Source organism: Globicephala melas, chromosome 15 (genome assembly GCF_963455315.2).
Source record: "Globicephala melas chromosome 15, mGloMel1.2, whole genome shotgun sequence".
Taxonomy (NCBI): Eukaryota; Metazoa; Chordata; class Mammalia; order Artiodactyla; family Delphinidae; genus Globicephala; species Globicephala melas.
In genome coordinates, this window is record NC_083328.1 from 60,262,567 (window position 1) to 60,385,164 (window position 122,598).

General features: G+C 46.2%; 2 protein-coding genes across 6 annotated transcripts; both read left to right on the forward strand.

Annotated features, from left to right (window-relative positions):
• Nucleotides 1–475: 475 nt before the first annotated feature.
• HCK (HCK proto-oncogene, Src family tyrosine kinase) lies at nt 476–39,945 on the forward strand. 4 transcript variants are annotated; one of them, XM_030830948.3, is made up of 13 exons: nt 702–732; nt 15,066–15,183; nt 17,774–17,816; nt 18,179–18,281; nt 19,106–19,204; nt 21,222–21,325; nt 23,909–24,058; nt 24,523–24,675; nt 26,324–26,503; nt 27,349–27,425; nt 32,128–32,281; nt 34,633–34,764; nt 38,910–39,942. In XM_030830948.3, the coding sequence occupies exons 2-13, from the start codon at nt 15,067–15,069 to the stop codon at nt 39,110–39,112; spliced, it is 1,515 nt and encodes a 504-aa protein (XP_030686808.1). In that variant the 5' UTR covers nt 702–732; nt 15,066; the 3' UTR covers nt 39,113–39,942. The 4 variants fall into 4 exon arrangements, with proteins under 4 accessions (XP_060141003.1, XP_030686808.1, XP_030686809.1 ...); XM_030830949.3 differs by having other exon boundaries at nt 18,182–18,281; XM_060285020.2 differs by lacking the exon at nt 24,523–24,675 and having other exon boundaries at nt 476–732; nt 38,910–39,945.
• Nucleotides 39,946–49,949: 10,004 nt separating this feature from the next.
• Nucleotides 49,950–106,577, forward strand: TM9SF4 (transmembrane 9 superfamily member 4). 2 transcript variants are annotated; one of them, XR_009558998.1, is made up of 19 exons: nt 49,950–50,144; nt 73,515–73,628; nt 78,279–78,378; nt 83,128–83,296; nt 83,396–83,525; nt 84,766–84,889; nt 86,352–86,470; nt 86,573–86,684; nt 88,025–88,095; nt 92,464–92,596; nt 94,020–94,101; nt 94,200–94,275; nt 97,103–97,186; nt 98,712–98,887; nt 99,383–99,446; nt 100,620–100,739; nt 101,551–101,640; nt 104,636–104,853; nt 105,176–106,577. XR_009558998.1 is itself a non-coding variant. In XM_030830945.2 (18 exons), exons 1-18 carry the CDS (start codon nt 50,130–50,132, stop codon nt 104,783–104,785), a joined length of 1,929 nt encoding a protein of 642 aa, XP_030686805.1. In that variant the 5' UTR covers nt 49,951–50,129; the 3' UTR covers nt 104,786–106,577. The 2 variants fall into 2 exon arrangements, 1 of the variants encoding a protein (XP_030686805.1); XM_030830945.2 differs by having other exon boundaries at nt 49,951–50,144; nt 104,636–106,577.
• The last annotated feature ends 16,021 nt before the right edge of the window (nt 106,578–122,598 follow it).

Consider the following 122,598-nt stretch of genomic DNA (forward strand, 5'->3'; position numbering starts at 1 on the left):
TAGAAACCTCCGGTAGGCGAGGTTAAAATTCCTTCAGATGTGAGATTCAAAATCCTTTGGGGCAGAATTAAGATCTCAGGAGGAGGAGATGAGGTGTTGGGGTTCTCGGAAGGGTGGGGTTTAGAATCCTTTAGGGTAGGATTAGGGCGATGGGAGGCAACGTTAGAATACATTGGGGGAGGTGTTAGGTTATTTGGGGGTTAGGACCTTTGAAGGACCGGTTAAAATTCTTGGGGGCGGGGTTATTATCCCTCAGGGACAAGGTTAGGATTCTTGGGGGCAGGGTTAGAAACCTTGGATGGGCGGTGTTTAAAAAAATCCTTAGGCGGCGGGATTAGGATTTTAGGAGGTGGGGACAGAGATTAGAGTCCCTGGGGTGGGGTTAGAATCTTCGGGGGCGGGTTTAAGACACTTGGGGGCGGGGTTAGCATCACCCCGGGCGCGGCTAAGGAGCCCAGATGGCCTGTGGGCGACACCGCGTCCCTGGTTCCACCCCGGGCGCACCGCCGGGAACTAGAAGCAAGTGGGAGGGACGCGGACAGTCCAGCACGAGAGGGGCCCCATAAGACGCGCTGCCCCGAAGCCCCTCGGAGCGCAGCCCCAGCCTCTTCTCGAAAGTCAGTCCATTTTCCCTAGGGCACGAGCGCCCGGGACGCCGGGGGCTGCCGAGCTGGGGGGGCGCTCGAGCTGCGAGGATCCGGGCTGCCCACGGGACGAGGAGCGGGCGCCCAGGTGAGTGCAGCGCACACGGGTTCGGGGACAGCGGCCCGTGACCCTCGACCTGAGGGTCTTCGGGCTGCGGAGGGAACCCGGGGTGGTGAGCCGCGTAGGTTGGGTTGCCCGGGAAAGGGACCTTCGTGGGAGCGGCGGACAGGAGGTGGGATGCGGGGGCCGACCCGCGGGGGAGGGTGCCCAGATGAACAGCGGAATTGCCTGGCGGCGAGCCTGGGAAAGCTGTAGGGTGACTTTGTGCCTGAGCCGCCACTTCTCTGGGCACTCCAGGTTCCCCTTTTGCAAAAGGAAAAAAAAAAAAAAAAGGCTTCACGGAGCCCGGGAGGGGAAGGCCCTTACGGTTCCTGGTGGGGGTGGGTGACCGTCACGGTCACGGCGGGTTGGCAGCCATAGTGGGGAAGGGGACAGCTGGCCGTAGGCGTGACGGTGCGAGCCCAGGCAGGGCTGCAGCTGGGTCAGCTCGCTGAGCTCCCTCCTCCTCCCAGCTAGGCCCTGATCCCCAGGGGGTCTAGGTCAAACCCCAAAACCTCCTGGACAGACAACAGGATGTGTGGCCCCTGACTTTCCTCCTTGTGAGACCTTGGACAAGTCACTCTCCCTCCCTAAATTCCAATTTCCTAATCTGCCAAAGAGGGCTACTAAGTCTTTCTTCCAAGGCTGCAGTGAGCTAGAATATGTTAGAGGTCATGCAAGTGACAGTTTAGTGTAGTGGTTAGGTAAAGGGTTTCTGGGAGCAACCTGCCTGTTGGACCTTGGGCAGCGGATTTAGCCTTTCTGTGCCTCCATTTCCACAACTGTAGAATGTGGATAATTAAAATATGGCTCCTTCATAGGGTTGTTCTGAAGATTAGATTGAGTTGCTGAAGGAACGCTCTTAGAGAACTGACAGGTCTAATTGCTTAATACGGGTTAACTATTGTCATAGCTATTACAGTCTAGCCCGGTGATTCTCATATTTTAGCAGAACAACAGAATCATCTAGAAGGCTTGTTAAAACACAAATTTCTGGGTCTTGACCCCAGAGTTCATGATTCCGTAAGTCTGGCACCGGACCCCAAGAATTTGCATCCCCAGGTGATACTGATGCTGCCTGTCCCGGGGACACACTTTGAGGACCACTTTGGCCATAACAGAGAAAGCCCTCAATAGATACTGGTTCTCTTCACTGCTTTATTTTCACTATCCTTTTTTTTTGAGGGGGGTGAGGTTAAAATACAGAAAAGTGAAGAGAATAATATACTAAATATCCCAGGAACCCACCACCCAGAATTAACAAATGTTCACATTTTGTCCTGTTTGCTTCAGTTTTTAAAAAAATAATATTACTAAAAGTAACAGTTAAAATTGAAGCCTCCCCACCTTGTATCCCTCTCAGTTCTGTTTCTCTTCCTCCCCAGAGGCAACCTCTGTCATGAATTACAGTGCTTCCTGTCTGTGCCTTTAAAAAATGTATTACATATATGTGGGTACATAAACAATATATAAAATTGTTTTTCGTGTTTTAAGGATCTACATAAATGCTATCTAACTGTGCGATTCTTCTGCAGTTTCATTTTCCCTTGCCTTCTTATCATTAAGTTGTCAGGGTCTAGCCAGGATAAGAAACAGAGCTCTAGTTTATTCCTTCTAAGTGGAGGATCCCAGCAGGGGACCATCCTGCCTTACTTCTCATTCCCCTGGTGATGAACATACAGGTTATTCCATGGGTTCACGACAACACACAATACTGCTGGGGCCAGCCTGGATGTGTGGTCTTGGGTGCATGTACAGGTGTTTCTAGGGGGAAACACCAAGAGGCTGGATGGCTCTCCCGAGGGGCAGCTTTTGCGTATGAGGAGGACTGAGGCATGAAAGGGTCACCCAGGGAGTCTGGGGCAGAGAATAGAGAAGAAAGAATCTGGCTCTGCTGACCTTCCAGCTCTTTCTAGACCCAGGGCCACTGTCGCCTGTTCTCTGCTGCAGGAGGGCAAAAATCTTCATTTGTCTCGTTCACTATGACTGACACTTAGTAGATGCTGAAGCAGTGGAAGCATGAAACTTTTGCTGTTGTTTGTTTTTTTGACCGCACTTCGCAGCTTGTGGGATCTCAGTTCTCCGACCAGGGATTGAACCCCGGCCACAGCAGTGAAAGCACTGAGTCAGGGAATTCGGGGAGTCAGGGACGGTCCACTGGACCATCAGGGAATTCCTGGAACATGAATCTTTTAAAAAAATTTTGGATAACAAACATTTTAGCTTATTTTTATAGTCTTCTTTTTGTGCACATTTTATTTAACATAATTAGTAAAATGCTGCATATACAATTTTTATCCCACTTGTTTACTTAGTATTACATTGTAAGCATTTTTCCATGTCATTAAAACATCCTTGAATTCTGAATGGCTGAATAATATTCCACTGTTTGGAGGCACCATAATTTGTTTAACCATCCTAGCAAAGCACTTTTATGTAGTTTGTAATTTTTAAAACTATTTTTAGATGAACTTCGCATAACATTATAAAATTAACCATTTTAAAGTGAACAATGCAGTGGCATTTAGCACGTTCACAGTGTTGTGCAATCAGCACCTCTGTGTAGGTCCAAAACACCTTCGTCATCCCAGAAGGAAACGCCATACGTTAAGCAGTTACTCTGTTCCTCCTTCCTCTCAGCCCTTGGCAGCCACCAACCTGCTTTCTTGTATCGCTGGATTAATTTATTCTGGATATTTCATGTAAACGGAATCACACAAAGTCACACCTTTTGTGACCGGCTTCTTTCACTTAACGTAATGTTTTCAAGGTTCATCCAGTTAAATACTGACACATTTAATTCCTTTTATGGCTGAATAGTATTTCATTGTATGTATGCGTTACAATTTGTTTATCCATTCATCTGTAGATGGAAATTCAGGTTGTTTCCACGTTTTGACTATTGTGAATGGTGCTGCCATGAGCATGCATGTACATATATTTGAGCACCTGTTTTCAGTTCCCTTGGGTATATACTTAGGAGTTGAATTTCTGGGTCATATGGTAATTCCATGTTTAACTTTTGAGGAATCGCCAGACTGTATTCCACTACTTTATATTCCCAGCAGCAATGTACAAGAGTTCCAATTTTTCCACATTGTGGCCAACACTTGCTATTTTCCTTTTTAAAAAATTATTATTAGAGGGCTTCCCTGGTGGCGCAGTGGTTGAGAGTCCGCCTGCCGATGCAGGGGACACGGGTTCGTGCTCCGGTTCGGGAATATCCCGCATGCCGCGGAGCGGCTGGGCCCGTGAGCCATGGCCGCTGAGCCTGTGCATCCGGAGCCTGTTGCTCCGCAACGGGAGAGGCCACAACAGTGAGAGGCCCGCGTACCGCAAAATATATATATATATATATTATTAGAGCCATCCTAATGGGCGTGGGAAGCATGAATCTTAATCTCACCCCAATCAGGATGCTCTGTGGGGCCCCTTACCCCAGAGGGTGAGGAAAAAGTTGTCTGCATTCAGAGGACTGGTCAGGGCTTGGACTTTAAGCTATTTTAGAAGTTAAGTCCCATGAGGGCACAGACATGTCTGTCTCCTAAACTACTGTATCTCTAACACCTGGCACCTGGCACATAGTAGGGCCACTCAAAAATACGGAATTGAGGGACGTTGAACAGTCCCTCCCTCCCTTGCCTAGGAGGTATTTCAGCAAGTAGGTGTATTTCAATTGACCCCACAAAGTGATTCTTTTTAAATTAGTTGCTAACATTTAAAGTCAAGAGAGCTCACATAAATCTGGATTTCTGTCTTCTCTTGAAAAACTGGAGGAGCTGACAGCCCTGGGACTAGAACCCCAAGGTTCTAGACCAATCTCCTGTACTCCCCTGCTATTGACTCATGGTAGCGTTGGTGATGCTGAATGGGGCTGCCCTGTAGACTGCCCCTGAGCTGTCCGGTTTGCGGCACCCTTGCCCGGACCACCTTCCTCATGTGGCTGGCCCTGTGGGCCCCTATAGCCACTTGAGTTTTCAAGCCCAGCCCTCCAATCATGACAAGGGCTCCCTTTAAATAGAAAAGAAATGTCAGGCCCAGAGAGGGTAAGTAACTTTCCCAAAGTTACACACAAAGTTAGTAGTACAATCTCTCTTAGCCTCTGTCTTTCTAAGCAAACCCTCACAGCACATTTTTTTTTAAGTCTTTATTGAATTTGTTACAATCTTTGCTTCTGTTTTCATGTTTCCGTTTTTTCGCCACGAGGCATGTGGGATCTTAGCTCCCCAACCAGGGATCGAACCCGCACCCCCTGCATTGGAAGGCAAAGTCTTAACCACTGGACCGCCAGGGAAGTCCCCCCTCACAGCATTTTGATCCCCATCCCATTTCTCCGGTTCCCTCCACCCCAGGACTGGGAGTTTTAGTGTACTTTCAGAGGCACGGGTAATGATATAGAAGAAACCCTTGCTTGAATGTAAAACGTGCCCCGTTCTTGGCAGTGGCTGTGGCCACACATGCTGCACCCTCTGGATGGCACTGCACAGGGGCTTGCATTCCTAATCCTGCCCTATGACACCTGCCCGAGCTCCCACCATCACCATGAAATCCTTTGGTCCAGGAGACTTAGGTGCAACCAAGAGAACAGGTTGCTCTGCCAGAGCAGTGAAGCACAGGAGACGGAGCACAGGAGACCTGAGTCTGAGCGCTGACATTGCCTCATACAAGTCGTGATGCATCAGGCAAATTCCTTCCCTCTCTGAGCCTCCATTTCCTCATCTAAAAAATGGGAATAAGAATACTGCCTCATGATGCGTGCAGAACAGTATTCCTTTGATGTGAACACACACAAAAGATACTCCATATTTTCTATAGGCGTATATGTCTCAGATTGAGTTGGCCCAGAAGCAGACCATAGAAAAGATTTCAAATGCATTTACTATTTAGTTTATTTGGGAGCAGATCCCAGAAAACCCTGGTAGGAGAGTGGGGAAGCAAAACAAGGAGAGAAGGCAGCCAATCAAGGTGTGTTATCAAGCCAGTCCCGCTGTGGGCACCTGGAGCTCATTTCCACTGGGAGCTGATGACCGCGCTTGAGAAGCAAAGGAACTGGGGTATTTATCTGCCTGCTCCTGTCAGCCACTGGTCGAGGGCTGCTCCTGAGGGATGGTGATTCTCTAGCACTTCCACTTGCCAAGCTCAAGGGCACAGCAGGCACCAAGGGCCACAGAGAAATCTCTTAGGCAAAGAGATGCAAGTGCTAGCATTTGGACGTCCGGCGAGTGTTCGGAAATGGTGAAGCGCTGAGCTATGGGGCAGAGCGCCGACAGCATCTTCTCTGATATAGTACATGTATGCAGACGCACGTGCAGAGGCTACCTGGAGGGGGGAGGGGTGGCCGTGGAGAGCCTGTAAAGGGTACCTTACAAGCCTTACTCCAAGGGTGCCTTAGATTTCGCTGTATTGTTTTCAATTTTTCTTTTTTTAAATTTTTTGGCCACCCCAGGAAGGCATGCAGGATCTCAGTTCCCCCACCAGGGATCAAACCTGGGTCCACTGCAGTGGAAGTGTGAAGTCTTAACCACTGGACCACCAGGGAAGTCCTTGTTTTCATTTTTAACAAAGACGGTGTATTGTTTTACTAGGTGATGAAAGGTAATTTTAAAAACAAAAACACATACCCACCAAAACAGAAAAGAATAGGCTTTGTCAACTATAAAAGAATACGTGTAAAAGGGTCAGAGGATGTGTTTCTTTGGCTTTGAAGTTTCCATTTACTGAGGACAGATTTGGGGGCAGCTGACCTCGGAGCACGTTGGGAGGTTGAAGTGAAAAGTTGTCCCTGGGGCGAACTGACCACCATGTCCTTTCTGAAGGGGGCCACCTCCACTCAGCTTCAATCGAGGAAAGACTTTGTTCCTCTCCAAGCAGAGATAAACAAACGTGGAGAGTCCTTCTCAGTTTAAACACACATTTGTAACTATTGTTTAAATGGGGAAATCTAGGGCACCCTGGCAGCTAAAGGGCACTTTGTTCAATTAGTCAAGAATTTATTGAGCACCTACTGTGTCTTAGTTTTGCACACTAGTATATAGCCATGTACCAAACAATCATTACCCTCATGTATCTTACTTTCTATGGGAGGACAGATGATACATCCACAGGTAACAATAGGTGTGTTAGTTCAGGTCCTTTGAGAAGCAGACTCTCAGAGAGATTAAATGTGCAAGAAATTGATTAGAGGGAATGCCTGTGGGAGAAGCTAGGAGAGGCTAGGAGAGCCATCAGATAGCAGGCACGTCTGACTCCAAATGAAGGAAGGAGGGAGGAAGGAAGAGAACAAGCAAGGAAGGGAAGGTGGAAGTGTCTTAGGCTGCAGGGCAGTTCTAAGGAAGGTTGGCAAGGCTGTCAAAGAACCCTTAGCCAAAGTCTCCTATCAGAGGTCCCCCTGGCACGGGCCTGCCTCAGTATCCCCGCCACACTCAGTCCCTGGCTGGGAGCAGCCCATGGCAACAGTGATGGTCTTCAAAGCACAGAAGCTGGGGCCATTTGTCAATTCTGCTCTCAGTAGAATTGCCACGTTAGGTGGTGGTTAAAGCCATGAAGAATAGAGCTGGGAAGGGGCCAGAAAGTGTTGGGAGTTGGGAGCGGAGTTCCTATCTTAGCCAGGGTGATGAGGGAAGACCCCTCTGAGAAAGTGAGATCTGCAAAGAGATCTACATGAAGAGAAAGAGGCTTTCTGGGTGACGAACATTCCAGAAAGCAGCATGTGCAATGGTCCTGAGGTGGACACATGGTTGGTGAGTTGAAGAGTAGCAAGAGGCTAGTGTGGCTGAAATGGAAAAATCAAGGGTGGGCTGGAGGAGACAGGACTGTGAGGTTGAGGGGATTCCAGGTCATGGAGCCTTGCCAACCATAGAGGGGAGTTGGGCTTTTACTCCAAGTGAGATGGCAGCCCCAGGAGGTTCTGAGCAGAGGAGCGACATGACTTGACTTATATTTTTAAAAGGCTCACTTCTGTAAGAGGCAGAATGGGGATTCAAACCCAGCTCTTTCTGGCTTCAAATCCCATCCTATGTTTTCCAAACTTCCCTGCCCCCTGCCTACCTTAAAGATAGTATTATTCTAAGGAGGCTCGCAAGTGCCCTTGAGTTCTGGAGTTGACCAGGTAACATTGAGTTCTGGAGTTGACCCAGAGGTAACATTGAACATGCTAAAAACTTACTACATGTTTGGAACAAGTGGTTGGAACACATGCATCTCAGAGCCAACCCTCTGGCCAAGTGAGGCAAATGACCAAAGGCCCGAGTTCCTCTTCAGTGTGTTGCTCTGTCACTTGCTTTTTTGTAAACCAGGGCATGACACCCGCCCTCTCTGGGGCTGCTGCTTCCATCTGTAAAACAAAGGTCTCTCCAGTCCCTTCCTGTTTGCAAAGTCAAAGTTTTGAGCTCTTGATCAGAAAGAAGCTGAGGGTCAGAAAAGGGAAGAGATGGGGAGACAGGGGTGACCCCTAAATGTCCATTATGGATAACAGTCACTTGGAGGTTTGGCTGGTTCATTCAGAAGACAGTCAGGGAACTCGAGAAGAGGGAGCTGTAGGGCTCTGCACTCCTGAAAACTCTTCAGGGACTTGGTCCCTCATAGCGAAATGCTTTCTCCCCCACCCCCATGGCTGAGCTATTCAGAGAAGGGAAGTTTCCTCTAACTGGACAGTCTTGAGCCCTGGGCCTCTGGCGGTCTGCCTTCCTAAGCTTCCTGTTTGTGTTAACTCATCCCCCCTCCCCTTTCCCCACTGCAGCTTCTGAGGCTGACCCAGTGAAGTATGAGAGGCAGGAGAGCTGAGTTCTTGTTGTACTTGCCACTGATCACCTGGGGATGCTCTCTGCCATGGGCCTCCATTTCCCCATCTGACAGGTGGGTTCATAATTCTGGTCCTGCTGACTTCAGCCAAGTATGGTCAGGCCTAGAGAGGGTTGAACACAATATATTCATTCCACAAATATATATGGAAGCCCTTTCTAAGCATGGCTTCAGTGCCGTCATCTTCATGGGGTCCATACTTCACACACCCTCACCTACTCTAATGGGTCTAGTACTCTCTTTACTTTCTTCCATCAAACTTCCTATCAAGGCAGTCTTTTCCCTAAGCCATTAACACTTGAGTATGAATTGCAATCCCTTGTAAGAATTTCCTTTGCACTGGGCAGGACCCTTTGAGGTTTAAGGGAGCAGAAATTTAACTCAAACTGGCTCAAACAGAAGAAGGGGGTTATTGGAAAGTCCATGAGCACATCAACTTCAGGTAGGGCTGGAGAATCTGTATTTCTTCATTTCTTGGCTCTGTTTGCAACTACAAGCCTCTTTTCCAGCCAAACGGATGATGCTCACGGGCCAGGATTGAGTCACATGCCCATCTCTACTTCTATTACTGATTGGCCAGACTTGGTCACAGACCCACCCCTACATCCAGAGGTTGAAGTCAGCTTTACCGCAATCCATGGGTTGAGAATGGGGGAAGGGTGGTTCCCAAAGAAAACTGGGGAGCTGTTGTCAAAAGAAGGAGTAGATGCTACTCAGGAAAGAACTATAGCTGTTCCCTTCAGAGAACTTATCATCCAACATCTCACTTCATATTTGGGGAAACTGAGGCCCAGAGAGAGGCTGGGACTTGCCTGAGGTCACACAGTGAGTCTGTGGCAGAGGTGGGACCAAACTCCAGGGCTCCTCTCCCCCAGCCCTCACAAGCCTCTGCTTGAGCCTAAAAGCTCCTAGAAAACCATCTCCCGCCCAATCCACAGGATGCACAGGCAGGACCTGGGCTTGGCTCTGAGAGTTCAGGAGGCGGCTCTGAGGCCTCCACAGCCAGCACGGTGACCATGGGAGGCAGCCAGGCCAAGCAAGCTGGACTTTCTCATTTCCCTTCCATGCAGCACCTGCAGAAGCTGAGGGGACGAGGAGCCGGTTTCAGGTCCCAGGAGTTCAGCAGTGACCTGAGCAAGTGTCTTTGTCAGGGATCAGCTGTTCTAAGTTAGTCTGGGGCCAGGCAGGCCACTTCTGCTCTCAGAGCCTGGTTTCGAATCAGATTAGACAAGAAACATGTGTTTTCAGAAATTTTAAAAAGCCTTTCACATCTCTGTCCCACAAGCTTGAGAAGCAAGTGCCTTCTATCATACAGGGAAGAAAATGAGGCTCAGAGAGGGGAAGTGACTTACTCAAGGTTACACAGCCAGTCAGTGGCAGAACTGGGATCCAAACCCAAGTATTCAGACCCCAAGTTTGACCTTCATTCCACTACATTGGTTGGTCTCAAATTTTAGTGTGATAAGAATCTCCTAAAGAATTGTTAGAAATGCAGATTCCAGGCCTACATCCCCAGAAACTCTAGTTCATTCAATCCAGAGTGTGGCCCAGGAATATGCAAGAATCAGTGAGGACTCTTTGGGTACAAGTGGCAGAAATCCAACTCAAACTGGCTTAGGCAGAATTGAGAATTTACTTGCTCATGAATTACAAAAATTCTGAGGTTGGAAAGTTTTAGGCATAGCTGGATCCAGGTGTTCAAACATGTCTTCAGGAATCACATTGTCTCCATTGTTCAGCTCTGCTGTCCTTTGTGATGGCTTCACTCAAAGGCAGTCCCTCCCTTCATGATGTCAGGATGGCTCCCAAGAGCTCCAGTTTTCTACATCCCTATCTACATCTATACCCACATCTATACCTGCATCCACATCCACAGCTACATCCACATCCACATCTATAGCTACATCCACATCTATAACTACATCTACATCCACATCCACATCTACATCTACATCTATACCTACATCCACATCCACATTCATATCTACATCGACGTCCACATCTATACCTACATCTACATTCACATCCACATCAACGCTTATGGAAAGAGAGTGCCTTTTCCCTAATTTTTCCAGCAAAACCTCAGGGCAGACTCTGCCTCGGCTAGGATCACGTACATACCTATAACTGAACCAAGCACCATTGGTTGTCGTGGAACATGGAATTCTCGAATGGGCTGGGCCTGTATCAAGTTGTCAATCCCTGAAGACAAGGGTGGGGTAGCCCCCTGAAAGCCCATTGAGTGGGAGAAGCTGGGTGCCCAAGGAATATCCAGGCACTGTTATCAGAAAAGGGATGGATGCTGAGGAAGCAAGAGCAAAAAATGTTCATCTGCCCGGTTCTCAATTAGAATGATCACGGGAATCACCTGAGCCTCGTTAAAACGCACATTCCGATTTGGGAGGTGGGGCCCGAGATTGCATTTCTAACGCCTCCGGTACGAAGATGCTGCTGGTCTTCATGCTGGCCACACTCTTGAGTAGCCAGGCACTCTTACATTTCTCACTCAGTTCAAGCAACTGTGCAGCCCCCACTCTGCAGAGAAGCCCTGGGATATATAAACCTCTTCCCTCGCCCTCTCCCCACCCCCATCCCATGGTTTCCAAACCCACCCAAACATCAGCGTCATGTATTTGGGGACTACTTGTCAACATACAGCAGACTTTGCTGACAAATCACTGTTCATTGTGTTCTCCAGTGACCTTTATAGGATGATCCACATAATAAATTCTCTTTTGAATTTAGGGCTCAAAAAATATTTGTTTCTCTCAGTAAATTGCCATGCTTCCTGGGATTTTAGGTTAACAATGTACAAATTGCCATTTTTATCTTAGCTGCTAGGAAACTCAGAGATAGATCTACTACTCAATGGCAGTAGCAGTAGCACCCTAGGCTTCTGGTTCAATAATCTTTCCTTTCTAAATGGTGTAGCATAACCCTTTTTGAGTCTTGAAGTGCTCTGTATATGGTTTAATATTATAAGCTCCCTCAAATCCTTTTTGAAAGTCAGTGCTTCTTTGGAACATTCTTGAGTTTCCCCCAATCTTTATTGAAATCCTTCCCATTCTTCAAAACCCAACTCATTATCCTGCTGCTCAATTATTATAAACAGGTTGTTTTTCCTATGAACAAACTAACATACACATGTTAGTGACAGAACCCGGATATATATTCATTTTACAAAATGGCTTGATATTATATATGTTTTGCAGTTTGCTTTTCTCACTCAGTAAGTATTGTAGCAGTCTTTGCATGGCTCTGACTGTCCTTGCCAATGCCTAACAGCTTCTTGGGAATGTAGTTCTGTATGTCCAGTCTTCCCATCCCAACTGGAGCAGGAACCGGGTCCTGATGCTTTTACTTTGGCCTGACCACATGAAGCGTGGGCTCTGGGCATGTATTTACTCACTAACGGTGCACTATGCTCCTACCGTGTGCCAGGGAGGCACTGAGCTAAGTGCTGAGGGACACAGACATGAACAAGACCAGCCTCTGCTGTGCTGCAGAGATGGAAACTTTCTGTATCTGCACTGCTGAGTACAGTAGCCTGAGCCACAGACAGGTCTTGAGCACGTGAAACACGGCAAGTCCTAGCTGAGAAGTGCTGTACGTGTAAAACACACCCTGGGATGTGAAGACTCAGCATGAAAAAATATATATACATAAAGTATCTCAATGATAATTTTATATTGATTCCATGTTAATAATTTTGACATATTGGGAAAAATAAATACATCTTAAAATTAATTCCCTTGTTTCTTTTTACCTTGAAAAAATGTGGCTGTAGAAAATTTTTAATTATATACGTGGCTCACGTTACATGGCTAGGTCTAGTGGTCGTGAAAATAAGCATTTCTGAGGCCGCTCCAGACCAGGCAGTAGAATGGTTCTCTTGACTTAGCGGGAAATCACATTTTATGCAAATTTGACTCCTGCTAGGACATCACTTTAAAAAAAAAAAAACTTTATTGTGCAAAAATTGAACTAACGGGAATTCCCTATTTTAAAAAGTTAACTTCTAGAGTACTGTGGTATCTCTACACTTGTAGGCCAAAGGACTTGCAAACGGTGCTTGCTTTATGCTCCAGGGCAGTGCCACATCTGCTAGGGAATGGAAATGGTTAAGGTTAACATTTCTGTCGAACTTATTGTGTGGCAGACACCTTTACACTCCTCAACTCATCTGTGATTGCAGCCACCCCGGGAGGTAGAACCCCACCATCCATGGATCATGCATGTTCATGCCTGGGGAGACCCATCCCTCAAGACCCTGTGGCCATGCTGAATATGTAACTTGATGACGTAAGGCATACCTAATAGGTACTCAGAGAGGTGGAGGGAGCGGCTGTACTTCACATAGCTATGCTCTTCCCAGAACACCCTTAAGTTAATCAAAATATATGAAACATAATATAATTTTGTCATACAAAACCACACAATATGCTGTTTTATTTCCCACAAGTGTAAACCATATTTATCACAAGTCAGAGAGGTATTGGTTTTTGTTTTCGATGCATACAAGTACATTATAAAGCACTGATTCATTGCAATCATTTTTCAAAATAATGATCTAGCGCTCCAGGAGTCTGGATTAGTTCCTTACTTTATTCGCAAAAGGCGAATGAAGCAAAAACCGCTCAAGTCTTGATGTGGTAAACTGTTCCCAGTTCCCACCAGGACAGACAGAAAACATCCTTGTAAATAAAAAGAATCTTAAAAAAATAACTCTCGTTAACCTAGGAATTCGGGGTTATTTCTTAAGCCACAAACACATGTTTATTTTAACAAGATAAGTATAACTGAGTTCTAACTGCTTTAGAAGAAAATTGTGACTGTGTAGAGATGAGGAAGACAGTTACTTCCTTATGTGGCGGCTCACAGCCTATCTTCTCAGCAAATACATGTGCACATTTTGAGAAAAGAAAGAAAAAGTTTCTGCCACTTTAACAATTAAGTTTTGACTCTGATCAGGTAAAAGTGTTTTCTTTAAGTGTCTTTAAATTTGATTAATCCACCAGCAAAGTCTGTCAGCTCTACCTCCAAAATGTCCCCCGAATCTGTCCACTTCTTACGCCCTCCTCAGTAGCCACCACCCCGGGCCAGGCCACCATCATCTCAAGCCTGGACTCCTGCAGTGGACAGGGCTCCCTGCCCTGCTCACTAAAGTCCACACTCCACCGAGCAGCCAGTGGGATTATTTAAAGTACACACTGAACCCTGTCATCCTTCTGCTTGAAACTTTCCATGGTTTCCCATCATCCTTAGAATCAAATCCAAACTCCTCACAACATGGGGCATCCTTGTCACATGCTATCCTCTCTCTGCTGCCTGCGGTCTCCAGTCACACTGGCCTCCTTTCAGTGCCTGATTCTCTTCAATCACATTCCTTTGCACTTGCTGTTCCCTCTGCCTGGAACACTGTTCCCTCAGAGTGTTACATAACTGGCTCCTTTGTGTCAGTCAGGCCCCAGGTCCAATATCACCTCCTGAGAGAGGCCTTCCCCAACCGCCCTGTGTAAAGGGGCCCCACATAGTTGTTCCTGATCACATCCTCTTTTATCATCCTCACACTTTTCACTAACTGAATTTATCTTGTTATTTATTTGTTACCTGTTTATCGTCTGTGTCTCCCATCCACCTCCAGAGTGAGCTCCGTAAGGGCATGAACTTGCTTGTCTTAATCATGGTTTAGAAGAGTGCTCAGTAAATGTTTGCTGAGTAAATGAATGGTTGAATGACCAAATAAATCCATGAGAGAAAGAAGGGAAGGAAGAAAAAAAGAAAAAGGGGTGGGGGGGAGGGAGGGAAGAAGGAAGGAAGCTGTTAGAAGGCAACTAGAAAATGATGTGAGGAATATGATGACCTTGATTGTTTGAGCCACATTATGTGACCTGATCCTTATCAGTTTATATAAAATGTTGACGTTATATAATGAGAGTATAGTTTTACTTCACCATTTGCTCTGAGCCTGACTCTGTGTTGAGTATTTCCCCACCCACGTGCTTTCTCGTCCTCCCAACGCCCGGCGAGTAGGTCGTATTATTATCCCCACTTTGCTGATGAGGAACTGAGACTGGGGAGCAGGGGGCATGGTAAGTGAGCTGCTAGCTGGGGAGGGAGGGGTCAAGCGTCAGCTCAGGCTTTCTGACCCCAGAGCTGGCAGCTCCCACACCCCCTCCCCCCACTCTGGTCTGAGGCTCCGCCTGTTGAATTTCAATGATCATCACGATTTATTCTCTGAATAAACTCCCCATCGCAGGGGTCCTTGGTAGCATGACTACAACAGCTTGTCAGCTCTGTGTGGGTGCGGGCCAGACGTGGTGTGGGGAAGCCCAGAGATGACAAGGGCAGAGTGAGCTCCACGTGGCCAGGGTGGGGTGAGGGGGGCAGAGAGGGGGAGGGGAGACAGGGAAGGTGACAGGGTGCCAGCCTGGGAACACGGAGTCTAGAGCCCAGCATCAAAGACTCCCCCGTGTGGGGCTCAGAGCAAGCGGGGCTCATCTCCCTTCTCTCTACCACAGGATGGGGTGTGTGAAGTCCAAGTTCCTCCGGGATGGAGGCAAGGTCTCAAAAACGGAGCCCAACACCAGCCCACACAGTGCTTTGTATGTGCCGGATCCCACGTCCTTGGGCAAGCGGGTGAGTTGGGGAAGAAAGGGGAGACCGACGGCAGCCCGGGGGCTGCCCCAACCTGCCCTCACCGCTTCCTGTTTTCCCAAGGGCGAGCAGGGTGAGCCTGGGGTGAAATGGAGCTTACAGGTCGCCAGCAGCTCCCTGACTCCCCAGGATACACCTGCACCAAGCACCCAGGACGGGGATGTCACTGCCCCTTGTCCCACTGCCCAGGCCTTGGCCCATCAGCCTGGGTGACCAGGTCCCAGGGGGCATGGCCGGCCTCACACCTAGGAAGTACCATAAGCAGTACTGAGAGTCATGAGTGAGCAGGTTAGTGACAACAGCAGTTGAAGTAATGACAGGAATGATGACAGTATCAGCATCATGGCAGTAACTGTAATAACAATGGTAGCAATAACAGAAACAACAATACTAGTGGGAATACAACAGCAATAGCAGTAGGAACAAAAGCAGAAAGAGTAAATGAGAGAAGTGGTAATACTAGCAGAGGTTATTTGCTTACTTCTCTTACACTTCTACAGAGCTTACGATGAACCAAGCCCTACCTTAAGTGCATTACTGTTACTAACACCTTTAATCCTCACAATAGTGCTCTTGTAGGTCACAATTTATATTATACCCATTTTACAGATGAGACACAGAGAGATTAAATAACTTGCTGAAGACCACCTGGTTGTAAGGATTGAACTTGGGCAGTGCAGGTTCCAATGTCCCAGGGGTAGGAACAAGAGTAACAGAGCCAAATGCTAGTGACAGGAACAGTAGTCGTGGTGGCAATAGTGGGGGTCCTGGGAGCAGTAGTTGCCATAGAAGTAGCCCCACTAGTAATGGTAGTTGTGATAGTCAGAAGAGCCGTAGCAGTAGCAATAGTAGTGATTACAATAATCGTACTAGTAAAGGGACAACAGTACTAAGAGCAGCAATAACAGTTGTAATAACCATTACTGTTCTTTGAAAACCTACTATGTTCCGGGCACTGGAGTGAGGTATTTCTGTTCATTAATCCTCACCAAAAACTGAGGCTGGAGTTACTTTACTTTACAGCCAGGCTGACTGAGGCTCAAAGAGGTTAAATGGCTCCCCTGGGCTCATACCGCTGGGAAGCAGCAGAGCTGGGTCTTCCTAAACTCAAGGCTAGGTTCTCTCTCCTATAGGATCCTTTCGTCCATCCCCTTACCTGAGGCTGTCCAGGAAGGACAGCCTCTGCTCGCTGCCTGCAGAGGCAGGGGTGCACTCTTTTCTGGTGCCCCTTAGAAGGTTCTTCCTTGTATTGAAGGCAGGCATATTACCCCATAACCCTTACTCCTGGATCACACACCTGCCCCTTAGTCCTGCCCCAAACACATGGAAATGGGAGAAGACTGGAATATTCACCTCCCTCCTTCTGACACTTGACATCTACTAATACAGCCTGAGGTTACACGAGATCCTGAGCTGACATCCTAAACCCTAAGTCGCTCCCAGGTCTGCTTCTCACCTGGCCTGCATGTCCCGGGGCCCTTTCTGTGGCCAGGGCTCCAGGTTCTCAGGTTCTCTGAGGCCTTCTGCCTTGTCAGCAGTGGGAAGCAGAGGATTTTCTCCCACCAGTTTCTGGCTGTTCTCTCTGAGCATCAGGTTTAAGGGACGCTATTATCAGCCATTCACTGTTCCCCTCATTCAGAGCACTGGTTCAGCAGTAAGTTAGTAACTGAGAAAGGGTTCCCAGGTCATATCAGTTTGCAAAACACTGGGCCAAACACTCCTTCCCTGTAGGACTCAGAGCCTTTATAAATCTTTGTAATGGGCTTTGTGACTCTCCCCAAAAAGGATATACTTCTTAGTGTTTCCCAAACCTATTTCTTTAAATTAATGTTTACTTACGTGTGTAACACACAAATTCATTCTCCTTGAAAATAAAAATCACAGATTTCAGTGAAAGCTACAGTCTCTGCTGACCAATGCCCCACACCCTACCTCAGAGGTATCAGCTGTTGTCAGTTTGGCATGGAACCTTGCAAACCTTTTTCCATGAATTTACACTCACATGTGTACAGCATGTGTCCACAGAAAGTGTTTAGGATGTTTGAGTATGTGTTTTATACCAATGTATCATATTTACCATTCTGAACTAGCTTTGTTTACTCAACAATATATCTTTGAGGTCTCATTGTGTCAGGAAGGAAGCGGCCTCCCTTTTATAAGGGCTGCTTAGAGCACCACAGTGTAGGAACCAATTCCCCTTTGGACAGACACTTATGTTGTTTCACATACATAGTGGAGCCTTTATTCATGGGCCACGTTGGTAGACCCAGGGTTTCTTCAAACATAGCTTGGAAAACACTGATCTGGACCAAGCCCCTCACTGTATGTTGAGGGGAAGGCACAAGTACGTCCCCCAGTATGTCCAAGGCTGAAGGCAGAGCCTACAACCCAAGAGACCTGCATCCTTGTGCTGCCTGTGCCCCTAATGTGCTGTGTTACCTTGGGTACTTCCCAGCCCTCTCTGGGCCTCCTCCCATGACTCACGGGGCTGGGATATCCTTTTTGACACAGACCTTCCGTGGCTACACACACACTATTGGATTCATCCCCTTCTCCCATTTCTTCCCCACAGTGGCCTGACAGTAGCAACGGCAACCCACCAGGGTCCACAGAGGGTAAGTAGCTGGCAAGCACGTGTACTGGAGTCATGTTATGTAGCGGATTAGGTTAGGTTCTCAGTCAGAGCTTGAGGCAAAAATCCCAAACAGTCAAAACCACTCTTGAAAATCCCATAAATTTCCCCCAAAGTACTTAGTACAAGCTATTGTTTTTCTATAATGTTGTTTCATAACATGAACAAAACTCCGTTAGCTTTAAACTCAAGAATCACAGCTGGCATGGCAAGATGCTTACTTATATCACAAGACAGACACATCAAGGGGTCCAGGGCTGGGTGCCAGGTGTTGGGGTGGGAAACACCCAGGACTGTGGGTGTGCTCAGATAAAGCCTCACCATCCCACATGTCTCTCTTCCCAGCAGGTTCTGAGGAGATCATTGTGGTTGCCTTGTATGATTACGAGGCCATTCACCATGAAGACCTCAGTTTCCAGAAGGGGGACGAGATGGTAGTCCTGGAAGAGTGAGTCCCCATTCCACTCCCCTCTAAGACATACCTATCTCTAATACTCAGTTTTGCTCTCTTGTGCTTCAGTAAAGGACCTGATAAACTATATTACACTAGGGTGTAAATGACTGATGAGAACCTGATCGTAATAAAGGAAGAAGAGTTTGCTGTTAACCTGGCTTACAGCCACAGTAAAGGGGCTTGCATACTTGCTAATGGCTCATCCAGGCAAGGATGGACAGTAGAAAGTGCTTTCTCAGGGAAGCCTTCCTTGGACTCCTATGATTAAGCTGCAGCCTTACCTATGGACCAGACCCTGCTGAGGTGACTTTGCATTCAGAAATCCATGGATCTCTGAGCTTGCTACCTCCACTCTCCTACCATCTTCACCATCAGTGGATGTAGTGTCTAGTATGTCCTGGGGCCCAAGGATGGGAGTGGTTATGCTTGGTCAGACTCCTGAGCCCACTCCTTCTGGCTCTCAGCCCCAACGAGCCACTGTGAGTCTGCCATGGGCATAGGGCCCCACCTTACATATGGCTAATAAGGCCAAGGCCACAAGTCCAGGGAATAAGAGTGAGGCCACAAACCTAGGACTCTGAATGCAGGTACAGGGCTTGATTCTAGCCCTGGGTGGACCTTCAGAGGCACAGTGGGGATTGTTGTAAAGGTATTTACCTTAACGGGGTGAAGGCTGGGAGCGGAGACAGTAGTGGCCCTGCCCTTCACCCTACCGGCTTCCTGGTGTTGGGGGTATTCCAGGCCAACGCTGGGGGGCCCAAGAGGACGAGGAGTGGTCCTCCTGCCCTCTGACCCCTTTGCTTCCTCCTGTCCCTCAGATCTGGGGAGTGGTGGAGAGCACGATCCCTGGCTACCCGGAAAGAGGGCTACATCCCAAGCAACTACGTTGCCCGAGTCAACTCTCTGGAGACAGAAGAGTGAGTATTCTATTTCCCCGCCCTCCAGAAGGAAGCATGAACAGAGCCAGCCTTGCTCCTGCCTCAGGGCCTTTGCACTCACTGTCTCCCCTGCCTGGCACGCTCTTCCTAGGGCTCTTTGCCTGGCTGGCTCCTTCTCATCTTTCCAGTCTCAGAGAGGCCTTCCCGGTCTCAATCAGGTCCCCTCTGAGATTCTCTCTCTCTCATGGAAACCCATTTTACTTCCTTCTAGACACTTCTCACTAGCAAAAATGATCTTGTTTCCTTGGTTGTTCACGGGTTCGCTGTCTGCCTCCCGCACCTTGAGAACCACTGACCTAAATACCTATGTGAGTCTTACACTCCTGGGTTCTTGTGTCTGCATCAAGAAACTGCTCACAGAGGCTGCTTCTGGGGAGGGCAGCTGGGGCACTGGAATCAGCGTGGGATGAGATCTTATTTCCTCATCTGCCTTGAAATAGGCAATATTTTCAAATGTTTCAAAATGCAAATGGTGCAGAAGGACCTAGGATAAAGAGTGAAAAGTGTTCCTCCCACCCTATCCCCACCCAGCTACTTCCCTTCCAGAAGCAACCAGTTTCTTGTACGTCCTCCCAAATGCTTTATACTTGATTAAGAAAATACATGTATCTCCCTCCATTTTACACAAGTCGCAGATTGAACGCACACTGTTCTACTCCTTTTGTTCAGCTCTTCCGTGCAGCACCTACAGTATCCTCCTTTTCACAGCTGCAGTGTCTGTCACGTAGATGCCCCACCATCCCCTGCCAGCAGTCACTTAAGCTGCTTCCAGTCTTGTGCTGCGGTGAATCTCCTTGCGTATATGTCACTTCCTCCTGTGCAAGATCGGTGGGATAACTTCCTAGGGATGGAATTGCCAGGGAGATAGCGGGATAACTTCCTAGGGATGGAATTGCCAGGGAGATATCTCTTACTCTGTACCCTTTAACATTGCTTGAACATTTTACCATGGCATGAATTACTTTACCAAATGAGAGCAAAGAAGGCAAGTGGGGGGTGTAGAATGGTGACTAAGACCTTGGGCTCTGGAGTTAGACTGCCTGGCTTTGAATCCTGCCCCCACCACTTCCTAGCTCTATGACGCCAGGCAAGTTACTTGCTTTCTCTGTTCCTCAGTTTCCTCATCTATAAAGTGGGGATAATAAAGGCAATGATTCCACAGAGTTGTTGGGTGGGTAACAAGAACTTGAGGAATGTCAGCTGTCTGTCTCCCCAGTTGATAGCAGAGGAAACAGGAGTCCAGAGAGGGAAAACGACGTGATCAAAATCACACAGCAGATTTGTGGCAGGGTCAAGGCCAGCTGACCTCTGGTCTGAGGTTTTTCCATCACAGCCCATGAACTACTCCTCAGGGAACGGGTTTGTTTGCTGCTGCTTGAATTTTTCCACCCAAGATCCCAAACATCCAGGGAGTATGAAGAAAAGGTCCAAGGATATGGTCCCAAGTAGAAAATCATTTGAAATCTCACCTTTTATCTTAGAAACGCATGCCGACTTTATATTCACTCTGTATCCACAGAGGAGGATGAACTGTGGCAGTAACAGAGCTCAGCCCTCACTCACGTGGGCCTCCAAGACCCTGAAAAGATGGTCAAATGTTCTTGTGAAATTTGGAGAAGTAAGATTTTTGACCGCAGTTGGTTAAGACCGCTGTATTTTTCCACCCAATCTTTCTGTTCATCACCTTATCCCTCCCGTTGGGTGGTGCTGGAACGACCACGAGCATTTTGTATTTGTAACGCTGTGTTACTTTTCTTGAAGAAAGCTCCCCAAATTGCATAAGTTTCAGCCTCAGCAAACTGGATTCACCAGTTTGGTAAAATGTCTGTTTTAATGTTAAAATATTAAAAGAATGGTTGTTTTCCCCAAAAGAATCTGAGTAAAATTGATCCCGCAGGAAGCCTGGCCCTCAGAATCCTGGTGCCGGGCAAGAGCACTGAGAGCCAGCCAGGACTGTCCGCCACGGGTTCACACGCTGCACCCCCCTCCCCTCCAGGTGGTTCTTCAAGGGCATCAGCCGGAAGGATGCAGAGCGCCAACTCCTGGCCCCTGGCAATGTGCTGGGCTCCTTCATGATGCGGGACAGCGAGACCACCAAAGGTGATGCGGGCCCTCCCAGCCCTGTGTCCCTGCCCACCCACCCCTACCCCACGGGGAATGCCCCGGGGGATGGGGGCCTGAACAACTCACCAGCCCACCGCGGCTTCCAAGCTTCCTCCGGCCCTTTGCTCAAGCCTAGTTTGGGCCTTCTCAGCCCCCAGAGCTGCCGGCTTAGGCCAATGGAAGTAGGAGGCAGTGACCGCCCCTAAAAACAACATCCTGCTTGTATTCTTTTAAATATCCATCAAAATATATCTTGTCCCTAGACCTGACTCTTCCCTCTCTCCATACGAAAATGGGTGGCCTCCTCCCAAAGGAGGGCCTTCGCTAGGACCCTGCTTAAAATAGCTCCTTTGAGGTATTTGGAAGTTTTGATGTTGGAGGCCTGCTTCCTGAAATTTCTGTGCTGTGAGGGTGGCTTTGTGCCGGGTCATCGCACAGGAGGCAAGAGCAGTGCCCCAAAACAGTGCGTAACTCAAACTGACATCAACTGAGGCCAGTTTTCCCAAAGGAATGAATGTAAGTAGGAGTCTCGTGATTTCGGATTTCACACACAGAGTGGACCTTTACTACGGTGTTTAGTCTCAAGACTGCCTGGTTCAAAGAAATCAGTAAATTGCGTAAAGTGTGACCTCACAGTACCCTGGGCAGTTTTGGGGCCAACAATCGAAGGCATCTGTGTGACCTTCTACTCACTCCCTAGGTATCTGAACTGGGGAAGCCTGAATGTGGCTAGAACACCACTCAAAATCAGTGTTTTGGGTCAGTGAATATTTAGGCTTTATTTCCTCCCACCCAACAAGCCCCTTTTCAGCCCCCAGAGGAAAAGAAATGGACAAAAAGGTAAAGCCGTACACAGCCCTCGGCTTCTCTTCTCCCGCTGGGCCATCCTGCACACAAGGGCAGACCTACGGGGCAGGAAGGTGAGCTTGGGCCACTGTCACAGCCCTCAGAGGTGGGGGCATAGGCGGGTTCGCCGAGTTAATAAAACTTGCAGCACAAGTGCCCCAAATCCTATCCTGCTTCTTCTTGGATTCTGCTTCTCCCCACCCAGCATCGGCCAAACCAGCCTCACCTTGACTGGGCAGAGCGGCTAAGAGTGGGGGTCCCAGAGCCTGCTGCCTGGGTTTGACTCCCAGCTCTGCTACTTACAAGCTGTGTGACTGTGGGTGAGTTACTTCACCTCCCTGGACCTCAGTCTCCTCATCTATAAAATTGTGGTGATGAAGAACCTCTACCTTGTGGGGTTATTCATTCACTATAGTGAATAATATCATTTATCATAATACATATAACTATAATTCATTATAATGAATATTATTCCTATTCATTCATTTTTTCTTTCATTCATTTTTTATTCAGACAAGGTTCTTAGTGGCTAGCATGTATGATCAACTGTTATTCATGCAACAGTTTAAACCTCCCCCAAATCCTAAGACATGGTGCTACTGTGGTAGAGAAAACTGAGAGACAGAGAGGCTGATAACTTGCCCAAGGACACTCAGCTCACAAATGGCAGAACCATGGCCGTGGACTGAAAGACGTGTGTGTTTCTGGTCTATGGGATGCCATGTGTATTAGGTTCCTATTGCTGTTGTAACAAATTACCACAAGCTTAGTGGCTTAAAGCGAGATAAATTTATGATGTTACAGTTCTGGGGCTCAGAATTCTGAAATCAGTCTCACTGGGCTCAAGTTAAAGTGTCCGCAGGACTGGTCCCTTCTGGAGGCTTCACAAAAGAATCTGTTTCTTTGCCTTTTTCAGCTTCTAGAGGTCACCAGCATTCCTTGCCTCATAGCCCCTTTCTCACATCTCTCCAACCTCAACTTTCCATCTTCATATATCCTACTTTGACCTTCTTACTTCCTCTTATAAAGACCCTTGTGATTACACTGGGCCTACCTGGATAATCCAGGATGATTTCCCTATCTCCAGATCCTTAACTGAATCACATCTGTAAAACCCCTTTTACCATGTAAGGTAATCACAGGTGTCAGGGATTAGAACGCGGACATCTTGGGAGCTGTTACTCAGCCTGCCACAGCATTTAATGTTTACACTTACATTTCAATGTTTATACTGTAATAATTGAACTGGATATTTTTGTGTTTGTTTTATCTTTTTGCTTGTTTGTTTCTAAATAGCATTTCTACCAAACTGGTGTGGTATCTTGGCTTTTGTGATTGATAGATAGATAGATGATAGGAAGAAAAAGAGATAATAATGAAGATGATGACAGCCAACATTTAATGAGTGTTTACATCCTGAGTACAAGCATTACTTCTTTTAACCATCAGGCAATGGGATGGGGGTGAGGAGGTATGACCAATCCCATTTTACAGATGAGAAAACTGAGGCCCAGAGAAGTGACGCAGTCACTTGTCCAAGGTCTCACAGCTGGACGTGGAGCAGCCTGAGAAGCACCCAGGAAGCCTGACTCCACAGCCCACTCCTACCCTGTACTCCACTGAGCAGGTGCCAGGACGGTGCCAGTAGTGGCCTTACAGAGTGTCAGGTTGCTGACACAAGGTGGCAGGCCTCCGAGAGTCCACTCCTGAGGGGTTTCTCTCTGGCCCACGCAGGGAGCTACTCTTTGTCCGTGCGAGACTACGACCCCCAGCACGGGGACACAGTGAAACATTATAAGATCCGGACGCTGGACAATGGGGGCTTCTACATCTCCCCCCGGAGCACCTTCGGCAGCCTGCAGGAGCTGGTGGCCCACTACAAGAGTGAGTCCTGGGGGTTCCCTGGCGATCCAGTGGTTAAGACTCCGCCCTTTTAATACACGGGGTGCAGGTTCAATCCCTGATCAGGAAACTAAGATCCCACATGCTGTGGGACACAGCCAAACAAACAAAAAAGAGTAAGTCCTACTGTGGCTGCCTTCCAACCGGGGGCCCAAGTGGGTGGGCCTGTCTCCCAGGAATCCTGGTCAAGTGTGCACTGCAGCCTCTGAGGCCTGATGATGCTTCCTCCCCAGACAAATAGTTGCTTCGGAGTCTCCTGAAGGCCTTTTGAGCAGGAGGACAGAGGTGACATCTCGTCATGCTCTGTTCTCTTGGGGATGTCCCTGATAGGGCGACCCTTTGGAACACGGGCCAGATACAGTGGACCAGGTGGGGCAGCCCCCAAGGGGAAGCCTGTGGCTGGCCTGGAGCTGGCTGCCCTCAGCTGATCAGGGACTCTATTCCAGAGGGGAGCGACGGACTCTGCCAGAAGCTGACAGTGCCCTGCATGTCCTCCAAACCCCAGAAGCCTTGGGAGAAAGATGCCTGGGAGATCCCCCGGGAGTCCCTCAGGCTGGAGAAGAAACTTGGAGCTGGGCAGTTTGGGGAAGTCTGGATGGGTAAGGACCCAGGGCCAGAGTGAGGAGGGGAAGGAGGGGAGAGGGAGGTCCTTGCTTTCAGGAACAGCCTGAGGCAAAGTGGGAATGCCACCCAGGGCAGAGGGGAGATTTGAATAATAACCATAAAGGAGCAATTCTTCAGTTCCTCTCTGATAGCAAACCAAATTGTCCTGCCATGCAAACACTGATTTGCCTTTGAGGCCAGGCCTGTTGGGGTCAAACACTTTCTTCTGGGAAGTAGGAGTCCTAGATGAGGAATCTGCTCCCTCATATGGAGCTGGGACAGTCTATTAGTAGGGTGTTGACATAACCTGAACATCTCTTAGGATGATGAAAATTAAGAATGGGAAAGAATATAGGACTTCCCTGGTGGTCCAGTGGTTAAGACTCTGTGCTTCCAATGCAGGGGGTACGGGTTTCGATCCCCGGTTAGGGAACTAAGATCCCACATGCCATGCAGCATGGCAAAAAAAAAAAAAAAGAAAGAAAGGGTAAGTATTACTGGAGATTTCCAGGTGAGTTCAGTGTTGGCAGCTGACGAACAAGCTGTTCTGAGCACCTGCCGTGTGCCCAGCGCCATGCTAGGGCATTGTGGAGCACCAAAAAGTCATATTCCACCCCTGCTGTCCTGCCTCTAATAACCTAAGAATAGCAAAGCCTGCTTTGCAGGACTGTGGGTTAGACACGATGCCTGGCCCAGTGCCTGGCGCCCCCCATTGTGTTTATACTCCACCACATTCCAAATGGGAGTGAAGACAACTTACAGATATGCAAACAATTCAGCCAGAAAAAAATAAGATTAAAATCCACCTATGTTAACTATATTTATTGAGAGTCTACTATGTGCCAGGCACTGAATAAGAGAATGTGGCAGAGAGAATATGGAGAGGAAGGTAAGACAGATTGGGCTGATGAGGTTGGAAAACAAAAAATATTATATGAGGCCTTAGACTCTTACTACAGGAAGACCTCAACTCTGGATTAGAGCTTCCTGGCAACCAAGGCACACGTGGAAACACAAGCAACAACGAGATTTACAAGATCAACAAGATGAAGCAGGGAAGGAGTAGGGTGAGGTGAGGGAACAGCATGTGCAAAGTCCCTGTGGTGGGAAGGGGAGTTGGCTGCTTGGGGGACTGAAGGATACGCAGGCTGATTGGTGCACAAAAGGTAAGGGGGTGTTGGTGGATGATGAGGCGAGGTGGGCAAGGCCAGATCATGCAGGGCCTTATGGACCATGATGAAACTGGTATTTATTTTGAGAGCAGTGTTAAGATTAAATAAACCATTTTAAGCAAAGATAGTATGTATATGAATGTCTGACAAAACAAAGGTAGGTGTGTGAGTGAGTGACATAATCTGAGTGATGTTTTAAGTTTATTCTTTAATCCCTGAAAGAGCCTTTGCAGATGAGGAAACCACAGTTCAAAGAGGTTGAGTGACTTGCCCAAGGGCACACAGCTAGGAAGTGGTAAACCGGTCCTTCAACCCACATCTGTCTAAGGCCAAAGCCCATGTCTCCCCTTCTCTCTCTAAGGGCTGAGATGGGCAGGGAAGGCGTCCTGGAGGAGGCAGGTCTGCACCCGGGTCTTCCAGAACTGTGGGCAGTGGGTCCTGACCACGTTTCCTGCTCCTTGTTCCACTCCAGCCACCTACAACAAGCACACCAAGGTGGCCGTGAAGACGATGAAGCCCGGGAGCATGTCTGTGGACGCGTTCCTGGCAGAAGCCAACCTGATGAAAACTCTGCAGCACGACAAGCTGGTGAAGCTGCATGCCGTGGTCACAGAGGAGCCCATCTACATCATCACAGAGTTCATGGCCAAAGGTGCCACATGCTGGGAGCTGGGGATGCAGGCTGTGGCTCCTCCGGGTCAATTGCAGAGTCAACGGTGACTCTGTCACGGTTCTTGCCTTCAAGATTTCCCCAGTCCGACCAGGAGCTCTTCTGACACGAGCTCACTGATCATCCTCATATCCACCTACCCCACCCTCCTGTTTGAGGGGGTGAAATCATGTTAGGGGGATGCCAGGAGAAGGGGAGCACATGGGCCCCTGGGAGAGCGGGTGGGGCCAGAATCCCTCTGGGTGATAGGAGAAGAGGCTTCTAGGGGTTCACTGTGAGCCCTAGAGCCTGGGGTGACTCCCTAAACCACCCCCCCACCCCCACCATCAGCCACCTTCCCTAGCTGGACCAATGCTCCAGAAAAGAGAGTCAAAGCATTAAGACCTTTGTCAACCTTAAGAGTTGACAAAGCATCCGTTCCAGGCTGCCCCCACCCTGCCTACACACAATTCAGGACAGTCTCAGGGATCTTTTTTTAGACCACCATTTACCAATCATTTTCAATCCCTGCCCATTTCTCTATATACAGAAACATCTCACATGACCTCCATTTAGAGTGATTCAACATCTCAAAGCTTTTATCATTTTCTAAACACACAATTATGCCTGCCTTATAAAACCACGCCCCCAGTCATCCAGGCTCAGAAAGCCGTCTCAGTCAAGGGACCAGTCTGGCAATCACAAAGTCGTTTTCCAAACGCCCCAATTCTGTTTCTCAAACACTAGGAGCGGTAAATACTTTTATTTCGATCCATTACTAGGAAAGATCTTAAGCACACGCTGAAGTCCTGAGAGTAGTAAATGTTGCTTCACCCTCCCCGACACAGGCAGCCTGCTGGACTTCCTGAAGAGTGAAGAAGGCAGTAAGCAGCCGTTGCCAAGACTCATCGACTTCTCAGCCCAGGTGCGAGTCTAATGGGGAAGTCTGGGGAGGGCGACAGGAAGGCAATTATCTCTTCAACAAATGTTTATTGATCACATACTATAGTAGTAACAGTAATGATAGCTAACATTTATTGAGTGCTCAGGATTAAAGTATGCTTTTTCTATGTGCCTTCTATGTACTAACTCACGTAGTCCTCACATCAACCTTCTAGGGTGAGATTTTTGTTATCTATTCCTTTGTGATCAACCACTCCAAAGCTTAGTAGCCTGAAACAGCAACGTACTATTTCCCATGATTCTGTGGAGTTGACTGGGGTCGGCTGGGTGGTTTTTCTGCTCCACGTGGTGAAACCGAGGTTCCTCTTGTGGATGCATTCTTCTGAGAGCTTGCCTGGGGCTAGAATGTCCGAGACGGTGGCTCATCCTCCAAGTCTCTCTCCAGTGGCCCCACGTCACTCAATAGGCCAAGCAGAGCTCCTTTACATCCTGGCAGCGAGGTTCCAAGAGGGAATCTTCTAAGGGACCAAGCCGTAAATGAGCAAGCTCTGCTTGCATCACGCTTACTAACGTCCCCGTGGCCAAAGCAAGTCACATGCCCAGCCCTCAGTCAGTGTGGGAGGGACTACACCATGAGTCCCAGGAGGCATGGTTCACTGGAAGCCGCTGATGTAATAGTCCGGCCACAGATAGGTAATTGTCACTCCATTTTACAGCACAGGAAATTGAGGCACAGAGATGAAGTGAAGTACCGGTGAGGAAACTAAGGCCCAGTGAGGTGGAGTAGCTTGTCTAAATTACTATGTTACTTTTAGGGGATACAGCAGTGAACAAAATGGAAAGTATTGCTGTCCTCCCAGGGTTTACACTTACGAAACAACTGAATCTCTTAGAGAGCCAGGACCCAAGTGGTCCTGGCTCAGTGCCAAAAGAATGCAGTATCCAGCAAAATTTAAAATGTCTGTAAATCACACAAACGCTTCTTAAACCCCATTTTCTTTCTCATCTTCCCTTCACTTTCTACAGCTCTTCTCACCCCCAGCCTGAGTGCTTTTTACTTCTAGCCTCTCATTCTGTCCTATCTGTGGGAAAACAGGGGAGGAAAAGTCTGCTATGGGAGTACACGGCCGGAGCACTTAGCCCAGTCCAGGAGCAATCTGAGAAGGCTTCTCAGAGGAAGCGGTCTCTAGGCTGAGCCCTGAAGGATGAGTAGAAGTTAGGCAGATGAAGAGGAGAGGGAAGGGTATTCTAGGCAGAAGAAGCAGCCTGTGCCAAAGCCCAAAGGGCAAAACAGGAGCTCAGCCTGGTCAGTTGGAGGCTGGGCCTGGCAAAAATGAAGGGGGTGTGGCTCGCAGCCTGGAAGGTGTTAAGGGAGACGGGGGGCGCCTGGGCCTAGGGCTGGGCCTTCTGGAGATGCCTGAGGCAGAGTTCACTTGAGTAGGCAAATCCTGGGGGGGTGGGCAGAGGTATAATAAAAGAGTTTACCTTTCAGAGCCTGGAATGCCAGAGGCCTATGGAAATCAAGACCTGGCATTTTCCCTTCAGTGGGCGCTGCCCCGGGGAAACAATAGTCTGGCCTGTTACTAAATTATAACCATCAAACTGGCAGAAACCTTGCCGGGTGGAGGTTCACGGACTGGGGCAAGAACCACTCTCCTCATGGCACAGACAGGAAAATAGAAACCACAGGAGGGAAAGAGGTTCCAGGCCCTTGTGCATCAAGGAGCAGAGGTACCCCCAGAGCCCAGGGACGGGAAGGAGTCAACCTGGTGGCCTGATCTTCACTTCCAGTCTAGAGAGGCAGGTGGGCGCAGTCAGTGGAGGCTGCCCAGCCCTGTCACCAACTGGCTGTGGAGCCTGAGATCCACTCTGGGTCTTGGTCTCTCTATTTGTCAAGTGAGGGAATTGGACCATCTCTGTGGTTTTCAAGTTTGAAAGCTTTTTCTTTTTTTTTTTTTTAAGCCATAACTCGGTTAGTCAAATGAATCTTATAGAGCAGCTGAATACTTTAAAATAGATCAAAACAGAGCTGCTCTGATTGAAGCAGGTGGCCTTTATTTTCTCCCTCCAACCCCAAGATGACCTTGAGGTATCAATTGGGTTCAGTTTGAAGAGCCCTGAGCTGGGATATCCCTACAGGCCCTTCCAGCTGGTTCTGTGATTCCCTGATACTCTGAGAAGCAAACCCAGTAATAACGCCTGACATCATGGCAGCCCACTTGGTGGGCATGAAATCTCACCACCTCATTAACCCCCAATTCGTAGACCAACCCTGAACCCAGTCAACCTATCCACTATTTGTTCAGTTGACAAACCCTTGAGAAGAACCACTATATACACATGGGCTTAGAAATCACGTAGAGTTTTGCTATTGACCCCAGCTCTGCCTGTGTAGCTTTGAGCAAATTGCTTAACCTTTCTGAGGGCCACTTTCCTCAACAGGGACCATTATAGCCACTGTTGAAGTGAATAATTATATGCCAGACTCTGTTCTAAGCCCTGATGTAGACTTAGAGTATTAATCCTCACACGACCCCTTGGAAGAAGGTTCTATTGTCCCCATTTTACAGAGAAGAAAAGTGAGGCACAGAGGGTTAAAATAGTTTGCTTGGAGGTCACAGAGATATGGGGCTCAAATTGAGCTGGTCCAACCCCAGAGTCACCTAAGCATTCTCATCTGCTGTCTCCTGAGTGGGGTTAGTCCCACCTGCCCCACTGAGCTCATGTGCTCATGTGCAAATCCATAACATGAGAGTCTGTCCCTGGGTACTGAAAAATGGTAACGACCAGCATTAGTGCCTGCTCTGTGCCAAACATTCAGGTAGAGTAATGGACACAGACCCTGTGTCCATTACTGGACACAAGGCTGCCACAGCAGGGCTGTCAGATTTCCAGTCCTGGTCTCCACTTGGGCCAGTTAAGTATTTCTCTAGGATTCAGTTTTCTCACCTGTAAAATAGTGCTGATATCAATAGTACCTCCCCCAAAGCAGAGAGTAAATGCTATTTAAGTTTGTTAAGTATTATCTTATGATTAATGAATAAGCTACAACATCCGCCGTTAATGTTACAGCTGTTGTTAACTGTTTGGTCGAGGAACTCCTTATAAATTTTCCACACCCCCTGGTCAAGACTCCGCCTTACCACAAACAAAATCAGAAAGTCTCACGTCTTTGTTGGAAAGACTGGAGCCTCAGACCTCAGTTCCAATGGCCACAGGTGCTCCCTGCTGGCCATTTTCCACAAGTGCACCATCCACTTGCCTCAGACTTTGAACAGGCTTGTGTCTCGGTTTGGTCTGGTCAGAAGTCCCACCTCCCCAAATAATCTCACCAGATTGCACCCAGCTGCAGTTCTCCAGAGCACTGGGGTTCTGAGTAACTAGAGGCAGCTTGGGGTATGGGGAGTGGAAATCCACAGACAGGTTTGAATCAGAATCTCCCTGGTGGTGTGATCTAGAAAATGTGTCCCTCCCCTGTACAACAGAAATGGTGATAATGCCTGCCTCAAGGACATTGAAGGCCAGTTTATGAACTATAAATGCTATTTTCTGAGTTTCTGAGGGTTAGTCATAAGCCTGTTTCTGAGGGTTAATGCACAAACCCTTGTAAGTGGAAAACGTCTCTAAGGAAAAATCCCACATCTTTCTGTCAGGCTTCCAAGGTCCCATTGTGAATAAGAATCCTCCACACAAGGTTGGGATTGACATATATACATTAATATGTATAAAATGGATAACTAATAAGAACCTTCTGTATAAAAAATAAATAAAATAAAATTCAAAACAAAAAAAAGAATCCTCCACACAGTCCATTATGCACTCAGCAGCCATGATGACATTAAAATATATATCAGACCATGTCACTCTCCTGCTCTAAGACTTCTTTCTTCCCTTTATGCTTAGACTACAACCCAACTGCCTCTCCTAACCTACAAGGTTCTTCCCAATCAGCAGCCTCCCTAACAACCTCAACTCCCCCAACTTCCCCTCTGGCAACTTCTGCTCAGCCACCTGTTCTATGAATACCCAAGCTCACTCCTACTTCCGGACCTTTGCTCATGGTGATGCTCTTATTTGACACATTTTTATCATCACTCAGATCTTTCCTAAAGTTTCACCTCATCAAAGCAGCCTTCCCTGACCATCTAATCCAAAACAGCCCTCTACACTTCGTGTCCTATTACCTGCTTCATCCTTTCTTTATGGTACTTATTACCACCTGCAGGGACCTTGCCTGGCTCCCCACCTGTTCAAGCAATATGTCTGGCACCCATGAGACACTCAGTAGATATTTGTTGAATGAATAAAGGAATTTTCCCTACCCAGGCTTCGGGGTGAAGGAGGCATAAGAGATACAGCAGAATGTTATGTGAGCCTAGGTTGTTCCCAGAAGTGGGGTTGAGGATGAAAGCCCGTCGAAGTATATTGGTTTGTGTGTGTGTAGGTCCCTGGAGAAATAACACTTTTTCCTCAAAGCGTTCTTGGGAGGTCTTGGAGCTCTAGAGAAGCCCCAAACTGGCCCAGGCCCTGAGGATCCCCCCAGTCTGGCTGGGTAGACAGAGAAATGCCAACCTGAGCCCAGGACCCTCCCACAAAAAAAGAGGGAGCTGGCGCACGTATTTTCCAGCCTTCTCACACTTGGACATTTCTCTTCTGCTTTTGGATGAGACCCATCTTGGGCTGGGCCAGATCCGAGGGTAAGCGTGTCTCTCTTTTGGGTGGAGATTGCAGAAGGCATGGCCTTCATCGAGCAGAGGAACTACATCCACCGAGACCTCCGAGCCGCCAACATCTTGGTGTCTGCGTCCCTGGTGTGCAAGATTGCTGACTTCGGCCTGGCGCGGATCATAGAGGACAACGAGTACACAGCTCGGGAAGGTAGGGGATGCTGCCGAGGGCCCCGTGAAGCCCACTCGGGTGGGTCGTGACTGTTGAGAGTTAAGACCCGTGAAAGTGATTGGTGAAAATGCAAAGGTCTGTCCCAGTATCAGCTGTGAGTTATTAAGCTGGACGGACTCCTGGACATAGTGTCTTGGTCTGCAGAGTTTCCCCCAGTGACTGTGATCAGTTGTAGATTGGGTTAGTCAAGTCATGTTGAAATTAAGGGTAAGAGCAACGTTATGTGTAGTCGACAAAAATTGGGAAGCATCTGGGCTTCCCTGGTGGCGCAGTGGTTGAGAATCCGCCTGCCGATGCAGGGGACGCAGGTTCGTGCCCCAGTCCGGGAAGATCCCACATGCCGCGGAGCAGCTGGGCCCGTGAGCCATGGCCGCTGAGCCTGCGCGTCCGGAGCCTGTGCTCCACAACGGGAGAGGCCACAACAGTGAGAGGCCCGCGTACCGCAAAAAAAAAAAACAAAAAAAAACTGGGAAGCATCTAAATGTCCACAAATAGTAGAATGATCTTTAAATTGGGGTCTATTCACAGAATATGATATTATGGAACGATGAGAACTTACGAACCAGTGACACATGCAAAGAAGTAGATGACTCCGACGGCATAATATCGAAATAAAAGAAATCAGACAAAAAAGTAGATGCTGGATAGTTGCATCTATATAAAATTCAGAAACAGGCAAACACATATGTGAAGGTTGACAGCAGCAATATTCTTAAGAGCCCAAAAGTGGAAGCAACCCAAATGTCCATCAACTGATACACAAAATGGGATATAGACATACAATGGAATATCATTTGGCCATAAAAAAAGGCACGAAGTACTAATATACCCTAAACATGGATAAACTTTGAAAACATCATGTTAAGTGAAAGAAGCCAGACACGAAGACCTATATTATATGATTCCATTTATATGAAATGCCCAGAACAAGCAAATCTACAGACAGAAAGTAGATTAACTCCAGCCTAGGGCTGGTGTGGGGACCTGGCAAGAAATGAGTAGTGACTGCTGTGGTTTTGGGGGGTATGATGAAAATATTTTAAAACACAACTTTGTGAATATACTAAGAACCATTGTACTGTATACTTTAGGTGGGTGAATTATATGGTCTGTGAATGTATCTCAAACAAAAAAAACAGGCAAAACTCATTTATGATGTTAGAGATCAGAGTAATAGCTACCTGGATTGGGGGGGGGGTATTGACAGAGAGGGGGCCGGAGGGAACACTTCTGAGAAAGTGTTCTATATCTTGATCTGAGTGGTGATTACAAAGGGATATACATATATAAAATGCATCAAGTTGTGTATGAAAGATTTGTACATTCTATTTCATGTTTATTATGACACAATTAAAAGAATCTAAACTTAGGGCAACCACTAAAAGAATAGAGTGTAGGGCTTCCCTGGTGGCACAGTGGTTGAGAGTCCACCTGCTGATGCAGGGGACACGGGTTCGTGCCCTGGTCCGGGACAATCGCATGTGCCGTGGAGCAGCTGGGCCTGTGAGCCATGGCCGCTGAGCCTGTGTGTCCGGAGCCTGTGCTCTGCAACGGGAGAGGCCACAACAGTGAGAGGCCCACATACCACAAAAAAAAAAAAGAATAGAGTGTATAATTTCTAAACCAAGAGAGGATAAGCAGGAATAAAAAAAACTCTCTCAATCCCAAGGAAGGAAGGGATTGGGGAAAAACAGAAAAAACATAGAGCATTTTCAGAACTTGACTATGTACTAAATCATAAAGCAGGTCTCAACAAACTCCAAAGAACATGTATCCTTTACACCACATTCCCCAACCACAGTGGAATTATGATAGAAATCACTCACCAAAGGTTAACTAAACCCATCCCAGACCAGAGGCAAGGAGGGGAGGACTAGAAGGGGAGACACCCAGTGACGGGGGAAACCTCAGAGGCCAAGAGCCAAAATCTTCCCTTTCCCCATTGCAGGGGGTTAGGGGGCGGAGGCATCAGATGTGACCTGGTCTCAAAGTCCCTTGAAGTTCTGCTGTCCCCAAAGATCCTGTGACCTCTAGGACTCCACTCTTCAGGAGTTGCAGTTCACCAGGACATCAGCTGAATCAATGAGGTGGCCCCAGAGAGTGAGTTCCCAGACACATCCCAGGCACCTCGGCCCACTCCTCCCCACTTTAGCCATCTGTCCTCAGGATGGATGTTCCTTGCTTCCACGGAGGCCAGATTGAGGGAAGTCACAGTTCTGCAGGGGGCAGACGTTGGCAGCTGTACCGCTGTCCTGTTCCCTTGCATTAGCAGAGACCCAGCCCTGACTGCTCCCCAGACTCAGCCTGACTCTGCTCTGTCCAAACCACAGGGGCCAAGTTCCCCATCAAGTGGACAGCTCCTGAAGCCATCAACTTTGGCTCCTTCACCATCAAGTCAGACGTCTGGTCCTTTGGTATCCTGCTGATGGAGATCGTCACCTACGGCCGGATCCCTTACCCAGGTAGGAGAGAGAACATCAGCTTGGGGCTGCTTCCAGGGCCCAGCCTGGCTCTCTTCTCTTATCAATGCGGCCATTCGGACCGAGTTTTTGTTTGTTTGTTTGTTATTTTGTTTATTTATTGTTATCAATTTTTTTTTTTTTTTTTTGGCTGCATCGGGTCTTCTTTGAGGCACGTGGGATCATTCATTGCAGTGTGCGGGCTCTTCGTTGTGGTGCGCGGGCTTCTCTCTAATTGTGGCTTGCGGGTTTTCCCTCTCTAGTTGTGACACGCGGGCTCCAGAGCGCGTGGGCTCTGTAGTTTGCGGCACGGGGGCTCTCTAGTTGAGGCACATGAGCTCAGTAGTTGTGGCACACAGGCTTAGTTGCCCCACTGCATGTGAGATCTTAGTTCCCTGACCAGGTATCAAACCCACATCCCCTCCCTTGGAAGGTAGATTCTTTACCACTGGACCACCAGGGAAGTCCCGATTTTTATCAATATTTTTATTGAAGTATAGTTGATTTGCAATGTGTTAATTTCTGCTGTACAGCAAAGTGATTCAGTTATATACATTCTTTTTTTTAATATTCTTTTCCATTATGTTTTATCATAGGATATTGAATATAGTTCTCTGTGCTGTACAGTAGAACCTTGTTGTTTATCCATTCTATATATAAAAGCGTCCATCTGCTAACCCCAACCTCCCACTCCATCCCTCCCCCAACCCCTTCCCCCCTGGCAACCACCAGTCTGTTCTCTATGTCGGACTGAGTTCCTGGCCCTCACCCCCAACTTCCCCTCGCCTGCCCCATCTCAGTTAAAGCCTCCATTATCCATCCAGTTTCTTAAGCCTGAAATCTGGGAGCCTGCTTGGCCCTTCCTCTTCTCTCATCCGTTTCCACATCCAAGAAGTCACAGGGTTCTGGCCATTTGACTCCAAAACACCCCAAGTCGGCCCACTTCTAACTCCACAGCCTCCACCAACACCAGGCCAACATCCTCCCTCACCTCGCTGGTGCAGTGGCCTCCTAATCAGTCTCCCATCTCTCTAACAGGCCTTTCTCCACCTGAGACCAGAGGGATTTTTCTAAAACTGTGAACCAGATCTTTTCCCTTCTCCACCTCTAACTTTTTAATGGCCTCCCAGCATAATTAGGACAGAATCCCAACTCCTAATTGTGGCCTGCAGGTCCTTCATGATCCAGCCCCTGCCTACTTCTCCCGCTTCATTTCATGCTGTACCCCACAGCCCAGTCATCTAAAGCAGCAACCTTTTTGGCACCAGGGACTGGTTTCACGGAAGACAGTTCTCCCACGGTTGAAGGTGGGAGGGTGTTTCAGGCGGTAACGCGAGGGATGGGGAGCGATGGGGGACAGCAGATGAAGCTTCGCCTGCTCACCCGCCGCTCACCTCCTGCTGTGCGGCCCAGTTCCTGTACTGGTCCACGCCCCGGTGGTTGGCGACCTCTGATCTAAAGTACCATACATGTCCCTGTGATTCTCATTCACAATACCCTATACTGTTTCATTCACAGCATTCATCACCACTGATAACTATATATTCATTTGATATTTTCTCCATCAGACTCTGAGCTCTGTGAGGCCAGAAATCATTTCTGTATTCCTCACTGGTGCATCTGCACTGCCTACATTTGTGCTTGGCTCATAATGGGTGTCTAGTAACTATTCGTCAAATGGATGAATTTATCCCCATGCCTATGGGCAGCACCCTACACTGAGTAGACCATAGGGTATACAAAGATATACCCGACATGTAGATTGCCAGGGACTCAGTAAATAAAGTTGTTCGCTGTTCCTTTTCAGTTGGGATGTATCCTAGGGTATCTGTAGCCAGAACACTGGGGAGAAGAGGCAAGGTGGATATAAAGAGTCCCTGACTTTTTTTTTTTTTTTCGCGGTACGCGGGCCTCTCACTGCTGTGGCCTCTCCCGTTGCGGAGCACAGGCTCCGGACGCGCAGGCTCAGCGACCATGGCTCACGGGCCCAGCTGCTCTGCGGCACGTGGGATCTTCCCGGACCGGGGCATGAACCCGTGTCCCCTGCATCGGCAGGCGGACTCTCAACCACTGCGCCACCAGGGAAGCCCGTGTAATAGTAAATAGTTCTGAGTTTTAATCCTGTCCCCATCAACTATTACACTTTGGGAAATCCACTTGACTTCTACCCTAGTTCTTCATCTGTAAAAGTTATAGGTAATGATGTCAACTACCTTGCAGAAGTGGTTTTGAAGATTAGAAATAAAAGGTGTAGACACTTGGTTCACTCATCAGTATTTATCAAATTCCTACTGTGTGTTAGGCATGAAGAAGGATATAGCGCATGAAGGATACAGTAAGAGACAAGGTCCCTGCTCAGCAGGAGCTCACGTTCTAGCCTGGAGGAACACACACTAAACAGACACACACTCTCAGTGGAGATCACTGCAGAGAAGAAAATGAAGCAGGGGCTCGGGAGAGGGGGTGACATGGGCCTCCTGCGGACAGGGAGCACTGTCAGAGCAGGTCATATTTGAGCGGAAAGCCAGCCGAGTGAAGATCTGGGGGAAGGATTCCAGGTAGAAGGTACTGCCAGCTCTTAGGGCCTGCGGTGTGCCTGAAGAATAGCAAGGAAGCCAGGTAGCTGGAGACAAGGAATGAGAGCAGACGGTACATGAGGGGGTTGGCAGGGGCCCAGTCAGGCAGGATCCGTAGTCATGGTGAAGCTTATAGGTGTTAGTCTAAGTGTACAGAAGCTATTGGAGGATTCTAGGCAGGGAAGTGGCATCATCTGATTTCCACATTTAAGCGATGCTTTGGTTTAGTGTGGAGAGTGCATCGGGGCTGGGGAGATGGTGGGAGCTGCAGCAACGGCACAGGCAGTGGTGACAGTCGTAACAGATATAAGTTGATGAGTTGGTGCTGTGTTTTATAAGAAGAAAGGGTGTGACTTACTGATGTGGAAGGTGAGGGAGAGAGAAGAATCAAGGATGAGTCTCCTTGTTTTGATTGAGCAACTGGGTGCATGATGGTCTGGGAATAGAAATTCAAGAATTCCATTTCAGCCCTGTTAAATTTGAGGTGACTTGTAGACATCTAAGTAAAGATGTTCAAGGAAGCACTTGGATCTATGAATATGTTTGGTGTTCAAGACTGGTAATATAAAATTGGGGATCATAGATGTTTAAAGTGTTGTTCTTGAGGATAACTAACATAAACTTTAATTGAACAAAGAAATGTTCCCAGGGCTTCGCTGGTGGCACAGTGGTTGAGAATCTGCCTGCTAATGCAGGGGACACGGGTTCGAGCCCTTGTCTGGGAGGATCCCACATGCCGTGGAGCAACTGGGCCCGTGAGCCACAACTACTGAGCCTGCGCGTCTGGAGCCTGTGCTGCGCAACAAGAGAGGCCACGATAGTGAGAGGCCCGTGCACTGCGATGAAGAGTGGCCCCCACTTGCCACAACTAGAGAAAGCCCTCGCACAGAAACGAAGACCCAACACAGCAAAAATAAATTAATTAATTAATAAACTCCTACCCCCAACATCTTCTAAAAAAAAAAAAGAAATGTTCCCACTCATAGGGTGACACTGAGTCTAGCTACCTGTTTTATCTTGAGGGTACACCAATAAAAACCAGGCAATGGGTTATGGAATGCTGTATCCATTAGGATGCATTAGGCTGCAAGTAACAAATTATCAGGCTAAGAGTGGTGGAAACAATAGGTAAGTTATTTTTCCCCAGAGCAAGGAATCTGGCACTGGTGACTGGTCAGTTCAGTTGCTCAAATGCTCTCAGGACTCTGGGTTGGTTCCTCTGTGACTGTCTTCCCCATGTGGTCAGATGGCTGCTGCAGCTCCAAAGATCACATTGTGTCAGTATCCAAAGGAAGCAGGAAGGGTGTGTCCTCCAAAGCCTCTTTTCTCATAAGGGAGAAAAACCTTGCCTGAAAGTTTCCTGGGAGTCTCCCCATCAGCTCCATTGGCCCAAACTGTGCACCAGGCCCCTGCCCTCGCTGCAGGGGTGGCTGGAGAAGGGATACCTGGCTTTCACAGTGGGAGGAGCTCAGTTCCCATGGGGAGGTGGGGAGTGATGGTTATTGGGGAGGCAACGGTGTCTGCCACCCCAACCCCAATCCCTCCCTTTTCAATTCCATGGCTCCTTCTCAGGGATGTCAAACCCCGAGGTGATCCGGGCACTGGAGCGGGGGTACCGGATGCCTCGACCAGAGCACTGCCCCGAGGAGCTCTACAACATCATGACTCGCTGCTGGAAGAACCACCCCGAGGAACGGCCCACCTTCGAATACATCCAGAGTGTGCTGGATGACTTCTACACGGCCACCGAGGTCCAGTACCAACAGCAGCCATGACGGGGGGCGGCCAGGCAGGGCCAGGCACTGAGGCCATGCCTGCGCAGGGGCTCCAGCACCATCTGCCCAGCACCCGCTCACCTTTCCCACTCCCAGACACCCACCCTCTCTCCAGCCACAATTCCTCATCTGTCAAGTGGGTGGGTTGGACCGGACAATCTCTTTTTGACTCTAGCAACCCACAATCTGCCAATCTCAGGACACCCCCGGTTGATATTTCTATTGCCTGGGACGGCTGGATTCCAGTTACAGCTGTGGTTTGGATGGAGAACTTTAAAAATAATGAAATAAATATTTAAATAAAAGATCTGAATGCTAAAGGTTTTACTAACAGGTTGACTTGTCTTGTCCTGCCAATTTCTGAACATTTGCCTTTTGCTGGATGTCAAGTCAAAGGGGGAAGGACTGGCAAAGAGAAGTGGGGTTCAGTGCTCACAGTTTTCTAACTGCCCCCAAATACTTGCTAGCTGTGTTAGTTTCCTATGGCTTCTGTAACAAATTAGCACAAACTTGATGGCTTAAAACAAAACAAATTTATTGTCTTGCAGTTCCATAGGTCAGAGTCTGAGATGGGTTGGCAGGGTTCTGGGGGACAATTGTGTACTTGCCTTTTCCAGCTTCTAGAAGCTGTCCACATTCCTGGTTCCCTTCTGTTCATCACTCCAAATTCTGCTTCTGTTATCATATCTCCTTCTCTGACTCTGAGGCTCCTGCCTCCCTCTGTTACTTGTAAGAACCCCTGTAATTACATTGGACCCACCTGGATAATCCAGACTAATTTTTCCATCTTCAGTTCCTTAATCATATTTGTAGTCCCATTTGCCACATAAGGTAACATCTTCACAAGTTCCAGGAATTAGGACGTGGACATCTTTTTTTTTTTTTTTTTTTTTGAGGGGGAGCATTATTCACCTATCACAGTGGATGGTTTTTTGTCTCCCAGAAGCTGGGTCGGCCAGGATGACAGGAATGATTTTTCACGATCTGGGACACTGACTCTCCTGTCAAGCCACTTTGCTATGCATGTTGGTGGGTCTGGATCTCCCACAGGATAGGGGGCTGCCTGTAGCCCCTGCATTTCTCATGGCCAAGCAGCCACCATGGTTGTTAAGATGGTATCCACCATTGCAGGAGCCCTGGCAGCTGGGCTATCACTGCTGAGAGGTATCTGGTACCCTGCGTTGGAAGCTCTCAGTGGAGGGTAGGGGGGTGGGGGCAGATGTGGGAAGGAGGCAGAGAAGATGAGGCAGTGGGGCCTTCCTGCATGTTGTCTCAGTTGAAAGTCACTGTTGGTTAGCTTTGTGGTAGGGGGAGCGATGAGAAGAGGTGGACAGTGGGGTGGGGAGCAAATAACACCTTTCTGTATTCTTGTATCTCCTGAAGGATCTATCTCCTTCTGTGAAGCACCTGCCAGAGTCCCATGGAACGCTATACTGACTTGATTCTGTAGCCTTGAGTAGCACAGGGTCTAACCTTAGGCACTGGGTATAAGAACAGTGGAAAATAAAGCTAGCAGTGTTTCAACTGACTTAGTTTATAACTGAATTTCTCTCTTGCTTTCTTGTTTGGGAATGTGTCTTTGGATATCTGAAAGCAGAGCCCAGGGTCCTGTGATAGGAATCTGCATATATGATTTGTGGCATATTAGATTGCTGTTCAGTTATCCATAGGAGGAGTGTACTTCCTGCCCCACTGATGTTGAGCTCGGCCACGGACTTGCTTTCACCAATGGAATGTTAGCAGATATGATGTAACCAAAGACTAGAAATGTGCTTGTGTGGCTGGGCTTGCCCTCCAGTCTTTTGACCTGAAAAGAACAAGGTCCAAGGAAGATAAGTGACATGTGAAACAGATCTGGACCCAACCTGCAGCTTGGATTTAAACCCAGCTGAGCACGGCCTTGATCAACTGAAATCCAGCCAACCCATGGACATGTGAGAGAGAAGTAAATGCTTATTATGATAAGCCCTTGAGTTCTGGGGGTGTTTTGTTGTGTAGCATTATTATAGAAATAGATGACTGAGAAATAATCTCAAAAGGTGGAGCCTATATGGACAAGATCAAAGGGTCAATTCCTGCCCTCCTGCTCTCTCAGTTTACACTGCCCTCTGAACCCCATCAGCCTACACCCTGATTTATCCCTTTGGTCACAGGAAAGACTGATGAATACTGGGGACAGGTACAACATCAGAAGTATGATCTGTGAAAGAAAAAATTGATAAATTGGACTTTTTTAAAATTAAAACTCTGCTCTAAGACATTTAAGAAAATGAAAATACAAGCTCCAATCTGGGAGAAAATACTTGCAAAACATGTATCTGACAAAGGACTGATATCCCAAATACACAAAGTCTTAAAACTCAACAATAAGAAAGCAATTCACTTTAAAAAATGGGCAAAACTGGGCTGCCCTGGTGGCGCAGTGGTTGAGAGTCCGCCTGCCGATGCAGGGGACACGGCTTCGTGCCCCGGTCTGGGAAGGTCCCACGTGCCGCGAGCGGCTGGGCCCATGAGCCATGGCCGCTGAGCCTGCGCGTCCGGAGCCTGTGCTCCGCAACAGGAGAAGCCACAACCGTGAGAGGCCCGCGTACCGCAAAAAAAAAAAAAAAAAAGGGCAAAACACATGGACACCTCAAAAAGAAGATATGCAGATGGAAAATAAGTATATGGAAAGATGCTCAACATCATGTGTCATTAGAAAAATGCAAATTAAAATAACAGTGCAATACCACTGCACTCCTATCAGAATGGTTAAAATTCAGAACACTGATACAACCAAAAGCTGACAAGGATGTGGATCAACAGGGACTCTCACTCGTTGCTGGTGGGAATGCAAAATAGTGCAGGCACTTTAGATGCCATTTGGCTCTTTCTTACAAAACAAGCATACTCTTATCATACAGTCCAGCAGTTGCACTCCCTGAATGAGCTGAAAACTTATGTCCACATGAAAATCTGCACAGATGTTTGTAGCAGCTTTATTTATAATTGTCAAAACTTGGAAGAAACCAAGATATCCTTCAATAGGTGAATGATAAACAAACTGTGATACATCCATATAATGGAATATTGTTCAGTGCTAAAAAGAAATGAGCTATCAAGACATGAAAGAACCTTAAATGCACTAAATGAAAGAAGCCAATCTAAAAAGGCTACATACTGTATGATTCCAACTATACGACACTGTAGAAAAGGTAAAACTATAGAGACAGTGAAAAGCTCAGTGGTTGCCAGGGGTTTGTTGGGGAGGGAGGGAGGGATGAAGAGGTGGAGCACAGGCGATTTTCAGGGCAGTGAACCTATTCCATGTGATTCTCTTAATGGTGGATACATATCACTATAAATATGCCGAAACTCATAGAATGTACAACACAAAGAGTGAACCCTAATGTAAAATATGGACTTTGGTTAATAATAGTGTATCATTATTGTCTCATCAATGCTAACATATGTACCACACTGAGGCAAGATATTAATCATAGGGGAAACTGGGGGCTGGATGAGGGAGTATACGGGAACTCTGTACTTCACACTCATTTTTCTGTAAACATGAAACTGCTTTAAAAAATAAAGTCTATTAAATAAATATGGGGATAGATTTGTGCCACCCATTTTATGGGAAAACGGCACGCACTCCTCCCCAGAAGATGGCAAAGAAGGCAAAGAAGGCAAAGAAGGTGCCCATTCTAAGATGTTAATGACTTGTTTCAATCTTTTCTCTAGTTATAGCTTTGAGTTTAAATATAGGGAAAGCACTTGTTTCACTCTCTTCCCTGTGACTTGTAAAACTTTCTCCTCATTACCCCCCTGGGCCCTCAATTTTGTCACGTGTCTGTCCTTGTCACAATATGTTCTGACATAAGGCTATAACAGTTTGCATTCTGTTTGCATCCCTTCCCTTTGGGGGGTTGGCAGTGACTGCTGGTTGTCCCCATATCTATGTTCCCCCTTCTTCTAGAAGTAGAATTCTGAGAAACAGAATTTTTATTAGGGACACATAACTCCCTGGAATGAAGACTACATTTCCCACTCTTGCAGCAAAGTGTGGCCACGTGATTAAGTCCTGATCAATGGGTTGTAAGTGGAAGTGTGGTGTAGCATCTTCCAAATTCCTTTCTTAAAAGACAACTGATGTGGTCTCTTTGCCTCTTATTTTTCATCTCTTCCTCTATCTTTCTGCCTAGAATGTACATGTGAAGGCTAGAGCTTTAGCTGGAAGCTTGGACCCTGAGGAAAATAAATTAATTCTAGGGATGACAAAGCTGGATGAAGCTTGATTCTCTGAAGATATTTGAGGCACAGCTGCCATATCAGCTAAGACAGTCCTCCCCAGACTTTTAACTTTACAGGGTGTGACAGGCACTGTTGGTATCCCTTAAAGTGGACTGGATTTTTAGCTGTCATCTGCATCACTGTGCCTGAGAGCTCTTTTTCTAAAACTGCAAAAAGCTTCAGCTACCAGTGTTCCCAGAAGGCCAAAAGTTCTAAGGAATTAACACCCTGTGGGATCAGTCCTCAACTAATGACTTTTGGGAGGTGGTGTATAAATCCCCCAGCTCCCTTGCCCCTTGGGTAGGATAACTGAGGTGAGTGTTTTGCATTGTTTCCCAGAGTTTCCCCACAGAATTAAGCTTCAGTTAACCACGATGGTAACTTGCTTGACAACATATGCTTTCCAAGTATAGTTCCAACACGAATGTGGGTTGATAGTTTCATGTATATTCACGAATCAGGTGAAAATGAAATAATGAAGGCGTACATCAGAACTTCACTTGTTATTCAATGATATGAGCAACTTCTTTGCTGAATAAAGTAAGAGTTTCAAATGCTATCACATTTTTGTGCTAATCACAATGTAACAGCTACAGACATGATATTCTGAAAGTTTAGTCTGCATAACTGACACTTTCTCCATCACTTTAAGTCTAAGCTGGGGTTTGGCAAACTACATTTTATTGGAACACAGCATGCTCATTATTTACTCTTTGTAGCAGCTTTTGTACTACAAGGCGGGGTTGAGTAGTTGTGACACAATCACATGGTCTGCAAAGCCTAAAATATCTACCATCTGTCCCTTTACAGAAAATTTTTGCTAACAAAGCAAAAACTCAAGTCCTGATTTGTAGCATTTGCTGATTTTTGTGGTGTAAATATCCCCACCATGGCCAATTTTAAGCTACCATCCAGAACTGTATTGTGGCTTTCATGGGGCTTAGGCAGTTTTGCCTTTGTAGGACACTTCCTTCATAAAATATACATTTTATAAATATCAATATAAATATTTTTATTTATAAACATAAATTGTATTGAATATAAATTGCAGTCAACCGCTGCATTGATATAAAAATGAATACACTGGGAATTCCCTGGCAGTCCAGTGATTAGGACTTGGCGCTTTCACAGCTGGGGCCTGGGTTCAATCCCTGGTCAGGGAACTAAGATCCCATAAACTGCGCAGCGTGGCCAATAAATAAATACATACATAAATAAGTAAATAAGCTCTTTTTAAAAAATATGCTAATATTACATATGAAAACTTTTACTTCAACACCAAAGTTCATTTTTGCCTTCTGATTTTATTTTGTGCGGTATGCGGGCCTCTCACTGTTGTGGCCTCTCCCGTTGCGGAGCACAGGCTCCAGACACGCCGGCTCAGCGGCCATGGCTCACGGGCCCAGCCGCTCCGTGGCATGTGGGATCTTCCCAGACCGGGGCACGAACCCGTGTCTCCTGCATCGGCAGGCGGACTCTCAACCACTGCGCCACCAGGGAAGCCCTTGCCTTCTGATTTTAAAAGGAATTAATTTCTTTTAAACATTTTGTGGACCCTAAAAGTATGTTGGGCCTTGGGCACTGTACCTACTGTGTTAATGGATAAACTGTCTCTGCTACCAACCCAAAGTCACTGAATACAGAGCTGGGAAGAGATGTGTAGCAGCACATGAAATAACAGTATTTCTGTCATACACATAAAATAGATGTAAATAAAATCAAGAGCTTAGCAAATAATAAAATCTAGTAAAATTATTAGGAAATGAGTTTTGAATATTTCATACTTTTGTTTTTAATACCACTTATTTAATTTTAAATGTATATAATTTAATTTTCAATAATGCCCGTATTCAACAACTGGCTCACAAAATTTCTGAGAATTTAACTATCAGCTCTTGCAAACAGTAGAAGCTGGCTTCTGCACACCATTGCCTTCTGGCATCCCTTTACCTCCCAGATAAAGTACTTTTGCTTGAATCCTTGTCTCAGAGTCAGCTTCTGGAGAAAAGCAAACTAAGACAGAGAAAAGTAAGTGTTCATCTTGTTAAGCCACTGTTATTTTCCAGGGGGGCGGTGTGTGTCTTCCTTGCAGCCGGATCTATTCCCAACTGACAGAGTGAGGCCTAAGATTAATTCATAATGCAAGCATTCAACAAATATTTTTTTGAGCACATACTTAATAGGGACACAGTTGGGAACACCATAGACCCAGTGTAGGCTTTCATGGAAGAAGGACAATAAGAAATAACCAAAGTATCTGTGTGTGTGTGTACGTGTGTGTGTTCCCAACTGTGTTGGGGGGGCAGGGAACAGCTCTCTGAGGTGACAGTTGAGCTGAGACCTAATCATGAGAAGGAGCTAATTACACAAAATGTTGAGAGAAGAATATTCCAGAGAGAAGGAATTGCAAGTACAAAGGCCCTGAGATAGAGATGAGCTCGGCAAGTTCCAAGTAGGTCTGTGTGGCTGGAGCCTGGTGAGTAAAGGGGACAGTGTAGGAGTCAAGGCCAGATCATGAAGGCCCTTGCAGGCCATGGTGAGGACTTGGGATTTTCTGTTACCACAGTGGGAATCATTCGAGAGTTTTAAACAGGGAAGAAGCAGTTGATTCTTGTTTTTTAAAAGATGACTTTGATGGTTAAATAGATATTAGAGGTGACAAGAGTGAGTGTAGAAAAAAATCACCCCAGATGCCCAGGGGAGAGAGGGGAGGGTGGCCTAGGCAAGGATTGCGCCATGGTTTGTGACAAAATGACCCCCAATGAATCATGCCTCCTTGAACTCGTGCCTGTGTGTGATCCCCTCCCACTTTGACTCTGGACTGATCTTGTAACTTGTTTTGACCAACAGATTGTGACAGAGCTGATGCTATGGGATTTCTGAAGCTTAGGCATTAGGAAGAGGCTAGCAGCTTTTGCTCTCACCCTCAGGGACCCCTGAGGCCACAATGTGAAGAAGCCTAGGCTGCGCTTGTTGAGGATGAAAGACCATGTGGAGAGAGAGGCCCTTCTGATAGTCAGCACCAACCTCCCAAATATATGAGGCCACCTTGGACCCTCCAGCCCCAGTTAAGCTGTCAGATGAGAGCGTATGAAAGATCCCAGTTGAAACCATCAGAATTTCCCAGATGGCCAACTTACACAATCAAGGGAAATAATAAATCATTGTTGTTTTGAGCCACTAAGTTTTAGGGTAGTGCGTTATGTAGCAATAGATAACTGACACCACTGTGAGAAGGACATAGATTAATACATCCTATCCTTTTCCTTGGAGATATCTAAGGATCGGATTTGCTTCCTCTAAGCCCAGCCCCACCCTCCAGTTTTCCTTGGAGAAGCATTTTTGCAGGTGTCTGGAACTACATGCCTCGATGCTCCTATAAGATCCCTCTAGTTTGGGTTTGGTTTTGTCTGTCTATCTGGATGTACAACGGAGGCATGGACTTGACTCAATGGATTTGAGTCAAGCCTTATCCCCCTTCTGATTTGCTGGGTTACGTTGTCCAAGTTTCTCAACTTATCTTTATCTTAATGTTTCCACCATTCCAGAGATAAAAAGGCAGGCCTACTGACCTCAAAGTAATAACAGCAAACATGTATATAGCACTTACCATGTGACAGGCACTATTCTAATCTTTTGACATATATTAACTTATTCAGCCCACATAACCATCCTACGAGGTAAGGTCTTTTATGATCCATGCTCTACAGATGAGGAAGTTGAGGTTTAGAGAGGTTAAAAAACTTGCCCATCTTCACACCCATTAGCATGGTTATTATTAAATATAACAACAACAACAGAAAATAACAAGTGTTGGTGAGGATGTGGAGAAATTAGAACCCTTGTGCATAACTGATGGGAATGTAAAATGATACAGCTACTGTGAGAAATAGTATACCAATTCCTCAAAAAGTTAAACATAGAATTACCATATGATTCAGCAATTCCACTTCTGTGTGTACACCTAAAAGAAGTGAAAGCAGGGATTTGAACAGATATTTCATAGCAGCATTATTTACAATAGCCAAAAGGTAGAAACCACCCAAATGTCTTAAGGAATAAAATTCTGATACATGCTACAACATGAATGAAACTTGAAGACATTATGCTAAATGAAATAAGCCAGACACAAAAGGACAAATATTGCATAACTCCATTTATATGAGGTATCTAGAATAGGCAAATTCATAGAGACAGAAAGTAGAATAGTGGTTACCAGGGGCTGAGGGGAAGGTATAATGCAGAGTTAGAGTTTAATGGGTACAGAGTTTCAGTTTGGGATGATGAAAAGTTTCCCGAGATGGAGGGTAGTAATGACTGCCCAAGATTGTGAATGTACTTGATACCACTGAATTGTACACTTAAAAGTGATTAAAATGGTAAATTTTATGTGATGTATATTTTACAATAAAAAAAATTAAGGGAAAAGTGAAATTTGCCCATACCATGGAGCTGGGGGGTGACAGAGATGGGATCTAAACCCAAGCAGTCTTACTCCAAGATTCTGATGTATGTATGTTACTAAAGGAGACTGGGTCATGAAAGCCCTATGGGAAAAACAGAAAGTATGAGGGGAAAAATGGAAATACTGAGGAATATGCCATTCATGGAACTTTGGTCCTTATCAGTCATCCTTCTTCAGGCATCCAGAAATGGTGGGAAACACCCAGGATTCAAGCTCCAGGAGAACTGATTGCAAGTTTGGAACCTATGGCTTACTAGCTATGAAACTCCGGCAAATTTCGCCCCCCCCCAGTCTCTCAAACTTCTTCCCCCTTGGGGATTTATCTGTTGTGCTCTTCTTCAGGATAGTTGTGTGGGTCACAAGAGTTAATAAGTGTATGTTTCAATTATCTATTGCTGCATGAGAAACCACTCCAAAATCTAAAACAACCGAGCTCAGCTGGGCAGTTTTTTTCTTCCATGTAGTGTCAGATAAGGTTATGCATGTGGCTGTATTCTGTTGGCAGTTCAGCTAGGGTTAGAATGTCCATGATGACTCCATTTGTATGCCTAGTGCTCAACTAGAATTTCCAGAGTAACTTGAGGAGATGCCTGGGCCTCTCTCCCTCTCCATGTGGCTCTCCAGCTGGGTAGCCACACATCTTTAGACCCAAGATGATGGAAACAGAAGCTGCCAAGTCTCTTAAGGCTTAGACCCAGAACTGGCAGCGTCATCTGTACCACATTCTATTGGCTAAAGCAAATGATGTGGCCAGCCAGATTCAAAAGGAAGAGAACAAGCGTCTACCTCTTGGCGGGAGAAACAGTATGCTCACAAAAAGATGGGAAGACTTGTTGGCAGCCTTCTTTGTCTGGCATTCCACCATAGTGGTGCTTGTAGGTGGGCAACAGAGTTCAACTGCCCCCTGCCAAGAGGTAGGATTAGATAAGAGAGTCTTATGAATAGTTTTAGCATAATGCTAAATGCTGCAGCACACAACAAATGTTCAGTAAGTGATTATTATTATTAACCATTATTATTCTTTTGTCTTTTTAAAATTAATTAATTAATTAATTTTTGGCTGTGTTGGGTCTTTGCTGCTGAGCATGGGCTTTCTCTAGTTGCAGCGAGCAGGGGCTGCTCTTCGTTGCCGTGCGCAGGCTTCTCATGTTGCAGAGCACGGGCTCTAGGCGCGCGGGCTTCAGTAGTTGCCACACGCGGGCTCAGTAGTTGTGACACACGGGTTAAGCTGCTCCGCGGCATGTGGGATCTTCCCGGCCCAGTGCTCGAACCCGTGTTCCCTGCATTGGCAGGTGGATTCTTAACCACTGCGCCACCAGGGAAGTCCCACCATTATTATTTTTTTACAACTTTTCCTAACGGTTGCAGATAGCACTGGTACTGTATCCACCTTACAGTGATACATGGACCAAGAGAACTTTCAGGTCTCTCCCAATTTTAACTCCACAACTCTTTGGGTGTCCTTTTCCAGCTACTGGAAACTGAGGCTTAGGAACGATGAGTGACTTGCCTCGAGTCCCACACTTAGGTAAGTAGCACATGGTTAAGTCCACATTCAAAGATGTTTCCCTCCATTAAAGATGCTGCTTTTCCTTCATTTAATTAGTGTATTGTGTTGGGCACCTAACATATGCCAGAAGGAGTATACATAAGAGTCTAATGACAATTATTTATTGAATAATAGTATGTAACATTATGTCATTGGATCCTCATCATAAACGTATGATGAAGGTATTATAATCATCCCCTCTGCATTTCACAGATAAGAATGAGGCAGAGCGAGGTTAAATAAAAGGCAGGATCCTACCCACATAGGAATTATATTTTATTGGAGAGGATATAGGATATTCAAGCAAGTAATTAAATATATAATTACAAATTATTCTGCTAATAGAACCCTGGTACCCATCCCACTCACCCATATCAGGGGCCTCAGGTAACCCTGGCAACGGGTCTTCCTGCCAATAGTAAAAATGGAGTCCACAAAACAAGTGCGTTTACTCACACCTCTATTACCCACAATGCAGTGTCAAGAGTGGGAGGAGCAGGCTCTGCCAGGAGTTAACATGGCTCCCGTAGTTACACCATTCTCTCTTTTCACCTAATCAGCGACCTGACTCCCCAGACCAAGCTACCGATCAGCAGCTAAGTCTTCTTTGCCCCTCCACTCACCGCCACGAAAGGAGCAACTGAAGGCAGGCAGCACCTTGCGGAGTTTAACTCCGTAACCAGGGAAACACTACTTCCGCTGACGTCACTACGACGACACGTGGATCCAAGATGGCGGCTGCGATGGTGAGTGAAGGAGGCTCCGGGAGCCGGAGATGGAGCGGGGCCCTCCGGGAGATCCCAGGACTTTCCGGCGTCCCATGCCTGGCCCGAGCCACCTCAGGGACTCCTAGTGCAGGCCTGAGGGACATCCCTGACAGGACTTGACTCCCCCAAACTCCCCCTCTCCGGCCTTTGCCCCGCACTCAGTCTTGTCAAGGCCCGAAGTTTTGGGGGAGGCACTGGGTCGGAGGAAAGGTCTCAAACACCGCCTCCGTCGGTTCCTATTCTGGCTTTGGTCTCCGCATCCTGTGACTCCCATTTCCCAGTTTTCACTTTCCAGCCCTGATCTCTCTGAAGAGCCCCCAGTTATTCCCACCTTCGCTCCTCCCTCTCACGTCCAGACCCTGCTCTCTCCGCCTCCCCACTGTCTTGACCAGTCCGCGGATGCGTCCTCACCTCTGACCAACCTTCCAGCCCAAATACTGTGTCAGATCTTTTCCAGAGCCCTGTCTTCACCTGTACCCTCAGCTGTTCCCACCGCGCACTTGTCTTGACTGCCGATACCCGGAAGCATGCCTTTGGCCCCCCCCATCCTCCATCCCCAGATTCTTCCCTAATCATTTCTCCTGTCTTCTCTCAACTCCCTGCCTCTCTCATAGGGAGCTTTTATCCCACTGGTTTTCAAACTTAACTGTGCATAAGACTCGGGGTGTGTGCTTGGAGGTTGTTAAAAATGCAGTTTCCAAAGATTCTAATTCCTTAGGGCTAGATGATGCCCAGGAATCTGCACTTTTATTAGCACTGTAGCGATTATGATCGAGATGGTCTGTAACTACGTTTCGAAAAACACTGTACCAGCCCCGCCTGCCCCCCTCCCCTTCCCGTGCCCCTACAGGATGAAGCCTGTGTGTGAATAAGGGTATGTGGATAAGCTGTGCCTGGAAAGTGGGTCAGAACTTGCTGGCTTCTGGTACAGAACGCTGGAAGTAGATCTATGAAGGACTGGCCCTTTCTTCTTCCAGAAGCTCGGCTCACATTCTGCTTGTCAAGAGACCAGAACCAAAACTAAGTCACTTAGTCCAGAGTGATTGTCTGGGTGTTCCTGTATGTTGCTTCCTCAGCAGATAATTGCATCCTGGGAGTGCACACAAAGGGCATTTGACTTTAGTAAAGAAGATTGTTGTTTAAATTCTTTGGTGTTGATTTTCTCCAAACAAGGGTAGGATATTGGCTGATAACAAATTTCCCTCCTTCTGTTAACCAACTGATAAATTATCCTTTTTGTTTAATAAAGAGATTCCTTGTTTAGAACCTCAGAGGTCAGGTAAAAGTCTTCACAGTCTTGCCTGATAAAAATCCCCAAAGTGGTATGTTGAAACGCATTTTTTTTCTGGGCCACATTCAGAACAAGAATGGCATAAGAACTTAACAGGAAAAGTCACACCCGCTTTTACAAAAGTTCAATAAAATGGCATTTATTGCATTGCACTGGGAAATTCCTGCCCTGTTCTGAGGTTTTTAAGAGGTAATAAGTTAACATATTTCTGGTACACATTTATTTAATCAACAAATATTTGAGGGCCTGCTCTGTGCCAAGACCTAGAGATGTTCTGGTGAATTAGAGGGTCAAGGTCCCTACCTTCGTGGAGCCTTTCTAGTGTGAGGAGACAGGCAGTGAGTAAGTAAACAAATACATGAACAAGGTAGTGTCAGGTAGTAGTAAGTGCTGTGAAGATGGCAAGGTGAAATGGTAGTGATTGGGGGTGACAGGGTGATGCACCTGCTTTGCATTAAGTGGTCAGAGAAGTCTTCTCAGAGAAAGTGACATGAGTTGAGACCTGATTGACAAGAAGGAACTAGCAATGCAAAGAGTGTTCCAGGTAAAGGAAATGGCAAGCGTAAAGGGCCAAGGTGGGAAAGAGTATGTTTGAGGAACATAGAAGGCTGGAGGGACTGAAACATGGTGAGGAGTCAGGGTGTGGTGCAGAGAATGATACAAGAGGAAATGGCAGAGAGGCAGGAAGAGCTGTGTTTGTAGAAGCATGCCTATAATTGTGGTGGGTTGTAGTCTACAGTTTACAGTCTGTGGACTGCATTTTGAAAGACTGTTCTGTTAGGTGCTTCGCCTTCCCATCCTCTCCAGAACGTTACATTAAGGGAGCCGGCTTGTTCTCAGCCTGCAGAGAAACAATGGAAAGGAGTTTGGATTTTATTCTAAGGACAGTGGAGAGCACAGTGATTTCGTGTTTGTTGTGTCACCTGGGAGTGTCGTCCTGTGCTTTCATGAATACTGTAACTGATTTCAAGAAACTGAGGATGTAATGTATACAGTGACCCACAGAGGCCATTTTAAAGAGTGCACGTGAGAAACTTCACGTTTGATGCAATGGTGAAAAGGCATGGAAGCAAGTTTATTACAGGGGGATATGTGTGACAGGCAGAGTGGGCAGATGGACTTGAGCTTGGTCTGTATTAAGCACTTTATTACACGCAAGTCAGAACAGTCCCCACACCCTCGTACACATAGGTTGTTGCACAGCTGTTGGGAATGGAAGTGTGTGGATCTGCTTTGGGGTATCTGGGTTTTGAGGCAAGTCATACAAGGAAAGAGGAAGTGAGCTAATAGATTCAGTGACCGTGGGAACATGCTGGGTTTTGGTTTATTCTTTTGTTTTGCAAGTTAGGGTTGTGGACGCAAGTTTCAAGTGGTATTTATGTGTTTCTCCCCCTTCCCCTCCTTAGTGATTGGTTCTTCTTCCCCAGGGGTTGGCTGCCACCTCCCAGGTCTGTGTTAGCACAATGGGGTTTCCTGAACTTCCTGCAGCATAGGAGTAGGTGGCTGGTGTAAACCGAAGCTCTCTAGTTTTCCTGCCTTCCTCCTGCCCTGGATTTAGACGACTCTATAAAGTTACAGGATACTGAGTTGATCTAGCTGGGTCTGAGGTGAGAAGCAGGCTCATGTCTCACTCCTTATGGAACTCTTGATCATATGGAATATGCTTTGGGGAATATTATTTTCATGGAACTTGGGAAATGTCCATTGAATGCATTTGTAGGCATCTCAGGAGTCTAGAAACCTCCATTTGGAGAATAAAACTCTGTGTATTTCTCTCACATAATCATTGTTTATACTGTTTTGGGTTTTATCTTTTTCCCTTTTTATTGGAATATAATTCATATACCATAAAATTCACCCTTTTAAAGTTTACAGTTCAGTGGTTTTTAGTATATTCACAAAGTTGTGTAACCTTCACTGCTATCTACTTCCAGAACATTTTCATCACCCTATAAAGAAACCCATTAGCAGCCACTTCCCACTCCCCCTTTCCCACCAGTCCCTGGCAACCACTAATATACTTTCTGTCTGTATAGATTTTTCTTTTCTGGACATTTCATATAAATGGAATCAAACAATATGTGGTGTTTTGTATCTGACTTTTTTTTTTTACATGGCATAATGTTTTCAAACGTCATCCATGTTGTAGCATGTATCAATATTTCATTCCTTTTTATGGTCAAATAATATTCCATTGTATGGATAGACCTCGTTTTGTTTATCCTTTCATCCGTTGATGGACTTTGGGATCGTTTCCACTTTTTGGCTGTTACGAATAACACTGGTATGAACATTTTGTGTACAAGTTTTTGCGTGAACATAGGTTCTCAGTTTTCTTGGGTATATACCTAGGAGTGGAACTGCTGGGTCAGTTCTCACTGTTTTGAGGTTACTTGGGTTTGATCCAGTCCAGAGGCAGGGGAATGGCCAGAATGACCTCAAGGTTCCTTTGAGCAGATGGAAGCAGTGCTAGCCAGTTCCCCCCCGCCCCCCGTCCCATCCCGCACTGGCCCCCCCAACCCAGTCAGAAGCACAGGAGCCGTTTTTAGTGGTGGAATCTGGATGATAGAGGCCTGGAACAAGAGGCAGGAGGCCTGGACTCTGCTACCAGTCCTGTGTGTGACAAGTTGCTGTCTCCCCTGGGCCTCACATGTGGATGGGCATCAGCCCATTGAGGAAAGAGCACTGGAGCAGGAGTCAGCAGCCGGAGCTTAGTCCCAGCACTGCCACTGATCCACCGTGTAGCCTGGGGCAGATTATTTTGGCTTTTTTGGTTTGTTTCAACACATGTCATATGTGAAATTAAGATTTAGACTTGAGGATTTCTAAAGTCTTGGTTGAAAATTTTGTGGTTTACAGTACTTGTATTTAAGGTGATTTTTGCTAATATGCCTATAAAATCAGATTGATTTTTATTTTTCATGACCATAATCCCTGTGGTCTTCCCAAGCGGCTGTCTGTTGGTTGTGTTGTCTGCTCTCTCGAGTTGCTCCACCTGGCACATGTTCTGCAGGAGTCACTGCGTCTTTGGAGCTGAGGCGCCGACACCAGGCCTTGGTACAAATGTGTTTCTCTGAGGAATCCCTTTAAAGGAGTGCCCTTAATCCCCTCAGGAAGTCCAGAGAAGGCAGAGATGGCATTAAGTTGCCTCTTGGTTTCTCTTTTACAACTTGGACAAAAGTTCCCCTTTGATCTCAGCATTAAAGAAGCAGGTCACAGAATGTTGGAGAAGGTTGAGTTTTGATCTCTGGGCACTGGCAGGAAGGTGGGAAGGACCCAGGATGAACAGGGCCATCTGGCCGTAGACGAATGGTAGGAGCCACCTACCACCCCAAACCTGCTTTGATCCCTGAACCATTTGCTGACACTGGTAGTTCCCAAGTGGGGCACGGCTGGGGACACCACGACTTCTTGGTTCCGTCTCATTCCTCTTCATTGCTTCCTTCTCTGCCCCCTACCATGATTTCTCACCTATGCCCGAACATTAAACTGACAGACCTCCCAGGGTTGAAGTCTGAAGGTTTTGTATTCAGAGGCTATGCTAAATGCTACTAGCAGTTCTTAAAAAACAAAATCAAATCACAAATTGGAGCTGAATTCGTAAGCCAGTTTGGAAGGGAGTCTGGGTGTCCTGGCAAGTCACTTAACGTCTTTGGGCCTCAGTTTCTAATGAAGTAGATCAGATGCTATAAATAGACAGTTTATGGACCGCATCTTCATATGGATTTGATTGGGGTGGTGGGGGTGGAGGATGGAGATTGGCAGGCACAGGACTTTAAATGTTTTCTAATTAGTTGCCAATATTTAATAATTGGGAGATTTCACATTACAAAAACTCTAAAGTTTCATTTTTTCTTGAAAATTTGGGCCCAAGTCCCTCGTCAGGAGCATTCCCCATGCAGGACCCAGTTTGTCATTTTCTCTTCCACTCCCTCGTGTCCTGTTCCTTCCTTCACCATTTAGGTAACTTGCCTGGCCCCTCTAGGTGGTTGAACTTGCAACCCCTGAATGAGGTGGTCTCTATAACATTTTTCCTATTTTGACATTCTGATTCAAAAGCAATATGAAAAGGTGTGGTAATCCCCTATGTTACCTAACTTTGAAGGGGAGATTTCTGCTCACAAGATACATTTCAGTTGATAAACCATAGGCTCATCCATTATTCCGTCTAATCCTTACAAAAGCCCATTTTACAAATGAAGAAACTAAGGCTTGGTCTAAGGACCTGGGCTAGAATCTGACACTCTGATTGGTTTTATGACTTTGGTAAAACTATTTGCTTCTTTAAACCTGTTACTTTAAAAACATTTTTTTATTGTGGTAAAATAGACATAACATAAAATTTATCATTTTAGCTATTTTAAGTGTACAGTGGCATTAAGTACATTCACATTATTGTGCAACTGTCACCACCATACATCTTTAAAGCTTTTTCATCCGGGCTTCCCTGGTGGCACAGTGGTTGAGAGTCCGCCTGCCGATGCAGGGGACACGGGTTCATGCCCCGGTCCAGGAAGATCCCACATGCTGCGGAGCGGCTAGGCCCGTGAGCCATGGCCGCTGAGCCTGCGCATCTGGGGCCTGTGCTCCGCAACGGGAGAGGCCACAACAGTGAGAGGCCCGTGTACCGCAAAAAAAAAAAACTTTTTCATCCGAATCGGTTTCCTTATTTTTACCTTTTTTTTTGGCTACGTTGGGTCTTCGTTACTGCGCGCGGGCTTTCTCTAGTTGCGGCGAGCGGGGGCTGCTCTTCGTTGCAGTGCGCAGGCTTCTCATTGCAGTGACTTCTCTTGTTGTGGAGCACGGCCTCTAGGTGCGTGGGCTTCAGTAGTTGTGGCACGTGGGCTCAGAAGTTGTGGCTCACAGGCTCTAGGGCACAGGCTCAGTAGTTGGGGCACACGGGCTTAGTTGCTTTGCGGCATGTGGGATCCTCCCGGACCAGGGCTCGAACCCACCTCCCCTGCATTGGCAGGCGGATTCTTAACCACTGAGCCACCAGGGAAGCCCGGTTTCCTTATTCTTAAAATGAGGATGATACTCTCCTCAAAGGATTGTTGTGATGATTAAATGAAATATGAGATGAACATGCCTAGCGCAAAGAGAGCTCTCTGTAACTTTCCTACTCCATGGTTTGAAGTCTTTAGGAGACGAACCACCTAGCCTATTGCTTGGGCTAACTGAGAGTCCTTTTACAAATACCCAGGGGGAGAGGGAAGGTCAGTGCATTTTTTATGTTTTATTTCTGCACTTGCTAGCCTCAAGGTTTGGGTCTGGTTGTCTTTTGCTTGGTGAGGGTAGTTACTAGTTTCACCTGGACTTCCACAGCCTGCTGTGGGTTGTTCCCTACCCCCAAAGAACAGTTTTGAGTCTTTTTGTGTGTCTCTGCTCAACAGCTATTCTGTGTCTTTGGGCTCTGAAATAAAGGCTACATTTTCAGTCTCCTGTGGCTAATTTGGTTCTGGTTTGGTTTTTTTGCTTGTGTGATTGTTTTGGTTCATTTGTTTGTTTGTTTTTCTTCCTGAGGTCTTTAGCTGTCCTTCATGTGTGGTTGAATTCTTAGGGAGCTTTAACTGATTAGGTAACTGATTTCAGTTAACTGTTTGCAAACTGTGCCCCAAAGCCTTTTTCTTTGTTCTTCGCAGCCCTGGGGAGCAGTTACTGAGCAATCTTAAAATGGTGACTGTATCTTTGAAAAGGAAAAAGAAGAATCTAGCTTACTCTTAAGGGAAGGTGCTGCTTTTGCAGCGGGAAAGGCATGGAATAGAAACCAGGAAGGCTGTTCAGATTGGCCAGACTCTATCTCTAGGTGATGCTGTTTATGGGAAAGACGACTGTAAGGCAGAGGGCTCCAGAAAACAAAAGGTTAACTTCTGCCCACAGAGAAATATGAGTGAATGAAATAATTTTCAGTTCTCAGGGGAAACTTCCTATTTTCTTTGGAAGAAGTTAATTGTTCATACCTTTCAAACTGGGTGGTGCAAATTTGGGCGGGGGGTGAGGGGTGATTTTTGGTCCTAGTAGTCCTTCATTGGGCTGTTGTTTCGGAGAAAATTTTCTGCGTGCCCAGCCCCCAAGAATAAAGTAGATAGGGAGGGCAAGACCTTGATTCTTAGGCCTCTCGAGCTTTATAACTTTTCAGGTCACCCATATCTTTGCCAGTGATAGGGTGTTAGATTACAGCACAAGGGCTTCTAGATTGCCATCACCTTGTTCCTTGACATGCTGCCTTTGCAGTCTTGTGACTTGGAAACCAAGTCAAGCAAAATAACGTTGAATGGACTGGTTCACCTCTCCTAGGACTCTGCTCCTTTCATGGCTCTGAACTTGCAGCAGATGTTTCCTAAATACTTAATTGGCTTTTCAAACTGAACCTCATGTGAGAGTTCCTGTGGTGATCAATTAAAAATTAAAGGAAGATATAAAGGAATTTCCCAAGAAGCAGGTACTTTGCTTCTCCCTAATTTCCTTACAGAAATGAAATATGGGTCAAACATCCTCTATGAGGCTATCAGGGCTACAGAGGTAATTAAGTCAGATAATCACAAAAGTTGGAATGGGATCCAGTACAGGGGTCTTTATCAAGGGCCCGTGAACTTCTAGGTCCTTTGATCCTCTTGGAATTATACATCAGATTCTGCATTTCGGAGTGTTTTTTTCTGGGAGCAGCGTCTGTAGCTTTTTAAGATTCTTAGGGGGATTTGCAACACTTTCCCAAGATTAAGAATTACTGATCTGGTCTGGTTACCCACACACCTGGCTTCAGAATCTCCTCTGCATCATTCTTACCTTGTAGCTCCCATTTTCTGCACATCTTTGGGGGAACTTGCCCATGTATTTTCAGAGGCAGCCTTCCCCTTCTTAAAGTGTCAATGTATTTATTTTGAATATAGGTGATCCATATACTTGGGAAAAAGTATGAAAGCTATAAATGAAAAGAAAGTCACTCAGCTACCCCACCATCCATTCATCAGGTGTAGTCTTTGATTTTTAAAAAAATGTTTCTCCAGAACATCTTTATGCACATAAAACGTCTATTTTTAAAAACCTTTTGTTATAAAAATTTTCCAACATACACAAAAGTAGAAGAAATAGTATAAAGAACCTCTGTAACCCATTACCCAACTTCAGCAATTGCTATTATATTGCCAAACTTGTTTTGTCTATACCTCCCCCTAGTTGATTTTTTTTTCTTCAGGTTTTTGAAGGTATCATTTAACACCATAAAATTACCCATTTTAAGTGTACAGTTCAATAATTTTTCATATAGACTTATACAACCATCTTCATAATGACACAAAGTTTTAGACATTTCTGTCACCCCAACAAATTCCCTTACAGTCAAGGGATTGACACTTGCAGCCAATAACACTGTTCCCACAGCCAGCCAACCACTGATCTGCTTTCTGTCTCTATAGATTTGCCTTTTCTGGGCATTTCATGTAAGTGAAATCATGTAGTACATAGACTTTCACATCTGACTTCTACCTAGCATAATATTTTTGAGGTTCATCCATGTTGTAACATGAATTGGTAGTTTTTATTGCTGAATAGTATTCCATTGTACAGCTATACTACATTTTGTTTATCCATTCACCAATTGATGGGTGTTTGGGTTGTTTCCAATTTTGGACTGTTGTGATCAAAGCTGTTAGGAACGTTCATGTGCAAGTCATTGTATGGACATGTATTTCCTTTTCTTTTGGGTAAATGCCTAGGATTGGAATTACTGGATAGTATGGTAAGTTTATGTTTAACTCTTTAAAGATACTGCCAAACTTTATATATTCTGGATGCAAGTCCCCTATCAGATATGTGATTTACAAAGGTTTTTCTCCTAGTCTGTGGCCTGTTTTTCATTTTCATTTCTTTTTGTTTGTTTGTTTTGCGGTACGCGGGCCTCTCACTGTTGTGGCCTCTCCTGTTGCGGAGCACAGGCTCCGGACACGCAGGCTCAGCGGCCATGGCTCACGGGCCCAGCCGCTCTGCGGCATGTGGGATCTTCCCGGACCAGGGCACGAACCTGTGTCCCCTGCATCGGCAGGTGGACTCTCAACCACTGCACCACCAGGGAAGCCTTTTTTTTTTTAAATAAATTTATTTTTTATTTATTTATTTTTGGCTGCATTGGGTCTTTGTTGCTGCACGCAGGCTTTCTCTAGTTGTGGCGAGCAGGGGCTACTCTTCGTTGTGGTGCGCGGGTTTCTCATTGCGGTGGCTTCTCTTGTTGCAGAGCACAGGCTCTAGGCGCACAGGCTTCAGTAGTTGTGGCACGTGGGCTCAGTAGTTGTGGCTTGTGGGCTCTAGAGCGCAGGCTCAGTAGCTGTGACCCATGGGCTTAGTTGCTCCACGGCATGTGGGATCTTCCTGGACCAGGGCTCGAACCCGTGTCCCCTGCATTGGCAGGTGGTTTCTTAACCACTGCACCACCAGGGAAGTCCTCATTTTCTTAATGATATCTTTGAAGTATAAAAGTTTTAAATTTTGATGAAATTCAATTTATCAGTTTTTTAAAATATAGGTTGTGCTTTTGTATCTAAGACATCTTTGCCTAACCCAGGGGCACAGACTTTCTCCTAGAAGTTTTATCATTTTAGCTTTTATGTTTAGGTCTATGATCTATTTTTTAGTTAATTTTTGTATGTGATGTGAGGTTCCTTTTGCACGTGGTTACCCAATTGTCCAAGTACCATTTGTTGAAAAGGCTATCCTTTCCCTATTGAATTGCTTTGGCAACTTTGTTGAGAGTCAATTTACTGTAAATGCAAAAATTTATCTCTAGACTTTTAATTTTGTTCCATTGGGGTTTTTTTGTTTTGTTTTTTAAAATTATTTATTTAGGGCTTCCCTGGTAGTGCAGTGGTTGAGAGTCCGCCTGCCGATGCAGGGGACACGGGTTCGTGCCCTGGTTCGGGAAGATCCCACATGCCGCGGAGCGGCTGCACCTGTGAGCCATGGCCGCTGAGCCTGCGCGTCCGGAGCCTGTGCTCCGCAACGGGAGAGGCCACAACAGTGAGAGGCCCGCGTACCGCAAAACAAAACCAAAACCAAAACAAAACAAAAAAAATTACTTAATTAATTTATTTTATTTTTGGCTGTGTTGGGTATTCGTCGCTGCGCACAGGCTTTCTCTAGTTGCGGGGAGCAGGGGCTACTCTGTTGCGGTGCACGGGCTTCTCATTGCGGTAGCTTCTCGTTGTGGAGCACAGGCTCCAGGCGCGTGGGCTTCAGTAGTTGTGGCACTCAGGCTTAGTAGTTGTGGCTCGCGGGCTCTAGAGCACAGGCTCAGTAGTTGTGGCACACGGGCTTAGTGTATTACACGCCATGTGGGATCTTCCCAGACCAGGGCTCAAACTCATGTCCCCTGCATTGGCAGGCGGATTCTTAACCACTGCACCACCAAGGAAGTCCACGTTCCAGTGGGTTTTATGCTTATCCTTACCACACTGTCTTGATTACTGTAGCTTTATAATTGCTTAGAAATTGGTAGTGTAAATCCTCTAGTTTTGTTCTTTTTTGAAGTTGTTTTGGATATTCTAGGTCCTTTGTGCTTCCAGGTAAATTTCAGGGTCAACTTGTCAGTTTCAACAAAAAAGCCTACTGGGATTTTGATAGGGATTGCACTGAATCTATAGATTAGTCCGGGGAAAATTGCCATCCTAACAATATTGTCTTCCAATCCAGTGTGGAATGTTTCTCCAATTGTTTAGATCTTCTTTTGTTTTTCTTAGCAATGTTTTGTAATTTTCAGTGTACAAGTCCTTTTTGAAAACTTATTTCTAAATATTTTATTCTTTTTGAAGTACTGTGGATGGAGCTATTTTCTTTTCTTTTTTTTTCTTTTTTTGGTCACACCGTGCAGCAAGTGGGATCTTAGACTCCTAACCAGGGATCAAACCTGGTCCAGTAGTTAAGACTGCCAGGGAAGTCCCTGCAATATTTTCTTAATTTTATTTTTGGATTGTTTGTTGTTAGTGTGTAAAAATACAATTAATTTTTATATATTGATCTTGTAGTCTGTGACCTGGCTCAACTTGTTTATTAGTTCTAGTTGTTGTTTTGTGGATTTCTTAGGATTTTCTAGATACAAGATATGTGATCTGCAGATAAAAGCACTTTTACTTTTTCCTTTTAATCTGGATGACTTTAATTATTAGCTTTAGTGCACATTATTTGCATTTATAGAACCGTGTTGAATAGGAATGGGAAAAGTGGACATCCTTGCCTTGTTCCTCTTCTTAGGGGGAAGCATTCAGTCTTTCATCAAGTATGATGTTGGCCATGGGTTTTTCAAAGCTACCATTTATCTGATTGAGGAAGTTCTTTTTTATTCCTAGTTTGTTGAGAGTTTTTATCATGAATGTGTGTTGGATTTTGTCAAGTGCATTTTCTGCATCAGTTGTGATGATTGTATAGTTTTTGTCCTTTATTCTATTTATATGGTGTATTACATTATTTGATTTTCAGATATTAAGCCAACCTTGCATTCCTGGGCTAAACCCCACTTGGCCATGATGTGTAAACCTTTTTATATGTTGCTGGATTCAATTTGCTAATATTTTGTGAAGGATTTTTCTGTCTGTGTTCCTGAGGAATATTTGTAGTTTCCTTTTCTTGTGATGTCTTTGGCTTTGGTACATTCTTTTAACAAATTTATTTAGACAAATGATATTATGCTATACATACACTGCTGTGCATCTTTTTTTTTCAACTTAATATCTTATGTTGGCAGTATTTCATAATAATTCTACCTTCCATTTAAGTATATATTGTGCTAAATTGCCCTCCCCAAATTTACCTATATCTAGTGTATTCAGATTTTCTTTAAACTTTGACTCTGAAAGGTGAAAAAGATGTCATTATTTTCATTTACAGTTTTTAGATTATGAATGATGTTGAGCATCTTTTTGTGTCTGACCATTTGAACTTTTAAACTGCCCATTCTTTTTTTTTTTTTTTAATACTTCTTATTTATTTATTTATTTTTGGCTGTGTTGGGTCTTCATTGCTGCGTGTGGGCTTTCTCTAGTTGTGACGAACGGGGGCTACTCTTCTCTGTGGTGTGTGGGCCTCTCACCGTGGTGGCCTCTCTTGTTTCGGAGCATGGGCTCTAGGCGCGCGGGCTTCAGTAGTTGTGGCTCACGAGCTCTAGAGCACAGGCTCAGTAGTTGTGGTGCACAGGCCTAGTTGCTCCGCGGCATGTGGGATCTTCCCAGACCAGGGCTCGAGCCCATGTCCGCTGCACTGGCAGGCGGATTCCTAACCACTGCGCCACCAGGGAAGCCCTTAACTGCCCATTCTTATCCTTATGGGTTATTTGTCCTTTATTGGTTTGTAAGAGCTCTTGGTGTATTGAAGAAATTAGCCCTTTGTCAGGTGTGTGGGAAATATTTTTATTCAAATTGTCTTTTTCTTTTTCTATGGTGATTTTTTTTCATTTTCTTTCTTCTTCCTTTATATTCTTTTTCTTAATAGCTTCTGGATTTTGTTTTCTTCTTAGAAAACTTTCCATGTCAAGATTGTTTAAAAGTATAGCTATATTTTCTTCTGATACTGCTCTTATTTCAGTTTCTACATTGAAGTCTTTTCTGTCTTCTCCAATACCAGTTTGGATAGCTCTGTATTTTAATATTTAGTAGAACTAGTATGCCTTCATTATTTTTCTTTTCAAAATAATCCTGAAGTAAAGGATAAGTGTGAAACTGACTAGAGTGATTTGTTTGTTGGTAGTAAAGCATTGAATTGGGGGAGGGGCAAGGAAGACAAAGTATTGGAGAGGAAAAGAATTAGAGAGGGAGGGTAAAGGGAGACAAAAAGCAATTAATCTGTGCCATCAGGTTCTTCTTTGGATACCTCTAATCATGAGGTATCCAAATTATCTCCCAGCTTGGCTCCCACAGTGGGGACAAACTTCTGATCACTCAGCTCTGCCAGGTTTGGTACAGCTGGACTTCCTTTACTCTGCAGATAATTTGCTGTGTGAACACGTCACTTCCCCTCTCTGACCTCCTGGATTACTTGACTCTGAGGTTCTTCAAAAAGTGTCTTTTTTTTAAATTTATTTATTTATTTTTGGCTGCGTTGGGTATTCATTGCTGTACGGGCTTTCTCTAGTTGTGGTGAGCGGGGGCTACTCTTCGTGGTGGTGCATGGACTTCTCATTGCGGTGGTTTCTCTTGTTGCGGAGCACGGGCTCTAGGCGCGCAGGCTTCAGTGATTGTGGCACGTGGGCTCAGTCGTTGTGGCTCGCGGGCTCTAGAGCGCAGGCTCAGTAGTTGTGGCGCACGGGCTTAGTTGCTCTGCGGCATGTGGGGTCCTCCCGGACCAGGGCTTGAACCCATGTCTCCTCCATTGGCAGGCAGATTCTTAACCACTGCGCCACCAGGGAAGTTCCAAAAGATGTCTTTATGGAACCCAACTCTGGGTGGAACTTTGCCTTGTTTTGTTCAACCTTTAGGTTGCTTGGGTTGATGGAATGTCCCATATTTTCAAGGGAATCATGAATTTCTTGAGTTTTATGGGAGGTAATGAGGCTTCTGGTTCACTCTCCTCACTAGGGTAGGGATATCCCCTTTCACCTCCTTCCTTGGTCACCTCCTTCTCTCTGATTTGCTCATGGTTATGGCCTTTTCCTTAGCTAGATAACTCTCTTGTTGGAAGTTTCCTTAGATTGAGCATATATCTCCCTCCTTGCAGTGCACTCATTGGTCCTGCCTTCCGATGCAACCCAGAGCAAAGCCACTCTGCCTTATCAAGCACACACTCTGTGTACTTTACTTAATCCTTACCAGCATCATCACTCAACCGCCCTGCCATGAGTTTAGTATTACTATTTTCTTATTACAAATAAGAAACCAGAGACTCAAAGAGTTTAAAAAACGTGCCCAAAGCCACACAGCTAGGAAGTGGTGGGTCAGGGCTTTGAATTCATATCTGTATGGCCCCCAAAGCCTGTGCTTTTTCCACTACACCAGTGGTTCTCAGAGTGTTATCCCAAGACAAGACCAGCAGTACCAGCATCTCCTGCGGACTTGTTTGAAGTGCAGATTCCCAGGCCCTGCTCCAGAGCTACTGAAAGAGACATTCTGGGGGTTAGACCCAGGAATCTGTTTTAATAATCCCTCCTGGTGATTTCCTTGCCTGTTCAAGTTTCAGAACCACTGCCTCCCATTCTGCTTCCCCACCTGGCTGCTGCTTCTGTTCACATCTGACCAAGAATTTATAGATAATTTCTCTAGGGCTGGACATTACTATGTCTCTGGAGCAGAAACGTGCTGCACACACACACCTTTCCCCCGAACACATACGCACGCGGACTTGGTAACCAGAGTCATTTTTAAAACTGCAGATATGATGTATCTCTTTCCTACTTAAAGTTCTTCAGTGTCTCCCCAATGCACTAAGGAGAAAGCCCAAACTCCTCAGTGTGGCTTTTGTGTGATGTATCCCTTACCCGTTTTCCAGTCTCCTGTCTACACAGACCTAGTCATGCTTGCTACTCACGTGAACTAGAAATGTTGTCATCACCTGGGAGCTTGTTAGAAATACAGAATCTCAGGCCCCACCCCAGACCTGCGGAATCAGACTCTGCATTTTAATAAGCCCTCCAGGTGATCTATATGCACAGTAAAGTTTGAGAAGCACCAGCCTACACCTCACCTGCCATAAACCCCTTATGGTTGCCCCAGGCCTTCGTGCCTGTGTTTTGCTCTTTCTGGAACACTTCTCTCTTCCCTCTCCTTTCCCTTCAGGCCCTGGGTAGGCTTGAGTTCTTAGATCTGCACCCCATCCCTCTAAGACTGGGCTTGTTGCTGGTCCTGTGTACTTCTTAGCCTCTTAACTGATAGGACAAGAGACTAGGCCCTCCATAGCATCTGCATCTGGGACCTAGTATTGCCATTGGCTGATGACTTGTCTCTGTCCGCCAGCTGGCTGAAAGCTCCTCGTGGGTGTGCATTCTGTGAGGCTGGCACAGTGCCTGACATATAGTAGGTGTTCAATGTAGTGAGCTGATTTCTGTACTGGTTAGAGCATGGGCCTTGGAGTCAGACTGCTTGGGTATAAATCCTGACCCAACTAGTGTTATACCGCCTCTCTGAGCCTCAATTTCCTCATCTCTGAAATGAGAATAGTAAGAGTCTCTATCTCATAGGATTGTTGTCAAGATTAATTGATTAACTGGGTTATTGCATGAAAAGAACCTAGAAGTGTGCCTGGCACATAATCGGTATCCAGTAAATGTTAGCTGCCATTGTTATCATCTTTTAATGCAACTCACCTGCCTGAAAAGAGCATACCTGTTCCTGTACATTCTGATCTTGGGCAAGTTATATAATCTCAGGGTCTCAGGTTAATTGGCAATCATCTGGGAAATGGTGATAGAAATCCCCAGGTAGTTAGTTATAGTTGCCAGAATCGTGCAAGTCAGTGTTTGTAAAGTGCTTAGCACAAAGCAGGGACTTGGTAAATGGAAGGAAGGGACTGTTTGTGCCACAGTGCCTTGTACCTACTTTTAGGTGCTCAGTGACTCTGTGGCTTCTTGTTACTTTTTAATGTTGTTTTCCGCTAGGGTGAGTATTTTCTTTGTTGTTATGTCTTTTTGTTTGTTTGTTTTTTGTGTCTACTTGCTCCATTGGTTTGAGACTTTGGAACAAAAGGGTATTGAAGTCTTTCAGGATTTGCTTTTCATTCCTCTGCAACCTGAGCTCTCATGGAGCCCTTGAGTTCCCCAGGGCAGTGTCTCTCTGCTAAGATTGGAGGATTCTGTTTCAAAAGAACTGGAGTAACTTCTTAGATTTAATTGGCTTGATAACCATAAGAGATTGTAATCCTCTGCCCTGGCTTCACATCACATATCAGATAAGGCAAAAAGTCTGGACTCTGGCTTCCTAGGAAGGGAAATTTAGAACACATATATATTTAAAAAAATTTTATTGACGTATAGTTGATTTACAATGTTGTGTTAATTTCTGCTGTACAGCAAAGTGATTCAGTTATACATATATATATATTCTTTTTCATATTCTTTTCCATTATGGTTTAACACAGGATATTGAATATAGTTTTCTGTGCTATACAATAGGACCTTGTTGTTTATTCATCATATGTATAATACTTTGCACCTGCTAATCCCAACCTCCCAATCCTTCCCTCCCCCACCCTGCCTCCCCCTTGGCAACCACAAGTCTGTTCTCTATATCTGTGAGGAGTCTGTTTCTGTTTTGTAGATATGTTCATTTGTGTTGTATTTTAGATTCCACATATAAGTGATATCATACAGTATATGTCTTTCTCTTTTTGACTTACTTCGCTTAGTATGATAATCTCTAGATCCATCCATGTTGCTGCAAATGGCATTATTTCATTCTTTTTTATGGCTGGGTAATATTCCATTTTGTGTACATGTGTGTGTGTGTGTGTGTGTGTGTGTGTACACAGATACACACACACACACACGTATGTATTTGCCACATCTTCTTTATCCATTCATCAGTCGATGGACATTTAGGTTGTTTCCATGTCTTGGCTGTTGTAAATAGTGCTGCTATGAACATAGGGGTGCATGGATCTTTTCAAATTATAGTTTTGTCTGGATATATGCGCAGGAGTGGGATTGATGGGTCATAGGGCAACTCTATTTTTAGTTTCTTGAGGAACCTCCATACTGTTCTCCATAGTGGCTGCACCAGTTTTCATTCCCACCAGCAGCATAGGAGGTAGAGCACATATATTTTTGATTAGCAAGAAATAATGATGTTAACTGTGGGCTTTTCATTCGTGGCCTTTATTGCATTGAGGTAAGTTCCTTTTATACTTTTTTTTTGAGAATTTAAATCATGAATGGATTTTTTTTTTTTTTTTTTTTTTGCCTGCATTGGGTCTTCGTTGTGCGCAGCCTTTCTCTAGTTGTGGCGAGCAGGGGATACTCTTCACTGCAGTGTGCGGGCTTCTCATAGCAGCTGCTTCTCTTGTTGTGGAGCACGGGCTTTAGGAGTGCAGGCTTCAGTAGTCGTGGAGCGTGGGCTCAGTAGTTGTGGCTCGTGGGCTATAGAACACAGGCTCAGGAGTTGTGGCACACGGGCTTAGTTGCTCCGTGGCATGTGGGATCTTCCTGGACCAGGGCTCAAACCCGTGTTCCCTGCATTGGCAGGTGGATTCTTAATCGCTGCTCCACCAGGGAAGTCCATGAATGGATGTTGAACTTTGTTAAATGTTCTTTCTGTGTCTATTGAAAAGATTATGTGATTTTTTCTTTCATTTTGTTAATGTAGTTTATCACATTGATTGATTTGCATTTGTTGAACCATCCTTGTATCCCAGGGATAAATCCCACTTGATCTTGGTGTATGCTCCTTTTAGCAAGATGTTAAATTCAATTTGCTGGTATTTTATTGGGGATTTTTGCATCTGTGTTCATCAGGGATATTAGCCTATAGTTTTCTTTTCTTGTGGTATCTTTGTCTGATTTTGGTATCAGGTGATGCTGGCCTCATAAAATGAGTTTGGAAGTGTCCCCTCTTGTATTTCTGGAAGAGTTTAAGGATTGGTATTAACTCTTCTTTGAATGTTTGTTAGAATTTACCTTTAAAGCCATCTAGTCCTAGACTTTTCTTTGTTGGGAGGTTTTTGATTACTGATTCAGTCTTCTTTTTATTCAATTTGTTGACCTATAATTGTTCACAATAGACCCTTATGATCCTTTTTGTTTCTTAGGCATCTGTTGTAATGTCTCCTCTTTTATTTCTCATTTTATTTATTTGAGTCTTTTTCTCCTTAGTGTTGCTAAGGGCTTGTCAGTATTTTCAAAAAACCAACACAGTTCTGGGTTTTTTTTTCCTATTTTTTCACATTCTCTTTTCAATTTATTTCTGCTCTAATCTTATTATTTCCTTACTTCTCCTAACTTGGGCTTAGTTTGTTCTTTTTCTGGTCCCTTGAGATGTAAAGTTGGGTTGTTTGTTTGAGGGTTTGTTTTTTTTTTAATGTAGGCATTTATCACTCTAAACTTCCTTCTTAGTACTGCTTTTGTTGCGTTTCGTAAATTTTGGCATTTTTTTTTCTTTTGTTTAAGGTACCTTTAAAATTCTTGTTCAACTTCCTCTTTGATCTAAGAGGGTGTTGTTTAGTTTTCACCTATTTGCAGGTTTTCCCATTTTCTGCTGTCATTGAGTTCTAGTTTCATTCCTTTGTGGTCAGAAAATATACAGGGAATGATTTCACTCTTTTCAAATTTGTTAAGACTTGTTTTGTGACCTAACATGTGGTCTGTCCTGGGGAATGTTTCATGTGCACCTGAGTAGATGTGCATTCTTCTGCTGTTGGGTGGAAGGTTCTATATATGTCTATATATATAGGTCCATTTGGTCTGTAGTGTTGTTCAAGTCAGCTGTTTAACAGTTTTCTATCTGGATGTTCTATCCAGTATTGTAATTGGGATATTAAAGTCCCCTACTATTATTGCATTGCTGTCAATTTCTCCCTTCAGATCTGTCAATATTTGCTTTATATATTTAGGTGCTCTGATGTTGGGTGCATATATATTTATAATTATTTTATCTTCCTATTGAATTGACCCTTTTGTCATCATATAATGACCTTCTTTGTCTCTAGGCACAGCTTTTTTTTTTTTTGGCGGTACACAGGCCTCTCACTGTTGTGGCCTCTCCCCTTGCGGAGCACAGGCTCCGGACGCGCAGGCTCAGCAGCCATGGCTCACGGGCCCAGCCGCTCCGCGGCATGTGGGATCTTCCCGGACCAGGGCGTGAACCCGTGTCCCCTGCATCGGCAGGCAGACTTTCAACCACTGCGCCACCAGGGAAGCTCTCTAGGCACAGCTTTTGACTGAAAGTCTATTTTGTCTGATATAAGTATAGCTACTCCTGCTTTCTTCTGGTTATTGTTTACATGGAACATCTTTTTCTATCCTTTCAATTTCATTGTGTGTGTCTTTAGATGTGTCTCTCGCAGGTGGCATATCACTGGATTTTGTTTTTTTATCAATTCAGCCACTCTATGTCTTTTGATTGGGAATTTAATCCATTTACTCCCCAAGTTATTCTAATGTGCATCAGGGTTGAGAACCAGTATCCTAGATGTACAGATAGGGTATAGAGGTAATAGATGTCTCAGGGATTCTCACAGTAGGTCCTTGGACAGCTGGAAAGGTGGGAGGTGTCAAGAACTCCTTAAATTTGAGGATTTGAAGAAAATCAGCTATCAAGTGGATATAGCAAAGATTAAGAACCATAGTATTCAACCTGTATGCGAATGTATGATTTTACATTTTTATAGATCAGAGGTTAGTTGATGCTTATTGTTAGCCTGTTCGATAAGGATTTGTTGAGTACTCACATCACCAAAGCCAGACAAGTGATTAGTGCAGGTGGAGAGATGGCAGCTACTTAAACCATAATACAACATGAAAAGTGCTATAGTAGGGCCTTAAACAAGTACAGATTTAAATACTTGTCAGATAACTTAAGCAGCAGTCTTTGAACATGTATAGATGTGAAAGTTCATTTGGGTGTTGGGTAGTTTCAAATTTCTTGCCTCTAGTGTCATCATAGAGATATTTGCCAACTGCCTTGAAAAATAAAGAAGAAAGAGGATAATTCCTCCTGTGGGGGTCTGAGGGGTTCTTGAAGGAAGCAACATTTCAACTGGACCTCCAAGTGTAGGTAGGACTTGAATTAGGTAAGGGCAAGTGTCAGAAACAGCCTGAGCAAAGGCCTTGAAGGCAGCCTCACCTGGGCAAGTCTGCTTGCCAAGGGCAGAGACAAACTTGGGGTCTTCCTGAAGGCTTAGAAAGAAAAGGTGGGAGGTGCTGATGGAAAGGCATCTTGGGGCCAGCAGGTAGAGTTCATTCCATACCAAGCTAGAATTGCTCTAACCTAGGCGTTCAGAACAGTGATGTTTTCTTTTGCCTAATTTATTTTATTATTTTTCTTAAGTGGTATAAATATGTATAATCCCCAAAGAAAAACTGGAAAATACAGATATGCAAAAAAGGAAAACATCACCTCATTTTCTCAAACATAACTTTAAAAAAGAGGGGCGTGCCTTGCTGAGCAGGGTTCTATCCCCTGCTTTTTCTACATAAATCTAAAGCTTGAATACTCCTACTCAAGAAGTATATCATCATGTTTAATGACTACATAAAAGGGTAAGTGGTTACACCATAATTTAACCCATTCCACTAATATTGGACATTTTACTATTGTAAGTTGTGAACTATTTCACTATTTTAAATAACCCTGTGGTGAACATCCTTTTATGTACATTTTGGCATATTTGTCATATTTTTCTTAACATGTCTAGAAGTAGAATTGCAGGGTCAAAGAGTATGCACTTCTGGGGGACTTTTTTGGGGGGAGGATTTTGATAGCGTCAAATTGCCCTCCAGAAATGTTTCAGTTTATAATCCCTCCAGCCATATGAAAATATCGAAACAGTGACATTTTAATATCTAAAACTAACAGTATCATCTTGGTATAGTCATTAATTCTAAACTGAACTTCTGAATTGCTTTTGGTTGCCAACTTACATTATTCAAAAATTCTAGCATATTGTGGAAATAATTCTTTGCCATTTTTCATCTGTTGATCCTTCCTGTAAGATAAATTGATTTGTGATTTGTTGATAGTATCTATGTGTGAGGATTGTCTGTTTTCTGTATCATTTTTCAAAAATTTAGAGTTGGGTTATTATTTTTAAATGACTTTTGGCTGACATTTGACGTCAGTAGTACAGGGTTTGTCTTCCTTGCATTTAGTTAACTGGAATTCAGGTTCAAAGAGGAATTTGAGGAAAACAAAGGGCAGGATTTATTTCTCTCACACAAAGCACTCAATCTGAGGACTGCCCAGTGAGGCCTAGCGAAGAGAGAGGGCTAGAATCTTCTGATGACTGGTCAAGTGGAGGAAATCCTCCACTTGATGGAGAGGAAATCAGAAGCTGTAACCAGCCCACAGTCAGTAGGCTTTCTCTCACAGAAAGAAAGAATAAAACTCTGTTTGTTGTTGCTGTATCAAGGCAAACCCATGCTACTAAAGGCTTCTCTTTGTACGTGCATGGAACATCTCCAGAGGGATTTTCAAGGAACTGGTGCTAGCAGTTGTCTGTGGGGAGCTGAAGAGGGAGGAAGATTTATTTTTCATGGTTATACCCATTTGTACTGTTTGAGTTACTGGATTGGCCAAAAAGTTTGTTCGGGTTTTCCCATAATCTTCGCAAATATTTACTGTATATGTTTTGCTTTTTCAAAACTTTTTTAACCTAGTTATTTTTTTAAAAGCCTCTCTTACGCATGGTTATGTAATATGTTAACATTAGAGGAAAGTGGGTGAAGAGTATATGGGAACTCTCATAGTATATTCTGTAAATCTAAATTTATTTAAAAATAAAAAGTTTAAAAAAATGACAGAGGCGGGGAGCATACTGACTTCCTATACAGAATCCTACCCCATGAGACATTTTTCCACCTTTTTGTCTTGTCATTTCTTTTAAAGATCTTGCTTTCACACCTAATTCTGCTGACTTTGTGATTACCAGATTCAATAAAACTGTCTTAGCCATTTTTCACTGTTTTTGTTGGGGTCAGACTATTATTTCATATTTCATAATGCACATCAGCTGACAGATACTTATAAACATCACAGCAGATCAGAGGAAAGCACTCTATGAATATATTGCTTTTAAGAGTTTGACCAGGCTTTGTATCTAAACTAGTGCACAACCTCAGAACCTTAAACTTTGAAAGCCAGTTTTCCTCAACTTGTGCTCCTGGTAAAAACACAGATGAGTCTACATTTTTGGCAAGCCCCCTGAGTGATTCCGATTCCCTGTAACACTGAGTTCCAGAAAGAATCGTCTGAGAGAGAGAGAGAGAGAGAGAGAGTGTGTGTGTGTGTGTATGGTGGTGATGGTGACTTGAAGGATGCGGGGACAGGGTAATCAGGGGGCTGTGGCCAGTGTCCGATGGGAGTAAATGAGGGTCTGAAATGCCACAGCGGTAAAAGGGGTGGAGAGAGAAGGCAGATGCAGCCGCGCAATTGAGTTCGTGATCCAGGTGTGTGGACGACAAAGTTCCTTGTTCAAGACAGGCAGAGGGAAAGAAGCTCTTCTAGTACCTTGAGGGGGCGAAGCATATTAATGGAGGGACAGAGATGCTTTGATGGGGTACTTCTTGAGGTGGGTAATTGACCTTTCTTGCCTTTGATTCCCAGGTGCCAAGCACTGGGGACACAGTCCCTGCTCCCACACAGATTACATTCGAATGAAGGGGGACAGATAATACACAAGGAAACAGATACATATGCCCATGCCAATTAGCTGAGTCCATGAAGAGAAGTGGAGTAAGGGGTTGGAGAATGGGTGATAGGAGCCCTGAGGAGGCCATTTAGACGGGCTAGTCGGCGGAGGCTTCTCTGAGGAAGTGACATCTGAGAGAGACCTGAATGAAATAAGGGGGTGAGTCAGGCAGGCACCTGTGGTAAGGGCATTCTGACGGAGGGAGCAGTGAAGGTGATGGCCCTGAGGGGGTGGAGAAGGACTTGCTGTCAGGAGACACGAAGGCCGGCGTGAACGGAGCTGAGGAGGCAGAGGATGGGAGGCGGCGGGGTCAGGACAATTTTGGAGGTGGTTTGTAGGAAAATGTATTGGTACCATTGGAGCTTCCTGACAAAGCAAGCCCGTTGCTACGTGGAGAAATGGGAATTAATGGGACACTGTGGAGCTTTGTTTCCTGCTGGCCCTACAGGACAGTGATACATGTGACATGATGAAAGGGACATTGCTCGAAGAGTGGGGAGCCGTGGCTCCTGTATTAGTCTGCCCTTTTGCCCTGCTGTCAGTTACTGCGCTCAGTTTGGGGCTCATTTCTGGAAGTGCAGGATCAGTGCCTCATAGCACCCTTGGGGGCATTTAGAGGGTAGCCTTTGGGGGGCCTCAGGCTTCTCAGAGTGGGGATGAGACTGCGTCAGTTAAAGCAGATGTGACGGTGCCCCAGAGGGCTGTTCACCTCTTTCCCCCATTCCGACTGCCACCTCTCTTCTTCCAAGCAGGATTGGTTGCCGTGGTCCCTGCTGCTTCTCTCTCTCACGTGTGATACCGGGGCCTTCTACGTTCCTGGGGTCGCACCAATCAACTTCCACCAGAACGACCCTGTAGAAATCAAGGTAAGTGCGTTCCTGGTCTGTGGGAGCCAACTGTTGCCCAGTTGCTGGGCAGCCTGGCCAGAGGACTGTTGCGAGTTGGTCACGTCCCTCCTGTGGTTGCAGAGAACCCAGACCAGTGCTGCTCAGCCTGGGAGGAAGAGGATTCACTGCGCATGGCTGGGGCAGAAGTGGTGTGTCCCTCTGGCCCCGCCGCCTCTCCTCTCTCTCCGCCTCTGGCTGTCTCTGCATCTCCCCCTGTATGAGTGCATTCTCTCTCTCTGTCCCTCTCTCTCTTTCTCTTTGGCTCTGTCTCTGTTTCTGGTTCTTCCTGTGTCTTTGTTTCTCTCTCACTTTCACTCGCTTCTGTGCCCACCTCTTTCTGTGTCTCCATCTCTCTCAACCTGCCTCTTTCTCTGTGACATCTCTGCCTCTCTCCATCCTCCTGTATGTTACCGGCTTTCTCTGCATAACTCATATCATCTATGTATACGCATGATTATTATGGCCTTTTTTTCCAATTTTAGCTTCTGCCAGGATTCTCCAGTTCAGTATTTCCAAACGGTGCACTGCATATCTGAGTGGTGGTATATGAGATGATTTTAAGTGGCTGACACGTATGTTTTATTTTAATAGCTGTTTTCTTTTAATTATACTAGAAAATATAGCCATTACTTCAACTCATGATTCCATGGCTGTCATTGTTGGGTTTCCATTTTTAATAGTGTTAAAATGTTTGCTTCTTTTTTTTTTTTTCTTTTTTTTTTTGCGGTACACGGGCCTCTCACTCTTGTGGCCTCTCCCGTTGTGGAGCACAGGCTCCGGACGTGCAGGCTCAGCGGCCATGGCTCATGGGCCCAGCCGCTCCGCGGCATGTGGGATCTTCCCGGACCGGGGCACGAACCCGCGTCCCCTGCATCGGTAGGCGGACTCTCAACCACTGCGCCACCAGGGAAGCCCAAAATGTTTGCTTCTTAAATAAAGGTATTTACCTAAAAATGAATCATATCCAAGAAAATAGCAGAATAAATGGTAAGTAGATAGAGCAAGTTGGTACATGAGTGATTCGGATTTGAAAGCATTGTCCTAAATCAGAGTCCAGAAGAACAACCAGCTGGGCCACCTCACCTTGTCAGCCTAGATGCCCACCTGTGGGCCAGTCACCTGTGACAGGGTTATGGGAGAGTCCTTTAAAATGTGGTTGATCGGGGCAGTGGGCAGGCTGGCACCTTGGCTAATGTCTCGGACTCTTGGTGGCATTTTCAGAGCCCTAAACACGGCTGAGGGTTGGTGGTGGATCTTCTTGGATCTCATTTCCCAGGAAACAAACTCTAAGGTGGAGATTTGGTGCAAGAGATTTATTGACTAGGCGCCCAGTCCTGGAAGCAGGACTGGGCAGAGGGAGATATTAAGCTGTGATAAACAGAGTCCTATGGAAGGCTCCGGAACTGGAGTGGCCAGCTGCAGAGTTCTCCCACATTGAGGCGAGAGGACTGGCCACCAGACAAGGGGTGTGACCTTGTTCCAGAGCTCCCAGCTATAGGGACTCCTCTCTACCATCACCCAAATATAACCACTCTTAATACTTTGGGTTATTTTTCTTAGTCTTTTTTTTCTGTGCAGTGTTTACAGTGTAGGGTACTCGGCATTCTCACACTTCCGTAAACCCCCAGCTTCTTGACTACCACATTGGTCCCCCATAGGCAAAATAACGTAGAGTTGAAGTTTTTAAGTAGTCCTTCAAATCCTTAGTGATTCTGTACAAAGGTCTAGCAAAACTTATAAAGCAATGAAAATAAATTCTGCTCCTAAAATGTACATTTCTTGTTGATGGGAACCACATCTTTACTGGTCTGTGCAAAAGCAAAGCAGTGAGATTGTGTGAAAATAAAGTTTTTATCCTGTCCTAAGCATCACAGTGTTCAAAAGGGGGAACAGAAGCCCAGAAAATCACAAAGGGCCATCCACCTGACATGCTGTCATGTACATGTGCCTTTGTTTGCCACCACATTTTGGGCATTTGCAAAATTATAAATTGCTACATGTCATGCTTATTTGGGGCATTAGATGCAAGCAACTTTTCATTATCCAGGGGGAGTTAACCAGTTTAGAGGTTAAAAATATAATACATTTGTGGAAAAACGAAAACTACCACGAATCAAGTTCTACAAGGGCTGGGATATTATCTTTCTCGGTTACTGCTGTGTCACCAGCTCCTAGTACATAGCCTGGCAGGGTGGATAAATACATATGATCAATGACTATTAGAAAGTGTCTGCATTTAGAACCATGTAGTAGTAACAAGTAAATGCACCATTCCATGTGTTGCATTACTGTGAGCATCCCTCTTCCTTAGAAGTCAGACTTGTAACTTTCGGGAACAATAATTAAAGTCACCTTTATTGAGGATTATTTACATGCCGGGCATTATGCATGGCTTAGCTCAAGATGCCCCCTAAGAGCCCTCTGAGGCAGATACTGTATGTTTTAGAGATTTACTGAACATTTTACAGTTACGGAAACTGAGGCCCGAGGAAGTGAACCTGCTTGTCCAAGGTCACATTGTGAGGGAGACATAGGGTTAGTTCAGAGCCCGGCTCTTAACCGCCGCGGTACCCTTCCTCCCAGTGCCTCTGCCAGAAGCCCCCTCCAGAGCAAAGCTTGTGGCATGGGGAGGACAGGGTGGCTCTGGCTTCAGTCCTGCCAAGCTGGGCATGTGAGAACTACACCTTGGGTGGGAAGGGAGAGGGCGGGAGGGGACATAAAGGTGAGACTCAGTTTCTTTGTAATGTGGCTTCTTTTTTGATTGTCCAGAAGGAGAGAATGCTAAGAAACACAGAATAACAGGCTGTTATAACAGATAATAACTTTTTGGTCATTTCGCCTCAAGCAGTTCATGAAATGCTTAATAGAGGTCCCCCGTCCTTCAATTCAACATCTAAAAAGCTCTGAAACTTAGAGTTTTTCTAAACTCATTGTAGGCGAGACCTGACCTGAACTGTTTATTAACTTTATTTTTCCCACTTAGTATGAATATTTTTGCATTTCCTTGTCATTGAATGTGGGGTACTGCTCCAGACCCAGCTGGGGGGTGTTATAAAACCCATGGTTTTATAATATACCACATTGCTCTTTTAAAATTGGAAAAATTTTTAAATTAAATTAAATTAATTTATAAATTAATGTAATAATGTAATGTAATGTAATAATTATTAATGTAATAATGCCGAGTATACTAAAGATGAGTGGGTACCAGAGAGGATTACTGAAACAGTCATTAAATTAAATTAAATTTTAAATCTTTTAAAATTAAATTAAAAATCCTAATTCCAAAGCAAGAATTTTAAGTAAGGATTGTGGATCTGGATTCTAAAAACTATTTATACTTTCAGATGGTGTATGAGGAATGGTTAATAGTTTTTAAATAGCAAAGATAATTTTAGTTGCATTTAAATTAAAATTTCGGACTTCCCTGGCCGTCCAGTGGTTAAGACTTCGCCTTCAAATGCAGGGGGTTGTGGGTTCAATCCCTGGTTGGGGAGCTAAGATCCCATATGCCTCGCAGCCAGAAAACCAAAACAAACCAGAAGCAATATTGTAACAATAGCAATAAGGACTTTAAAAATGGTCCACATCAAAAAAAACTTTAAAATAATTAATTGATTAATTAATTTTTTTTTTTTTGCAACATTTTGACTGGTTCTATTTTATCCATGTTTTGGGGAGTTGTCTGTGGCTGTCACTGTTTCCAGAGCTGCATTCTGTGTGCTTGCATCACTTCCTAAATGTTCTTCTTCATGGTCTTCTTAAACTTCATCTTTAATGGTTGCATAATATTTAATTGAACGAATATATTGTGGTTTATTGACCAATTTCCCATTACGGAGCTTTTAGCTGTTTTTCCATTTTTTTCTCTTTTTTCATTGTGCAAACATTTATCGAGCACCTACTATGTACCTAGATCTCTAGGCACGGTGGTTACATAGGTAAGCAAGACACATATGGTCCTTGCCCTCATGGAGTTTAATCTTAAATTCTAGTAGGGGAGGCTGATTTCTCTGGAAAAAGAAAACAAAAACATAAAATAATTACATTTTATCAGACATGCTACAAAGATAACTAGAAGTGTTGAAATACAGAAGATGAGGGAATTCCTTTGATAAGATGATAAGGAAAGGACTCGAAGGTGAGGGGATTTAAGCTGAGACCAAATGTGAGAAGGAGTCAGAGAGTCGGGCAGAGAGGAGCAGGTTCAAAGCCTGAAGCAGGAGAGCGCTGGTCAGGCTCAAGGAACTAGAGGCAGAAGACCACTGTGGTTAGGAATGAGGAGTGAGCTCTTTGTTCCTGAAGTTTTTTCCCTTATTTGGAGTTATTTCCTTAGGAAAGATACCCAGAAGTGAAATTATAGGGTCAAAGGATGTCAGCATGTTAAGGACTCTGAGTATATATTGGATTTGGTTGTGATTTTAAACAAAATCTATAATGTAATCTAAAACTAGTGAACTGTGAAATAATTGTATTGTATAGTATACCAGAGTTGTGTCTGCTGCGGTTAGTTTGCTTAGTAGGTAATAATGCCGAGTATACTAAAGATGAGTGGGTACCAGGGAGGATTACTGAAACAGTCATCTTGATTTCTGGGTTGGAGAATAATGGCCTCCCTTCTTCCACTAGGCTGTGAAGCTCACCAGCTCTCGCACCCAGCTGCCTTATGAATACTACTCACTGCCCTTCTGCCAGCCCAGCAAAATAACCTACAAGGCAGAGAATCTGGGTAAGTTCTTCTCTCACACTGCTGTCACGCTATCCCAAAGAGGAACCCGGATCTCTTCATAATGTTAATAGCAGTTAACCCTTATATAGCACCTACCGTGTGCTGGACACCATTCTACATAGTTTATATACAGATTAGCTTATTTAATCCTCATAACATCCCGAAGGAGGTAGTTGTGGTGTTGATTCCCATTTTACAGGGTAAGTGATTTGCCTCTGGTTATACTGTTAATTAATGGCTAAACTGGGCTTGGAATCCATGTAGTCAGGCTTCAGAGCTGGAGCCCTTGGCTACTGCTCCGACTGGCTCTCCTTGATTTCTAGATAGCCCCTTCTGTTTCTTGTGGCTTCTGTAACCTGCTCTGCTTTTAATTAAAAGAATGAGTGATTATCTCTGGCCCTAATGGAATCAGGGACATCACCATAGTTCTTGCTAAGCTGTGCAGGCCTTGCCTCAAATAATGTGGGAAGCACCCAGTGCAGTGTCTGGCATATGTGTTCATAAATAGCAGCCATTTTATTTTAATTCAAATAATTCCTCATTTGGTGGAATTTCAGGCTGAAAGGAAAAGGCATTTGGTGGCCTCTATTGAGGACATGGTTATTAGTACTTACTCTGCCATCTCAGTGTTAAGTCCTGGAGATAAAAACTTAGAACTATGCCCTCCCTGACTTCAAGGAACTTAAGAGACTTTCCTGTTCTCTTATAGCTTAGGGAGGGGAAAGGAGAGAACTGGCTCTTGAGCAGTCCCCTGAAAGGGCTGCCTTCTCCATCAGGGCTACCCATGGCTCAGATGTTTCCAGAACCCCTAGCCAACAGGTGTACCTACTGCCAGGTATTGGATGTCCCAGACCAGCTGGGGCAGGCCTCGACCAAAAGCAGGCAGCACCGCCAGTCCCGAAGTCTCGCCTTGTACAGTTGGACGGAGGTCGGTCTCGGGGCCTGGGCTGCTCTTGCTGCCTGCCGCTTACCCTTCTTTTCTCTCCACACCATGCCGTGCTCCGGCCACCTTGCCACTGCTGGGAAGCCTGACCTGCTGTGTCCTCCAGACCCCTCACAGCAGCTCCTCCCTCCCCCTGTGAGCTGGTGCGGATTCATCTACAGCCCAAGGCTGAGCACTTGGGCACACCTCAGTGTGATACTGCGTGACCTTAACCTCCGTGAAGCTGGGGAATGTTCCTGCCTCGTAGAAATGGAAACTTCCATGTACAGAAGTTATCCTGCCACACTGTATCTCATTCCAGCTTTGTGTAGTGCCTCCCTCTGTGGCCTAGGGGCTCTTTGAGCAGCGGGATCATGTCTTCCATGTGTCTCTCTCTGCCACTTCTGACCCAGTGTCTGACACATAGTTGTCATTCAGTAAAAGTTTTTGTCCTCCCTGAGTGGAGCAGAAACAGCCTTGATTGAATGCCTTTTGGGTCGCAAGCCTTGTACTCTACGTCCTCATCATCATCACTGTTAATACTTAAAGGGCTCTAACAGTGAGCCAGGCATTGTTCTAAGCACGTCTGTGCTTACCTTAGTTAATTCTCACAACAGCCCTCTGAGGTAGCTACTCTTACTATCCCCTTATCACAGATAACAGAAGCGAGGCACAGGAGGTGAAGTCACTTGCTACAGGTCACTCGCCGAGTTGGTGGCAGAGCCCAGGAACTCTGGCTTCAGGGTCCATAGCCTTAAGCAGTACACTCTGCGCACTGTCTTACTTGGTTCCGACTGTAACTCAGCAAAGCCAGGTATGATGGCCCCCATGCCATAGTAGAGGGCACAGCAGCTTCAGAGGTTTGAAAAACTTGCTTGTGGTCACATGGTCAATGGGTAGAGAAATTGAGATCTTAACCCAGGTTTTTTAACTCTAAAAACAGAATTCTTTCTGTTGTCCAGACTGCCTTTTCCAGAAAGGTTCATTTGGGCTGTCCAAGGGCTGTGCTCCCGATTATCATGTTGGTGGCGATTCATATCGTGGCGGGGGGGTGGGGGCATGTCTGCGGCAGCTGTACTGGAGTATGACATCAGACTCGTTTAGAGGGTCCACTCAGCGTGTTGCTCGTCTAGTGTGGCTGGCTGTGTGCTCCCAGCTTTAAAAATTAAAATGAATACTTCTGTATTAGAACTGAGCTGTTCCAGGCCAGTGTGTCCTCTTTCTTGGTTTAAATGTATCAATAATTTCTAAATATCAAGAAGTGATACCCACCTTACTTGATCTTCAGCCCTGTTCCTCTCTCTGTATGTTCTTCCTTTCCTCAAGTGAATTCCTTATTGACCTTCCTGAAAAGAAGTGAGTGGTAAGGCGTGGTGTAGAGGAAAGAGCCCAGGGGCTTAGCACTACCACAGTCACTGTCATAGGCTAGTCACTATCTGGGTCTGGTTCTCAGCATTGTCATATGTAAAATGGCAGAGGATGACCTAGATCATTTCAGCAGTGGACCATGCAGATATCTCATTGGTGTTCTTGGCCTCCCACTGGCCAGTCCCTCCCTGGGTTTTGCAGACTCACCTGCATAACTAGCCTTCTAAAAGAGGGGGAAAGCAGGGGAGAGGTGTAGAGACCTTCATCCAGGCGCCTTTTCACCCTCCCCCCCTCCTGAGCGGCCTCATCCACTCTTGTCAGAGTGCTACTTTGCACAGCTGAGTGGTTCTCCCCACTGTGGTAAAGCTAGTGGCCCTGCCACTTACCATCTGTATCCCAGCAACTCACAGCTTCTATCTATAGCCCTGACCTTTCCTCTGACCCTCAGACTTGGATATCTGACTGCCTGCTTGACATAGCCACTTGACATATGCAAACTGAAAAAATGCCTTCAGTCTAAATTTGCTGTTTTTCCCATTTTCCCCCCAACTGGAACTTGGTTGTAGAAGCCCCATAGTCTTCCTGATATGCACCGCTCCTCACTCACCCTTTGTCAGCCAGCACCAGCCCCCCTAGATTTCACCTCCTCAGTAGCTCCTGAGTCTGTGTACTTGTTTCCGCCCTCACTATACCCTCTAATCCAGCCACCATCACCGCCCACTTGCATAGCTGACTGCCATCGCCCCCGGCCAGTTCCGTGCATCTTCGATATTTTCTTCACAAAACAGCCAGAGTGATCTGTAACCAGAATTGGATAATGTCTTCTGCCGCTCCTGTTAGAAACCCTTTATTGGTTTTTGTGGCTCTCTCGATAGAGATCAAACTTCCCGTTGGCCCACAGGCCCCCTGAAGTCCAGCTCTAGCCCGTCTCTCCAGCGTGCCTCAAGTCACCCGTGCCATGTGCACTGCAGCCGCACAGGCCTCTTACATTTACCGCGTCATCCCCCTGCCTTCCCCCCGCCCCCCAACCAGGCAGGGGGCCTTTGTGCGTGCTGTTCCCTTCTGTCTAGAATAGTCTTCCCCTATCTCTTTGCCTAGTTAAGGCTCTCTTCCTTTAGAGCTCACTTCAAGCATTACTTCCTCAGAGAAGCTGTCCTAGACCTACTCCCCCACACCTAGAGCAAGTTCCTCATATTGTACTATACCTTCTCGTTATCCTGATTAATCAGTCTGTCTTCCCACTAGACCATAAGCTCCGTATGTCTGTTCAACATTATTTCTTCAGAGCCCAGCACATAACCAATATCTAGTGGATGTTTGGGAAGGAATGAATGAATGAACGAATGAATGACTAGGCCAAGAGTCCCACATCAAGCGAGTCCACACTGGTAGGCAGCTGTTAGACCAGGCGTATGTGGGCATTAGTGCCGCCTGTGGGCTTTGGTAGGTCTCCTTCAGCTTGCCCCAGTTCCACCTCATCCCAGTAGAAGTGTTAGAATGGCTCAGAAGGAAAGCACCATTGGGTTTAGTTGACAGGCCCTGACTGCTCGGTGCCTGCTCTTGGAACGTCTGGCAGCAGGTTTCTCTGAGGCAGTAGGCATGCAAGGGGTGTGCCAGTTTGTTAAGTTAAAAAGATGTTTTGGCTGAAAATCTGAGGTGCTGGATTTTACCCTACCTCCCTTCCTCCCTGAACCAGGATCTGAAGATGCAGAAATAAAGAGGAAACATTATCTGCCCTTAAAGAGCTCATAATGAGGTATGAGGGCAGAAACTTAACCTATCAACATATTGTGCAAAGTCACATCACTGACATATGAAAAGGTGCAGAAGTGATGCTGGTAATAAAAATAGTATTTGTTGTCTTCCCACTCTATGCCTGGTACTTTATTTCTCACTGTAACCCTGTGAGATGCGTACTATTATCCCCATTTTACAGATGAGGAAATTGAGGCTCATTGAGCTTAAGGTACTTACCAAGACTGCTAAGCTAGTCAGTGGCAGAGCCAGGGTTCAGTAGCCCTCTCTTCACCACTGTACGATGCTGCCTCTGTGCAGAGGGCAATCCGAGGAGGGAGTCACAAACTCAGTCCTAAGGCGGTCAGGAAGGGCTTCCCGGAGAGTGGAATAGAAGCTGAGCTTGAAGGGTGAGGAAGAGTTTCCCAGGAACACGGGGCAGGGAATGGCACTCCAGGCAAAGGAAACGACATGTGGCCCAGAGGCACGGAATGACGTGGCATGTTTGATGTGCTCTGAAGAGTCTGGTGGTGCTAGAGCACAAAGGGAGAGGAGGGACAACAGGGGGGCGTCAGGTGGGCAAGCCTGGCCTGAACAGGCAGGGTAATGCATTGAGTGCCAGGCTGCAGGACTGCTGAAGGCCCTGCAGGTGGGCCCTGTGTCTCTGCTGACCTCAGCAACCTCAGGGCTGAAGCTCTGAGCTCCATCTGTCTCTCTTATGGCAGGAGAGGTGCTGAGAGGGGACCGGATTGTCAACACCCCTTTCCAGGTTCTCATGAACAGTGAAAAGAAGTGTGAGGTTCTGTGCAGCCAGTCCAACAAGCCAGTGACCCTGACCGTGGAACAGAGCCGGCTCGTGGCCGAGCGGATCTCAGAGGACTACTATGTCCACCTGTGAGTTGTCCTCTGCTCCCTGCCAGCCTCGAGTTCCCATAGGGGAGGGCACTGAGGGAGAGGCGATCTGAGGGACTGAGCGGGGCCTTGGGTTTCCAGCATTGCAGACAACCTGCCCGTGGCCACCCGACTGGAACTCTACTCCAACCGCGATGGCGATGACAAGAAGAAGGAGAAGGACGTGCAGTTTGAACACGGCTACCGGCTCGGCTTCACGGATGTCAACAAGGTAGAGTGTCTTGTGCTCAGAGGGCTGGGGGAGCCACTCCCCAAAGTCACGAGCACTTGGGGCCACAGAGGAGGGGGAAACATGTAGCTCTAGGCTTAGGAAAGGTGGGGATGGCCAAGACAAGTTCCCCCTGGTGCCCCTGGCCATGGCCTGTCAGATGTCTGAGTGCTGTGGGCCCGGCTCTGGCAGATGCTACACAGGAGGTGGAAGGCACAGTGCCTAAAAACTCAGATTCCACATAAATATATGATTATATGGATTATAAGATTAACCACCGCCCCCCCCCCCGCAAAAAAAAAAAAAGGAAGTCTGGAACTTCATCAGTATGTAAGAGAGAGAGCTCAGCAGTGGTCAAGAGCATGCAGGTTCCCTGGGTTTTGAATCCTGCCGTCACCACTTACTAGTTGGTGAGTGACCTTAAGCCTACCTCTCTCACCTCTCTAAGCCTTGGGTCCCTTATCTGTAAAATGTATGTTACAGCCATACCTGCCTTTTGGGGTTGTCATGCAGAGTAAATCAGATAATCTGTGTAAGCACTTTATAGCACAGCCACTGAGAAATATGCTAATGGCATTGATTGTAACAGTGATTCTCTTATATTTGTCATTTTCTAAACTGAACACATATTACTTAGGGAATAAAGAACAAAAGCATTTCTTTTGAGGCACAGTCCCTGTCCTCCAGGGGCTTTTTTCATAACTGGGAAGAGAACTGACAGTGTAAGATCCTGGATCTTAAGTCCCAATCCTGACCGTGCCAGTGCTTTGACGGTCAGGGCCAGAAGAGTTCAGAGGGAGCTAATGTGCAGGCAGGTTGTCACGGAGGAGGTGGGCCTTGAAAAATAGGTAGGCTTGAGCTGAGTGAAGTTGGGACAGCATTCTAGTTAAGTGAATGCCGTGAACAGAGTTCAGGGTGGGGACTGTTCACGGGGCAGGGAGGGACCCAGGGAGACCAGGCGAACTAACATGTCTGGGAGGGTGACGGCAGCTGGGTATGTTAGGGTGACAGAAGGCCTTGAATACCAGCCTAAGGGGTCTGAACTTGTACCTAGTAAGCCCCAGAGAGCCCTGGAGGGTTCATGAGTAGCGGGTTGCTATAAGAGCAGTGTTTTTGGAACACTGGTACAGTTGGGTCTGCTAGATGAGGGAAGGGACCTAATACCTGGCTGGTCACCCTGTGTGATTTTTCTGGTGGTTTCTTGGCTCCTAGCTATTTTGTTCTCTTTGTTGCGCTGTTTTAGATCTACCTGCACAATCACCTCTCGTTCATCCTTTACTACCACCGGGAGGACCTGGAAGAGGACCAGGAGCACACATACCGCGTCGTCCGCTTCGAGGTGATTCCCCAGAGCATCAGGCTGGAGGGTGAGTGGGGAGGTGTGACCAGAGGGGCAGGGCTGGACGGGCCTGGGCTTCACACCCAGGGTCTTTGCACCCTTGATTCCTGAAATGGCTGATAGGCCCCAGTGTGGCATATGGGCCCAGCCAAGGTAGAGTCACTACATTCCCATTAGAGAAGATGGGGGGCAATGGGAGAGCTGACAGGGTGTCTCCTGGCCTGGCACAGCACCTTACCAGCCACCCCGGGAGGTAATGTGCTGATTATGATAGGAACCAGAGGCTCAGAGAGGTCAGTGACTTGGCCAAGACCAAACAGCAGTTTGGGGCTTTGCTGGGCCATCACAAGAAGCAGCCAGCTCAAGAGCAAAGGGATGAAGCACAAGGGGCAGGGGTACCGACGGAGCTGCTGGGCAGCAGCTTTCAGTGTTTCCGCTCCTCTGTGTGAGTGATTGGCCCCGGGTCAACAGCTGTGCAGGAATTTGAGCGCCCAGGCGCAGCCCTGTGGGCCTGACGGGATCTGGTCGGCCTCACCTTGCCTGGCAGCGCTAGCTCACCACAGGGCGACTTCCATTTCGCATGCCTGGCCTTTTGTCCACAGTGGTGGTGAGTTTCTGGAGCTTTTTTAAGCTGTGGAACCTCATAGTCAAACAAAGTCATACGCAGAAGTCTTATGTAAAACATAGACCCTGCACTTTCGGGGCATCATACTGCCTCTCCTCCCGTCTGTGTCATGGTTACAGCTTGACATTTACTGTGTGAGTGTTTGACAGCAGCTGCTCCCCCACTGGCCCTTCGAAGTTAGAGACCCTGTCTCCTTTTCTCACCACTTTCTCTCCAGCACAGTACCTGGCACATAGTAGGTGCTTATTTATTGTATGTTGGTTGAATGAATGGACAGACAGCAGGATGAACAAATGTGTAAATGAAGGAAGGAAGCATCGGAGTGATTGAATTACTAAAGTGCCAGGACTCTGGGGACTAAATGAGTGAGGGAACGTATGAGAGAGTGAGTCAGTGTTGTTTTTGCCTGTTGAATGGGACTGATTGAATGAGCAAATGAATGCTTGAATTGATTGAAGGAAGAATTCGTTTGACTAAATAGGGACTCAGACCCCTCCCCACATACACCTCTCTGCAGCCCCTAAGGCCCTTTGGAAAGTCAGGGCTGTGGGAAGCACAGTTTTTTGTTTCTTTTTTGTTTTTGTTTTTTCATCTTTATTAGATTATAATTGCTTTAAAATGCTGTGTTCATTTCTGCTGTACAACAAAGTGAATCAGCTCTATATATACCTATATCCCCTCCCTCTTGGGGCTCCCTCCCACCCTCCCCACCCCACCCAAGGGAGCACAATTTTAAAGCTCTAGTTGCCAGCTGTTCTCCCAGCCACTGCTCCGCAGCACGCTGCCTCTGAGGGCACCCGCAGAACAGACCCTGGGTAGTGGCACCAGCCCTTGCAGGAACAGACTGAGTCTCTGTCTCTCACAGACCTCAAAACAGACGAGAAGAGCTCATGCACCCTGCCTGAGGGTACCAACTCCTCGCCCCAAGAAATTGACCCCACCAAGGCGAATCAGCTGTACTTCACCTACTCTGTGCACTGGGAGGTGAGAAGGGGCTGGAGCCCACGGCAGGGGAGGAGGGCTCTGGTCCAAGCAGCAGTTATCAAGGTGGAGGCCTGACTCTCAAGTGCTTCCTCCCACCACCAGGAGAGTGACATCAAATGGGCCTCTCGCTGGGACACTTACCTGACCATGAGTGATGTACAGATCCACTGGTTTTCTATCATTAACTCCGTCGTGGTGGTCTTCTTCCTGTCAGGTGAGAGAGCTATGGGTTGGAGGGTGGAGAGGACAGGGGGTGAGGGATGAGGGGCTGAGGTGTCACATCACTCCCAGGAGACTTCTAGGGTGTTCTTGGAGCCAAGCATAGGTCAAAAACAGACATTAGGGCTCTGTGCAAGGCATCAGTACACAGAGGTAAACAAGATTCACCCTCTACTCCGGAGAGCTCCCTAGGGGAAGGCTGCGCCGCCTCTTCACGCACACCTTCACTGACTCATTCAACAGTGTTTCGGCATTGCTCATCCTGTTCGGGCCCCATGCCGCGTGCTGGATATGGTGTTGAGCAAGCCCAACCCAGTCTCTGCCCTCACGGTCTGTATTCTGGTGGCAGGAGAGAGACAGAAAAGCACAGAAGTAGTAGGGTTCCAGATAGTGCTAAGTGCTGTGAAGCATATGCATGGCTGTTGAGGAGAGGGTGAAGGCTGCTTCAGAGAAGACCTCTCTGAATGAGGAGCCACCATTCAGAGACCTAGGGAAAGACGGTTCCAGCAAGGGTCACGGCCCTGCAGTGAGACAGGCTTGGTGAGAAGCCAGATGGCAAGAGGGCATTGAGCAGGGTGAGGGTGGTTGTCAGAGGTAGAATGAAACTGATCGTTTCAGTATCAGGAGAAGTAAAGATAATGCTGTCTTTATTAAACATTTACCCAGGGGCCAGCTGCTGTGCTAATAAACACTTAAATGCATCCCCATCCTCGCAGCCCCGTGAGCTAAGCCAAAAAGTGTTAAGTTAGCTCAAGGTCCTACAACCCATTGTCTTAACCACTACGCTGTGCTGCCTAGATAGGTAAACAGGGTGCTGTGCAAGTACAAACGGGGGTGCCTCTGAGCTGTTTGGGGTGTTGAGAAGAGAAGATGTTTTGAAGTGTGAGTAGGAATCAGGACAGAGTGGGGCATTCGGGTAAAGGGAACAGCCTGGGTTACAGGCACGCAGGTGAGAGAGAGATGGGGCTGTGACCTGATAACTAAAAGCAACAAATAACCAGAGGCAAGTGAGAGGCGAGCCTGGGAGGAGGTGAGGCTGGAGAGGCTGGAAGGACCAAGCCCTGGAGGAGCTGGGATGCTGTTCTCCCTGGAATACAAGCGGTGTCCTGTGACTGCCTCCGCCCATCCCAGCAGCTCATTCTTCCCCTCTTGGGGGGTGACCCTCTGTTTCCCCTGCCCTGTAGCTGGGGTGGAGCTATGCCCAGGAGAGAACCTGAGGCGGCTGCATAGCCAGTTCCCACTAGAGGAAGCCACGTGTGCCCGGAGGGCAAGCAGCACAGAAGACTCAGATGGCCGTGCTGACACTCCTCTTCTTCCCGCCCCTGTTTGTTTCAGGCATCCTGAGTATGATTATCATTCGGACCCTCCGGAAGGACATCGCCAACTATAATAAGGAGGATGACATTGTACGAGGTCATGGCTGGGGAGGGATGGACTTGCAGAGGGAGGGCAGTCTAGCAGTGGGGCTCTGGGCCTACCAGACCAGGACGCGCACATGCACGCACGTGCGTGTGTGTGTGTGTGTGTGTGTGTGTGTGTGTGTTATCATTCATAGCGTAAACCAAATATTGAAAAGGAAAACAAAATGTTTAATGACCCAAAGTGATGGGGATAAGGCTTTCTAATTTCTGAGCATAAAAACAATGGAAGAAATCACAGAAAGAAAACTGGATTAATTTTACCTTAATCCTGCATGTTAAGATATGTAAACAACAGAAAAGTGAAGTGGCAAAACAATATATGCAACAAATTTTTTAAAAGATGATAGTTAAAAGAACTGGTATAAAATCTCTAAAAAAAAAAAACCACTAAAATCCCTAATGTGATAATGAACAAAAAATTTACAGACAAGGAACCATACATGGCCAGTAAACATGTGAAAAACTGTTTTTACCTCAGGGATAAGCCCCCAACGTGCAGTGTCCAACAGTCATGAGAAGACAGTTTTGGACCTTCAAATTAGCACAGATTCGTACACATAGTACTAATTGCCGGCAGGGTTAATGTGAGATAAGCACCTTTTCATGCCACCCGTGCAAGTGTAAACTAGGAGATTTCTGAAAAGTTATTAATTGGCAGCACATATCATGAACTGCCAAATAGTTAACTTGTTTGTTTGTTTTGTTTTTAACATGTGGCTGCACTTTTAACTGTTGGTGCGGCCTGTGGGATCTTAGTTCCTCAACCAAGTATCGAACCCGCACCCCCTACAGTGGAAGCAGAGTCTTAACCACTGGACCACCGGGGAAGTCCTAGTTAACTTGTTTTGATACACTATCTTCTAGAATTTTCCTAAGGAAAGCATTAAAACCACAAAAATTTGGTCTAAAAAAAGAAAATTTGGTCTAGAAATATTTATTGCAGCCTTTCTTATCATTTAAATAAACTGGAAATTGCCTGATATTCCATAATAATGGATTGGTTATATTATGGTACAGCCATACAATGAAAAATTGTACAAACATTAAAATAGTAATTGTAGAGAGTGTTTATTGACATAAGGAAATGCTCATGATCATACATCAGCTTAAAATAACAAAGTATTGTTACACAGTAAATACAGTATTTTATTGTTAAAAATTATATATACATATGCACATGTACATACATAAAGGACTGAAGGAAATATGTCAAAACAGCGGTATTATTAAGTATATAAATCATTTTCTCTATCTTTCTGATTTATTTTTTAATCTATGAATGTTTATGAGTTTTATATTTTTTGTTCAGTCTTTCTGGATTTTTAAAAAATTGTCTACAATACTCATTTACTACTTTTTGTTCATTTGAATATCATGCCATATATCAAAAAAATTTTTTTACTTATTACACAAGTAAGAGCACATACAGACATACCTCAGAGATATTGCGGGCTCAGTTCCAGACCATCACAATAAAGTGATTATCACAGTAAAGGAAGTCAAACAAATTTTTTGGTTTCCCAGTGCATATAAAACTTATGCTTATACTATACTGCAGTCTATTAAGTGTGCAGTAGCAGTATGTCTAAAAAAATACCTTAATTTAAAAATACTTTAGTGCTAAAAATGCTAACCATCATCTGAGCCTTCAGCAAGTCCTAATCTTTTTGCTGGTGGAGCGTCTCACCTCAGTGTCGATGCTGCTGACTGATCAGGGTGTTGGTTGCTGTAGGTTGGGGTGGCTGTGGCGATTTCTTAAAATAAGACAGCAGTGAAATTTGCCAAATCAATTGACTCTTCCTTTCATGGACAATTTCTCTGTAAACATGCAATGCTGTTTGATAGCATTTTACCCACAGCAGAATTTCTTTCAAAATTGGAGTCAGTCCTCTCAAACCCTGCCTCTGCTTTATCAACCAAGTTTACGTAATACTCTAAATCCTATGTTTTCATTTCAACTATCTTCACAAATCTTCACCAGGAGCAGATTCCATCTCAAGAAACCACTTTCTTTGCCTATCTGTAAGAAATAACTCCTTATCCGTTGAAGTTTTATCATGAGATGGCAGCAATTCAGTCCCATCTTTAGGCTCCACTTCTTTTTTTTTTTTTTTTTTGCGTTACGCGGGCCTCTCACTGCTGCGGCCTCTCCCGCTGCAGAGCACAGGCTCCGGACGCGCAGGCCCAGCGGCCATGGCTTATGGGCCCAGCCTCTCCGCGGCACGTGGGATCCTCCTGGACCGGGGCACGAACCTGCGTCCCCTGCATCGGCAGGCGGACTCCCAGCCACTGCGCCACCAGGGAAGCCCTAGGCTCCACTTCTAATTCTAGTTCTCTTGCTGTTTCCACTGCATCTGCAATTACTTCTTCTTCTGAGGTCTTGAACCCCACAATTCCATCCATGAGGGTTGGAATCAGCTTCTTCAAAACTCCTATTAATGTTGATATTTTGACCTCTTCCTATGAATCATGAATGTTCTTAATGGCATCTAGAATGGTGAATCTTTTCCAGAAGGTTTTCAGTTTACTTTGCCCAGATGCATCGGAGGAATCACACTCTATGGCAGCTATAGCTTTATGAAATGTATTTCTTAAATAATAAGTCTGCAAAGTCAAAATGACTCCTTGATCCATGGGGTGCAGGATGGATGTTGTGTTAGCAAGCATGAAAATAACAGTAATCTCATTGTACATCTCCAGCAGAACTCTTGGATGACCAGGCGCATTGTCAATGAGCAGTGATATTTTGAAAGGAATCTTTCTGAGCAGTAGGTCTCAACAGTGGATTTAAAGTATTCAGTAAATCATATTGTAAACAGATGTGCTATCATCCAGGCTTGTTGCCCCATTTCTAGAGCACAGGCAGAGTAGATTTAGCATAATTCTTTAGGGCCCCAGGATTTTCGGAGTGGTAAATGAGCATCGGCTTCAACTTAAAATCACCAGCTGCATTAGCCTCTAATGAGAGTCAGCCTGTCCTTTGAAGCTTTGAAGCCAAGCATTGACTTCTCCTCTCTAGCTATGGAAGTCCTAGATGGCATCTTCTTCCAATCGAAGGCTGTTTCGTCTACATGGAATATCTGATGTTTAGCGTAGCCACCTTCTACATCAGCACTTGCTGCTTTACATTGCACTTTTATGTTATAGAGATGGGATTCTCTCCTTAAACCTTATGAACCAACCTCTCCTAGCTTCAGACTTTTCTTCTGCCGCTTCCTCACCTCTCTCAGCCTTCATAGAATTGAAGAGGGTTAGGCCTTCTCTGGATGAGGCTTTGGCTTAAGGGAATGTTGTGGCTGGTTTGATCTTCTATCCAGACCACTCAGACTTTCTCCATAACAGCAATAAAGCTGTTTTGCTTTCTTATCATTCCTGTATTCACTGGAGTAGCACTTCTAATTTCTTTCAAGAACTTTTCTTTTGCATTCACAACTTGGCTAATTATTTGGTGAAAGAGTTCTAGTTTTCAGGAATCTCAGCCTTTGACACGTGTTCCTTGATAAGCTTAATCATTTCTAGCTTTTGATTTAACGTGAGAGACAGGCAACTCTTCCTTTCACTTACACACTTAGAGGCATAGGGTTATTAATTGGCCTGATTTCAATATTGTTATGTCTCAGGGAATAGGGAGGCTGGAGGAGAGGGAGAGAGATGGGGGAACAACTGGTTGGTGGAGCAATCAGAACATGTTTACTGATGAAGTTTGCCATCTTATATGGGCACAGGTCACGGCACCCCAAAACAATTGCAGTAGTAAAGTCAAAGATCACTGATAACAGAACACTATAACAGATATAATGAAAAATTTTGAAATGTTGTGAGAATTACTAAAATGTGACTCAGAGACACAAAATGAGGAAATGCTATTGGAAAAATGGCGCCAATAGACTTGCTTGATGCAGGTTGCCACAGACCTTCAATTTGTAAAAAATACAGTATCTGCGAAGTGCTGTAAAATGAAGCACAATAAAATAAGGTGTGCCTATATTACTTTTATAATCAGTTAAAAAAATAATAACTTGCTTCTAAAGACACCACTCAAAAACTATCACAGTTAACATTTTAGTGTACTGGTTTACATTATTTTTCCATGCATTTGGTTTGTGGAATGTGGGGAGGAGCTTTTCCTTTTGTATAGCTGTAAGCCCATGTTTGTGCCCTCCTTTTTCCGTGTGACAGTTCTCTGGGATATACGTTCTCATGTCACTTACACTCCTGTGTCAGAGTGGAGCTGGTTGACACCTGAGGGACCCTCAGCCCTGGTCAAGGATGTGGGTCCTTGGGGGTGGTCCCTGCAGGAGCTGCCTTCTCCAGAGCCCAAGAAGAGCCTCGCTTTCTGGCCCTTTGCTGCAGGAAGACACGATGGAGGAGTCCGGGTGGAAGCTAGTGCATGGCGACGTCTTCAGGCCCCCCCAGTACCCCATGATCCTCAGCTCCCTGCTGGGCTCGGGCATTCAGCTCTTCTGCATGATCCTCATCGTCATCTGTGAGTAAGCCCAGCAGGGGCGGAGGTGGGCTGGGGGTTTGGGGAGGGTGAGCTGTGCTCACCAGCGCAGCACAGGCCTGAGTCTGAGAAAAGGGTGGGCTTCCCTTCCTGGGGCAGAGGGGCATGTCAACATCTCTGGGCCAGACAGAGCCGTCCATCCCAGCAAGAGGGCTGGTCCTCTCAGCCACAGGCCCTGGTGATTTGCTCCTCCTCAGATCTTGCCAGCACCATCGATAGCCCCCGACATCCACACCACCAATGAAGCCATATATCAGCACTCTGAGGTTGGCCTCCTTTTGCAGCCAGGCATTAAGTGACTTACCCATTTCAGCACCAGGATTAGGACTGGAATCAGGTCTTTTTTCTCAGAAAACACCCCCAAAAATGAATATATAGTAGTTACAGGCAGTTCTGAAATCAATCTGCCTAAATTTTTTTTTTAACCATTTTAACTTTTTTTTTTGCTGACATATAACACTGTATTAGTTTAAGGTATACAAAATAATGATTTGATATTATATGTATATATTGCAAAATGATTACCATAGTGAGTTTAGTTAATATCCATCACCTCGCATAGTTACAATTTTTTTTTCTTGTGATGAGAACTTTCAAAATCTAATCTCTTAGCAACTTATCTGCCTAAATTTCTGTCTCAGCCTCATGCCTCCAAGCTTTGTGACCTTGGACAAGTCATTTAACTTCTGTGAGCCTCTCATTTAACCTCGTGAGCCACAGTTTCCTCATCTAAGGAATGTGGGAACTAACCACCTCAGAGGGCTGATGAGGTAGATTCAGTGAGCTGGCATTCGTAATGCTCTCAGCTCAGTGCCTGGTTGGTTGCAAGTGCTCTGTGGGCTGGCCATTACCATTAAGATGCATGGGGCTTCCCTGGTAGTACAGTGGTTAAGAATACGCCTGCCAATGCAGGGGACACGGGTTCAAGCCCTGGTCCGGGAAATTCCCACATGCCGCGGAGCAACTAAGCCCACACGCCACAGCTACTGAGCCTGCACTCTAGAGCCCTCGAGCCACAACTGCTGAAGCTCGCGCATCTAGAGCCTGTGCTGCGCAACAAGAGAAGCCACCGCAATGAGAAGCCCGAGCACTGCAATGAAGAGTAGCCCCCGCTCACCGCAACTAGAGAAAGCCCGCGCGCAGCAACAAAGACCCAACACAGCCAAAAATAAATTAAAATCAAATAAATTTTTTTAAAAAAGAAAAAGACGCAGGCAGCCATGGCCCAGCAACTGCTGCACCCCTCTGAACCCCAACTAAGACCCAGTCTTCTCCAGTAAAGTAGGGAGAGGGAGTAGGGAGCCTCATCTAGCCTCACCTGCCCTGGGGCCCTGTGAGCCAGCCCACGACTGGGCCTTGGGGCCTAGAGACCCTGACTTTCCCTCTCTTGCCCCTCCCTCCTCAGTTGTGGCCATGCTTGGGATGCTGTCACCCTCCAGCCGGGGAGCTCTCATGACCACGGCCTGCTTCCTCTTCATGTTCATGGGGTACGTGTGCATGAGTGGGGTCCCAGGGCTGGCGCCGGCTGCCTGCACTGCAGCTAACAGGTCCCCTTGGTGTGTGGATCCCTTCCATCTCCCCACAGGGTGTTTGGTGGATTTTCCGCCGGCCGTCTGTACCGCACTCTAAAAGGCCATCGGTGGAAGAAAGGAGCCTTCTGTGTAAGTGTCCCAACCCTCCTCCCCGTGTTCTTGCGAGGCCAAGAAGCTTCCTCCTGGGCTCCTCGAGAGCAGCATAAGCAGGCTCTGGTGGGGGTTTAGGGCCAGGTGCTGGGCAGCAGCCTGATGGGTGGGAGGAGCACACCCAAGGGCCAGGAGAGCTGGGCTCTCACCCCTGGGTGCTTACCTCTGAGGCCTTAGTAGCCGCATCCATGAAAAGAGGGAATTGAACTTAGATGATTTTTAGCCTACATTGTCCCATGGCTCAAGCACAAGAAGAAATAGGGGATTCAGAATAACAGGATTTAGACACCATCCCAGGTGTCAAAGTTTAAGGTCAAAACCTGATCAGCAGGGCAGCTGTGAGAACACCCTACCCAGCAGAGTAAGGAGAGAATTACCTGCCAGGGGCGGGAGAAACCAGGCCCCACGTCACCGTCAGCCTGTTTTCCAGACTTTGGGGCCTCTGTGCCTCTTCAATAAGGTCAGCTTCTGGTGTTCACTGTCCTCCTGGTGGTGAGGAGAGTTCTTGGCAGCAGAAAAGACCACAGAAACCAGAGGATGCCTGGGAGTGGACCCTGCCTCCCAGGGAGCCCTGAGCCCCTTCTCCCAGAGCAAGTGAGCCCTTAGAGGACCAGGGAAACCCCTGGTGCCAAATTCAGAGAAGCCTCTAGACCCAGGCCTTCTGAAACCATTCTCACAGCTATCAAAAGAGCAGGGGAACTCAGGCTATCCCAGCTCTGGCAAATACCCCTGGCAGTTAATAAGCCCTCAGTATAGAAGAGCTGTGACAGTGGTTGTTCTAGAAAGATCAAAAAGAGTTTCCTAAATTCTTGACACATCAGGTGTTTTTCTCAGGCTACTGTGTGCTAAGACCCAGGGATCTTCAGAGCTGTAAAACCCAGCCCTCTCCTCACCTGGTGAGACTTCCCTGATGAGGTCTCCCACCAGATACCCTCCAAGTCTCCCTGTACTGGTGCCACGGCAAACCCCGTCTCTCTGCCCCAACCTGCTCCCTGCATCCAGTGGCACCGTCATCCACCCGGGCCCCCAAGGCAGTCACCTGGGTGGCTCCCCTTCTTCCTCCTACTCACTAGCGCCCCCGCCTCCTCTCATACATCAAGTGTGGATGGTTCTCCTGCCAGATAGTCCACGAATTCCTTCCCATCTCCATCCCCAGGACTCCTGCCCAGGTTCAGGCATCTTTCCCTCCTGCCTGGGCCCTTGGCCATCCTAGGCCTCCTCAGTTTCCCTGCAAGATTCTGACCCTTCCCTGGTGTGGAGCTCTGCATCGCTCCACAGGCGGGCCTCTGCTGCAGCCGCAGCCGTGCAGGTGTACAACTGCTCTTCTCTCCTCCAGCCTCTGCGTGGGCAGCTAAGTCTTAGGTCCGGGGTCACTCTTCCTCCCCCACCGATTCTAACTTCAGGGTCCCCCTTGGCACCCCAGGGGGGCCTGGGCAGAGCCTTGTGCCTATGAGTGCCACTTATGTTGTTCTCCATTTATGGGTCTGAACATTTTTCCTGTTCTTCCTGGTATCTAGCACAGTGCTCAGTCCATACATTTCAGCCAGGAGGACAGATGAGGAGTTCTCTGCTACACAGCAGAGTAAAGTAGGAACACACAGGAAGGGGGGAAATGACATTTGAGCTGGGCCTCGGAGAGGAGGGTTTCAACTGGATGGAAGCAGCCAGCAAGGAGGCCTCAGGTTCTGGAATCTCCGGGATCCCAGTCCTGGCTCCGTTATTTCCTTGGTTGGTAACCTTGACCAGCCCTCTGAGCCTCGGTTTCCCCATCTCTCCAGTGGGGACTGGTTGCACCTAAGTCTCAGGTCGTTGTGTGGTTGGAAGGAGACTGTATACAGAAGGCCACTGGTTCAGCACTGGCACTCAGACGGCAGATCCCTGAGATGCTGATGACTCTACCTCATGAAGGCCCGGGGTCAGGGACGTGGAGAGCAGTGGCCAGTTAGTGGGTGTGGGAGGCTACAGGCTAAAGGTAAATAAAACTGGCCGTGAAGCTGAGCACCAGATTGCAGGGAGCCTCAGGCCTCACGGGCAGACCCTCTTGGGTGCTCCGGCAGCCGCAGTAGTAAAGGAGGCTCCACTGTAGGTCTAGGGCTTTGGTTCCCAGTGCCTGAGCCCCAGCCCCAGAAGTCTTGACTGGATAGAATACACCGCAGGGCGTCAGGAGCAGGGCCTCTGGAGTCAGACTGCCTGGGTTTGAATCTCTGCTCCACCCTTAACTGACTGTGTGAAGTTGGGGTGTGGGGTATTTAACGTTACTGGGCCTCTGTCCTCTTCTTGAAAAGGGGTAGTGACAGTGCTTCCCATCTAGGCCTGTAGTGAGGATTGGGTGAGATGATGGATTCATGTGGAGGCGAGCACCCACCGCCCCTAAGACTCAGTTAAAGCTTACCCACCACTCTGGACAGTTTGGGTTGAGGCCCAGACCTACGTGTTTAGTAAAACTTTTATTTGATCATTCCTATTCAACAAATGCTTATTGAACACTACTGTGCTCTGAGTGCTGGGAACACATCAGTGAGCAGGACCTGATCCTCCCAAGAGCTTATGTCTGTGGGGGTAACAACAGCACATGATTACGAACACGGATGAGGGCGAGGACGGTGCGGTTCAGGGATCCAAAAGGACAGAGAGCAGGAGGCTTGCCTAGTCTGGGGGTCAGGGAATGCTTTCTGGAAGGGTTTATCCTTGAGCTGAGTCCTACAGGACAGGGAGGGCTTGAGAACCTCTAGTCGGGGAGCCCTGATGGGGCAGGTGGGAGCTCTCCCTAGATACAGCTCCCCAGCCTGGTCTCTCTTGCTTCCAGACGGCGACATTGTACCCTGGCGTGGTTTTTGGCATCTGCTTCGTATTGAATTGCTTCATCTGGGGAAAGCACTCATCAGGGGCGGTAAGTGCCCTCCCCAGCAAGGGAGGGCCAGCTGTGCTCAGGCCCATTCCTGCAGGTCACTTCCTGCTGCTTCCTTCCCTTTTCTAAAGCCCCAGAGGGCTGGCCACGTTTTCTCCATCCCTATGCATCCATCTGTCTTGCCCTTCCTGTGGGCTCTTTCACACAGCTGACCAAAGCTCACTTCTCTAAAGGGAGATTTCCACAGTCCAGGGGCCAACTGGGGAATTTCCCTCGTCTCAACCAAGGGAAAGCTGCTTGGTATGACTTGATGAGGTCAGTCTCCCAAAACAACGCTCTCCTCCTAGTGTCCCTGCCCCGAGCTCAGCACCAGCCCCCCGTGAGGATTGTGGACTCAGCTGGGGGTGGGGAGATGGTCTTGATGGGTTAGCTGCGGGAGAGGTGGGGCAGGTGTTTGCCATCCCGGCCTCAGCGGAGAGAACGGCCTCCCCTCCACTGGCAGGTGCCCACAGAAGGTGCTTGGGTGAGGCTTGCACTCCGGGCTGCCGGAGGACTGGGTCCTTCCCAGCGGTCCAGGGAGCTGCCCTCAGGAAAGACAGGGTCATGCTCTTCCTCTCACTTCCTCATTTTTATACCTGTCTCCCTTCTCTCTCTCAACATTTTTCTCCCAGTTACCAGCTGCTCACTATAAACACTCATTGCAGAAATTTTAGAAAGGAAACGTGCCCCCTGCAATGGAAGCGCAGAGTCCTAACCACTGGACTGCCAGGGAATTCCCTGTTTTTGCAGTCTTTTAACCTCTTTTTAGATATATTTAAAATGGAATAATGTAATCGTAAAATTATAAACTAATAGCAAACATTTTTATAGTGCTTACTTTGGAATAAGTATTGTTCTGAACACTTTACAAAGATTAATTCATTTCTTCCATTTTGTGTGAGTTGTAAAAACCTCAGACTGTGCAGAGGGGAATTTAAAAAAAAATGAAAAATCAATTCCAAAGCCCCATACTCCATCTGAGGAAGTGCTGTTAACTTTTTGGTGTAGGCCTCTCCAGGCATGTATGCATATAAGTATTGGGGTGTTTTTATTAAAATGGAGTTCTCTACATACAGTTTTATATCCTGCTTTTTTCACTTCGTGGTATATTGTGGTGTTTTCATTGAGCGAAATTGGGAACGCACTATTTGTGCACTTCTGTATTTTCCCCTTCGTTTTCACTTAACAGACCACACGTAATTTCTCTTCATTCCGGCCCTTCCTCTCCCCTTCATGCGCTCAGCCCCTCCTTCCTTGTTCTTTCCCCACGTCCTCCCTGGTGACAAGCTCCTGTAGGATGCCGTGGTTCCTTCACTTCATGGCTCAACTGGCCCTCCATCTGCCCTCTGCTTTTCCCGGGGCTGGGGTCAGCCCCAGGACAGTCTGGCCAGGAGCCCTGTGGGGGGGCGTGTCTGCAGGAGCTTCCCCACCATGGTGGTCCTGCTGTGCCCTTCCTGCCCTGGGACCCAGAAGGGGTCCCCAGCCTGGGCTTCAGGGCTTGTGGAGCCTCACGGTGCTGTGCCCACAGGTGCCCTTCCCCACCATGGTGGCCCTGCTATGCATGTGGTTCGGAATCTCCCTGCCCCTTGTCTACCTGGGTTACTACTTCGGCTTCCGCAAGCAGCCATATGACAACCCTGTGCGCACCAACCAGATTCCCCGGCAGATCCCTGAGCAGCGGTGGTACATGAACCGATTCGTGGGGTGAGTCTCCGGCAAGGGCCGGGCGGGGGCTTCTGGAGTAGGCAAGGCCAACGTTCCCCTGAGCCATCTCCTTGGAAAGACATGGACAGGGGTACCCTCCCCCTGTGGGGGCTATGACAGGTGCTCCTGCAGCCCCGGCTGGCTCTAGTAGACTTCCTGAAAGCTTAGCTTCACTCCAAGATAGAGAGGACCAAGTTGTAGCCAGACTCGGTGTTGGCCAGGGAAGGGGTGGAGTGGAAAGGTGCGGGGTGACAGGTAAAGACTACCTTGGACCTTGGGCAAGTCGCGCCACCTCTCTGTACTCCAGTTTTCCCATCTATAAAATGGGGAGAATGATGCCCACCTCTTGAGAGGCTATAATGGTACAAAAGCATGCCGAAAGATTTAGACCCACCAGACAGTGGAAGCATTCTCAGTCTTGCTGGCTCAGGAGGGAGCCCGAAGCTTCCAGCGGCCCAGGCCTCCCAGCATTGTTAACCCTCCCGTTCTCTGCAGCATTCTCATGGCTGGGATCCTGCCCTTTGGCGCCATGTTCATCGAGCTTTTCTTCATCTTCAGTGTGAGTACTGCCACTTGCTCCCCACCCCTCACCTTCACCCGCACTAGCCTAGTCCCTACCCCTCCACTTAGGTGCTCTGCCTCTTACCGCCTGTGACATTTCAGACAGACCTTTTAGCCTCTCAGAGCCCCCATTCTTTGCCCTAAAATAGGGTAACAGTCCTGCCTCTCGGGACAGCTTGGAAGGGTACGTGAGATGTGCCACATGTACGGGGTCTGGTGTGGGAAGGGCTCAGTAAACAGAAGCTGCTTTGGCTGCTTTAGCAGTATTGCAGTCAGTCACCACCATTATTAATATCATTGTTGCGTCTGCTTTGACTTCTGGGTCCCTACGTGTCTTTACCTAAGTTACTCAAAACTCCTAGGAAAGTGGGGGGATGATGCCTAATTCCCAGGATCATCATGAGGCTGGAACGTGATAACGTCTATAAAAGGCACAGCGCCTGGCATTCAGGAAATGCTTGTTAACTTGTAGCTGCTGTTGTAATGATGATTACTCCTCTCCCAGGCATGCCAAGATGAAAGTTGGCAGAACAGTTCTTCAGAGCCATCTAAGTCCAGCTGACCCAGCTCAGCGCCTAGCATGGAGGGAGGGTCTTGCAATAAGTCAGTGCTGGACAAGCATCCACTCCTCTGGAGTGGCCCAGCCTGTCCCTACTGAGACCCCCTCGCCCACCCAGCCCTGCCTAGGACGGGTTGGCTGCCTGGGCAGGGAGTCTACATCTGTTCTGTTTGTGTGACACTGGGCCAATCACCAGCCTCTCTGAACCGTGACGTCGTTCACTGTAAAATGCCATGCTTTCATAGGCTGACACGTGGTGGTATACGTAAAGCACGTAACACTATGCCTGGCACGTGGTGAGCTGCCCCAGGTCGTGGCGGCTGCCGTGTAATTTTGATTGGGGTGGGATTCATTATTTTCCGCAAGCTGCTGAGTTCAGGCGGGGGCCACCCGTCTCAGGATCAGCCATGCCCCAGCCCCTCCCTAGGAACCTTTTGCTCCAGGGAGGAGAGACCAGTCAGCCACGAGCCAGGCTCGCAGGCCCCAGTGGTGTCATGATGGTGTCTCCATTCCTGCCAGTCCTGACTAAGGGATGGAGTTCCCGAGCACAAGCAGGGAATGCCAGGGGAGTGGGGGCAGGCTACCTGAAGGCCGGCTGCGGTATATCCACAGGCAATCTGGGAGAATCAGTTCTATTACCTTTTCGGCTTCCTGTTCCTCGTCTTCATCATCCTGGTGGTGTCCTGTTCGCAAATCAGCATCGTCATGGTATACTTCCAGCTGTGTGCAGAGGTGAGGGGAATGGGGCCAGCAGTTTGGGGTGGGGGCAGCTGGGTCCAGTATTGAATTGGATCAGTGAGGCTGTCTGGGTTTCTCCTGTGGTCCTGCCTCTTCTGGCCATGAGGTCTTGGGCATGTACATCACTTCCCCTTGCAGAGCCTCCATTTGTTCAGCTGTAGACTAGAGTTAATGATCCCTACCTCACTGCATAGTCTTGCAGGGAAGTCACCACGACCTAACGACAGTAGACTCGTCAGTACTGAGTCCACTCCAGTAGTGGTTTCTTCAACAGCTGATGCAGTTTGGGTGACCTGCCCTCCATGTGGGGACTAGCTCTTGATGGGCAAAACAAGGGCTCTGGGACAGACAGCCTGAGCTGAAACGCCGGCTCCTCTGTTAGTAGCTCTGGATCTCGGGCAGTCGTTTAACCTCCGTGTGCCTTCCGGGCCTAGCTCACAGGGCTGCTGCGAAGATTCAATGAGCTGATTCACATAGAGCACTTAGAACAATATGTGGCACGTGGTGAGCGTTTGCTCAAGAAATGCTAATGTTGTTAATAATGTTCTTTTGTTGTTGCTGATTTTTTTAAATTGAGATATAATTTATAAACAGTAAAGTTCACCCTTTTTAATCTACAGTTCTGTAAGTTTTTAGAGATGCCTACAGTTGTGTAACCACCATCACAGTCACGGTATAAAAAGCTTCGCATCACCCCAAATATTACAGTTCTTACCCAGGGTCTTTAGTTCCTCAGGCAGCTCTGAAACTTGGGGAAGAGGTTCTGCCTGGAGACAGCTATGACCCTTCTCTGTTTCCTCCTCAGGATTACCGCTGGTGGTGGAGGAATTTCCTAGTCTCCGGGGGATCTGCATTCTATGTCCTGGTCTATGCCATCTTTTATTTTGTTAACAAGGTACCACCCTGCATGAGGGAGCCCCCTAGCCCTTTCAGGGCAGGATTGTGGCGGGGAGGGTGCTGGGGAAAAACCCTAAGTGTCTAAGTCTTACTTTTCTGCCAAGAATGAGGAGGACCAAAGTCATCCTAGAACTGTTACTGCTCTTAGAACATAATCTTTTTAGGAAAGAGAGTATGTTTGGGTGACAAAAGCCTTCAGGATATATGACAATGAGAATGTTGTATGCAAAACCTGTGAGATACAATCAAAGCAGAACTTAAAGGGAGTATATCACCTTACAGTGCTTTTAAGAGGAAATAAGAGAGACTAATACAGTGTTCACCTCAAGATGACAGAAAAAAAAGAACAGTAACTTGAAAGAATGAAAGTAAATGAGAAGAGTTAATAAAGGTAAAAGCAGAAACTGCTGAAGTAGGCTTTAGCGCCCAGATTTAGGAACTCGGCTATACTCACAGAGCTCACCGTCCCCAAAGAGTGACGTAAGAGTAAGAATACAAACAGATCCCCACAGCAGGCTTATTAGATTTGTGTGTAACACAAACCAGATGGGCCATTGAGAGGAGTCTGGGGTCACTCTGGCGGACCCCATGTTACCTCTGGAGCTTACGCTGAAGACAGTTTTACCCGCTGTACTTTGGGTATCCAGGACCCCAAACCGAGAAGTCCTCTGCTTATAACCAGGGTGTATTCCCACACTAGAGGCATAGGTCAGCTGGGTGAAGCTTGGAATTCCCTTTCCCAAAAACGTCAGGTTGGAAAGGACTGTCCAGATATTTGAGTGCGGTGCCGCACCCCTGCTTCCAGCTTGCGGACTGCCCTCTTCTCCAGCGATCCCAACAAGTGATCATCTAGCCCATGGGCCAGCAGGCCTGCTTCTGTAAACAAAGTTTTATTGGCGCACAGCCACCCTTGTTCATTTACATATGGTCAAGGCTGTTTTTACACTACAATGGCAGAGTGGAGTAGTTTTGACAGAGGCCACGTGGCCTAAACTATTTATAATCTGGTCCTTTAAGAAAAAGCTCGCTGACCTCTGCCCTGGCACATCCAGCAACAGAAGTCACTCCCTCCTGATGCTCCCATTCTCTTTGGATAGCTCCTGTCATTATCGAGGCCTTCCTTAAGTCACACTGAAATCTGCCTCCCTGTAAATTCCATCTTCAGACCACAGTCTTGTTCCTGGAATCCTGCAGAACAAATCTAATTTCCCTTCTCTACAGCCCTTATTAATCAGAACTATTTTGAATGGAAAGTGACCAAAACCAGTCCCAACTGGCTTAAGCAAAAAAGAGAATGTTTTGGCTGATGTAAGTTTAATAAGAAGTTGGAGTTCTAGCTTCAGGCTTGGTTAGATCCAGCAGCTCAGATGGTATCAGGGCTCTGTGTTTATTCCTCAGCTCTGTGTGTGTTTTCTTGGCTTCAATCTGTAGGCAGGCTCTTTCCACAAATAGAAGGATGACCAATAGCAGCCCTAGAGTCTCCTTTTCTCAGCTTTGCAGCTCTAGAACTAAAAGAACATCTTTCTTCTATCATTATGTTATAAACCCCAGGGAAGACACTCATTGGCCCAGGCTACATGCCATCCCTCACTGTTCTTCATGTCCAGTAGGATGGCATACTCTGATTGACTAGCTTAGGTTTTGTATTAGGACCGACAGCCCCAATAGGACCACAAAGTAGGGAGTGGGTACCCGAGACACCAGGAAGAAGGAAGACAGGAGCCAGTGTTGGGCAAGCAAAACCTGCTACCATAGCCGCCTACACAAGGGTCACATTTCAGCCTCCTGCCCTTCCTGCCTGTGGCCCAGCCTTTCTTCTCTGCTCTAAAAACCTCCTCCAGCCCCAGAGCCCTGTCTGTAAAATGGTGGCCTTGGCCTGTCTGAACTCTAAGGAACTTTCCAGCGCTGCCTTTTTGCCTCATCCCTTTCCTGGTTTTACCACTGGATTTACCACTGCCCTGTTTCCCCCCTCACCTTCACCCCATCTTCAGCCGTAAGAAAGCTCATAAAAGGAGACATAGGCAGTTGAGCTGGAAAACATGGCCTTCACCCCTAGTTTGAGGACATTTGACTTCAGGGAGACGGTCTCAAACAGTGACCCTTATTGTTTTCTTCTGGGCTCCTGGCATTTTGTGGCCATTTGTCTTCCCATGAGCCCTAGAACAGGCCCCACTCAGGCCCTGGTGGGCTGGGCAGGTCTTGATACCAAGGTCCTAGATTAGTTCCACTTGGCCCAGCAAACCCCACCACACCCCAGATTCCCTAGCATCCCTGCCCAGGCCTCAGAACTCTGCAAAGGAGTTCAAATGCTGCAAGATAAAAATCCCCATGAGAGAGTAACGAAAGTGACAGAGCGCACTCAGATGGACAGGACTGTAGGCTGAGACAGGCTCATGGTGGCTCTCTGTTCCTAAAGCCAGGAGCCCTGGACGCCTCTCTCCTGCCCCCACTTCCTGTGCTCCAGCATCCAGGAGTCTCACTGTACTGTTCTGGGGACTGTGGCGAGTGAGGAAGTGACAGCTATGGCCATTGCTGCCTTTGTCATTTTGGCACTGGCCCCTGAGGTCAGCCCCATCTCCCAGCGAGCTCCCAGGCCCTTCCCCAGGAAGACTCCCACTCCCTCCTACCCCCGCAGGAAATGTCCTGAGTCAATGGATTTGGGCCTTGGGCTCTTAGCCCTCTAGCCCCAGGTTCAAATCCCAGCTCCTTCTGTTTCCCGGCTGTGTAACTGTGCCCCATCTGTAAAGTGGGTTAATAACCTACCATGGTGGTGGTGAGCATCCAAGGCGGTGCACGGGCCCTGGTACTGCTGAAGGTCCACCGTGACTGTGAGACCCACCTGCCCCTCGCTGCCCACCTGGGGCAGGCCCCTTCCCCTTGCCAGTCTTCAGCTTCACCACGAGATCAGTGAGAAGGTAGGGGGACACCCAGTTGGCCACGGCAGGCTGGCACTAAGCGTGTCCCCTCTCTTCTCTCCCCTGCTCATGCCCCAGCTGGACATCGTCGAGTTCATTCCCTCGCTCCTCTACTTTGGCTACACGGCCCTCATGGTCCTGTCCTTCTGGCTTCTCACGGGCACCATCGGCTTCTATGCAGCCTACATGTTTGTCCGCAAGATCTACGCTGCTGTGAAGATAGACTGATGGGGGTGGACCGTGGCCTGGCCCACTCCATCCACGGACAGGAAGCCACCCCGCGTGGGGAACTGCAGGCACGTAAAATAAAATAACTCCTGCTCGTTTGGAATGTAACTCCTGGCACAGTGTTCCTGGATCCTGGGGCTGCATAGGGGGCGGGAGGGCCTATAGATAAATCTTGCATTTTTCTTCATCATCTTATTCCAGTTCTGTTGGGGATGAGTTTTTCGTGGGTTGTTTTTCTTCAGTGCTAAGATCCCTCCAGCAGGAACTCTCAGACCTGTTTATTCAGGTTTATTTTTGGTTTGGAGTTTTTTCCTTAGTTTTTTTAACAAATGGATCCAGGATGGATAAACCCATCAAGACACTGGGTTCTGGTCACTGTCTCCACCTCAGTTCCTCAGGGCTGCTGGCCACCCCACGACTCACTGGAAGAGGAAACGCCGGGCCTGCCAGGCTCCAGCGAGATTTTGGAGCCTCTTGATGCCCGTCCTCGCCATTGATGCCGCGACAAAGCACAGCTCAGCCCGGACACGCATCCTCAGTGCCAACCAGCCTCTTCCAGCCCCTTTTCCTCCCTCTTCTCTCCTCCCCAGCCTCCTCCCAGGGCTGCTCGAGGTGGGGCTTCCCGCCAGGCCTCCGGTCATCTTGTCACTGGGAGCCCAGGTCTTGGTTGCTACAAGGAAATCCCCTGGAAGTACTGGGCACCAAATGCCCCAGGACAGCAGGAGTTGCCCCTGCTCAGAGCAGTGAGAGTTTTCTGGACCGGAGGAGAGACTTGCAATGAACTGTCTTCGTGCCAAGAAACCCTGGATCCAGGGCCAAGTGTTTCCAGAGCCAAACCAAGCATCCACGTGTGTGTGTCTGGGCTGAGGGTCCTCACCCCACAGGAGGCTCCTCAGCCCCTCCCTTGTGGGGGTCGCTGCTCTTTGCAGAGTGTGCTAGGGTGGGCCCTCTCCTCCATTTCCAGGGCGGGACAAGGCCTGGAGACCGCAGATCCCCTCCTTTAGGTGGCTGGGAAGAGGCACTCTCCCTGACATCCCCCAGCCTTAGTGCCCATACACAGCTCTTTTAGCCAGACCCCTCCCCTCCACCTCCTGTCTGAGTTCTTGTCTCCTTTGAGGAACACCCAGAACACTGGTTGCGAGAAGGAAGATGGAAAGTAAGTTCTGTCATTCCTTCCCCGAGTCCCAGGAATAGGCAAGGAGCCTAAGAAAGAGGAGCTGACGTGCAGGCCTGGCTCCCCTGTCAGCGCCCACTTCTCCTAACCCACCCCCCGCCCCCGTGCGTGTCACAAGACGTCTGCTCTTAAGCTGCAAGAGACCAAACCCACCCTGGGGTTAGGGTTCAAGTAGCAGCCGCTCACCCTGGCTGCAGCCCCTTGAGGAAGACAAAGCTCAGGATGCTGGCTGAGCTAGGAACACACCACCCTCCCCGCCGCCCTCCCCCCGCACTCTCCCGGCAGCCCTCACCAGCTCCACCAGTCAAACCGGTGATCTTCTCAACCTTGCCTCACAGCGACTCCGCAGTGCCAAGCAGCGTCCACCAAGAATCAGGTTGGAGGAAAGGGAACCCAAGCAGTAGAGTATGATAATGGAGTCTTCTTCATTCGAATCTTGGATTTTTTCCCTAAGAGATTCTCTTTTTGGGGGGAGTGGGGAAACGGACTCCTCATAAAGGGTTCAAACAGCATCGATTTTTCTGACTTTTTAAATCATCATCATCATTATTTTTAATTAAAAGACGCCTGTATGCCTTTTTTTGGTCCAATTGTAAATAAATATGTCATTGTCCTGTTGTCATGTCTCTTGAATCTCTTCAAGGGTCTGAGGTGAGACACATTCCCCAAATGTGTTGAGCTGAGTGGTTTCCCTCAAAGCTCGGTCTCATGTCAAGGCTTTCTAGGGCCCAGGCGACTGCTCTTCCCCTGCCTGGTGCTTGTTCATAGCCTCTGCCATCTGCTTAGCCCCTTGATACTGAATCACTAAGCATGCCCCTCTGGTCCCACAAGTAGGAGATGGTAATCATGTGTGAGCTTTGGTAGCAGTGAGACCTGGTTTTTAAATGATTTCCAGCTCCAGTATTTTGCTGCTAACTCACTTCACCTCTCTGTCATGTAAGACACCTTCAGCTGCAGGCAGTGGAAATGGGTCACACAGCCTAAAGCCCCAAGGAGGATTGACTAGCTCATAAGTCAGCAAGGAAAGGAGTGGTTTGGCTTCAGGTCTGGGTAGATCCAGGGGCACAAAGGATAGCCTTAAGATTCTCCCTGTCTCCACTGTGCTTTTCTCTGTATCGTTTGTCCCATTGTCAACAGTCTTCTTTCCTGTGGGGGAGGCAGGGAGAGCATGGCACAGATCACTCTAGGCTTACATTAGCCAGTTTAGAAAGCCCAGAAGAAAAAGAAAGACATCTTATGTCAGTACACTCAATATTGATAAATCCCAGGAAAGGTCTCTGATGGGCCCGGCTTGGGTTACTGTTCATACATCTTGGACCAATCACTACATCCTGGGTGATGGAGTCCTATTACAGAGTGCATACCCCAAGTGTACTGGATACTGTGAATTTCAGCCCACCAGAGTCACGTGGAATGGGTGATGAGGAAAGAACAGTTAACCACAGTAGGGTATGCACAGCAAACAAAAACAACATTTGCCTGTTAGACCCACCCACTCCAGCGCCAAACCTCAGTGAGAAAGGTGCTGGTTGCCATTCATGGGATACTTCCTGTGTTCCAGACACTGTTACAAACACTTTCCATGTGTTAGGCCATTTAATCTTGAATATGATCCTCTGAAGCATGTTCCGTTATTTAATTTAAAAATTTAATTTCCGTTATTTAATTTTGAAAGAGTCCAATGATCAATTCATTCTTTCCTCCCTTTTACGGAGGAGGTAACAGGCACCAGTAGTTCAGGTAGCCTGCTGGGGGGGGTCCCATGGCAAGTGAGTGCTGGAGTAGTACTCAACTGAAGCAGCCAGACTCCAAGGCCTGGTCTTCCAACCACTACCATAGCTGCTTTTTTAAAAGAATGTGTATTAAAAAAAAAAAGTGTATTTATGTTTATATTTTTAATATAAATAAATTATATTGATAGAAATTATAATTGATAGAAACTACACCATTTGATATGTTCTGTTGTATGTGTGTGTGTGTGTGTGTGTGTGTGTGTACAATTTATTTATTTTATGGCTGTGCCGTGTAGCGTGTGGAATCTTAGTTCCCCAACCAGAGGTCAAACCCGCAACCCCTGCAGTGGAAGTGTGGAGTCTTAACCGCTGGACCACCAGGGAAGTCCCATGTTTTGACATATTTATATATCATGAAACCATCACCACAATCAAGATAGTGAACATATTCATCGACCCAAGTTTCTTCATGTCCTTTGTAATCCTGGCCTCCAGCCTCTCACCATTCCTGTTTTCTGTCACTACAGATTAGTTTACCTTTCCTAGGGCTTTATATAAATGAAATCATATGTTTGCTTTTTTTGTCTTTTTTCATTCAGCGTAACTATTTTGAGATTAATCCACATTGTTATGTATATCAGTAGTTCATTCCTCTATATTTCAGAGTATATGAAATCCCATTGTATGGCTATACCATAATTTGTTTATCTACTTATCTATTGACAGACATTTGTGTCTCAAGTTTTTGTCTATCACAAAGAAAATTGCTGTGGGCTTCCCTGGTGGCGCAGTGGTTGAGAGTCCGCCTGCCGATGCAGGGGACACGGGTTCGTGCCCCGGTCTGGGAAGATCCCACATGCCGTGGAGCGACTAGGCCCGTGAGCCATGGCCACTGAGCCTGCGCGTCCGGAGCCTGTGCTCCGCAATGGGAGAGGCCACAACAGTGAGAGGCCCGCGTAACGCAAAAAAAAAAAAAAATTGCTGTGAATAAGTGAAGCAGTGAAATGGCTGGATCATATGATAGTGGGAACGTTTAAGCTAAACTGCCAAGCTGTTTTCCCAGGTGGTTGTATCTATAATTTCACATTCCCATCAGCAGTATATAAGAGTTCCAGTTGCTCCACGTTCTGACACTTCCTGTGGTTAATCTTTTTAATTTCATACATTCTAACAGGTGCAAAATAATGTCTCACTGTGATTTCCATTTACATATCCCTAGTGACAACTTTTATTGAGCATCTTTTCATGTGCTTATCTGTCATCCATATATCTTCTTTGATGAAGTGTCTGTTCAAATCCTTTGCCCATTTTTTAATGAGTTGCTTGTTTTTTGAAATTAAGTTTTGAGAGTACTTTATGGATTCTGCATACAAGTCCTTTGTCAGATACATGCTTTGCAAAGATTTTCTCCCAGTTTGTGGCTTGTGTTTTCCTTCTCTTAGTAGTGTCTTTTAAAGAGCAGAAATTTTTAATTTTGAAAGAGTCCAATTATCAATTCGTTCTTTCATGGATTGGGGTTAGGGTGTCATATCTAAGACATCTTTGCCTAACTCAAGGTTACAGTGATTTTTCTCCTATGTTTTCTTTAAGAAGTTTCATAGTTTTAGGTTTTGTGTTTAGATCTATGATCCTTTTTGAGGCAATTTTAGTATAGGTGCAACATATGGATCTAAGTTGTTTTTTGGTTTTTTTTTTTTTTACCATTTCTTGAAAAGCTTATCTTTTCTCTTTGTGTCTTTGACAAAAATCAGTTGCCCACCTGTGTGTGGATTTATTTCTGGAATTTCCATTCTGTTCCATTGTTCTGTCCATTTTTATGCCAATGCCACACTTTTTATTACTGTAGCTTTATAATAATTCTTAGAATCAGGTGTTGTTAGCCCTCCAATTTTGTTCTTTTTCAGCATTTCGAGGCCCTTTGATTTCCATATGAATTTTTAAATCACCTTGTCAATTTCCACAAAAACACCTGCTGTAATTTCTTTTTTAAAAAAATGATTTATTTATTTAGACTGCGCTGGGTCTTAGCTGCAGCTCACAGGATCTTTGTTTAGTTGCAGCATGCAGACTCTTAGCTGCAGCACACATGCAGGATCTAGTTCCCTGACCAGGGATCGAACCCGGACCCCCTGTATTGGGAGCTCGGAGTCTTACCCACTGGACCACCAGGGAAGTCCACACTTGCTGTAATTTCAATTGAGATTCTGTTAAATCTATAGATCAATTTGGGAAGAATTGACATCTTAATGTTGAGTCTTCTGACCTGTGAACAACTTATATCTCTCTGTTTAATTTCTCTCAACCATATTTTGCAGTCGTCAATGTATAGGTCTTTCACAGCTTTTTGTCAGATTTATTCCTAAGTACTTCATACTTTTGATGCCATTAAAAATGGTGTTTTTTAATTTCCAAGTTTTTCATTGCTAGCAATAGAAATATAATTGTTTTGTTTTTGTTTTTTTTTGGCTGCACTGGGTCTTTGTTGCTACGCACGGGTTTCTCTAGTTGTGGCAAGCAGGGACTACTCTTTGTTGTGGTGCGCGGGCTTCTCATTATGGTGGCTTCTCTTGTGGAGCATGGGCTCTAGGCGCGCGGGCTCAGTAGTTGTGCCTCGCGGGCTCTAGAGCGCAGGCTCAGTAGTTGTGTCCCACGGGCTTAGTTGCTCTGCAGCATGTGGGATCTTCCCGGACCAGGGCTCAAACCCGTGTCCGCTGCATTGTCAGGCGGATTCTTAACCACTGTGCCAGCAGGGAAGCTCCACAACTGAGTTTTATATATTGATCTTATATCCTAAAACCTTGCTAAATTCACATATTAGTTCTAGTAGCTGTTTTTTTTTGGGGGGGTGTTGTTCGTTTTGTTTTGTTTTTGTCTTTTGTATATTCCTTCAGAATTCTACATAAATGATCATGTTGTCTTGCACCGGCCACAGCCTCAAATACAGTGGTGAATGGTGCGAGTGGACATCTCTCTTTAATTTGCTCTCTTCTGGTTTCTTAAGGTGGAAGCTGAGGTCATTTATTTGAGGTCTTTTTTTTTTTCTAAAATAGGTGTTCATAAATTTCTTCCTAAATACTGCTTTAGCAAGATCCCAGAAATGCTGATATGTTGTGTGTTCATTGTCATTCAGTCCAAGATACCTTCTAATTTCCATTTGATTACTTGTTTGATTCATGGTTATTTAGAAGTATGTTATTTAGTGTCCAAATATTGGGGGATTTTTTTTCAAGGATATTTCTGTTATTGATTTCTAATTTAATTCTATTGTGGACAGAGACAATAATGGGCAGAGACTTTATATGACTTGAATTCTTTTGAATTTATTGAGACTTGTTTTATGGCCCCAAATATGGTCTGTCTTGGTAAATATTCCATGTACACTTGAAAAGAATGAGTATTCAGCTGTTTTTGAGTGGAGTGTTATATAAATGTCAATTAGGTCAGGTTGGTTGATAGTGTTTTTCAAGTCTATGATGTGCTTGCCTATTTTCTGCCTGCTTGTTTTACCAGTGATTGAGAGAGGAGTATTGAAATCTCTAACTGTAATTGTAGATTTGTATATTTCTCCTTGCAGTTCTGTTTTTGCTATATGTATTTTGAAACTCTGTTAGGTTCATGTTGTTCTTTGGATGAATTTATCCCCAGAAATCTACTTTGGTATTAATACAGCCAATCCCACTTTCTTTTAACTAATGTTAGCACAGTATGTCTTTTTCCATTCTTTTACTTTTAGCCTATTTGTATTTTTATATTTAAAGTGTGTTTCTTATAGGCAGCATATACTTTGGTTTTGCTTTTTATCCAGTCTTACAATCTCTGCTTTTTAATTGGAGTGTTTAAATCGTTTACATTTAATATGATTCTTTCTTTCTTTCGTCTTTTCTTTCTCTTTCTTTCTTGCTCGCTTACTTGCTTGCTGCGTTGGGTCTTTGTTGCTGCACACAGGCTTTCTCTAGTTGTGGCAAACAGGGGCTACTCTTTGTTGAGGTGCACGGGCTTCTCATTGCGATGGCTTCTCTTGTTGTGGAACACAGGCTCTAGGTGTGCGGGCTTCAGGAGTTGTGGCACACGGGCTCAGTAGTTGTGGAGCAACTGTGTAGAGCACAGGCTCAGGGTTGTGACACATGGGCTTCGTTGCTCTGTGGCATGTGGATTCTTCCCAGACTAGGGCTCGAACCTGTGTCCCCTCCACTGGCAGGCAGATTCTTAACCACTGCACCACCAGGGAAGTCCCTAATACGATTCTTGATTTGGCTAAGTTGAAGTCCTTCATCTTGCCATTTGTTTTCTATTTTCCCCATTTGCTGTATCCTTTTTTCCTCTTTTTCTGCCTTCTTTTGGACAAATTAAATATGCTTTGCATTTTAATTTCCTTCATGGGCTTATTGACTGTAACTTTTTCTGGATATTTCAGTAATTACTTTAGGGTTTCTAGTGTATATCTTTAACTTGTCACGGTCTACCTTCAAGTGATATTATACCACTTCGCATACAGTATAAGAACCATACAATAGTATACTTCCATTTCTCCATTACCAGCCTTTATATTTCGATTGTCACTCCTTTTTTACTTTTACATATGTTATAAACCCCACAATATACTGTTGCTATTTTTATTTAAACAGTTGTCTTTTTTTTTTTAACAGTTGTCTTTTGAGAGCTTAAGTAATAAGAAAAAATCTTACATATGTACCCAGGTAGTTATTATTTCCAGTGGTCTTCATTCCTTTGTGTAGACACAAATTTCCATCTGGTACGACTTTCCATCTGCCTAAAAGACATCCTTTAATATCCTTTAATATTTCTTGTAGTGAGGATCTGCTGATGATGAATTCTTTCAGCTTTTTTTTTTTTTTTTCACCACATGGCATGCAGGACCTTAGTTCCCCAACCAAGGATCAAGCCTGTGCCCCCTGCAATGGAAGCATGGAGTCTTAACCACTAGACCCCCAGGGAAGTCCCCTTTCAGTTTTTGTATGTCCAAAATATTTCAGTTTTAGCTTTGTGATTGAAAGATATTTTTGCTGGTATAGAATTCTAGGTTGACAAGTTTTTTTGTTTCCTAGTACTTTAAAGATGTTAGTCTACTCTCTTGCTGCTTGCGTTGCTTCCAACAACAGAGCTGATATCCTTCTCTTTGCCCCCCGTATGTAACAAGTCTTTTCTCTATGACTGCTTTTACTATGTCAGTGGTTTTTGAGCTATTTGATTTTGGATGCCTTGGTATAGTTTTCTTCATATTTCTTATGTTTAGGGTACATTGAGCTTCTTAGAACTGTGCGTTTATTGTTTTCAGTAAGATTGGAAAGTTTTTAGGTCACTGTTTCTTCAAATATTTTTTCTCCCCCCCAACTTTCCTCTGTGATTCTGATTAACCATAGGTTAGACTACTTGAAGTTGTTTCACCACTGATGTCCCATCCACTGATGCTCATTTCATTAATTCTTTTTTCTGTGTTTCACTTTGGATAGTTTCTATTACTGTTCCTTTAAATTCACTAATCTTGTACCATGTCTACTCTGCCACTAATCCAGTGGTTTTCGTCTCAGATATCGTCTTTTTCACCTCCAGCAATTTGATTTAGGTCTTTTCTTTTTATATATTTCTACCTAACTTTTTATTGTGTAAAGTATACATAAAATTTACCACTTCAACTGTTTTAAAGTGTACAATTCAGAAGCATTAAGTAGACTCACAAATTGTGCAACATAATTTGTGCAACAAATGTGTGGTCACCAGCCATCTCCAGAACTTTTTCATCATCCCAAACTGAAACTCTGTTTATGCATTAAACACTAACTCCCCGTTCTTTTCTCCCCCCAGCCCCTGGTAGCCACCATTCTACTTTCTGCCTCTATGAACTTGACTACTCTGGTGGGATCAGGACATATTTGTCCTTTTGTGTCTGGCTTATTTTACTTACTGTGTCTTCAAGGTTCATTCACATTGTAGCATCTGTCAGAATTTCACTCCTTTAAGGTTTAATATCCCATTGTATGTATATACTACATTTTGCTTATCCATTAACCCACCAGTGGACATTTGGGTTGTTTTTACCTTTGGGCTATTGTGGATAATGCTGTTGTAGACACTGGTGTACAAATATCTGTTCAAGTCCCTGCTTTCAGTTATTTTGGGTATATACCTAGGAGTGGAATTGCTGGATCTTATGGTAATTTTATGTTTAATTTTTTTGAGAAGCCACCATCCTGTTATCCACAGTGGCTGTATCATTTACATTCCCACCAGCTATGCATGAAAATTTCAGTTTCTTTACATTCTCACCAATAGTTGTTATTTTCTGTTTTTTGAAAATACCCATCCTGGGACTTCCCTGGTAGTGCAGTGGTTAAGAATCCGCCTGCCAATGCAGGGGACACGGGTTCGAGCCCTGGTCCGGGAAGATCCCACATGCCGCGGAGCAACTAAGCCCGTGCGCCACAACTACTGAGCCTGCGCTCTAGAGCCCGCGAGCCACAACTACTGAGCCCGCATGCCACAACTACTGAAGCCCACGCACCTAGAGCCCATGCTCTGCAACAAGCCACCATGATGAGAAGTCCACGCACTGCAACAAAGAGTAGCCCCCACTTGCTGCAACTAGAGAAAGCCTGCGCACAGCAACGAAGACCCAATGCAACCAAAAATAAATAAATAAATAAATTTGTTTTAAAAAAAGAAAATACCCATCAATCCTAGTGAATATGAAGTGGTATCTTGTGTTTTTGATTTGCATTTACCTAATAATTAGTGATGTTGAGCATCTTTTCAGTGCTTATTGGCTATTTGTATATCTTCTTTGGAGAAATGTCTATTTAGGTCCTTACCCATTTTCTAAAATTTAAAAAAAAAATTTTTATATATATACACTACCAAACGTAAGGTAGATAGCTAGTGGGAAGCAGCAGCATAGCACAGGGAGATCAGCTTGGTGGTTTGTGACCGCCTAGAGGGGTGGGATAGGGAGGGTGGGAAGGAGGGAGACGCAAGAGGGAAGAGATATGGGAACATATGTATATGTATAACTGATTCACTTTGTTATAAAGCAGAAACTAACACACCACTGTAAAGCAATTATACTCCAATAAAGATGTAAAAAAAATCTATCCCTAAGTATTTTATTATATTTGACGCAGTTGTAAATGGGATTGTTTTCTTAATTTCTCCTTGTGATTTTTTGCTATTAGTGTATAGACACACAACAGATTTTTGTATTATTGTATTATTTGTATTGTGATTATATCCTGCAACTTTACTGAATTCATTGATTAGTTCTAACAGTTTTTTGTGGAATCTTTAGGGTTTTTTATGTAGAATATCATTTGATCTGCAAATAAAATTTTTTTTATTATTATTTTAAAATATTTATTTATTTTGGCTGCACCAGGTCTGGTTGTGGCTTGTGTTAGGTTAGGGTTACTCTGAACCTGTGTCCCCTGGATTCGGCAGGTGGATTCTTAACCACTGTGCCAGGAGGAAAGCCTCTATCTGCTCATTTGAACATCTATTTCAGTTGTGGGTTGGTTTTCATTGCTTATTTTCCTCATTGTGGATCATATTGCCTGCCACTTTATAGGCTTGACGGTCTTTGATTGAATGCCAGATGTTGTGAGTTTCACCTTGTTAGGGGCTGGATATTTTTGTAATCCTGTAAATCCTCTTGAGCTTTGTTCTGGGACAGTTAAGTTACTTGGAAACAGTTTAATCCTTTTGGGTCTTACTCACAGATATTTTAGGCAATTTCAGAGCAGTGCTTTTTCTAGGGCTAATTATTGGCCACTATCGAGGCAAGGCCTTTCTGAGTATTCTCCCGTATATACCATGACATTCTCCCCAGTGCCATGGCTGGTGGGAATAGACACTATTCCCCACTCATGTGAGCACTAAGGACTATTCCCTTTCATTCTTCCTGTTGGTTCTTTACTTGGCCTCAGGTAGTTTCCTCGCACACTTGTGCTTATCAGTATGCTAATGAATACTTCAGGGGACCCTATGCAGAGCTCCAGGGGTTTCTCCTTGCACAGTTCTCTCTGGCTCTCTGGTATTCTGAGAACTCTCTCTCTCTCTCTCTCTCTCTCTCTCTCTCTCTCTCCTCTCTCTCTCTCTCTCTCTCTCTCATCTCCCCTCCCCTTCTCTCCCCCTTTTTCTTTTTACCTTTTAATCCCCTTTACCCATTTCTCCCACCCCCTGCACCTCTGGCAACCACCAATCTGTTCTCTGTATCTATGAGTTTGTTTTTATCCGTTTTTCTTTTTTTAGATTCCACCTACAAGAGAGATCATATGGTATTTGTCTTTCTCTGACTTATTTCACTTAGCATAATGTCCTCAGTGTCCAACCATATTGTTGCAAATGGTGATTTCATTTTTTATGGCTGGATAATATTCCATTGTGTATATATACCACAATTTCTTCATCTCTTCATCCATCGATGGACACTTAGGTTGTTTCCGTATCTTGGCTATTGTAAATAATGCTGCAGGGAACATAGGGGTGCATCTTTTTGAGTTAGTGTTTTCGTCTTCTTTAGATAAATACCCAGAAGTAGAACTGCTGGATCGTATGGTAGTTCTATTTTTCATTTTTTGAGGAACCTCCATATTGTTTTCCACAGTGGCTGCACCAATTTACATTCCTACCAACAGTGCACAAAGTTTCCCTTTTCTCCACATCCTCACCAATATTTCTTGTCTTTTTGATAATAGCCATTCTAACAGGTGTGAAGTGATATCTCATTGTGGTTTTTGACTTGCATATTCCTGATGATTAATGATATTGAGCATCTTTTCATGTACCTGTTGGCCACCTGTTTGTCTTCTTTGGAAAAATGTCCGTTCAGATCTTTTGCCCATTTCTGAACCCTTGTTACATTGGTCTCCAGACTCCCAGCACCATCTCAGGGAGGGCACTCGGCTCTACTTCAGTCCCCCTCCTTATGCTGCAGCCTGAAAACTCTCTCAAGGAAGTGAGCTAGGCAGTCATAGAACTTACCTCACTTGTTTCCCATCTGTCTGGGATTACTGTCCTTTATTGATCAATGTCCAAAGCCTTGAAAACCACTGTTTCATATATTTAGTTTTTCTGGTAGTTGCAGGTGGGAGGATAAATCTTACCTGTTATTTCATCTTGGCTAAAAACAGAAGTCTCTGCTGCTCCCTTTTTTAACCTGTAAGATCACGGGGTCTCTGAAGGGCTGTGTGAGTCCTGTTACATGAAAGGGTCACTCATGGTAGCTGCTTAATCGGTTACTCCCTCCTCACCCATGGATGGTGAGTCTAAAGGGCCTAATTCCTGGCAATCTAAGCTTGGCAGTGACTTGGCTGCACCTAAGAATGCTCTAGGCCGAGAAACTGTGCGATTGAACGTGTGCTAGCCCAGAAGTCTGCACCCTCTAACCCTGAGGGCCACTGCAGGGTGAAAGTGCTATCTAGGGCCCCACAGGAGAGCTGAATTATAACTGCAGCTCCTAGAGATGACAGTCTTAACCACCCCACTGGACGCTGTGGACAGACACCCAGTTTACCCCTGATGTTTGGTCCAAGCAAGTCACAGTACCATGTTCCCCCTCACCGATAACTGATTCAAGAGCAGACCTGTTACCCAGTTCTAGCCGATTAGATGCGGAACCCAGAAAGTCTAAAGTGGCTTCTGGGAAAGTTTTCTTCCATTTTAAGCAAGTCATGGGAAGACACAATCTGCCTTCTCTGGAGTTGCCATATCCCGAAGTTACCCTTGGAACTACTGCTACCATCTTGGTACCAACCCGAGAATGGAACCAACAGGAAGGATGGCAGATCAGAGAAGAAGGCCCAAGTCTTTGCAGACATCATTGAGCTGCTGATTCAAACAGCCCCAAAGCCCACCTGACCTCTGGATGTTCACGTAAGGGGAAAAAATTCTCTTGTTTAAGTCAATTAGAGTTTCTGTTAGATGCAACCAAAAGCATTGTCACTGAACTGGCCACCTGGAGGGCTGCAGGCTTATGGGGATGGGGAGACACCTGAAGGGACTTTTTCCTCCCGCTAAAGAATTTCCAAGTTTTCCTTTAGGTGAGAAACTCGGGCTGAGAGCCATGAAAGGATGTGTCCAAGGCCACACAGTGGGGAATCAAGAGCATGCCGGCCTATCAGCCTTCCGGCTAGTGCCTGCTCCACCCCAGCCCCTGCCCTTGAGGTCGAGTCAGCTGTGATGGTGGGGCCTGTGAGGTGGGAGCCTCGAAGTTCACTGGCCCAAGTTAGCATTTAGTTCTCCTGCTAAGCAAAGGCAAGCGGATATCAGACATACTTGCATCTCTGTGCTGAAATCATGTCCTTGGGAGAAAATATCAAAGTCCCCCAAGCTGTAATCAGGGCGGTTATAGGTAACAACTAATTGCTATAGTTTCTAGACAGATTCATTCTGATTGAAAAGAACTTGTCCAAAGTTCCTTCCCAGGACAACGGAACAGGGCAGACCTCTGAGAGCATAGGCTCGTGTCTGTCACACCAGAGCAGGAAGACCCTCCTCGCCCTGAACTCCTTCCTCCACCCTTGGAGCATGTGTAAGCCAGGCGGCCATATCTCTGTAGGAGGGACCAGGAATGGGCCCAGAGACATCACCTCAACTCCAGAGAGTGCCTGGAAAACGGCTGCCTTCGGGCCATACAGAGCTCCTATCCTTAGAGATCGTCTTCCCCTTGCCCACCTGTGAGAGCTTCCTGAACCTCGAGCGTGTGAAGCATTCATTCCTCAAAGAGTTCCTGAGCCCCCAACTGTGCCAGGTGCTACTCTAGGTGAGGGGTATTCAGCAGTGAATAAGACAAAGTCCCCATGAGTGCAGAGGAAACGGCAGATCAATAAATCAATATGCAATCTAACGTAAGGGGTTGTCAGTGCTATAACAAAATCCAAATCAGAGAACCGGGAGGAGGACTGTCAGGGTGTTTTTCGGAAAGGGTGGTCAAAAACGGCCTCCCTCAGGAGGTGAAACTGTAACAGATGAGCTGAGAAACCTTAATGAATCAAGGAGTCGGCCGTGCAGATATCAGGAGAAGGTTCCAGGTGAGGGAAGCGCAAGCAAAGGTTTGAGCCAGGTTTGAAGACTAACAGGAGTTGGTGTCACTGGAAAGCGATCTGGAGGGAGAGGTGGAGGAGATGAGGTTGGAGAGGTGATAAGGTCAGATCTTGAGGGTCTTGCAGGCCACGAGGAGCACGTTGGCTTTCCCTCTTGTGTGCGATTGGAGCCGTTGGAGGGTTTGGAGCAGAGGAAAGACATGACCCGACGTAGGTTTAAAGAACCACTCTGGCTGCTGTATCCGTGTGAGCTCCCTGTACACAGTAGGTGTTCACTAAACGTCAGGGGTTATTATCACTGTTTTCAGGCTCTTGAGCTCACTGAGAGCAGAAACCTGAATAGAGTCATCTTGCGCCCCCAACATCCGGTACGGAGGACGCTAAGATGCGTGGATAAACAAATGACTCAGGACCCGAATAAATGAGCAAGCAGGAGTGGGTTCTGAGGACGAGACTCAGGCCCCAGAAGAGCGCCAAGACCCACGGTTGCCAAGGCCCCCCACCGAGGCCAGTCACGGCATGAAGGAGGTGTGCTGTTGGCCACGCAGCAGAAAGATCAAGTGAGCACCTGTCTGGGTAAGCACCACTGTCAAAGGCCTAAGGACGTGTAGGATGCAGCTGGGCCCCAATTTGGGCTGCAGGAGCCAAAGTGCACCTGCCAAACACCAGGCGCAGGGCAGGCAAACCACATGGGGCACTGGCTTCCAGAATCGCCAGGCCGCCTCCACTTCAGGCTCACCCTGAATCCCCTGGGAGCATCTGGGACAGCACAAAAGAGAACCCCAGAGGGTGCATCCCAGCCAGGCACTGGTGTGCCAATTTTGGGTTCTCAGTCTACTTGGGAGGTGGCAGAGATTGTGGTGGGCTAGGGCAATCATGGAGGGCTTCCTGGAAGAGCTGCAGCCTGGATAGATGGAAAAGATTCAAACTGAAGGTACTGGAGAGCGGGAGTTGCAGACACTGACCCCTGCCTTGCCTCCAGCTGCCCCATGAGCTCTCCCACCTCTGAACCACATCTGATAGCCCTCCCCACTATCTACAGGACAATGCTTTGGCTTTGCATTCAGAGGTCCTGTTTCCAGAAAATGGCCTGAACCTACCCATCTAGGCTTGCCTCTTCCAAGCGGCCACACGCAGGGCACATGTTGTGCCCTAAACACATCATGCATTTTCTATCCCAGCGCCTCTGGTCACACTGTTTGCTCTGTCAGGAATTTCCTTTTTCAGGCCCAATTTCTAAACTACCGCCCATTTTTCAAAGCCCAGCTCCAGTGTCCTGGCTTCAGAGAAGTCTCTACCCTCTGATCCCACATCATACACAGCTGGGAAGAGCTGTATGCCAAGCTGGACTTAGCTGGGTTCTGTCTCTTTGGGGTGACTGTTATGTCCCAGTTAGGCCTCTTGTCCTGGTATAATTATTAGTAGTGTCCCTTTCACTCCCAGATGTGTTCTAGCTAAGGACAAATTACATGGTCACCCTTCATTGTCCCCACACTTCTCTGCCCAACTGAAATCCTTTGGGCAGCAACCACGTTGGCAGGGCAGAGCACGATACTCTGACACATTTGGCTAAAGTCATTCATTTCACACAAGTAATTTTTGAGGTGCACGTGGGGCAAAGCAGCAGACTGAGAGGTCCCTGTCCTCCTGACACATGTTAGATGGGAGAGGAAAAGAAGAAAACGAAGATCACTTCAGAGTTACAAGTGCCATGGAGGCAATCAGGAAGAGAAGGGGAGAAGCAATGCCGAGGGGCAGAGAATGACTTTAGACAGGCTGGGCAGGAAGGGCCTCGGGAGAAGCGTTTGGGGCCAGAAAAGCAAGTGCGAAACCCCTGAGGTCGGAATGTGCTTAGTGTGTTTAATGAGCAGCTTAGAGGCAAGCATGGGGGAAGCGAAGGAAGATCGAGGGGAGATGTTGGCAGGGACCAGAAAATGCTGGAATCTGTCAGCCACAATAAGGAATTAGGATTTTTTTTTCTGTCAATGGAGGGTTTTGGATGGGGGAGTAACATGATCTGAGGGGTTTTTTTTCCCCCCAGACTGAAAAGTTTTTATTTTTTCTTCAAGCAATAGAAGACAAAGTGCCATGAATCCTCTTCTGATTGGACAAAGCCACCTTATGACTGTTTCTCTGTCTAGAAGCAGTGATGTCAGTTACAGCGATGTCATTACAACACCGCCACTGGGACACAGGTCATCAAGACCATCAGAGTTACAGATTTCTTTTCGGAGGTTATCCTCACAGAATATGGTAACAATTTCTAGTCTTAAGTCCTACAAAACCACCTTATTCAAACTACTTCTAAGTTCAGGGTTATATTAACAGCCACAACAACTTAATAACAATCACGAATAGCCACATAGGTTTCCAAATGGTGTAGAAAAATTACACTGATATTCTTGGTAAATGTTCTCAGCTAAAAGCAACAAGCAGGACTGGACAGCTCAATTTCCCCAGTGGATGGAAATGCAGAAGGGGATGCATCGGGGCTGACTTAAAAGCAGCGAAATGAGGGACTTCCCTGGTGGCCCAGTGGTTAAGACTCCATGCTTCCACTGCAGGGGGCATGGGTTCGATCCCTGGTTGGAGAACTAAGATCCTGCATACCGCATGACCAAAACAAAACAAAACAAAACAAAAACAAACAAACAAAGCAGTGAAATGTAAAACAGAGCATAAACTTTCTACATACCCAAAGTCATACCTGGATTGAGGGAACCTCTAAAATTGTAGTGTTCTGTTATGCGTTCTTCTAATTTAAAGAGATGTCACCAGAAAACTACTAGAGCTAATCAATGAATTTGGTAAAGTTGCAGGATACAAAATTAATACACAGAAATTTCTTGCATTCCTGTACACTAACAATGAAAGGGCAGAAAGAGAAATTAAGGAAACAATCCCATTTACCACTGCAACAAAAAGAATAAAATACCTAGGAATAAACCTACCTAAGGAGGCAAAAGACCTGTATGCAGAAAACTATAAGACACTCTTGAAAGAAATCAAAGAAGACACAAACAGATGGAAAGATATACCATGTTCTTGGATTGGAAAAATCAATACTGTGAAAATGACTATACTACCCAAAGCAATCTACAGATTCAATGCAGTCCCTATCAAATTACCAATGTCATCTTTCACAGAATTAGTACAAAGCCCAGAGACAGGGTCTCCCCTGGTGGTGCTGCAGTTAAGAATCTGCCTGCCAATGCAGGGGACATGGGTTCGAGCCCTGGTCTGGGAAGATCCCACATGCCACGGAGCAACTAAGCCCGTGTGCCACAACTACTGAGCCTGCACTCTAGAGCCCACGAGCCACAACTACTGAGCCCACGTGCCACAGCTACTGAAGCCCACGCACCTAGAGCCTGTGTTCCGCAACAAGAGAAGCCACCACAATAAGAAGCCCACGCACCGCAACAAAGACTAGCCCCCACTCACCGCAACTAAAAGAAAGCCCGCACACAGCAACGAGGACTCAATGCAGCCAAAAGTAAAAATTAATTAATTAATTAAAAAAAAAAAGAAAGCCCAGAGATAAACCCACACACCTATGGTCACCTAATCTATGACAAAGGAAGCAAAAATATACAATGAAGAAAAGACAGCCTCTTCAATAAGTGGTGCTGGGAAAACTGGACAGCTACATGTAAAAAAATGAAATTAGAACACTCCCTAACACCATGCTCAAAAATAAACTCAAAATGGGTTAAAGACCTAAATGTAAGGCCAGACACTATCAAACTCTTAGAGGAAAACATAGGCAGAACACTCTTCGACATAAATCACAGCAACACCTTTTTTGAGCCACCTCCTCGAGTAATGAAAATTAAAACAAAAATAAACAAATGG

Bases quoted from the DNA above. Each gene is read 5' to 3' on its own strand.
- HCK (XM_030830948.3), top strand. From the start codon at position 15,067: ATGGGGTGTGTGAAGTCCAAGTTCCTCCGGGATGGAGGCAAGGTCTCA. The intron at 18,282-19,105 runs GTGAGTCCCCAT...CCTGTCCCTCAG, and splicing joins GAGATGGTAGTCCTGGAAGA to ATCTGGGGAGTGGTGGAGAG. The intron at 24,676-26,323 runs GTAAGGACCCAG...GTTCCACTCCAG, and splicing joins GTTTGGGGAAGTCTGGATGG to CCACCTACAACAAGCACACC.
- TM9SF4 (XM_030830945.2), top strand. The intron at 73,629-78,278 runs GTAAGTGCGTTC...TTCTTCCACTAG, and splicing joins ACGACCCTGTAGAAATCAAG to GCTGTGAAGCTCACCAGCTC. The intron at 94,276-97,102 runs GTAAGTGTCCCA...TCTTGCTTCCAG, and splicing joins GGAAGAAAGGAGCCTTCTGT to ACGGCGACATTGTACCCTGG.